Below are 113,819 nucleotides of genomic sequence, written 5' to 3'. Positions count from 1 at the left end.
CACGTCTTATAGCAATGCGAGTTCACACTCAGCAAACAGTCACAATCGGGAATAAGTCACGTTCGATAATAAAAAGATCAGACGACTTAATGACAAACCACAATCTAACACGTGGTAAAAATATCCTTAGTTAGTTTGGACAAAGACACTTCGTATGGATCAACCAGTTCGTGATGGTGTCCATAAAATTTACGGAATGTCATTCTTAATCTGTCCTGCTCATAACTTTGTTGGAGCAGTTTCTGCGTTAGCAGCACACTCCTGTATATGAATTCCGTCACGGTATAGTGTGAACATGCAGGAGAATATCGTATCAATTGAGATATGTAAACACCATACGCCAAACTATTTGAAAATCAAAAATCTATTACAAAGGTTGAAGAATTTTAAAACAAATAAGCCCATTTACTATAATATACTTATTGTATCTTGCTCCATATTTTTAAATGATTAATCTTATTTCTATATATATACAGGAAATAATTAATTGAAGACAAATGTAGAAGTACGGATTTGATGTCCTAAAGCATGATTTGGCTATATGCATGATAAAGAAAAAAGACTATGAATTCATTTTATGAATGGTAATTAAGTGTTTTTAATGTCTTAACAATTAGATGATAATTTCACTCAATCTACATAGGAATTCCTGCATATATGTTAAATAAAGTTCCTCTTGTAGTTTTGTCAATCTGATGAGTTAAGCCTTTTTCAATTGATTTTTATAGTTCGTTCTTATGTTGTACTGTTAAACCACTGACCCAGGTATGGGGGTCCCGCTAACATGATTAAATCCGCCATATTATATATGTATGTGCCTGTTCCAAGTCAGGAACCTGTAAGTCAAGGATTGTCATTTGTTTATGTGTAACATGTTAGTTTTTCGTTCATTTTTACATACCTTAGGCCGTTAGTTTTTTTCGTTTTAATTGTTTTACATTGTCATTTCGGGGCCTTTTATAGTTGACTATGTTGAATGGGCTTTGTACATTGTTGAAGGCCATACTCTGAGATATAGTTGTTAATTTTTTGTGGAGAGTTGTCTCATTAGCAATCATACCTCTTCTCTTTTTTTATATTCATAATATCTTATGGAAAGTATATGACAACTATCTTTACCTTAGTCGTATTCGGTACAACCTTTTAGGAATTTCGGGTCTTCAGTGCTCTCCAACTGTGTAATTGTGTTGACATTCTAACTGTTTTGATCTGAGCGTCACCGATGAGTCTTGTGTAAAAGAAACGTGCGTCTGGCGTAGTAAATTATAAGCATGTTATCTCTTTACACATTCCCATGCATAAAATAAATGATATGTCATAAAAGTTTACAGGAATTAGTTTTTGATACGATTTAAATAATTGCATCAAAATGATTTAATTGCTTATTGTACAAAACTGAATCTCTGGGGCTAATAAAAAAAAATACTAAAAATGTAATAGTACATGTTGAACTTTTTGGAGCAAACTACATTCAATTTTCATCCTTGAATTACCTTGGTTTTTTTGTACTAACATCTTCAGACCTTCATAGAAAATATGTGTTATTCCTCTAAGACTAGATACCTTTACACTTTAGACTAGATAGAGTTTTGCACAGAACAAATTTAAAGTCAAATTGGAGACTCCAACGATCAGATATTTTAAACGTTTAAATAGAATGCTAACAATATTTAACTCGTGCAACATTCTTTTAATTTTTTTAGCTTATACCAGATTTTAAATCTTAGTATCAATGTTAGGTATTAACCTTGTAGTCAAGCAACATATGGCAGTGTTTATCTGAATCTAATACAGTATGCTTGTTTTGTCTAATTATATAAAGAGGTTTGCAAAACACTTTTGACCTGTGGACAAATTCTGGTCAAAAAAGGTCTTATTAATACAAATAGTGTTGACAAAAACACTAAATAAATTGTATTCGTATAAATGCATTTAATGTTCCTACCTTCAGACATTTAAACAGTTTTTAATACACGTGGTTTTGTTTTTTGTATAATAAGCTAGTGATTATGTTAGTTCGAAAAGGGGAAAGATAAGATATGTACACTGTAAAATATTTTCATTTTGAATCAATTGTTTTGGCAGTTAAAATACCAACAAAGGTATATAAATCTTATAAGATCTTTTGTTTATAATATTTATATGTATGTAGTTTTATATTTATGGTATTCCAGTGACACATTTTGTTATCAAAAAACTTTTTCATTTGTATATCATTTGTTTTGTGTTTGTCTTACATTTAAGGTAGCATAATACAAAAGCAACTTAAATTATCGAAATTTCATTTTTAGCTAGGTTTTTTTTTATAAATTTGAATGTCACAAAACTACAGAAGAAAAGAATAAGTTTCCATATTTGCACGTAATGAGCTTCGATAATATTTAGTTTTGTAAACAAATGTATGTTTCTGATTGATACGAATTAGAACATGTGAGCAGTTCTTGTGAACATTGACCAGCTTTAAAAAAAAAAACGTTATAGAAAGAGGTTGAACTGGGGTGTTATATAAAAAAAACCACTAAAATAATGAGATCCATTTAAAAAACACATTTCTATAATGGATCTGACATTAGAAAAAAATCAAATTTGAAGCTTTAGAGGAATCAAAAATATGAACATGCATATATTTAACACATTTAATTGTATAACATTTAATGTAGCTGATGATATATAAGATTTTCTTGGGGATAATGTGTAAATATGAATATATGAATTCTTTTTAGAAGAAAACTCAAATTGAATTATTTAATTTTTAAACATTTCAAAAATTAAAAATTTTAATTTGTGTGAAACCATATTTTGATTGTATAAAATTGTAATTCTAAAAGTTACGCATATAATTCTCTAGAAAGAACAACTGATCATACATAACTTGCATACAAGCAACATACATTGTTGCATATACAGATTTTACATGCTTATTGAAATAGCAAATGCACTTTGTTATTAAACTTCTGAAATCAGTACTGGTTGATGTTTATTCATGTGGGTGGAGTTGAGACAATCTTAGTAGCAACTGGCCTACAGTAGGCTCAATAATTATATAGTTTCTCCCGCCAGATGAGGTTAAAATAGTACAATATTTTTATTCAATTGTGACACATACATTTTTGTTACTTGATCAGTTACCTTAAAACTGTGTCTTAGATTTCCAAGAATATTTTATACTAAATTAGATTGAATGGTTTTTATCAAATGAAGTTGCAAACTTAATTGAAGGTTTATAAGAGAATTAAATACGAACGTAATAATCTGGGACACAGTTTTGATGTCAAACTGTGTTGCACAATAAGCTATCAAAATTTATAAGGTGCTATGAATAACAAAGAAGGTAATTGCATTCAAATATGGACATCATTATCTAGCAAATTAGCACATAATAATCAATTCTGAAATAATAATAAAATTATGCACTTATATCAATTTGAAATATTAATCTTTCTTCTGATTTTAGAGCTGGATTAAAGAAATTACATCAGTTTAATATTTATATGATTGGGGTGAACAAAACTTTGAAGAGTGCTACCTTAACTTTGGTTCCTTTTTATGTCCTTATATAAATGTTTTATGGAAATATTGGATTTAATAATTCTTAATGAATGACTGAAAAAATATGATTAAAATGTTAATTAATATTGAATTAGATGGTTATAATTCTACACGGTCAAGTGTAAATAATTCCAGTAAAATCTTTTATACAACAGTTATTAGAATCAATCAATAGTAGACTAGAAAGATATATACTGTTCTCATGTTATAGTATTAAATTTGGGGTGTTTTTTTTAAATATTCGAAATGGAGGGACGTATATAAATTTTTGCGAAACTTTAGCAAACATCACTTGATGGTAGGAAAGTTCTATTTTCTTATACCCCAAATAAATCAAGCTGCTCGTCATAAAAATGTTCAATTTAGAATACAATTCGATTTCTTTAAAATATATTCTGAACACCAGACATGTTCAATTGAATATTGTAGCCGTAAACATGTTTAACTATAGAATGATTCTGTTTTTATTTTACTTTTTAGTCTTGCTAGTATTATAGAACATATGTTTAAATGTTATTCAATTAGATGATAATAAAGTTTTGCATTTGAATTTGATTTAAGAGTTCTTATTTCACAGACAGAACTATTTGTTCTCGGAGTTGATAAAAGAAATTGCAAACATGTGTTGATTTATTTTTTGGGGGGAGATTGTCGTGATATCGTTTCATTACTTTTAAGTTTGCTTTGTTGTGGGTAATCTCGTTTTAGTCAATTCTATTTTGTAAGGTCACCCTTTTTCCATACACACATCTATTATGAAATTATTTGACTTTCGCAAAATATCTTAACCGATAGAGAATACTCAGTTGGATTAATATTCAAAAATTAAAAACAAAAAACAAAAAAAAAACACATAAATTTGGGGCGCTAAATATCTTCCTGTTTGGTGTGAGACAATGACACGTGGTTAAGGCCGTATTTTGACCAATCTCGGATTTTATTTCAATATTAGACTTTTAGATTGTCAATATTTAAAACATTCATGATTAAATCATTTTAAAAGGATATGCTCTAGCTTTTGGGGTTTTTTCTATGGGGATTTCCTTTGTTTTTACAAAGAAACATTTGTTTTGACGCTTTCTTAACTTTTCTGGTCACAAGGTTTGAAATCAGATTATGTAGCCAAACAGAATGCAACAGAACAGCACATGGCAAAATTCAAGGGTATACTTCAGTTAATCTGAGTTTATGGTAGTTTCATAGTCTTTCGTTATGACTGCTGCAAGTACCAGCATGTACATATAATTTTTATAGTTCGTTCTCATGTTGTACTGTTACACCACTGTCCCAGGTAAGGGGGATCCGGCAAACATGTTTAACCCCGCCTATTCTGAAGTATGTGCCTGTCCCAAGTCAGGAGCCTGTATGTTAGTGGTTGTCGTTTGTTTATGTGTTACATTATTGTTTTTCGTTTATTTTTTGTACATAAATTAGACCGTTAGTTTTCTCGTTTGAATTGTTTTACATTGTCATTTCGGGAACTTTTATAGCTTACTATGTGGTATGCTCTTTACTCATTGATGAAGGCCGTACGGTGACCTAGAGTTGTTAATTAATATTTGGGTCATGTTGGTCTCTTGAGGCGTGTTGTCTCATTAGCAATTATACCACATCTTCTTTTTTATATTGATTGCGTATTTTCTTCTATATCATATTTGGGTTGTCTGAATCTCTCATCCCTAGACTTTTGAAATTTAGATTTGTTGTGTCTTTACCTATCTCCATTTGACACATGTGAAGCACAAACAACTATTGTAACATCTTTGTCAACTTTGATATGAGTATTTGTCACTCAATCGTCGATTTGCTGTGCTAGGATTGTTATTATTTGAAAATTTAAATCGAAGGAGCCAATATCTTTCCCTCTATATTTCCAACTCCCAAAACCAAAAATTAATTCTATTTATAAGAAAACAGCATAAATAAGAGATGAACAGGGATAAAAAGTAAAATCACAAAAATACCGAACTCCGAGGAAAAATCAAAACGGTAATGAGACTATTCAAATGACAAAATAAAACGCCCAAACACATCAGATGAATTGATAACAACTGTCATATTTCTGACTTTGTATAGGATATTTTCTTATGTAAAAATGGTGGATTTAACCTGGTTTTATAGCTTAACCTCTAATGTGTACGGCAGTCCCATAAAATATCATTTTACTGACAACGATGTGTGAGCAAAACAAACAGACATTATAGGTAAAAATGCCAACATTGTGTTATAATCTTATTCACTAAGAAATCAAACAAATATGTTATAAATAAAGCCAAAAATGCATAAAGATAAAGACCATAAACAAAAATGAAAGACGAAAATACAAAAACATACCATAGCACAATAACACAATGACGGGATGTATAAATATCGAGCTACATAAAATAAATATCACTAAAAATAGAATAAACAATAAATTAAGGCAACAGTAGTATACCAGTGTTCAAAAGTCATTAACCGGTTGAGAGAAAACAATCCGGTTTATAAACCAAACCGAGGCCAACACGTGAACTATAAGAGGAAGAAAACAAACGCCTTAACACTTATATACGAACTATTTGATAACAACTCCCATATTCCAGACTTGGTACAATCATTTAAAGAAAAAAATAGTGGGTTGTTTTTTAGTTTAATGGGATGCCAAACCTCCCGCTTACAGAAAATGTTAAATTAGAGGTGTAAGTCTACAAATGAGGCGGAGGAAGTCGTGTCTGTTGTTTCTTTACTTTCTAGTTCTGTTGGATATATAAATTTAAACCCAATCAGAAAAGTTTGGATTGATAATGGAAAGAACATCATCAATGTATCTTAATGTCAAAGTAAATGACATGGCTTCTTTAATGTTCTTGTTATGACAAGTGTCGGAAGAAACTCCAACTCATGTGAAAATAAGAAGCGATCGGCAAGGAGAGACGCATAGTTCGTTCCCATAGGAATGCCGACAGTTTGTCTACTTCTCTCTTTCACTCTCTTCCATGCAGACCAATATAAAATTGTTGTCAATCGAATGGACATTTCTTTAGTCGAACATGCAGATGAGCCGTAGTTTATAGGGAATTTTGTGAAGCTACTGTTTTCAATATAAATAAGGTAAGTCCTCCGATTTGTTGTTCAATTTTTATTTTTTTTTAAGCAATGAATGACTTATCATTCGCCAAAATCTCATCCTTGTCAAATTATTTTTTTGTATTTGGGATAACCTGAGTGCTCATTCGTTCTAAATCTTTAAACAAGACACTCGAAGTAGTACGATTTACATACAAAGATAACATTCTTTGAAGCTTTTTCCGCAAGAACAACTACATATTGATCTTGAATAGATGATAGAAATTCCACAGCCTCTTTATCTCTGAAAAAGGACTTTGGTGGATCATTTACAAGGTTTTTCAACTTATGATGTAACTTTTTATTAGAGACTTAATTCTTTTGACCTATTCCGACAAAGTGTCCAGTTCAACTTCTTCTCGTTTTGGCCGGCTGATAGGAAAGAAGGTAGATCGTTTACAAAACACTTTAACTATTAGAAAGTACCAAACGTATGCATAAATGTTTGCAATTTTTTTTCATTAATCCGCAAAAATAAGCGATATTTTCCCGGAGATGTTCAAGTTGGATTATTTTTAGATCCCCAGTAATAACATGTTTTGTTCGAAATCCAGGTCCTGCGATGCTTGTTTATAGTTTTAAATAACAATACTTTGGATGCAAAAGTTTTGGTGTAACTATAGGATACAATATGAACAGACGATGTAGAACCTTGCAGATTTTGTTTGTATCAATTCCTATATTGGTAAACAAAACAGGAAGGAATTTCCTATTTTTCTCATGTAAAGATTCCGATCAAACTGGTTTAAAAAGACAGAAAAGACCTACATCTCATCAAACATTTCAAAGTTCATTCCTTATTATCACAAACACAGTTCGTCGACATTATCTTTTATAATATTTCAGAATATATTACCAGGAGTCATAAAAAAAAATTTCTTTAATTTTAAGTGATTATAAGCTAAAGCCTCGGTCACACCTTACCGTATAGCTCGAACTGACGCCTAACGGATAACTTTTTTTCAATCGGTTCATGTCCGTTAGACGTCCGTCAATATCCGTTGCATGTCCGTTATGCGTACGTTTTATCCGTCGACGTCCGTTCTGTTCGTGGAAATTTTTGAGCATGTTCAAAACTTTGAACGGGCGTCCAACGGATAAAATGTCCGTCGAACGTTCGTTAGGCGTCCGTTTTGTAAGGTACTCGTCCGTTTCGTTTCCGTTTTGTATCCGTTACGTGTCCGTTATACGTCCGTTGGAAGTCTGGAAGATAAATTCACCAAAGAACTTCTACCGGACGTTTAACGGATAAAACGAATGTTGAACGGATGCGAAACGGACTTCTACCGGACGTATGACGGATAAAACGGATGATGAACGGATCTGAAACGAATAAATGCCAATTGAAAATTTCGCGTCAGAATTGCCAATTATTGGTATGTCAGATTTCTTAAGGTTCATGAACTCTTATTATTCATAATCGATCTTAGAGTATAGGCACGTCTTCACAATCAAGCAGTTCTTATTCAGGCCAAACACTGCCCTTTGGTGGAATTTTGAAGAACAAACCAAAACCAGTTACTCAGAAACATTTTGAATATTTATGCGATTTACATTATTGTTGCCTTTGATTTTTCCGTAAATCTTGTTCATCCGTTTTATACGGTACGCTTCCGTTAGGTGTCCGTTTTATGCGTTACTCGTCTGTTGGATGTACGTTCGACATCCGTTCTGTCCGGTGCGTGTCCGTTTCTCGTACGTTGCATATCCGGTGTGTGTCCGTAATGCATCCGTTACACGTCCGTTTTATTCGGTCAGTACATCAACGGATTCCCAACGGATAACAATTTTGTCAACGGACAACTTTTATTTTCATCCGTTAGCCGTCCGTTCGTGCTATCCGGTAAGGTGTGGCCGAGGCTTTAGGTCGAGTTCTAGATTGTGTCAACGTATGTAGGCTATCTTAAATCTTGCTTGAGTCATGAGAAGTAAGAGGCTTATTCCCAAAAGATATCATTTCAGTATTTAACGGTGTAGTTTTTCTAAAGAAATTTATTTCAATTAGATTGTTTATACAAATTGTGATTTGTTTCTTCCTAAAGCAATAAGAAAATGTATATGTATTGGTCATTATTTTAATTAGTATTAAAGTTTTAAATTAAAAAAAAACAATATCAAAGGGGTAACAATTCAAATATTTGAGTATTGCATTTAAAGATCGACTTTGATGGTAATTACTCTAACTGATCCGTCAAAGTTTCTTGATTTACATCGAATCAACAGTAGTTCGTGTCATAATAACGCCCCAATTGTATTGCTGGTAATATTGAGATTTGTTGGAAGAAGTTGCATGAAGTATTTGGTATACAGAACAGTATTGTGTAGGTTGTAAATAAAAAAAAGGTTCAAAAGAAAATATTTAAAAAAGTAAAATCACAAAAATACTGAACTCCGAGGAAAATTCAATCGGAAAGTTCCTAATCACATGGCAACATCATATGACAAAACACATCAAAGAATGGACAACAACTGTCCAAATTCACAATTGGAATGGAAACACACAAATTCATGACAAAACAACAAAAAGATATCACAATCTGCAAAACACCGACATCAAAAAACGTATGATTGAGCAACACAAACCAAACCAAAATCCAAGAAGTGATCTTGTATTGATTACGACCTTTATTGGAGTGAAGAAAGTTCCAATGCTTCATTCAAATAAAAAATTAAGTAGAGGTAACTGCTATTTTTAAAAATCTATAGAAAATAAAAATGAATATTAAAAACAAATCAGGGAATTTTATGAACTCAAACCAGAAAAATTCCGGATCAAATTACAATTACGTAAATTTCAATGATAATTACGTTATAGGATGACTTCTATTGAGAAGTGTACAAAATGTAGTACCTACCTATCAAATCAAAAAAATTAAACAAACGCTTAATCTTGATCAAGTGTAGATAAAGGCGGTTAGGACTAACAGTTGTAAAAGTTGCAATCCTGCAACACGTGTTGTATTGATGTCTTTGTAAGGGAGATATATATATTTCTTCATGAAAGGTATCATACACAGCCTAGAAATACAAAATTAATCGGTAATGCAATTTAAGTGTTTTATGTAGAAGAAAAATCTATGTTTCTTAGTACTGTTGTACAGTTGATAGATTTTCTAGGTAAATAATCCGTTTGAAAATATAGTTTGTTTGTTCGATGGAGGTTAAAACGCAATTTTTAACAACCGTTGCTATATCATGGTGGTCATATTCTATTGAAGGAGGTGGTCCGACACCCGGAGAGAAGCACCGACTTATGGCCGATATTGGTAATTATTGAAAGACAGAGAAAAGTATGAAACTTCTGACATGAATTATCATTGATATGGTTATATTTATAAATTAACTGTTTACAAAATTTTGAATTTTTGAAAAAAAACTAAGGCTTTTCTACCTCAGGCATAGATTACCTTAGCTGTATTTGGCAAAACTTTTAGGAATTTTATTCCTAAGCTCTTCAACTTTGTACTTATTTGGCCTTTTCAACTTTTTTGGATTCGAGCGTCACTAATGAGTATTTTGTAGACGAATCGCGCGTCTGGCGTATATACAAAATTTAATCCTGGTATCTATGATGAGTTTATTCTTAAAAAATAGCATTATGATATTCTTCTAAAAATTTATAAATTCATAACTAGTTCTAGATTATTTTGAAGCATATCTTGATTAATTTACGTAAACACTATGTTGCCAAAGACAAGAATTCTGAAGGTGAGTGAGTATTAATAAAGTTGATTTATCATGTGTTATCCGCAAAAAAAACCCAACTTATTTCGGAAAAACTAGTGCACATATTTTGATGGTGTATATTTATTCCACAATATAAATAACATATATTTTGTTTTCAGTAAATATTCTCGTAAGACTCTTTTCACAATGTAAATAATTTCTTATATTTTCATAAATATTGACATCATAATATATCAAGAAATCTTTTTAAAGAATTCAACTTTTAATCTTTGTAAACTAAAAAAAACGTTCATGAAATAAATAATTGAACACAAATATTGTCCATAACCGACAATTATCTACATTAAAATGTAATGGCACATTATATGTTGATCATATTATCCGTCCTTCCTCTGAACTGCTTTGTACACCAGTCTAAAACCATCAAATCTGGAAAAAAAGTTATAATAAAAGGTTGACGTTTTTTTTCCCATAAATATATAATGTTCAGAAAGGTATTTACCAAAATTTAGACGGTATTTAGAAAGAATGTTCTGAAGTAGCGTATTCATTGAAATGCCATTGTTGACAATGTTTTACTGCTATTGAAACATGCAAATATGTTTTGCAGTGTAAAAATGTTTTGATGTTTGATGTTACTAGTATACAATATGTGTTTATGGTTATTTTTGTCTTATTAAAAATTACATGAAACTTACGCTTTCCTCAACCTGTCACTACTTTTATCAACTTTTTCGGGCTCTTGGACGGGTTCTACAAATAATCGAAATGGAAGAACAATATCAGTTTTGTTAAATCAAAAACATACCAGTTTATAACCGTCATTTTATAATAAGTATTCAGTTTACATTATTCTTAAATAATACTGTTATTTCAGTAACGCCATCAATAACTCAATCATATATTGTATTTATCATACAGTCGTGTTCATTTTGTATAATTGGTAGCCATGCCAACATTCTATGTTTTGTACTTGTCTATATACAAGAACGACAAGAAGTAAAAGGGAAAAACAAAGCTGTTTTGTAGGCAAATCCGGTGTTGTTGTTGTTTTTTCGTTGTTTTTTTTTCAAAGCATAAAATGTTAAACACATTTTCTATTAAATACAGCGAATAAACGAAATTTCAAATCATCCAGAATCCTTGTTGGTTGTAAGCATTGAATTTTAATGCTTTTATTTTTGCAGCAGTATATCTGCATAACTCCGCATTACCCTAGATTTTGGGTGTAGTTCGTGTGAGTTTTTTTGTACACAGCTGTTTGTAGTTTCGTTGATTTAAAATAGTTGTCCAAGGTGTTTTCAGCTCTTCTTTGACTTGTGCGTTTCAATTGTCCATTTGCTATCTTCTGTCTTTTTACTAATGATTTCGGGTCTTTGGTATGCTCAACTGCTTTTTTTTTAATATTGTTTAACACTTTTGTTAATGTGCATTATCAGTAAACATTTTTTTTTTCTGTGATGATTCCATAAAAATGACGATAGATACATGTTTTAAATAAGCTAACAAAATAGTAATAGTAGATCACTAGTAGTAGATCACTAGACAATTGATTGTTCTCTGTTGTTTATCGTGTGTCACATGTCTTGCTAAACTATGAAACTATTGTTTCGAAAATACAGAATTTAATCATTCAATAGGCTTCTTTCCCTTCCAAAATTCTTTCATCTATATACGATTTATTAAAATCTATTAAGGGAGGATTAAGTAATATATTGAAAGCATTTGTTTCGGACCAACAAACAAACTTAGCAACGATAATTTTCTCTCAAACATTTTAATCAAGGGGCATAATCAATAACAATACCTGGTGGTGGTGATGGTAATGGTGTTGTTGCCGGTTCTATAAAACTGAACTTGCAGTCAAAAAGTGGTTTAAGCATGATGTTTTCAACCTTTTTGACAACTTGTGTCATTTCTGTACAAAATAAACAGGTTTTAGAAGGCACTGTGATCATGTTTTCTTTTACTGTTACTTCTATTTGTTTTATTTCCATTTGACCTTCAGGTTCGATTTCTTTCTCCACACGACAAACGTTAATAATTCTATAGTTTTCCCGTTTCAGATGAAATTCCAACTCAATTATTTTTGAATGGTAAACTTCTTCGACGTTTCCAGATATTGATATCTTAAAAATTGAAATAGAAATATCATAGAATTACTTCACAATTTTGTCTCGCCTTCAACAAATTAAAACATTAAGTTTGATTGTATTTCTTCTTTTTTTTCTTGTTTCTTGAATACAACCTTTTCTCTCCCAAAACCGTTTATCTTAAGGATGTACACCTCTGAGTATCCAAAAATTTCTAGAACTAAACTTTTTTTCTGAACCGGATTTTTGGATTTATATGACTGTCAAAAAATAATCGGTGAAGAAAAAATCATATGGTGGTACACCTTTTCTTTTTTCTATGGCCCTATGGGATGTACATGATTCTTGTAAATTCTTTTTCAGTTAAACTAATAGGAGGAAAAAAGTAATATCGAAATAAAAAAAGAACTAAATTACAGAAATCGCTTAAATTTTACAATAGTTTAGTTTAAGTATAGTTTATTTGAAAATAATAATAAAAAATATAGGTCACCGATGAGTTAAAAGGTTATTTCAATTTAATGCCAAAAAAGGGCATTTTTTTCACCAGAGTGGGATTATTTGGAGCTTTTTGAATGATATAAACATTTTAAAAGTTTTTTGCGGTCAAAAAGAATTGATTTTTTTGTGGTTGATTCTTGTACCATATCATAAAGTAACAACTAATAGTGCAATAAATAATAAAACAAAATTTAGCTGAATGTTTGTGTACCCTAGAGCCTCCTTAAAGGGGCACTAGCTGCCAAATTCATGTTCACCGATTTGACACAAATTCTCATATTTTATTCATAACATTGTAAATCATTTTTCCAAACTATCAAAAGTATAAAATAAACAATTTACAGGACATGGTCTCAATAAGATGTAGCTTCGTTTCGTGTGAAATTTAGCCAAGACGCCAGGAGATGACTTTTTATGACCATATAAGCGATGTAAACATAAACATAGATATTAATAGATTAAGTAACTCGTGCAATTTGATTTTCATAGGTATGTTAAATTTTGTATTATAGATTTAAAAATTATGTTTATCGTCGTTTTTACTTTTATAATAATTATTTTTTGTGGATCGAATCAGTCAATCAAATTATTAACCTTTGTTGCACTTTCAATTCTTTTCCTTTAAATAACTATGATAACCGTACACGAACAATGCATGCGTTATTCTATCTCTTTCTACGGGGTTAAATTGGAGTTCACATGAGTACGGATTTAATATGTTCGAATTATTCACTTGCAAGTTAATAATTTATTATCAATTTTATTAGCTTAATTTAACAAAATTGAACCATTGTATCTGATAAAAGCAAATTTTTAGTGCACTGCTTCACTTTCATTCATGATTGAACAAAAAAAAATCATACTTTAGATTTTTAATATATCTCGTAGCTAGTGACCCTTAAAGAAAATGGTTATATGGATAATTGGCATGGTAGTAAATTACTAAAAGACGTTGTGTTATATTTACTCTTTAATTAAGTTCGTGTCAACTTGATTTTTATCACTAAAATTTAAGACTTCTCAGCATAACCTTAGATCAAAATTGTCAAATACTTGATTTCATATGTCTATCCAAACCATAATGTCTTACTTGCCATAGAAATATAGAAACCTGTTAAACTCTACTTATAGTTTGTCTTTCTGTGCAAGTCTCGCCCTCTCAGACAATAAAACACGGCTTATATATGAAAAGCATATAACAGCATGTTTTGTGGGTTTTCTTCACTACTTGTTTACTATCTTTTTTACAGTTTGCATGAGACATACACATCACAAATTTAGTTGCTTGTTTACTCTAAATACGTTTATCTTAAATTGAAAATATCTCTTGAGATTGTATTAGAATCAATTTACCTGGAATACACTGTTAACCGTACAAATTTGATTTGCAGAGGTGCAAACCAGCCGATAGCCTTTCTCTTCCCAGTCGTTTTGTACAGTTTGTTGTTTCCTTGACAATGCACAATAGACCACCACACTTAATTCGCCTTGGTTTTGAGGATTGGTATTTTTAACAGCCGAAGAAGTGTTTCCATTGTCATTTTCATGAGCTAATTTTGTAAATACCAAGAACACAACCCTTTTCTTTCTTGCTATCGTCTTTTCCAATGCTTCGTGTATCTCGATAAGACCTTCTTGGGTTTTTGCTAAAGCTTTGGAAACTCCAACAAACCTACCAGTAAATAAAATTCAGTATATAGAATGAAATAACTTATGATATAATACATGTATATTATGTTTGGTGGTGCTCGTGTTGCTCAGTGGTTAGTTTTCTTTGTTGTGTTTTCGTATTGTTGATTTTTTTCTTCGCTTTTAAGTAACAGTCTGTTTTCGACTTTTGAATTTTGGTATCTATCGCCTCATTTTATAATGATGTGGCTATAAAAATACCGTAACAACTACCTATTCACAGGACAGTCAATCGCACATGCCAGGGTTGGATCCAGGTGGTGACTAAGATACCAGTAAAAAATTATTAATTCAGTTCTAACTTTTGTTTCTTATAGTATTTTGGAAATTAAAAAACAAATCTTTTGTGGGTTGTGCCATTATGCAATTAGGTTGGACCACCTCGCTATGATGTGTTATTATTCATACCGAGTTGACTATTGTATTTATCTATTTTTCCTAATGACTTCTTTCTGACTCATGGTTTCAATTAACTTTAAAGTCTCTGTATGTTCTCTTTTTCTGTCTCATGGTTTCAATTAACCTTTTAAAGTTTCTGTATTTTCTCTTTTTCTTTACTTACATTGAGAAATGGTTAGTCTTAAAAGATACGGATCCTACATCACCACCATCGGAAAGTTCCATAATTTCCCAGTCATCAATAGAATCAGGATGGTCATCATTGGAACCGATTACTATTACATCATTGCTTTCGAGTTCAGTATGAATTGGAAGTTTCATGTCAATGTCTTTATGTGGTTGGACTCCATCGGATGTATGCACAGCTATAGCGTCAGTGGCTATCAGGAATTTGTCCTCTTCAATATTTGTCTCCTCTGTGTCAATCACCTGCTCAAATAGGATTGGACATTTTGAATTACATATCTATATATACTTGTAAATATAAATAAATATCAAAACAACTTATTCAACAATCTAATTGAGACATACGATCATTATTTACCATTGTTAGTTTGACTTTTTCATGCAATACTCTTTTCATACCTCATTTATGGGCATTATGTTATCTGCTCTGTGCGTCCGTTCGTCCGTCCGTTCGTTCGTTCGTTCGTTCGTTCGTTCGTTTGTCTGTCCCTCTTCATGTTAAATTTTTGGTCGAGGTAGTTTTTGATGAAGTTGAAGTCCAATCAACTTGAAACTTAGTACACATTGGTTCCCTATGATGTGATCTTTCTAATTTTAATGCCAAATTACAATTTTACCCCATTTTCACGGTCCAATGAACATAGAAAATGATAGTGCGGATGGGGTATCCGTGTACTATGGACACATTCTTGTTAATTCTTGTTTTGAGGGGGGGTTCTAAAAATAATGGTGAGATGTCTCCTCACCTTATTCATATTTCATACAAACTTACATTTAAGGAGAGTTTTGAGTCCTCTTCAAATGCGTCTTGTGGAATAGATATTTCTGTTCCAGGAGATGTTTTCGGTTTAAGAATTACTCCTTCTTTTGCAATATTCATTTTTTCGGTTTTTGGAACAGTTCCTATCGTGAATTTGGTATATTCACAATCCTTTATTTCAATGTTAACTGTTACAACTGTTTCCTAAGGACAAAAAAAATGACAACAACAACAAAAACACAAACATAAAAACGTGAATATAATAGATGCCATGTGTCATTTCATTTTTGTTTTTTGAGTGTTAGGAATTTTTTCTTAAGTAAAAGTGAACCAGTGATTAAATGAATACGGTTCGATATTTGACAGAATATTTGTACAATTAAATAAATACGATATTTATGCGGTATTGCTTATTATAGGGCAGCATCAAATTATAGTATTTAGTACTTCAATTATGTGCAATTCCCGAATTCTTTGATTCAAATGTCGTGCGATGCTTGCATAACATTAGACGCTTATAAGATGTCATCGTAATCTGTTTCGTTCCTTCAAAGTATCATGCGGTTTCCTCTGGTTTTGATTTGTATCTTCTAGATAGAATTATGATCGATGCACTATTAACTACTGTTGCCTCTAATCAATACTAAATTTTATTACATATTTTGCCATTCTGGCAATTGGGGCGATAAAGAAGTGTGCGAGATATCAAAATGGAAATCCCTACCACAATTGAATTGGGTCGTCCCGAATCCGGTATCTCGCCAGGGGTTACTTTATGTATTTATTTGTTATGTCGTTTTTGTTGTCCATTCGTTTGATGTATTTTGTCATTTGATTTTGCCATGTGATTAGGGACTTTCCGATTGAATTTTCCTCGGAGTTCAGTATTTTTGTGATTCTACTTTTTACATCACTTTTTTATAGAAAATAAGTAATATCAATTACAATGTGCTTACTTCTTTACTCCCATTACTATTGCTCGTTTGATCCGATATTTTCACTTTTCCAACACTGTTGTCTACAGATATAAACTTTAGCTTTCGACCTTTGCCAACTTTTTCACCTACAGTAACTATTAATTGAAGTTCCGATTGCTTACAATTCCATGTTCTACATTCATAAAAATCACTAAATGATTCTTGCTCTTGTTTCAAATTAATTTTAGCTGCATATTCACTTTGCATTTTGTAAAGTTGGAACACAAATGATGATGTTATATTCTCTGTAACAAGTTCAACTTGTATTGATTTACTATAGCACTTTGTATTAGGCTTCACGTAGAATACCTCTTTCTTGATCAATCTGAAGAGGAAAAAATTATGTGGTACATAACACTACATGTAGATACATGTAACTCTTTAAAAATCAGCTGAATGTTTTATCACGTCCTATGAAAAGGAAATATTAAACTTCTAAATTATCATAATCATTTTTTGTCAAACTGCTATATACCAAATAAACTCATCATAGATACAGGATTAAATTTTGTATTTTCGCCAGCCGTGCGTTTCTTCTACAAAAGACTCATCAGTGACGCTCAAATCCCCAAAAAAAAAAAAAAAATTTAAAAAAGTCAATAAAGTACGAAGTTAAAGAGTATTGAGGGCCCAAAATTCCTAAATATTTTGCCAAATACAGCTAAGGTAATGAATTTCTGGGGTAGAAAAGCCAGACAAAATTTCACCAATAAAAAGAGTGTTTCATTTTTTTTCGTTTTTCTTTTATATATTTGACAAAAGTGTCAAAGTAAATATCTTGTGAACATTTTATGAAAATTAAACTTAATGAATGGTAAATTATAATCCTGGTACTTTTGATAACTATTTACACCACTGGGTCGATGCCACTGCTGGTGGACGTTTCGTCCCCGAGGGTATCACCAGCCCAGTAGTCAGCACTTCGGTGTTGACATGAATATCAATTATATGGTCATTTTTATAAATTTTCTGTTTACAAAACTGAATTTTTCGAAAAACTAAGGATTTTCTTACCCCAGGAGTAGATTACCTTAGCCGTATTTGGCACAACTTTTTGGAATTTTGGATACTCAATGCTCTTCAACTTTGTATTTATTTGGCTTTTTAACTATTTTGATCTGAGCGTCACTGATGAGTCTTATGTAGACGAAACGCGCGTCTGGCGTATAAAATTATAATCCTGGTACTTTTGATAACTATAGTCAATCTAAATATATAAGTAAGAAAAATGTAACAAATAATAAAATATTCCTTAACGTCCAATAGAAAGTATTTCATGAATATATATATTCCAAAGAAAAACACATTAACAATGCAATAGTTAGGTGCTTAAGCGTAGCTCGCCCAGCCTGATGAGCAGAATTTGAACTATCACTGTAGAATGTGGGTAACACTGCAAAGTGGAAAAACTTTCACTGCAATATACAAGCACTGGCACCCAGTAGAGTTGTTGCACCGGAAATATATTTAACTTATATAAAGCGCATTAATCTCACACCATACAAGATATTAGATGTAATGTCCCCATTCCGACCGACATCCCGCACATGCCAAATCGTATGCTCCAATTAAGCGGATGTTTCACTGACGGACAGCAAAAGTCCATGATGACCATATTTCTATTCCCAAATTAAAACATTAGTGCCAATTAACTATACATATAAAGTAAGCTGGAGATTGCTTTTATTTCATGAAAAAGGAGCAGCACATATAAACTACTAGTGTTGTAATATCGTATGGATAAGACCACAAGTACATTTAAGAAGCGAAAAGAAGTTGAAGAATATTGACCTTAAAAATAACATTAAATAAAATTGAAAAAAAGAGTGTACATGACCCACGCGCTTGCGTATTCAGTGTGTTATAAATATTTTCTTACCCATTTTCAAATCCGGGTACGAAAGAGCATTGTCTACCAAGAGCGTTTACTATTTCTTCCTCTTTAGCACTAAGCTTTTTTCGAATATCCCATTCCTATAAGATTGGAAAAAGAAAAAAAAAGGATATTGCATACTTTTTACATAAATAAGGCCGTTAGTTTTCTCGTTTGAATTGTTTTACATTGTCATTTAGGGGCCTTTTATAGCGGACTATGCGGTATGGGCCGTACGTTTAACTATAGTTGTTGATTTCTGTGTCATTTTGGTCTTTTGCGGAGAGTTGTCTCATTGGTGATCATACCATATCTTCTTTTTCTTATTTCAGCATAGAGAATTTTTCTACATAAGAAAATGCCTGTACCAAGTCAGGAATATGACAACCGTTGTCTATTCGTTTGATGTGGTTGAGCTTTTGATTATGCCATTTGTTTAGGGACTTTCCATTTTTAATTTTCCTGGGAGTTCAGTATTTTTGTGATTTTGCTTTTTACATTGTATTTTTAGCAGTTCAAATTGTAGTGTTGAGGAGAGTAAAACACATAAATACTTTTTTTTTTAAATGTTGTACTAAATCATAGTGGGTCAAATTTTGTAAGAATATCGTGTTTAATTTGCGTAATATTTTGGGGTTCATTATCAAATATCACTTTACTATTGTATTTTATTTCATTTTTTACTTTTTGTCTTATATGTTTTGTCTATCTATTTGGTGGGATCTTGTAGAGATATGACGTTCGGTTGTTATTGGAAAAAACTCATATCATAAAAATTTGGTATTTTGGTAATTTAATAATGAGACCTAACTATAGGAGAGAAAAAACTTGCCCTACCCATTCTGTGAGATTAGGTTGTTTTCCAAACTTCAGAAGCATGTCCGCAATTCTGGGATATTTGTTTTGTACTGCGATATATAATGCTGAATGTTCATCCTGGGGAAAAAAATATAATAAAACAAATAAAAACGATAATATTTGAATATTTTGTAACAACTTTATTATTTATTCTCATTTATATTTAACTTTCTGTATATGTTTTGAAAATATTTCAGACTTCAAATATAATCTTTGAAAATTGAAATAAATCAGAATTTATCATTGTTAAGTAAACTGTAATAATTTTTGATACTAACATAAGGTAAAAAAAAATATAGATATATTACAGTTAGAAATACAGTAATTAAATGAAAACTTTGTTGGCGATAAGAAAGTTGAAAGGGCTTAAAAATATGACAATGACCTTGATACATAGTCAAGTAAATTATTCGTTTGAACTATTGCATGAAATCTTTGCCTTTCAGAGAGATAAAAATGTAGTGAGTAGGAACATAAGCAAACGTTTGACACAACAGGCTATAATAAGTTGATGTAGGTTTCATACTTATCTTGCTATCAATACAAACCACAATCAGTTCAAAGAAAATAACCTTATTCGTTTCATCCAGTTTAGCACCAAACGCTATCAGCAAAGCAATGACCTTCTCGTGTTGACCCTTTGTGGCTAAATGAAGTGATGAATCTCCATTCTGAAAAAAGTTTTATTAATAAAAACTTTCATGTTTTGATTCATGAATTATGAAACAGGAGGCAACGCTTATATGTATAATAAGTCATATTTCGTTAAATATTCAATTCAATTCAATTCAAATATTTAAATCAAATAAATTCAATTCAATTCATTGCAATTCTAAATTCAATTTATATCAATTCAGTTCAATTTCAATCTATAAATTCGAATTAATTCAATTCAATTCAATTCAATTCAATTCAATTCAATTCACTATAACATCTTTCTTGTAAAACTAATCTTTCTATTTTTGTTTAATTATATTATGCAAGTTCAACATGTTTAGTCAATTTATGACAACTTGAAAACTAAAATCCCCGAATATAATATGTAAAGGTCACATCAAAGTTTTCTATTAACAAACCTTATCTTTACTATTAACTTCTGCTTCATGCTCTAATAATTTTGAAACAATTTCAACGTAACCTTCAGAGGCTGCAAAATGCAAACATTGTTTTCCTGTAGCCTGCAATAAAAACAGAATTCTTCTACTGTGGTGTAAAAGGTAAAATCACAAAATCACAAACTCCGAAGAAAGTTCAAAACGAAGTCCCTAATCAAATGGCAAAATCAAAAGCTCAAACGCATCAAACGAATGGATAACAACTGTTATATTCCTGAAAGTATTTGTTTTTACCAACTCTTATAACTAGGGAGAGTATTTTTGCTTTCAATAAAATAAAAATAAAAAAGAATTGAGATGTACTTTTACAAGTGAAAAAAACGCTGGAAGTTCAGAAATCTTTAAAAGTTGGAAAAATCTTTAGTTCAAATAATTGCGCCTTCTTAAAAGTCTTTCTTTTTCATTTTTTCCATTTTTCTCCCCACCCCCATTTTCCCTCAGCTTGTTTAACTTGGACGTCGTACCATACACGAAGGTATAGCACAGCCAAATATTGTAATAGAAAAATGCACTTTATTTTTGATTTTATATAGTTCAATATTTTAATGCATATAAAATCTAATGTGAAAAATATTTTATAACAAAATATTGTTTAACTGTTATACTGTAAAGGCCAAATTTTCATGTCCAGTTTTTAGTTCAAATAAACTTCACGATGGTCAAACTAACTTTCTTTGGGTCAAATAACTTTCTGATAGAACAAATACTACTTAAATCTTTGTTTGAAAGTGAAGGATGAACAAACAAGTCATAAACTTCGGACAATGGTTCAAGTAGTGACATGGTAAACTTACGTCCATAAATTAACTTTGATAAACTATAGGGCACAAACTAGTACCTTAGTATCATCAATATCTTAATTAAAATTTATAATGTTATTTTATATTATTTTTTATATAGATTCTAAGTTGTGTATTGTTTTATATTAAGGTTAAGAACATATTAATGAATATAGAAACACATTTTGGTAATTTCAAAAGTAGGAAATTAAAGAAATTAAAGAAAACTCATCTTTTATATAAATGATAATTATGGCCTAGTTCTGGACCATAACTATATTTGGTCACTCTTATTTTAATTTATTGTGGACTAACAATAACAGCTTCATGGCCTCTATGACACTTAGAAATTGGTATATAAGGAAATCAAGTCGCTAAAACATTAATAGCGTATTTCTTGATTTTCTAGGTGAGTCTCTTGGTGTTCGAATTAATTTAGATTAAAATTATTTTTATTTTATTTTACTTTGGAAAAATAAGACAAAGTTTATAAATAATTTATATTTTAATTTAAAAAAAAGGTTTAATTTAATGGTAATTATTATTGTTATTATATTATATTTAATTTGAATTGTGATATTTAATTATTGTTTTCAATTTATTTTTGACTATAATATTTGTACTGTGAAATTGTATTATAATTATAATGATGTTCTCTTTATTAAATTAATAGCGTATTTCTTGATTTTCTAGTTTGGTTTTCTTTCCGTTGTTGATTCCGGCCTCCTACCGTGAGCCTCCCCCTAGATTGTACCAAAAGATATTACAATTGTTGGGTACAACGTACATATACACCATTACCAAAAATATCAACACAATATAATGGTAGAGGACGATGTATAGCAACGGAAAAAAACCACAAAAGCCAGGAAAGACACCATCCAATTATAGCCACCATCGACAAATTCAGGAGAAACTTGACTCAGCATTTGATAATTTGGATATTTTCGATAAAACAGACAACGTTGTCACCTTCAAAACAGACAAACCATCATCTTATCCTGTTGAAGATTGTGACAACAATACAACTATTCCTTACGACGATCAACTCTTTTTGCAATCATCGCCAATTCATCAAGGCAGCAGCAACCATTTTCTCTCATCGTGGACCGGATATCCAGTAGCACCAACTCACATCACACCTTTGAGACCTTCCATTATTCGTAGACCAACGATTCCATCTTCTTTTAACACAAGACCACCACCTCCAACAACTAGTCTTCAAACGCCTCAGCACTTTTCTTTAATATATCCTTCTTTACAGACATCGACACCATCTGCAAGTTCCAGTGCCACTTCAATATCAACTGGACATACCGTAACATCTACCATATCCACAGCCGTATCAACATCAATACCAGCCTCTACAACGACTACAAGCACTGGATCAACTACAACGACTACAAGCACTGGATCAACAATAGGAACAGTTACAGGACAAATAACAACCGCACTAACTTTCTTTGGGTCAAATAACTTTCTGATAGAACAAATACTACTTAAATCTTTGTTTGAAAGTGAAGGATAAACGCGAAAACTTGTATAATACAAAAAAATGTATTAGCTCAATGCCATTATCAAAAATAGACATATTATAAAAGAATTCAATGTGGTATTACCCACTATATCCAAACAATGGAAAAAAATAAGTCACTAGTATTTTCATGAAGAAGAAAAAAATCGTTAACGAAAATCAAAAGTTAACTAGATCTTAATTTTATGACACTTACAATACAATAGTTATTGTATTTTGTCATTTAATTGATATCATTATGTACATCTGTAAATATTAAAGGCCTTTAAATCTTCAATGTATGTGTTATAATTATTGTATTTTTTATATATTTAATAGGTATATTATGTGTGCTTTTTGTGTTTGTGTATTTCATTGCATCATGTTTAAAAAGAAAAGAAAATATGGAAAAAAATATTATGAAAAAAAAAAAAAAAAAAAAAAGAATTATATATCTTGTTTATTATTGTGAGTTATTTTTTTTTGTATATGACTTATGTTTTTAGATTGATGGAACAATCTCCTTTTCAAAGGGAGAGCGATTATTGTAATAGAAAAATGCACTTTATTTTTGATTTTATATAGTTCAATATTTAATGCATATAAAATCTAATGTGAAAAATATTTTATAACAAAATATTGTTTAACTGTTATACTGTAAAGGCCAAATTTTCATGTCCAGTTTTTAGTTCAAATAAACTTCACGATGGTCAAACTAACTTTCTTTGGGTCAAATAACTTTCTGATAGAACAAATACTACTTAAATCTTTGTTTGAAAGTGAAGGATGAACAAACAAGTCATAAACTTCGGACAATGGTTCAAGTAGTGACATGGTAAACTTACGTCCATAAATTAACTTTGATAAACTATAGGGCACAAACTAGTACCTTAGTATCATCAATATCTTAATTAAAATTTATAATGTTATTTCATATTATTTTTTATATAGATTCTAAGTTGTGTATTGTTTTATATTAAGGTTAAGAACATATTAATGAATATAGAAACATATTTTGGTAATTTCAAAAGTAGGAAATTAAAGAAATTAAAGAAAACTCATCTTTTATATAAATGATAATTATGGCCTAGTTCTGGACCATAACTATATTTGGTCACTCTTATTTTAATTTATTGTGGACTAACAATAACAGCTTCATGGCCTCTATGACACTTAGAAATTGGTATATAAGGAAATCAAGTCGCTAAAACATTAATAGCGTATTTCTTGATTTTCTAGGTGAGTCTCTTGGTGTTCGAATTAATTTAGATTAAAAATTATTTTTATTTTATTTTACTTTGGAAAAATAAGACAAAGTTTATAAATAATTTATATTTTAATTTAAAAAAAAAGGTTTAATTTAATGGTAATTATAATTGTTATTATATTATATTTAATTTGAATTGTGATATTTAATTATTGTTTTCAATTTATTTTTGACTATAATATTTGTACTGTGAAATTGTATTATAATTATAATGATGTTCTCTTTATTAAATTAATAGCGTATTTCTTGATTTTCTAGTTTGGTTTTCTTTCCGTTGTTGATTCCGGCCTCCTACCGTGAGCCTCCCCCTAGATTGTACCAAAAGGTATTACAATTGTTGGGTACAACGTACATATACACCATTACCAAAAATATCAACACAATACAAACATAGCCTTACAATTAAGACATCATTATTATTAACAAACTAGTTCACTTGCTTTAAAATCAAAAGATACTTAATCAGCATCTTATTTACTTAGTTTATATAGCAGTGTCAACCTTTACCTCATCTTTACGGTTGGTATATTGGAATGTAGTCCTGTTAAGTAGGTCTAGTGCCTCTTGGTGTCTCTTTTTCTTCAATGCATGTAGAAATGCTTCTTCGACCATCGCCGTCTCCTGAGGGAAATAATTGCAATTGATTAGATTGGTATATCTGATATATCAACTTTTTATGAGGATACCGAATATACAATAACAGAGTAAAACTTAAAAAGGTAATGAACATGTACAATAACAGGAGTTGTCTTGTGAATGTCAACAGAATCCTCTTCCACAAGCGACAACTGTTGTATCGATATCATATTATATAGATAGTGAAATACAATTTTAAGTATTATATAAAAATAAAAAGTATCAATGACACAAGTGTTCACCATAGAACTGATAACGTGATGCGATCCGGCAACAATAGTACTTCCTTCAAACATGAGCAAAACCAATATCTTAAAGTCAACAAAAAACTGACCCGACATGTTACATATATTATAAAGCAATTCAAACTTTAAAAGCAACGGCTTGATTTATGATAAAACAATAACAGAACAACAGAAAAACAAATAAAAAGTAAAATCACAAAAAAAAAATGAACTCCGAGGAAAATTTAAAACGGAAAGTCCCTAATCAAATGGCAAAATCAAAGGATAAAACACATCAAACGAATGGACACCTGACTTGGTACAGACATGTTTCAGTATAGACAATGGTGGATTGAACCTGGTTTTATAGCGCCAAACCTCTCGGTTATACGACAGTCGCATCAAATTTAATAATATTGATAATGATGCGTGAACCAAACAAACAGACACAATAGGTACAAATCATGATAACAGACCGCAACCATGCAATTACTGGCTTCTTACTTGAGACAGGCACATATAGAATGTGGCGGCGTAAAACTGCCATAACCAGTGACAGTAGTGAAACAGCATAAAATAGAACAAACTGGTAAGCATGTAAAATGAAAATGAGAGGAACATTTTCATAAATTTTGATACATATTTAAAAATTTTAATCTCTTTTATATGTCTTACCCTCTGACTCGCCATGTGGACTTCTTATAAAGATCCTTTGTCTAACTACAGGTTAGTAACGAAATAAAGTTTCCTATGAAAAAAACAGACACTATTTTTATTGATTGATTTATTGATTGGCGTTTAATGCCATTTTTCTACTTCATGGTGGTCAGTATTTTTTAATAATATCGTTAGAGGAAGCCGGAGTGAGAAAAACTATACTTCGGTAAATAGCTCATGAGTATACCTTTTTATTTGCTACATATTTTATTTAAAATGTAAACGCTTATACAAATTTTTTATATTTTGTAAATGAGTCAGTTCGAACATTTAACCTGCACATAATATAGACTTTGTCAAATTTGACAATTGAGCATCCTAAAGATCTAGTAGCAGTTACACTTAAAGGTGACTGTTCCATGGCTAGATAGATTGATTGATTGTTGTTTGATTAACGTCATATTTTGAAATTGTGTCTTGTGTCAGTGCCTCATTAGCATACCAAATATTGTATAAATTTCATTCATATCAGTTTGAATAGCTTTTAAAAGTGTTGTTCTGTGTCATATTCCTTCAAAAACCAATAGTTTAGGTAAAAAATAGAATGTATCTTAAAAAACGTGAAAATTCATAATAAATATTACTTACCACTTTGTACCATTGAAAATAAACTTAGTAAGCTGATATACGCATAATCATAAACTTTTGTTTTTTGTATTTTATTTAGTGCAGGTGAATTAAAGACAAAACAAAACAATGAACGCGTATAATATTACGGAAAACAAATAAAGCCAAGATTTTATTACCTTATTTTAAATCCTTTAATGAAAATGATACGCTGACAGAGTGCCAAACAAATATGACCATTGAAATACAATCAAAATAGGTTAAAAAAATGCTGAATATAACTTCCCGACCAACTTTCTGCAATTTATGATCATATTCATATATCTTCAGTCCCAGTAATATCATGAACTCGTCTTCTTCTACACACATATTTCCTTCATCGTCAGTGCCTATGTTGATTTTTGAGAATTAATCTGAAATTTTATCAGTCGTGTTTATTTTTATTTTTTTTAAGATTGTCTAATGTGGCACTATGATTGGACAAATGCATACCATGATCAGGCGCGGATCGAGAGGGGGGGGGGGGTTCCGGGGGGTTGGAACCCCCCTTTTTTTTGGACGATCAATGCATTTGAATGGGGACATGTAATTGGAACCCCCCCCCCCCCTTTGTCCTGGGTTAGGAACCCTCCCTTTTTTAAATGGCTGGATCCGCCCCTGATGATTATAAACGGTACCGCTTGGAAAACCTTCTGTTAAATAACAAAATATGTATCAACTAATAGTCAATTTATTATCTTTGAGGTGTTGTTTTTTTCTAATGAAACATTAAAGTTCGTAGAAACAGGCCACGAATATGCCTACCATTCAAGGGTAAATGATACTTCATATTGCCCAAATTTCTGTACCTTTTCTCGTTGGTCTATATAAACTTCTCGTTGCTATTGTACTTTTCTATTTCGTGTGTTGGATTTATGTTTCCTTTTATTAAATAACTACTTCCGAAACCTTATTGACATTTAAACAAAAGTTGAAATTCAAAGATCTGATCGTCCTGAACTATTTTCCACTGTACTTAAGGGAAACAACAATCAGTCATTCAATCAAAGGTATGAGGATAAAATTTGTTAATAGTTTACATCTTATCATTTTTTCGTGTGTTTTTTGTGATTTTATTCAACATTTATAGATAAGTAAAAAAGTAAAAAATATGAACTATGAAAATGAGGTTAACGTGGGCTGTTGTTATATGTCAGAACTTTAGATAAACAATTAATTTTCACAGGCTTCTAACTTTAAACTTACTAAGTTTTTATATCACTTATACGCTTTGCATGAAATCAATATTTAGTTAGAACCAACAATCTACAACACCAAGATAAATGCAAGAATTTTGAAAGCTTCTACTTAATAGATATTAGTGCTTATTGATCATGTACAAACGTTTACTCAGTAACAATCGGAAAGCTTGCAAAGTTTGTTCTAACCAATGTATCTCCTAGTTTTGGTGATAGTGTGTACTTGTCTTTGCTTGTTTGTCTGTACAATATTCTTGCTGCTTCTTTTCTGTCTCATTCAAATATTGTCCCGTTTCTTTTCAATCCCTTTTCAGACAGTAGTCATTGCAATCTGTTATGATATTCTGAAGTTTCATATAATTATACTAGCTCTCCTTCTCATTAATTAGGATGGATTTCATTGGCAAATTAAACCATATTCTGAACATGAATACCTGCACCAGATCAATACGATGAGCCAGATCTTAATGTGCTAATTCATAGCTTAACAATTTGCTGGAAGAAATGTCACACTACCAGGACATATTATTCTGATTCATAACCAACCAGTTGTTGCTTTTAAACCTAATTTCAGCTTGCTTTGTGAAGAAACAGAAAATACCACATTTTCAAGCCTTTAATTTGACCTGTCAGACCAGTTTAATGTTGAAAAATAAATCTATGTAACAACATACCAATGGGTTTAAAAAATTAGGAAAAGCTTTGCTTCAAAAATTGCAGGTTACCTTAAACCTGGCATTTAGAACACAATTTCCAAATCAGGTATTAGTTTCAGTGGTGAACCAAATATAACCATCTTTAATATTGTATGTAATTAAAGCTAATAAAATATAAAATTGTGACAGAAATTGCAACAATAAACTAACATTTAATACCCAATAATCTCTAAAATCTTTCTCTTCCTATAAATGTTTTATCAACAGCAGATTTGAAATGCCTGTGTAGACCTGATCCCTTATTTCATATTCTATTTTAAGCCTGTCAAAGACAAATTGAATACATGAAACATTCTTAGAGTCCAGTGTCATCATTTTTATAATCCCCAACTTGTACATGATATGTTAACAAATGAAGGTTTGTTTGGTGTTTACAGAATAGAGAAATATGTATTATCATGGACAAATGGTGCACGATAAAGGGGGGGGGGGACAAATAAAAGAAAATTATAATGGGGAGTTAAAATATAAAGAATAGAGAATGTTGGGTACAAAAAAGATGAAGATATGGAAATGGTCTAAAAATTAAAAAGAGTAAAAAAATAATGCACCCCCATTCCAGACCTTAACAAATGACATGAAAAATCCATCATCTGTTAAAAAAAGATATTATGAGTAATAAAATTATTTTATTAAAAACAACAAAAAAATAAATATCATATCACAGTTATTCCATAAAAATGATTTTTCAACTTAACATTTCTCAGTTATCTGCCATCCCTGATAACAATGCCTGTGCTCTCTGTTTGAAATATGTATCAAATACAGATAAATATTTCTGTACAAATGTTTTCCTTAAGTGTTCATCTTCTACTAGCTTTCTTTGGACAGGTGTCTTTACCTGGAAGACTTTTACCAAGTCAAATCTTGGAAACATTCTGAAAGAAGAAGTTAATAAACTAACATTGTAAATTCATTCTAAAAGGAATATAACTATAACAAGAGGCTGTCACAACGACAGCAAACCGGATTTATTAATATTTATTTGTGTCCTGGCAATATCACAAGAACCATTACTGATGAATGGTGAAAGTGAAAATCGTCAATATCAAATTTGACCTCCATTTTGTCATCAGTATCAACATATTAAAACTTGAAAAGCTTAGATTGAATGGTTCATGAGTAAATGCAACAACCTGAATGGAAACGCCATTTTACGATCTTTCAAGAACCATAACTCCTGAACGGTAAAAGTCAAAATCAGCATTATTGAACTTGACCTCTATTTTGTCATCAGTAACAACATATTAAAATTTCAAAAGCTTTGGTTGAATGGTTCATGAGAAAATGCACGGACACGACGGGAAAAACCATTTTTCAATCTTTCAAGAACCATAACTCCTGAACGGTAAAAGTCAAAATCGTCATTATTGAACTTGACCTCCATTTTGTCATCAGTAACAGCATATTAAAATTTCGGAAGCTTTGGTAGAACAGTTTATGCATAAATGCACGGACACGACTGGAAACTCCATTTTTCAATCTTTCAAGAACCATAACTCCTGAACGGTAAAAGTCAAATTCGTCATTATTGAACTTGACCTCCATTCTTTCATTAGTAACAACATATTAAAATTTGGGAAGCTTTGGTAGAACAGTTCATGCGTAAATGCACGGACAACTCCATTTTTCAATCTTTCAAGAACCATAACTCCTAAACAGTAAAAGTCAAAATCGCCATTATTGAACTTGACCTTCATTTAGTTGTCAGTAACAACATATTAAAATTTTAAAAGCTTTGGTTGAACGGTTCATGAGTTAATGCACGGACAACATTTGATTGCCGCCCGCCCGCCCGCCCGCCCGCCCGACTGCCCGACCGCCCGCCCGCCCGCCCGCCGTACATCCCCAAATCAATAACCGACATTTTTGTCACAAAAATCCGGTTAAAAATCACTTTCCCTGTGATATCTCAATTTTTTTTAATATTCAATAAAAATTTTGGGTTTTCTCATACCAGTACATAATGTACTATAAAAATATATCCTAACCTCTTTTCTTTGATTGTATTATGCACACCCTTTAATCTATACGCTATATGTAGAGTAAACAATTATCAATTATACCGAAAGCAGGTGCGCTTTTCATTTATTTATATTTCCTGAAAGACAAAATGAAATGACTGTAAAGTGCACAAAATTTATAATATATAGATAATGATGTATTTTTTTTATTGATTAATCTCCTTTTATTCCCATGTAGCCAATCGTTTTATACCGTTAACTGGGTTGCGTTCAATATCGTAGCGGCTACGTAGTGCTACATAGATTTTGACTATTGAACGTGTAGCTATAGACTAGTTGTTACATAGATATTGATAGCAGCTACGTAGCGACTACGTAGATGCTACGATGTTGAACTCAACCCTGAATTAAGAAATTGAAACAAATCAAGAACATCTTAAAGTTTGCCAAGGTTTACTACATGTAGCAGGAATTGAAATTTTCTTCAAACGTTTTTTACAATTCTATTTTCTAAAAAAAAGAAATGACACCTTGATTTTTTTTTCAAAAACATTTATAAATGCCTTAATCTGTTACAGGAAATCTAACTTTTTTTGTAAGTCTACATATCCCTAAAAATGTACAATCTAAATTTGAATTATACATTCCTTTATTACGAGTGAAAAAAAATATGGTGTATACTATATATATATATATACACATTGTTTTAACTTTAAATAATAATTATATGTATGCTCTTTTCGGTTCTTTTCTGTAAATCGTTGCTCTTTTCTCTAAATTGTTGGACCGCATAATATGTGATATTTACATAACCTTTTTTTTTTTTTAAACATTATTAGTGTCAAACCTTTTATTAAGATTTTTAAAATGTTTGTCTCATTGTCCCCCTTACCAAAAAAAAATTGAAAGGATGCATATCGAATTCTGTATTATTTGCAATTATTAAGATGTTCATATACTTACCCAACTAGATTATCTGTCCTCTTGATGAAATCTTCTTCCCTGAATTTATCTTCCATTAAATCTTGAAACAATACAGAATGAATGACTTCCAGAGTTTCTACTTTTGTCAGTTGTAACTGTGTACACCAGTTCATTAGAGCAAATAGCATTTGCTCTGCAAACTTTTCATTGGTACAAATTATGCTTTCTGAAAAGATAAACAAGTAAATAATGAATAGAAATAAAAAAATATTTACATGTAAGAGCGATTTTTGTGAAACCTTAAAAGGCATACATGTACATGTATATATAATTTTTTTTTATATAAATGAAAACATTGTGACATTAAAAATTCTAACAAAACTTGATACAAAAAAAAAAACGAATAACCCAATCAAAAAAACTTGAATTGGTGTTTCAAGCAAAAAAATTTGCTAGGTGAGTACTGGGAAGTAAACTAAAGGGTATGGTTCTCACGATGTTTAATATAAAGTACACAAAAAATGGAAAACATTAATATAGCTGTGAAAATTGAAAAAATCCTGCAATATATTCTTATAAGCATTGACATTGGTGGTGTGAAAACTTTACCTGACTTTTTGTATCCAATAGGACATGTCATCTCAACAGTGTCTGGATTCTCTAGGGCTGCATTAACATTAAGTGTACAGTCCCATGTGTTTGTATGACTATCATCTCTCCATGTAAACTCAGGATGTATGATGCTTGATGTCAGTAAAAGCTGTTTTAACTTCTTTGTTGTGTAAGTGCTGACCAGAGAATAAAATATAACTGTTGGTGGTATGTTATGTTTTAGTTCCTCAGCGATTGATGGAATCTGAGATGGAAGTACACATAAATATACTATGTGTGATGTCGTAATTAACTTAATGTTGTCATAGAAACAGTCAACGCCTTTACTCTGCAGGTATTCTGAAAAAAAAATATAAAAATTTATTGTTATTGTCTTTTCAATAACTATTATCATAATTGCTAATTATAAACTGATCTGATAGTTTTATTTGTTCTTATTTGAAATTAAGAGAGGTGGGTAATAAGATAAGATACATGTAAGTATATAGTATGCAAAACATATACATGTACATTTTGTACTTATAATTTTGTAATAGAAGAGAAATTTCACTTAATTTGTCAGGTCTGTTACAGTGTGAATACTTTGGAAATAAGATCCTTTGGTAATAAACAGCTTTAATGAGAGGTTGGAAGCATTTTCAAAAATTGGTAAAAACAAACAACTTTTAGCACGAGAACAGTTCTTCAGAAATGAAATATTACAGAGTTATCTCCCATTGGTATAGTATTGAAACTGATTGATTGTTAAATGCTTTATGTTATCTAATAATCTAAACCTAATAACCTAATGCTTTATGTCTTTAAGACACCAGCAAATCATCTTATAGAAACTTACAGAGAGTTGAATATCTTACAAGTTCTTGTTCTTAATAAGAGATGTATTTAATGTAAAAAATGTACCTAATGTTTCTGGTCGTCTTGTAGAAACTTTAAGATCCTTTGGTCTGACACCACCATAAGTTAACAAGCAATGTGCTAACTGACTTCCTAGTCGACCACAGCCAAGTATTCCAACCTTCACTTGATCTTTAGGTTCTCTGTCTTGCAGAATTTTTGCAGTTTTCTTCTGTGGACTTTTGATTTGTCGCCTCTGTTGCCTTAAATTTAAAATCAAGGAGATAAAACTTGTCTGAGCATAATTTTAGAAGTTAATTATTTACTTGTATTTAACAGGAAATGAATCTAATAAGCTTTTTAGTGTAAAATTGATAAAATCTCAGACTTTACAAGAAATCGGGAGATATATGGATATACATGTAAGTATTGTCTGACTGAAAAACTATCGGAACTGCTCAATAAATTTACCACATAATTCTATTTGTATTAAATAAATAACAGTATAAAGTTTTATCATAAAATAGATATATTTTGTCCTACAAAATGACCAAAATAAGTGATTTATTTGATGTGCAGTGTTTTATAATGGCCTTGATTTTGAATTTCGGAATGCAATCAGCACCATTTTTTTATTACCCTGTAAGCCATTTGTACCCTACTGTGATGAAATAAATGCGATTTTATCAAAATTGAAGTAACAGATTACAAGTCAGATACATTGGCATCACTTTAAAACTTAGTTACAATGATATTTTATTGATAATGATATTATCTGAAATTATTAGCAAGGATGTTTTTAACACATGCCTGTCTCTGTATCATTTCTTAATTAACTATGACACGACAATAAAATTGGCTACAATTAGGTAGTGTCAAGTCTTGTAGATATATATGTTCATGTGTCCAGTAATGGTGGACAAATAGTGATAAGGTGTATCATATATCAGTTGTTAATTATAAAGTTATTATTTACACATACAATTTGTATTTAACAGAATCAATCCAAGACTGTTATAAAAACCCAATACAATTTTGTAAAATACAATTAACATTAAGATTTACAGATATGACATTCAACATTAACTGACAAGGGACATGAACAGTAAAAATATGGTGGGTTTAGTAGATTTCAACCCTCTCCCATTTTTACTTTATGTATCTTTGGTTATCTTTAATATGCAGTATTGATAAAATTGTAATTAAATTGTCAGTATTAGGGCAATATGATTGTTTAATAATGCTTTAAGTTGTCAAATCCGAATATACCTTGCTTCATTGAGAACAACTGTGAAGTATGTTGCTTGTGCACATGCTGTAACTGTCAATGCATGTGACCTAAATCGTAAATGGAGTAAGGCTTTTTCTTCTTCAGTTAAAGCGCTCTCAAATTGTAAAGTCTCTAAATTTTCTGTTATATCAACAGGAGGTGGTTCTGTAGTTACTTTTTGTTTCAGTCTTTGAACGAGATCCATGTTTCTATGAACGCTAAAATATTCTTTTCGATTGTTCTCTGGTTTCATTCAACAAAACATGTGAAAAACCACAAATTAATAATTTATCGAATGGAAAAGTTTCTAAGTCATTATTGCGTTTATTAAGAAGCAAATCCGTGTCTAAAAATAAGTTTAAGTTCGACTCTGCAATATTTATTTATTTTTTCGTGAAGGAGAAAAGCAAGAAAAGTTTTAATTTTTAATAACGTTTACCTCCCTGAAAGTTATTTGCATACCCTGACAATTGTTTTAGCTTTTTCTGTTGTAAGTAATTTTCAAGTCAACTCCACAACAAACGATTAACAATTTGATGAAATTATGCCCTGAACAAAATAATTTTTAGAAGCCCTGACTTCGTCCCCATAAAAATTAAAAGAATTGTTGCATAGATATTATAATTTGTATATAAATTATATATATTACAAAAAGAATTAACTGTCTAGAATTCCCCACACAGGCACTTATCTCTAAGATATATTTAATTTACCTCTATTATGAAACGTTATATAGCACAAGATACCCATCTTGCTTTAGTCTTTAGTCATTTTTGAGATATGAATTTCTGTCACAAGAATGGGATTATGTGTAAAGTGTGGTGGTCTATTCTACTGAAATGTATGAGGGTACTGCTACTAATGCCATTACTTATGCCCTTTACCATCAGGCGTGAAACCACTGTTTTTCGTTAGCTTCAAATTGTTTAATTTTTTTCTTGATCTGTCAAAATATCCTTGTGATGTTCAGTTGTCTCAAATAATTTTCGATAATATCATTTTTTGAAAAATATTAAAAAGTCAATGTGAAATCAAATTAAATAATTGTTATCGTCAAACAGAAAGTGTAGATTTTATTGTCATATAACAAAAACAACAGTTAATCTAATTTTTGCAAGAATTTTTACCGTGATTTGTTATGAAGGTACCTCATGTATGCTCAGTCATATGTTTTTTTATGTCATCTGAGTGACTCATCTCATATGAATTTGTTCTTTTATAAAAAAAAAAGATGTGGTATGATTGCCAATGAGACAACTCTCCACAAGAGACCAAAATGACACAGAAATTAACAACAATAGGTCATTGTATGACCTTCAACAATGAGCAAAGCCCATACCACATAGTCAGCTATAAAAGACCCCGAAATGACAATGTAAAACAATTCAAACGAGAAAACTAATGACCTTATTTATGTACAAAAAATGAACGAAAAACAAATATGTAACACATAAACAATAGACAACCACTGAATTACAGGCTCCTGACTTGGGACAGGCACATACATACAGAATGTGGAGGTGTTAAACATGTTAGTGGGATCCCAACCCTCCCCTAACCTGGAACAGTGGTATAACATGTACAGTACAACATAAGAACGAACAGTAAAAAAGCAGTTGAAAAAGGCTTAACTCATCAGATGGACAAAAATATAAGTGGACATAGACCGGTACTTGTGCATCCCAACAATAAAAGGACACTAGATACAGATCTGAGAGTACTCACAGTTAACTGACAGCTAGTTCAAAGCCGCTAACAACTAACCAAAAAAAATGATGCATCTTAGACTAAGTTATCAATCCGTACACATCCAACATCCAATGGATTTAGTGTAAAGACATCATAAACAGTCAGAGAAAAACATGATCTTTGCATGCTTCTTGAATGGAAATTGTGACGTCACAACATTCTTAATAGCATGAGACGAGAATAATATGTCATAAATCTGCACTAAACTATCACAATGCATGTGTTCATCGGTCAATAATTGTTTACATACATGTACATACTAAATGTTTAACTGTTGATCATTACAAGAAAGACAATAATTGATAAACTAAGTTATTTTTTGCTGTTTACATTAATTTGTAAAACATTTCCACTGTATTCTATCTTTTATGATTCTTGTAAGTCTTGAAGCATGCTATTTCATGTATTTGATCCAAGTACAAATATGTAACATATATTTGGATTTTTATATAAAAAAAAATCAATATCATGGTTATTTTCACACATTATTTTAAATTTTAGCAGCTCCTCATTATGGCATTCAGCTTATCACATAAACCTATACCTGTACCATTAATGGAATGTGAGAAGTTTTTACAGTTATCTGCATACAAATCAGGCTTTGTACGATTAAGTTGAAGTGGGAGATAAAAATGTTCTTATTTATCTTTGTTTGATAAATGAATCTCGCCATATACATGTTATTCAAAATAACACTGTTCTCTTAAATTGAAGAATTACATTTATAATATTCACACAATATGGGGGTATAAACCTGTGGGGAATTTTTTTCTAATCAACTGAACTATTAAAAATGTAAACATTCTATCATAGATGAATCCAAAGATCATGAAGGTTTTGAAATTCACTGTTGGCTCTGACATTAATTTCCATAGCTTTATGATGTGTAATTTATTATTTCATGCTTGGCATTAAAAACAGATAATTTGATAAACATGATATTATATTTTGTAGTAGCTACTAAAGAACTATGGCACATTACAAGGGAGCAGCCTCAGAAGGAGGAAGAGCAATGATTCTTATGAAGAAGAGACAAAAAGAACAGGAAGAAGTAGAAGCAAAGAAGAAAAAAATTGAAGAAGAACTTAAAATTGGCAACATACAGAATAAATTTGCTACTCATTATGATGCAATTGAAGCACAATTAAAGTCCAATACTATAGGTAAATCAATTCTTTCGGACAAACAAAGTTTGGTGGCTTATTATTGATAATGTATTATGGATTCATATATTTACATGGATACAAGGTCATGGGGATTGATGTAATTTTGTTGTATAATTCTAAGTACATAATAAAAAACAAACCATATGATAGATGGATTCACCTAGAAGAAATAAAAGAGAGAGAAAAAGGAGAAGACGGGTTCAGCTATGTTTCTATATTTGATCATGCACAATAATTTAAAGATTTTTTTTCAAAAATATTGGTGGCATGAGGCATCCATTATTGACACAAAATCAATACATACAAAAAACCAAACAGTGCTTGTATTGAAATTGCTGTTCTTCGTCTCAAAGTCACAGTGAGGCCTTTAAAACAGAGCATATAACTTCTCACATCACTATAAGTTTAGAGCGGAATTCTTAGCACTATATAAGTTTGTACTTTGTTGACGATTTGAATATGAGATTCATGTGTTCCTAAAGTTCCATGAAAATTGGTTTTCTAAGAATAATAATGAATCACCAGTATTTTTCATAAATTGTGTTTAATACATGTAGCTATCTTATATTATAAATCATATCTTGTACCAAATATCAGATAGACCAAGAATGCAAAGTCTAAACATGATGATTACTGTATTAAGCATAGATACACCATGTCACTATTTAGTCAAATCTGGAAAAATCAGTCTTTCTTGTTCTGTGTTTCAAAAATAAAGGTCATCAGTAATGAGCCGAGGGATGGAATATTTAGAAAGTTTACTTTTTTAAACACAAATGAAAGGCCTAGGCAAAGTAAGGCTTTATTTGACATGTTTACGATGGTTCCAACATGTCTCTTTGAAAAATTGTATGCACAATACAGTGTTTAAACAGGGCCCTAGATAGCTTGAGCTGGTTTGTGACGTCATGAAAAGATGTGTGATTTTAGAACTTATCCAGATTGGGATAAATAGCAATATGGTGTTTTGTTTCATAGATAATTACTTGTCCTGCCTAAAAATCTCAGAAATTTATAGGGTATAATTCCACATATATAAATGTTTATGTTAATTCACTTAACACTTTTAAATTTCATAATAACATTAAAAAGTGTGAAACTTCTTGGTTTTTTTTCTAATCTATTGAACAATATATGTGTCATATAAAACTTCTGTGATTAATTTTGTAGGTCTTGTTACATTGGATGAAATGAAAGCTAAGCAAGAAGATATTGTTAAAAAGAGAGAAAAACAATTGGCAAAGAAAAATGCTGAAGCTCAGTTGATAGAAAAACAAAAAGAGGACAGAAAGAAAAAGGAAAAGTTGAAGGTACATCAGTAGTAATAGTTTGAGTTATAATTATTTCAAGCAAATATGTATACTGTTCGCAAAAACTACATTTACTCTTTTATATTTGCTAATTTCGTAGCATAGCAGTACAACAAAAATTTAACAGAATCATAGGCTTTGGACAAGAAAGAAAATAAGGCCCTTTAGAGCAATTATTATTGTCTCATCTGACAGGGTCTAACTGGTGTACATGTTTCACTTAGCGATAACTTTTGTCATCTTGAGTCTTCATCTCACACCAATCACATTTCGTTAAATGTCACTCCTTGAGTACAGCATAACAGATTTCAACCAAACTTGCAAAAAATTTTCTTCTGGATATGAAGTTATGTACAGACTAATATAATGTTTGATATAAATAATTTTTGAGGTTTTCTATACATAACCATGGACTTAGCAATTTCTGCTAATATACCTTTGTTAATCAGTAACTTCATGAAAAGGTTTAATGAATTGTACTGAAATTTCAATAATTATTCTACAGGTCATAAAGTTGTGCACCTGTAAAAAAAAATCTGAATGGTTTTTTTTGGAGTTTTTCATACCAAAATCTGGATTGACTATTTCTTCTTTTATTATTTCGTAAAACAGCACCTTCCTTCAAAATGACGGGGCAAATTTCAGCCAAACATGCACATATAATTTACAAAACTTGAAATTGCTTACATGTTTGTACCTGCTATTAAAATTTTTAACAGTGAATTTTAGGTTTCCTATACCCAAATCAAAAGTACATTTTTGCTTATAATACATGTACTTGAGGACAACGTGTGACATACATCTTCTTTAGGTTTCTATGCCTCTGCTGTCACCGGAGAGGACTTTAAGTGTTAGCATTGTCCATAGGTGCATCCCAAAATTGGTTTCCATTCTCTAACTTAACATGCTTAATGTTATGAAATTTATACACAATGCTTATTACCACAAAATAATTACATTAGATGTATGTTTCATTATAATACGTTATTCTGATTGGCCAACTGCACATCACATGTTATTCCTTACGCAATTGCATTACACAATAAAACTTATCATTCATGATAACACGAGGTTCCACAATAAAGTGCACAGGTGAATTAAATAAAAAATTGATAAAATTCGTATTTTCATGATCCTAGCTAAAAAATGTAATTATAAGTATTGAATGCTTCTTTTTGTAACTTCATAGGGTTGTAAAAGCGTTGACCGTGCGCACATTTTTAGAATGAAGCGCCTCCACGCTTCATACAAAATGTACTTCGGTTAACGCTTTTACACCCCAATGAAGTTACAAAAAGAAGTATTCAATTCTTAAATATAACATTATATGCAAGCAGGCGCATCATCTATATCACCTTGATGTATTTTCCATGTATTTATTTATAATTTATGTTATTTTCCTCCTCTATATTTAGATAGCCAATTTGTCATTCGTAATGAATGAAGATGAAGATGAGGACGAAGAAGAAGAGGAAGAAGAAGTGATTGAAATTCCAAAAGCTGACACAGGAAAAAAGAAAAGATTGGGTATGCCATAAAGGCCATAACTATTGACACAAATTTTCACACAAACAATAAAACATTATGATAAGAAGATTGCTATTGTTTAATTTGAACAAAGGATAAAATACTTTTAACCAAAATGAAAATGTAAGCATTGATTAACTAACCAAAAAAAAAGTTTCAAAAGTGTTTTTGAAACTGAAATAAAAAAATAAATAAAGATTTGGAAATGTAAACGACTAATGTCAAAGGTCGAACAACCAAACACATAATACACTGAACCATATAAGATTAGATGTTTTTAATGAAAAAAATTCATATAAATGCTACTAAATTATTTGCAAATGTACAGACTAAACAATGAAGGATCATAAATATTTAGATATGTTGTAATTGATTGTTGTTATTGGTTTTGATACATTTAGATGTTATTTTACTAAAACTATAATTACATTGATTTTACTCAACATTCTTGTAAGAAGGGTTGTTAAAAGTAAAATATTAAGAAGTAGGATCGCGCCTCAAGAAGTGTTTATCAGGCTCTATTTTCCCAAACTGTAGATCCGTTGGGATTCCTCACTTTCCTGGCAAAACAATTAAAAATGAAATTTGCTTTGGAAAAAAATGTTGAAATTCATAATACAAACTTAACAATTTAAAATAATACTTTATCATATGTTTAGTAGTAAATACAGTAGTTTTGCATATGTGATAAATAGCCTGCTGTTTGATGCGCACCCTTTATCGCATACCCTTTATCACACCCCTACCCTTTATCGCATACCCTTTATCACACCCCTACCCTTTATCACACCCCTACTTTTTTTTTTTTTTTTTTTTTTTTTACATAGTCAGTTTTGGTTTTTTTTTTTGCTTAAGAAAAATTTTCCTCAAAATAGGTAAATTTTTTCAATGACGTCATTGTTTGGTATGTGACGTCACGAACGTCGAGTTTTCATATTGTATGTGACGTCACGAACGTCAAGTTTTCATATTTTTTGGCACACTATAAATGCAACTATGAAAAATACAAAACACACAAATTAATACATTAATAAACAAAATATTTTTAAAACAACAGCACGCAAATTGTAAGCTAACCCAGGTGCTTTGGATAAGTAATTGAGCAGTTCTTTTAAGGCCTTTGAAACAAGACAAAAGTAGAACTGAAGGTAACCCAGTGCTATGGATCAGAAAACAGTTCATATAAAATAATACTCTTCTGTTGAAATATATGATAAAGCGTATAATACATGGCAAAATCCGTATCACATGCCGTATCACCCTCGACCAATATCATCCCTCGGGCCTAAAGGCCCTTGGGCTGATATTGATGTCTCGGGATGATACGGATTTTGCCATGTATTATTCTCTATATATTAGCTTTTAAAAAATATAATAATGTTGAGATTGGGCATAGAGAGCACCTCAGACCAGCTGTTTGTTGTGTCCATAGTTTCTGGATGTAAAGGGAGGTAACTCTATATTTACAGGTAAGAATCCTGATGTTGATACAAGTTTCCTGCCAGACAGAGACAGGGAAGAAGAAGAAAACAAACTCAGGTATATATTTCTATCAATAATAGAATTTGAGGCATCATAGCTTCTTTCACTAGGATTTCAGATACTGTTACAGCTATTTTCCTAATGCATGTAGTTTACAGGTTATGTTCGCTTGCTTGTAAAACTGTTTACTCAAGCATTGTAGTAAAGGTTTACAATTGAAATCAATAGATAGGTAGGTCTTCAGATTGTATAATGTTATTGGATGCTTGAGCAAACATTAAAACAAATAAAGCAAGCAAGCCAACCAAACCTTTAAATTACATGCATTTGGAAAATAGCTGTAAAAATGTAAAAGCAATGATAAATGTTTTCTTCATCACAGATATTTGAATTCAACCTCGTACAAGGTCAAGTAAACTCTTGTCCATGTGAATTTAAATGTAGTATTTGTTGACATAGCTATAGCATGAATTTAAAGTCATGCGGTCAAATAAATTAGTATTTTGTTATTTTGGTTTTATGTTCCTGTTCCACTGAATCTATAAGGTTTGAATTTGTTATTTTCATGAAAACTAATGAAAATTTGTCATCAGAGATGACTTCTTTCAGTTGTAAACTTGATAGTTTAAGGATGTACTTAGGTGAAATAAAAAAAAATCAATAATTCAAAATTGATTCTATTAGCCGGAAGAGCAGTAGTTAAGGAACAAAGAAGCTAACAATATAGATAGGTCATAGAGCTCCTTGGCGGGAAAAAGCTAATTTGAACTTTTCCTTCATATTTGCATAGGTATTGTTTTGGTCTCAAATCAAAAGAAAAGAAATATACAATCTGCTTAAATTTTGGTAAATGTTCTTTATGAGCTATTAATAGGTCTGATATGAAAAGATAAATAAGTGTTATAGTGCAAAATATTTTACCTTGTATCTGGTCCGAGACCACAATTATTTCGTAGTGCATTTCTTTTAGACAATAAATGCAAATTAAAAAAATTCCACCTGCGCTTTTTCAATAAAATGTTTACAGTGTGTTGTACTACTTTTGGGACAAATTATATCAAAATAATAGAAAACTTCAATGGCTCTAACTCAAAATATGGACAAATTTATGTTAAGGGGGTCTTTTAAAAATCTTTTGACAGCTTCCGAAGTGCTAATTTTTAACCTTTTTCAACTGGACCAAATCACTACTTTACTTTAAAATTCATTACCCAAATTTTTTGACAGCTTCATTTCATCCCTTATGTTTGACTTACTATTTGAGGCATAAAACATGAAGAAATACATTTGGAAGGGGTATAAACAAAATTGGCAAGTAACACACTGTCCGCACTAGGGATTACATTCGTGGACAATGAAAATCAAGTGACGACAATTGTGTTCTCGGTAAAAAGGTCTTAGGTAAAAAAACAAGGAGTCCAAACATCTTACACAAATTCCAAAACCTCACCTAGGCTAAGTACAACTTTAGAGACAAACAGGGACAGACAGAATTAGAGGTCTTTGGGTCAAAATTAAGGAATCTATTGAGTATATCCCAGTTGATTTGAATTTGTATGACACTTTTCAATGAATGTTTACTTTGTTGATTTATAGAGAACAACTCCGTGAAGAATGGGCCACTAAGCAAGAAAAATTAAAGAATGAAGAGATTGAAATAACCTACAGTTACTGGGATGGTTCTGGACATCGTAGACAGGTACGAATGAGGAAAGGGAACAGTATCCAACAGTTCTTGCAGAAGTGTTTAGAAGGATTAAGGAGAGAATTCAATGATTTGAAATCAGTCACTGTTGATCAGTTAATGTACGTGAAGGAAGACTTAATTATTGCACAACATTATACTTTCTACGATTTTATAGTGACAAAAGCAAGAGGAAAAAGTGGACCATTATTTAACTTTGATGTGCATGAGGATGTGCGATTGGTCAGTGACGCTTCAGTGGAGAAAGACGAGTCCCATGCGGGCAAAGTTTGTCTAAGATCTTGGTATGAAAGAAACAAACACATTTTCCCTGCTAGTCGTTGGGAACCATATGATCCAGAGAAACGCTGGGACTCATATACTGTATCAGATAAAAATGCCATAAAAATTATGGTGAAATAATTTATTGTCCATTACTGAATGCATCTTCAACTCATCATTATCATCATACAATAAAATTAACTAAATGTACATGTACATGTTTTTTACTCTTATTCTGCTTCATTTACAACAATTAATAATAGAAGCAACTGAATGTCTCAATGAGACAACAACCCAACTACACAAACAAAGAATGATATCTAGAGTTTAACCTACAATCTTCAAAAATGAATAAGTGTTGATACAATATGTCATGCTCTAAGTTGTCAGGAGGAAAATTGTCAATAAATTGTAAAAAAACCTATCAATTATCTGAAATCAACACTTAATTCCTGTAAAGATAAATAACCTGATTAACTAAAGTGTGCCACTGATGAATTTTGTCTAACCTTGACAGAGTCAAAACTAGATTTAAATGTTCTGTATATAGAGGCAGCAATTGCCTTGATGATCAAGTGATCTAAGAAGTCGACGAATGTATCACTAACCTATCAACACTGAGGTTGTGAATTTTAAAACCCATGTTGCAGGTGTACTCCACTCCAATGTTAATTGACAAGGATTGTCAAGTTTCCTATCCAAGTATGGTTGATCTCTCCTGGCACTCCAGCGTCCTCAATCAATAAAATAGCACAAGTTTTTAAAGTTGTGTTAAATAGGAATCAATCAATCCATCCATAGGTAGCGACGCATTAACATTGTTGTTTTGATTATATCAGTTAAAGGAACCACTCATGGTAAAATAAATGATATTTGGTATGGAGTTTATTGGCATATATATGGAAGTTATATTTGCGCCATCCCAGTCAATTCTATTGACCCTAAAACAACTGCTTAAATTAAATGTTAAAGTTTGAGATAAAGTTGGAATTCAGTTGTTTTTCATGAAAAAATTTGTCGACCTTCAATTAATGATTTTATATTTTGTGATAAGATCATGATCCGTTTGATGGGGACCACTAATGATAAGTCAATGATATTAAGTATGCAGTTATATAAACATTGGTATTTCTCATTTCCCCAGTTGAGTCGGTTCTTGTCTATTTACTTGGAAACTATTTGATAGTTTACATGTAAAGTTTCTGATTAGATCAGTTTAAGGATAACCACTTATATTAAGTAAATGATCGTGAGTATAAAGCAATTGGTGAAATATCTTTTATGTATGAAATTATTGTGCGGTGTATAAATTGAATTATCAAATTGTAACATATATACATTGTAGTTGACAAAACAGATATGAACCACAAGTGGATTTGTTTTACTAGAAATAATAATTTTATCCTGAAGCAGTGTAGTCCATTTCAGAAAGGTTAAGCTATTATAATATGGATTATACCATAAAAATTATGGCCATTTTAGATTTGTACACGTTTGAAATGGTTTATTCCATTTCGGAAATGGGTTGTTCCATGTAAGAAGTGAATTGTTCCATGTCTGAAACAGATTGTTCCATGTCAGAACTGGTTTGTTCCTTGAAGAAAATGGATTGTTCCATGTCAGAAATGGTTTGTTCCTTGTAGAAAATGGATTGGTCCATTAAAAAATGTAGTATTCTATGCCTGAAATGGTTTGTTCCATAACAGTTCAGTTTTATTTTTATAAAATGACTACAATTCTTCCAGGGGCTCATTGAATGAGTGATGAGTTATTTACAACTGAAATGTAATTAGTACATCAATCATTTTATGATTTGTGAACAATTTTAATGGTTACATTTATCTCATGAAAAAGCATGTTCCTTAAGTATGTAATTGTGTTCACTGTAGCTTATAGTGAGTAATATTTTCCATCAGATTAGTTTAAATAAAATCTGTCATGGTGATGTTTCCACAGGGAACTATATATAACAAGTGATTACTGAATCATTTGAATGACTGGTGATCTTTTTATATTGATGATTATACAATTGTTAATAAACAGCTGGGCCATGAGCATTAAATTATTTCTCAATGTCATATCAGAAATGTATAAAAACCTGAAGGAGGTTATTTAAAAAGATATAAAACAATCAGCAAATTTCATGAAAACTACTCAAAGCACTTATGACTTATTGTCTGAAAACTTGAAAACATCCCTTTTTATGAATAAAATATGAATACTTGGAAATGTTAAATCCAATGTTCATAAATATAGAAACTCAAAGGGAGCTTACATCAATAGATATAATCAATTTTATGGAACTTTCATCAAAACTACTCAAAGCAATTTTGAGATATTGCCCGACATGTTGATGATGGACAGAGTGACAGACAAACAGATGGAGTGACAGACAAACAGATGGAGTGACATTCAATGGTATATAACATAATATGTCCCGTTTATAGGCGTATAAAATCAACTAGCAAAGTAGTAGTAGTGGAACATTGGGAACACTGTGAACAAAAAATATGTATTTTAAAAAACAACTTTTCTATCCTCTAATCTCTGTTGGCAGATTATTCTTAAACATAATTTTATCACCATCTATGCACTTGATATTTGTTTCACCTTTCATAACTTACGAATATGTTGGCTTATTACAAACACACTTGAATTTACTCTTAAGGATAAAAATCTTCAAAAAAATTCTGTAAAAGGCATACTGCTGATAAGTTGACATACATTATCATGTTAAATGAACATAAAATATGAAGTACCATGTTGGGTAAGCTGCCAACAGTTCCAAAGTTTTTCTCTAAAAGTAATGTGTTGTAAGTTGATGTCTATTATTATCTTCAGTCATTGACATTCTTTTTTTCTCTTTCATGTGCTATCTTCATTCAAATAGACACACTTGCCACACATTTGACCCATAGCTCAAATTAGGCCATATGATGACTTTGAAGTTAGAACCATTAACCTTCTTTCCATATATACCTAACTGTCTCATTGACAATTTACAGCATATCTCCTTAGTTTTGAACTTAAAGCAATATGAATGAACATTTTATATGTGCCTGTCCCAAGTCAGGAGCCTGTAATTAATGGTAGTAGTTGTTTTTTGCTGTTTCTCATATTTGTTTTTTTTTCTTTTTTCGTTTATTGATTTCAATAGTTTTGTTCTTATGATGTGCCTTGACACCACTGCCCTAGGTTAGGGTGATGGTTTGGTGCCAACAAACTAGTTTAAACCCACTGCATTTTGTTTGAACCAGTCCTAAGTCTGGAACCTGTTTTTCAGTGGTTGTTTTATTGATGTGGTTCATAAGTATTTCTCATTTCTTGTTTTTTTATGTAGACTAGACCGTTGTTTTTCCTTTTTACATTGTTCTAAACTTCTAATTTTTGGGCCTTTAATAGCTTGTTGATCAGTGTAAGCCAAGGCTCTGTGTTGAAGACCTTACTTCGACCTATAATGGTTTACTTTTACAAATTGTGACTTGGATGGAGAGATGTCTCATTAGCACTCATACCACATCTTCTTAAATCTATAGACCTTTGTTTTTCTTGAATGCATTGTTTTACACCTGTCATTTTAGGGTCCTTTATAGCTTATTGTTTGGTGTTAGCCAAGGCCATACATTGACCTATAATTGTTTACTTTTACACATTGTGACTTAGATGGAGAGTTGTCTCATTACCACATCTTCTTATCTCTTTGAAAGACTTTAAGACTGATTTGAAAACACCATTTTTTTATGGAATAGAAAAAAAAAAAAAACAGATTTAATATTACTTTTAATAGAAAATTTGGTAAAAATAAATTTACCAAATTTACAGACAGTAACTAGTAAGCAAACACAACAAATCACAAGGGAGACAACTGACATGGAAACAAACTATAAATTGTCAAATATTACGCCATCCTTAATTCATTCTAAAACTTTAATTGTCCTTGAACATGTGACGACCATTTAATTTTTTTTTAACCCTGAATTTTCAGTTGTTTTTAAGGTACAATGTATGTGCTCCACACATAACTTTATTTCTTTACCTGTATTTATTCTGTAGAGATAATATCAATCATATCAGGAAAAAAATGCTCCTGCTTTACAGAAAGGCGCTAAACAGAAAAAAATTTATATCTTTTTTCATCAACTTTGAAATTTTGGGGTTATAATTTATCTCCATACCATAAACGTTTTGAAAGAACTCATCATAACTAAACATGTGGCAAAACTATTTGAAACATTTGAAAAAAAAGCTTGTTAGTGAAAGCTAAAGCAAAGATGTATAATTATAAATTAAGCAAATTTGTTGGTTGAACAAAAATATTACAAAATTAATTTAGAAAATTTGGTATTTTGTTAGAACTGGGGACTGTGTACAAACATAAGCCTTTTTGTAATTTTCATTAGATTTCTGATATTGGTTGGCCTATAGTTTGATAACTTAAGATGATAAGCACACAAGCAGTCTGTATATCTACATTCTTCATCTAGAGTAAATGAGGTGAATTATTTAATACACAAAATCTTTAAATCCTATTTGCAATGCAATCTTTTGAAACCTTAATTAATTTCCTTCTTGATAATTAGCGAAATTTTGATTTAAAATGAAAAAAAAAACTTGAATATTAATTTAGCATATAATTGTCATTTTATGGATAAGCATCTACAAGAACATTATTATTGCTTGTGAATAAAATTCATTATAAACTAATTAAACAAGACTCTGTGATATGTATGTAATAAATGTCCTTTAAAAATTACAATGAATAAAAACAAATTTTGAGCTATTGTTACACATACCCCAGTATCAAGTAAGAAGCAAGTCCCATTACTTTGCATTGACAAAAAACAAGGATTAGTAGAATTAGGTTGGAATTAACTCATGAAATGCCAGGTCATACAGAAGGACAACTGTATACCTTCATATATCTATTATACAATCATATAAAAATCAAAACACAACAAAAATAAATAAGTTAATATATATATATATATATATATTGTTCTAATTAGATGTACATCTACTTGAACAACATGTATTTATAATAAAATAATGCTTCCTATACATGCAATATTCACAGAAATATTGTCCAATCACCTTTTTGAAAATATTTTTTCGAAACCAACTGGTTTTTTTTTTCTATAGTTACTTCAGTTCATTTAAATATAAGTTAAAAGCTTTTAAAGTATCTTTCTTACCAGATAAACATTGGGTAGCTGAAATAGCTTAATTCTGAAACCTTTACTTCAGATTCACCAGAGTTACCCAATAATGATTCTGTTTCAACAATAATATGTTTTGAAGAGATATATCACCTTTTTAACAAATTGGTATTTTAAACTGACCTATTTTATATGACAGTGAAAAAAAATACTTGGGTATGTTTGAACAAGTGTGTAAATCATTATAGCTCATAATGACTTCATTCTGACAAAGTTTGTATAATTCATTTATGCAAATTAGGGCTATTCTGTTAAAACCACTGATTGAGGGAAGGAATAGACTTCTCATCCTAACCTCTCAAATACATTATAATGGAATGACCCTTAATAACTTTCTTACATAATATAAACATAGTCTTCCGCAATTCATGACATTACAGATATATGTACAAATTAAAAACACAACATTTATTTTTCACTTTGCAAAAAGTCACTCACCCTTACACATTGCACTTTAAAGAAAACACACCAAACTATTAGCACCGTCATGTAATACTGGAACACACAATATTGAATTAAACAACAGTTCCCGCTTTCTTGTCCAAACAATGATTTGCTTTAAACATGATCCTAAATGTAATGCATCCATGTGATTATGGCAGACAATTATGCAATTTTTGTTCAAATCAAATGTAGCTTGTAATGTTTTTGGCCAGGCATTTATGGAAGATGGAAAAGACTTTAAAAAAACATGAATTCTTGACTCAGAATGTTTGTTATCAATATTAAAAAGTTACATAATTACACACCCAAAAATAATTTTTGAACTGTAATGTATTACATCATACCCTCGTTCTCACATATGTATTCTATAACTACCACCGTTTTGCATTCATTCCACTAACAAGTTTATTGCTTTCTGAACATCAACAAACAATATGGCGAACTATGGAATTAAAAAAAATAACTAACAATATCAGTGAAAAAATCAACAAGTGGCAAGAAATAAAATTACATTTAATACTTAACAATTAAATACTGTCAAAGCAGACCTCTGGATTTGTTTACCATTACAAATAATGTATGCAAATAAGCAGAAAATGCATGTTGAAAAAAGTACACAAAATCTTTTTTTACAAAAATCACACGGCTCAATACGAAAGTTTTTTTTTTTTTTGGCTCAATCAAACAAACTTGATAACTATGCTTATAAATCTTGGTAACATCTTGGTAAAATGTCTTATTTGGTATGAAGACCCTCATAGTAAATTTTCTATTTATATGTAATGCTTTCATTCTCAAATTATTTCACTAATCATTATGAATTATTATTTTTCATAAGAATATAAACAGCGTTAGTGATACCCTTACAATATTTTTTTTTAAATCAATGTGCAATCAAAGCCAAAATATTACTCACAGTAGGTAAGTTTGTCAGTAGTTGAAAAATTCCTTAGGGTCACCCTAAAAAAAATGATATCTCTTATACGGCTAATCAATGAATACATGTTGGAAACTTTATTAAAATATTTTTGAAATATTAAGAACTAGAGGCTCTAAAGAGCCTGTGTTTGTGTCGCTCACCTTGGTCTTTGTGAATATTAAACAAAGGAAGCAGATGGATTCATGACAAAATTGTGCTTTGGTGATGGTGATGTGTGATGTACATCTTACTTTACTGAACAGTCTTGCTGCTTACAATTATCTCTATCTATAATGAACTTGGCCCAGTAGTTTAAGTGGAAAATGTTAATAAAAATTTACAAATTTTATGAAAATTGTTAAAAATTGACTATAAAGGACAATAACTCCTTAGGGGGTCAATTGACCATTTTGGTCATGCTGACTTATTTGTAAATCTTACATTGCTGAACATTATTGATCTTTACAGTTTATCTCTACCTATAATAATATTCAAGATAATAACCAAAAACAAAATAATTTCCTTAAAATTACCAATTCAGGGGCAGCAACCCAACAACAGGTTGTCCAATTCATCTGAAAATTTCATGGCAGATAGATCTTGACCTGATAAACAATTTTACCCCCATGTCAGATTTGCTCTAAATGCTTTGGTTTTTGAGTTATACGCCAAAAACTGCATTTTACCCCTATGTTCTATTTTTAGCCGTGGCGGCCATCTTGATTTGATGGCCAGGTCACCGGACACATATTTTTAACTAGATACCCCAAAGATGATTGTGGCTAAGTTTGGATTAATTTGGCCCAGTAGTTTCAGAGGAGAAGATTTTTGTAAAAGATGACTAAGATTTACCAAAAATGGTTAAAAATTGACTATAAAGGGCAATAACTCCTAAAGGGGTCAACTGACCATTTCGGTCATGTTGACTTATTTGTAAATCTTACTTTGCTGAACATTATTGCTGTCTACAGTTTATCTCTATCTATAATAATATTCAAGATAATAACCAAAAACAGCAAAATTTCCTTAAAATTACCAATTCAGGGGCAGCAACCCAACAACGGGTTGTCTGATTCATCTGAAAATTTCATGGCAGATAGATCTTGACCTGATAAACAATTTAACTCCATGTCAGATTTGCTCTAAATGCTTTGGTTTTTGAGTTATAAGCTAAAAACTGCATTTTACCCCTATGTTCTATTTTTAGCCATGGCGGCCATCTTTGTTGGTTGGCCGGGTCACCGGACACATTTTTTAAACTAGATACCCCAATGATGATTGTGGCCAAGTTTGGTTTAATTTGGCCCTGTAGTTTCAGAGGAGAAGATTTTTGTAAAAGTTAACGACGACGACGGACGCAAAGTGATGGGAAAAGCTCACTTGGCCCTTCGGGCCAGGTGAGCTCATAAAAACAAGATTCATAAACAGGGAATATACTGTTTGCTGTATCAAATAAGAAATGGAATATCTGCAAAATAAATGTACAATATGGATTTCTAAATACAATAGTTTTATACATGAAAGACAACAAAATATAAAACAAAAATAATGCTGAACAGAAAAACAAATACATAATTGTTTACAACACAAATCATACATGGGTTGACAAATTTTCTACTTAATTCTATCAAGAGCTATCTAAAAAATATCCAGGCAAACAAAATCTAGTGGGAGACTAGTAAATCTTACCAAATTTTTGTTTCATCAAGTTTTTAATAGCTTTCAATTTAATAAAACTAAACTGACCAATTGCTAGAAAATTGAACACATGAACAGTTTATGTTGTGATTCATAACTCTTGTTCTACAACCTTTAGATCATACAGTGTTATATACAAAGCATGTAAGAGTATGAATGTATGACATTTGTTCAAATTACTCATTCAATAGTTTTAATAATTAGGGGTAATTTTTTTCCCCGTATCAATTTTAAATCTACCTTAATATGGGGTGTAAATAAATCTATTCTTGCTCATCTTGAATTAAACCTATAAATACAAGTCATTAAAACACTTAATTTATCTAACAACTGCACACTTAAAATGTATTAAAATTCAAACAAAATATACTTCGTTGAACATTTAAATTCATGGTTTACACATCATGGAATCCACAACAAAAGGGGCTCTCACAATCAATTATAAGTCCAGTCTTTGATTTTTGGCAATGAAAACGATAAATAAATTTACGAAATGTACATGCAGCACATCATAGTAAGCTTAGGTATCTTGCAAACTTGTTTTGACAGTTATTCAGGGCAGACATAAAAGTAAAAAGGCAATGGAACAATTACCAAGCATGATCTTACCAAACATAATGATAATTTATGGTCAAAATTGGTGTGTATATTCAAATTGGAATGAAACATTTTGAGTGGCTGCTTTCAAAAGTACAAGAAATAACACCCATTGAATGTTGTATGTGGTACCGGTATTATTTGTCCCAAATAGAGAGGAATAAATTAACAATGAAAAATATACACAGTATTATTATTCAATGATAAAAAATTTAATATTTTAAAATCATTTCTTTTTAAAAACATTTAAGTGGCTATTATACAACTCTGATTTTTAAATCCAAATAAAAGTTCATTTCTACTTAATATAATAAGTGATTATTAATTACAAACTAAGCCTTGGTATCCAATTGGTATAATTTCTTTGAAGCCTTATATACATGCAGGTAAACTGGCATGAAAGCCCTCAAACCCAAGATCATCTGATGTCATTTAAACTGACATATATATGAAAAATAAAAAATACAACAAATGCAGTGTATTTAATATATCACTCGAGATTAACTATATCAGCTCTTTAAGTAGATCTAATCAGCTCTTGAGATTTCTGATTATCTTCCAAGAAATGCCGAACTGTTATAACCAAGATGGACGCTGCTGTAGATGTCAACTGTCAGAAAATCCAAACAAAACAACAGGAAAATGTTTGATATGTGTTTGCCACTGTGCTGATAACTGGAAGAACTTGACACCTGTCCATTCCACACCATCCACAGTTACTGTAATGTAAAAAAGAGTAAATACACAAACAAGAATGCACACATTAATGTGCTTTTAAAGTATAATTTACCTAGTAAACAAAGTATCGGAAAACAGGAAGTGTATGTTATTGTCAAAGTGGTGATTTAATAAATCATACTATTTAGTTGAAAATATTTGATTTTATCAAACATATTGTAAATTTAAAGAATCTGCAAACAGAAGGTAGGTGGGTGATATATTCTGAAGAGCAGTAACAGTTCACCGGTACCGTTGCTGACCAAGAATGCAGTTCAGCAATACCTATTGCAAACCTACTGAAAATCTGCATAAAAATGATACATATGTTCTGCTGTGTAATTTCTTAGCAATTCCTGTGAGAATTGATATATTTCTAACCAATTTTCATCTGATATACATATAAATCTGTTTATTAAACATTAATTATATTTAAGAATACAATTGCACATTGTTTAACACAAATTTAACTAAATATAGATAATGATTTATTTATATACAAACCTTTAAGAGAATGATTTTGGCTTTTTGATGTACATATTAATCTATTAATTCCATCAACTGTATGACTTTTTGATTCTGTTTCTTTGGCCTTCTTCAACCTCATTACTGAAAAAAATAAATAGAATTAATTAAGGAATGACTGTAGTATTTTTTCTGTCTATGAAGAAATAACATAAAAAATTTGGTGCAAACTGAATAACGCGTGTAGCGGGTTATTTAACAGTGTGCACCACATTTTTTATGTTATTTCGAATAGACAGAAAAAATATTAGTCATTTCTTATAATTTAATTCTAAATTCCATTTTAAACCATAGAAAACCATGAAAAAACATTGATGATGTCACGGTCACATGACTTAATTATGTCTATGGGCTCATAACAAAATAACGTCAGCCAATCAGAAGACGCATTAAATCCAAAATTAAATTATTGTTAAATACCCTGATAAAATAATACTTTTTAATCTCAAAAGCCCATTCCTTTTTAAGTTAAAAGTTTCTATCTCTTCAACCCCAGTATTTCCTTATTACCTTCATAAATTATATAAAAGGTATTGCTATATTTTCATATGCCAAACATTTTGTGTCAAAATATCACTGTAATAGGTCCCAACAAAATAACATTATATTATAAATGCTGACTACTTTTGAATGGCAGAAACATGACTCATGGTGCTAGTAGGCTACAACTATTTTTTTTTAAACCCCCAGAGTTTTATATGAATTTTAAAATATTTAAAGACCATGCAATTCTCTTCTATGAATAATTAACCTTTAAACCAGCTCATTGTTGTGTTTATGAATATAACTAGAGGCTCTGAAGAGCCTGTATAGCTCACCTGACTCTACCTTGGTTTTTGAAATCATATAAAATAAACAGCTGCGCCATGAGCGCATGATACACCCGACGTCTTGTGTGGAAGTTTTATGCAATAATCATAGATAGTTTCTGAGAAAGTTTAAAGCAATAACCATATATTGTTTTTGAGACAAGGCGGGACATGTGAAACCCCCCAGCCTGTTTTTTTTTTTTTTTTAAACTAAAATATCATTAAAATAAAATTTTGAATCAAAACCAAAAAGAGTACAGATCTTTAATTTAATATAACAAGGAAGTGTGTAAAGTTTTAAGCAATAATCATAAATTATTTTTGAGATACAACTTGACATGAAAAAAAAACCCACCCCTTTTTTTTCAAAATACTCAATAACTCAAAAATGAAATTTTGAATCATCACCAAAAAGTATACAGATATTAAGATTAATATAACTAAGAAGTGTTTAAAGTTTTAAGCCAAAATCAAGAATCGTTTTTGAGATACGGTGCGACATGTGAAAAAACACACTCCTGTTTTAGTTACAAAGTGCCGTAACTCAAAAAGTTTTAATCTTATTTTCACCAAAAAGTATACAGATCATTTGACCATCATAGGAAACAACTATATTAAGTTTCATGAAATTTGGATAAGTCATTCTCAAGTTACGGTGCGACGTGTTTACGCCAGCCAGACAGACGGACAGACACTGGACATTTGTATACCATAATATGTCCCGTCACAATTTTGAAGGGTGTATAAAAAGATAAAATTTTGCTACAAAGTTACAAAACTTGGTCAGCATCTCATAAGAAACATTCATGCTATGTTGGGTTTCATTCCATTCAGTGGTTCTCTTAAAGAAGACTTTTGTATGCATTTCCCATAGGGTCCTATGTTAAACTAAGTCCCCCCCCACTGATGGCCATCTTGGATGTTTGATCGGCTACAAAGTAACAACACTTGGTCAGCATCTCATTAGAAACATTCATACTATGTTTTGTTTCATTCCATTCAGTGGTTCACTAAAAGAAGTCATTTGTATGTATTTCCTATAGGGTCCTATGTTAAACTAAGTCCCCTGCTGGCGGCCATCTTTGATGATGGATTGGCTACAAAGTAACAACACTTGGTAAGCACCTCATAAGGAATATCTATGCCATGTTTGGTTTCATTCCATTTAGTGGTTCTCTAAAAGAAGTCATTTGTATGCATTTTCCATAGGGTCCTATGTTAAACTAAGACCCCCGCTGGCAGCAATCTTGGATTATGGATCGGCTTCAAAGTAACAACACTTGGTCGGTACCTCATAAGGAACATTCATGCCATGTTTGGTTTATTCCATTCAACAGTTCTCTAAAAGAAGTCATTTGTATGCATTTCCCATAGGGTCCTATGTTAAACTAAGTCCCCTGCTGGCGGCCATCTTGGATGATGGATCGGCTACAAAGTAACAACACTGGGTCAGCACCTCATAAGGAACATTCATGCCATGTTTGATTTCATTCTATTCAGTGGTTTCTAGTAGAAGTTCGAAAATGTTAACGACGACAACGATGGAGACAGACGAAGATGGACGACGGACTCCAAGTGATGAGAAAAGCTCACCTGGCCTTTTTTGCCAGGCAAGCTAAAAAGAAATTACCCTATAACTAATTCATTGGAGCAAAGAAGGCAATACTACTGTTATGCTGTTTATAATGAATTGTCTGACAAAACATGAATAGCTATACCACAAAGATGTCCAAAGACTAGGACAACATCACATGAGCCTAAGGAAGAAGATAGTGATTCCTGTATGTCAATTTTGACTAAATTGAGGTCCATGTAGGTTAACAATTGCTTTAAAGACACAGTGGTAACTTACTTTTTTGTTTCTTTTCCTTCATGACAGATAACATAGTGAATGTCGATGACTGTAGATCAGACATAGGGATACCAGGTTGAGCTAATCGTTGTACATGTATATATTTAAACGTTGTTTTTAGAGTGATTTTATTACTGTCCTTTTTACTGGCTGATGTTTCAGCTTTCACAGGAGTAGTCCAGTATTCTATCTGTAACTCTAGTAATTCTCCAGCAACAGGAATGGGTGTCGATGAACTAAAACATAAGTGACATTTTTCTATATAAAAAAAAAATATTAAACATTGAGGAAATCACAAATATAATAATTATGATGAAAATTATATTCATCTTTTTTTTTTCTTTTTAAAAATATTAAAGGAAACAGCTGCCTACAAATAATCTTGTTAACTGTATATTCAAAAAGGCAAAAATAAGGACATACATCTTTGTTGCTATCAATTGGTATGGTCTGTGAAAACATTGCTGGTTTGTGGGATTTCAAATTCATGGTTGTATGAATAAACCTTTCAGACTTGGTAAAAATGTGTAATTGAGCAGGTACAAAATTTTATGGTTGGAGGGAACGACTGATTCCACAAAAAAAGATTTTATATTTACTTATTCTTTCACAGCACAAGCATTTTTTTGTAGAAGTCACATATTTCCTGTTGAACTGTAAGCTTAATAGACAAATACATCTTCATGTTAATAGATAATACATGTTGCTAATCCAAACATACTGTTTAAGCAGTTTTTTACGTTTCAATTCTAGTTGAAAAAGATAGAAGAAATACTTACCTTTGATTGGCTGTAGCCATAACACCAACATTGGGAGAACTTGGTGGTGTATTTGTATCTTTCTGTTTTTCGAATGTATTATTAGATGGTGGAGAACTAGATAACATTGCTGGTGAACTTACAACAGTACTAACGTCATCAAAATCCACTGAAACAGAAAACAATATCAATTTTGACAATTTCAAAAATTTATTTAATAAATGAAATTAAAAAAAAATCAAATCAGATTATATATATATATATATATCAAATTATAGTCTGAAAAAATTGCAACATGCAGTGATTTAAAAACTTAATACAGCTTTTTAATCAGAAAATCAATATGCTAAATATAAAACAATTGATACACTTCAATGTCCATACCTACAATATTATCAGACTTTCTACTTCAATTTTATGAAAAGTAAGGACAAATTTTAGGGAAATATTTCATAAGTAATCAAAGAATTTTTTTTTGTTTTATTATTCTCCTTTAAATAAGGGGGGAATAAATTTTACCATTTTTCATATAAAATGATAGAAAGATTTTTACAATGCAATGAAATGTTACAGTCACAGATATTAACGGAGAATTCTCATCAAATAAATTCCACACAAATGATTCAACTCTTACAATGTAACTTGAAGAAAATGGAATTATCATTGTAAGTCATCCTTTCAGCCTTCTTTTCTTCACAAGTTTAACTTTCTTGGTTTACCTGACCTTATCATTTAAGGGTTTACCAAATAAATGCTAACTGTATGTGTTCATGATTACAGTCAACAGTTTTTGGAAAATGTTTTATTATTATTTGCAAGAACTGAATACTACCGTAACATTTCAAGTAATATAATTTTGATAGGAGAAATGTGATACACGTTAACAAATACAACATCTTATAAAAAGTAGGAACTTTTGACAGGGAACTGGATAAAAACAATAGGACAAAAATCAGAAAAAAGTAAAGAAAGTTGAAAGACTATAAGACTGTCAAAAGTGATACTGGCTTTGAGTGACCCAAAGAAGAATAACTCGTCTCGGGCCAATATTGAAACAACAGTAAGTATGTTTGAGGGTAAAACAAAACAATTCCTGCAAGGAAACCAGTTGTATTTGTCTTTTTACACAACTGTTACCTAAAGTTCAACACTCTATATAATACAACAATCAGAATATTGCCACACCTTTGAGAGTAAATATCTATTAAAAACATGATTGACAGGTTGGTAAACTTTGGTTAGCAGCAAAAATGTTTTGTATTAAATCTTACACAGGAATAGGTATAAAAACAAACATATAGTGGAGATGAGCTATTTATGATGAAAGTTAGTCATAAAAGCATGCAAGGTTTTTATACATGTGATAAACCTGGAGAATCGTAAATTTCACCTTAAAGTTTTGCTTTCTCACCCTGAACTTTCCTTAATTTTATAAATTTTCAATAAGACAGTAAAATGAAACCAGTGATTGACAATTTTCCGACGCTAAAAACTAACTATTTTTTTTTCAATAATGTATTTCCTAGACCTTCTTTCAGTACTAAGAAAATGAAATGGATGAAATGAATTTTAACTGTGTTATCCACAAAGTTAGAAAAACATGGAAAATATTTTTTGGCAAAGTCAGCAGGAAAACGGGTAAATGCAAAATAAGGTTGGCTTACAATTCTCTTAAAATCTGGAGATTTATACCTCCAGGCTGTAGGTTCACATGTATGAGTTATGAATATATATATATGGTAAGTAATTTATACATTAGACTTCTACAAATCACAAAACTATAAATAACAAAAGGAAAACAATCATTAAAATAAGCAAAAATAAAACTTAAGTAGTTGACATATAGCAAGGAGAAGATAGGTGCAGGTCTTACATGCACTTTCCGCATGGTACAAATCTGTAAAAGCAAAAAAATAAATACTGAAACTAATCATGCTAACTAAGATACAATTTTTTCATAGACAACATTTGTTGCTTAGCACAGGTATAACATGAAATTGCACACCTCAGTGTTACAAATCTTGAAACTTTTATAACTTTTCATACTCATAACAGGTTTTCCATGGTTGGTATTTTGTTGCAAAGACAAATTTTGACAAGTTGGCAATGGAAACCGAATATCTTAGAAAACAATACACATAAAAAAAGTCAATAAGATTTCCTATTCTCTGGAATAAAGATAATCTCATTTTTTTTTAAAAAGATGGTGCATAACTTCTCTTTCCATAGAAAAGTCTGAACAAGTCTTTTTTTTGTTTTTTTTTATCACCTGTGAGAGCTGGGAGACTCATATTGGAGGATATATGGAGATAAGATAAATGTGCTTCTTTTTTACACACTAATAAACCTGTTTTTGTCCAATAAAAATTCCACATATTTAAATAATGTGATCAAAATTAAAACGTGCACCCTTTCATTTCCTGTACAACTTCGTAAGCAGTGTCAATGAGTTGCAGAGTAGCAAAATTATGATGATAAACATCTCATAATACAATGGTTAGTGAGTCCCTTGGAGTCAACTACCTATGCAAAAAACAAGAAAAAATATATTTCTAGCTTAAAACTACTTAATCTGTATATACAAAAGCTGTAACCGTTACATGCTACTATATATAAATAATTGAAACTGTATCTATGTAAATGCTAAGAACAGATTGTTAATACTCTAAATATTGCAGAAGTATTATGCACTAAAAGGACCAAAGACATAAAATTAAATTATTTTTAATATCAACCACCCTGCTGATTTACCTTCTCAAACCATAGAATCCTATATATTGAAAACTAGTTAAGACTTTTTTTGTTCAAAAACACCACTTTAAGCTACCTTGACTGTATGAACGGGGTAAGTTTTTAATTATACAGTCAACTTTCAGCTACCTTGGCCAAATAATTGGGTCACATTTTTATAAATCCAGTAACTTTTAGCTACTTTGGATATATATGGATATGTCAGAGGCAATTTTTTATTAATCCAGCTACATATGCCTTTGCCTCTTTTAGTTGGCTATCATACCACAAATCCTTACTTTCAAACTGGTGTCAAGTCTAGTGCTTTAGTTATGTTAATCCCTTCACCAGTATATATATTAACTCATGTAAATTGTTACAATGTCTGAATCCAGTTAGATTATAACTATTCCAGGGGAAAATGTATGGGTATGTTGGACTCCACATGATATTTTTTCTGTTGGTAAGAGGAGTTGAAGCAAACACAATTTATGTTAAAAATTAAAATAAAAACAAGAATGTGTCCCCAGTACATGGATATAAAAACAAGAATGTGTCCCCAGTACATGGATGCCCCACTCCCACTATCATTTCCTATGTTCAGTGGACCATGAAATCGGGGTCAAAACTTTAATTTGGCATTGAAATTAAAAAGATCATATCATAAGGTACATGTATAAGTTTCAGGTTGATTGGACTTCAACTTCATCAAAAACTACCTCTACCAAACTTTAACCTGAAGCGGGACAGACGAACGAAGAAACGGACGGACGGACGAACGGATTGACGGACGCACAGACCAGAAAACATTAATGCCCCTCTACTATCGTAGGTGGGGCATAATTATGGTATTAAATAAAAGTTCAACCCCCAAACCACCTACATTTTTTCATTTAAAAGCAAGAAAGTCAGTCCTTATTACTATTGGTCATTGTGATATTTCTATGAAAGTATCAGTACAATATTTTTAAAACAGCATGAATAACAAATTTGTAATGGACTTTCTTGTTGCTATAAAGTGAAAGGACTCATTACGCAGTTTTTTCTATCGGATATTTTCATTTTTTTTTAAAAACATACTCCATATTGGCTTAAGTATTTCGATTTCAGCAAGGCATGGAACTGTTAACTTAAAAAGATATGAGCCTATTTAATTTTTTTTTAAGGAAAATTTCAAATCAGATGTTATATTGCATACCGGTAGAAGATGGTAGAAGAACTTCAAACTTCCCCAGCTGAGATGATTAAAAAATAATTTACTGCAAATTCTATGAAATAAAAGATGGAGATCTATTGCATAGCCTACTTAAAACAACCACCAAAAAATTATCCCAAAAAAAATAAAAACTAACAGTTTCTACACTATCTATCTCAATTACAGAACAATCAAATAAGAAAGACTCCTTTCCTGTAATTAGTTCTGAACAAAGGTAAAAGTGATGAAAAAAGTTTTATTAAGTAAAGCCTTCCAGTGTAACATGCATTGACAGTATTCAGACCAATTCACAAGGTGATTAAAACGCAGATCCGGTGCCCAAACTTTGTTTAAAAGGTTATGAAAATCATCCGTCCTACTTTCTGTTTGAAAGAATTTTCTGAATTCTCTGGTTTTGTCATATGAATACACACCTTCAAAAATTTGAAAGCTGAAATTTCATTGGCTTATGGCATAATTACCAAAACAGAAAGTTAAATGGAGTGTTGTCAAATCCTTGTAAGCAAAGCTTGGACACAGAATCCTTATTCTTTTAATTAGACTGACCAAATCTCAAATATATAAATATATTATCATGCAAAATTTTATTCAAATATTCAAATATTCTACATTAATGTTCCAAACCATACAAGTTCTATTAAAAATAATACATATATATTCTCTTATCATTCTATTCAAATAATTTTTTAAGTCTATTGCATGAATACTAGTACATGTATATCTAAACATCTCTATATTGAACCTAATTGAAGATTGAAGAAGTTTTATGTCATGTTACTTTAGGTATAAAATACAAATTTGAGTTAACTTAGACAGTATAAATCTGACTACTTATATAATACAACTATCTACTGTAGAATAATTAATAAAGTAATCTAATATTTACAGAAAAACTTTATAGCATACAATAACTATCTTTTATTTTTATCTAAAAAAAAAAACCTATAAAATTAAATATTTTTGTCACTTAAATCATGCTGAAACCGATCTGTCTATAAACATAGTAATTATATTTCTCCAATTTTTGGACTCTTTTCCCATTTCTTGACTGATGTGAGAAAAATATTTCTCCTCACTAGTGAAAAATCTGTTCTCTGCAAATGATTGGGCGGATTTTAATTCTGACGTTAAATTTTTCTTGGTTTCTTCTGAATTTTTCCATTGTGACGTCATGATAAAAGGTAACCATGCCTAATGACGACACATAAAAAGTACACAACTTTCTTCAAATCTTTGAAACAGAATGATAAAAATCATTAGAGAAACAGATTCCACCCCTATAACTCGTGTATTATAATATTTCTCCACTCTCCACAGTTAAATTTTAATTATTTAAAAAGATCGGCAAGCCTCGCACTTTAAATATTAAAATTTAACAGTATAGGGTGGAGAAATATTTTAACACACTTGTTGCAGTTGTGGAACCTATATATAATATAGTGCACATCTACAACCATGTAAAATAAGCGATATACATGATTGAAATGCATTAAACATATCGTTTGGAACATTAATATTTTCAGCTACCATAAAAACCATGCTAAAATATGCATGCATGCATGAAAATAAGATCAAAATTATAAATTTTGGTATGGATCAAAGTACATTTTTGGCAAAAAAAATCAAATAAAACGGTCCAACTTGGCAATGGAGTGGTTCTGGAAGAGATTGTCTTGGTGCAGATGGACATGAGTCTATTCATTACTATGAGAAATTTAGTTAGATTTGCATATATCTAGGCATGAAATTTTTACCCAATACACGGGCCAGCTCTAGGACCCCTGGCACAGTAGCAACACAGCAGGCCTCTAAAAATTATATAAATGTCCAACAGTATGTAATATGTATATATAACAAACACAAAGTAATTTATAACATACGTTAACATTTTCTTAAATATAGTAAAAACATTATATTTCATTCGACCAAAAACCATACTTGAGCAAACCATTTTTCAATAAAAACTTTATCTAGGGCTATTTACACTATTGTTAAATTCAATATTGATCAGGTAAAACAGATAAATCCAGTTTACTTTACCGGGACTTACTTGATTTCTACTGGTACCTAAACATTTTAAATAAAAGAAAAATGTGTCCACTGGACACAGATTCCCCCTGCTTGTGTGTATACAGCAAATTTTCAATCATAAAATTAAAATGAACAAAAATCAGAAACATCAAAAGTAAGCAACCCAAATTCAAGCTTATCAGTAATTTATGGTAATAAGCATTGGGAATAAGTTTTATAACATTTGATCGAGGCAAACCAAAGTTTTAGTGTGGAAGCGGTAAATTCAGCATATTTTCATTTATAAAGGGGCATAGCTCTAGTAAGGTGAAAAATTTTCAACAAATAAAAAAGCTAAAAAAGTTATGTTAAGACAGGCCAAGCAACTGATAAATTTGATATCAAAACTAAGCATTTAATATCTATATGAGAATGCAGCAAAATGCCGATATTATTCTGGCAAAGGGCAACACAGCACTTAATTCAGAGAAAATGATAAAAATCTTAAATATTTTATTTTAATACAAATGTATAAATCAAGCCACCTGTCAGTTGTTTTTTTTGTTTTAATGCATGCTTTCAGATATAAGCTTAATGAAGCAAGCACTATGACATGCGCAACAATCCTTCTAGCTGCACAATTGTTAGTCTTTTTCATATCCTTAAATCTTATAAATGTATTGGAAGATGTGGTATGATGTGGTATGAGTGCCAATGAGATAACTCTCCATCCAAGTCACAACCTATTTTTACAAGTGACACATAGGTTTAATTAAGCATTCAGATATCATCCATATTAGTATTATAGATCAACAATAGCAGATAAATCATCCTTTTTAAGAAATGAAAAATAATTTAAGAAATGTTCCTACCATTTATCTGAACAGCACCTAACATAAATACATGTTCATCATTTAAAATAAACCTATCTGTCTGGCACAATTTACTGTATGTACCAATAATTTGCAGTGATTTTTTTCCTTCGAATCCTGAAACTATTGTGAGTTAAACACTTATATAATCTCTTGTTCTCTAAACATCGTAGGAATGTTATCCTCTGGAAAAAGTGTGTAAATGATTCAAAATGGAAGATATCAATCAATTATATTTCAATCTTTAAAGTAATGTATGTACTGTTTTCTGACTGTTTTCCGACTACATTTTATTTATCAAGGATTTTTTTTAGCTTTTTAAAATTGTCACTGCTTCATAGTCTGAAATTTCAATTTATAGTCCAGAAAGTTTCAAACAAAGAGCTGCTTTAAAAATTAGTATATTCACATTCATCTCGGGTACAGGAATTTCAAGGATTTCAAAGGAAGAAGTTAAAAGGAAATTTAAGAATTTAACATTATTCAGTTTTCTGTTGCTTTTAGGGGCAGATATAACATGATAACATAGAAAAAGTTCTGTTAACCTCAAACTATAAACTTTTCCAAAATAATTAAAAAAAAATAATCCCAGAAAATAGCACTGTCTCATAAAAGTAAAAGAAACTCTTGAGATTAGATATAATCTGTATACCAACCTGATGCATTCGCTGAGTCTGGATTTCCTATCTTTACTTCCTACAAAAGTATATAGACAAATCTAATGATCAGACATTAAAATTACTGAACAGGGAAAAACTAGATTTACAAATATTTAGTAAAAATTATCTTACATAAATGTACTAACTTCATCTATGTAGTTCAAATTATTACCAAGCTCCAGTTACTGTTAGGCTGCACTTAAAAAACCTGTTTTAAACTTTAAAATATTTCTAAAACATATCAGTTAATATAGTAAACCATAATAAATCCTATCTATGATGGGTATATAAAAATCTAGTCAATAAATTCAAAATACCAACTTTTGATACATTCAGTCTCCATTGTTATAACAGTTGTTGTAAACAGATTCATATTAAATGTCCACAATAGTTATACTTCATTTTAGTTCAACAAATGGACACTTATTTTTTTATACATTTAAAGGATATTTTAAAGATTTAAACTACTTACACTAAAGAATGGGATAAAGGTTTGGCAAGACTCATCTTCACCACTGAAAATATAATAAATTCAGTGTTTTTAGAAGAAAAAAATATATTCCAGTACATATTCCACTTAGACATTTAAAGTAGTATAAATACAAGACTGCATGTTAAGTTTACCTGTTTTTGGTATGTTTTGTGTTGCTTAATATTTGGTGTTCTATGTTGTTTTAAATTCTGTTCTTTGTCTTTAGGTGATTTTTGTTTTTGTCAAGGGCATTGTCAGTTTGTTTTGACTTATGAGTTTAAATGCCTTTTTGGTATCTTTCGCCACTATTTTACCAGTTTTTTTCTGTTAAATCAATTTGTTCTACTTATATTTCTTAGGGCCTCTTCAATACAAAAAAAAAAAACAACAGAAAGGAATGAACTCATTAATTTTAAACCAAGAATTATAAAGACTGTTTTCCAGAGAAATGTAACAATGTCTATGTTTACCTAGTAGTAAGTAAAATAAAATGAATTTAAGTTACTACTTACCTTTTACCTTTACACATCACCATAGCCTCTGCTATTGGTATTTGTAATAATGTACTGGCACTACTCAAATACTTTGATACTCTGTTTATAATTTCTTGTGAATCTAAAAATAAATCAGAAATTATATTACAAATGACTTCTCTACTTGTTTTTCAATTAACTTTTGACACAAGAGATAAGTGTAGCATGCTTGTTATTCTGATAGCATTGTGCAGATGTTGAAAACTGGCAACACTATCTATGCACTTAGAAACATGAAAGATTGCCACTTTCGTCACTGGCATTATACAAATTTGACTTGCTTATGGTTTTTGAGAACCCTACCTTGATCATTAATTTAATTCAAAAACTCCTGTATAATTGCATTGACCATTACAAAACTTTCATAGGATTTATCTCTGAATATGAATGAAATGGAGAATGTGCCCCTGCTTGCATATAACCTTATAAAGGAATATAACTTAATCCATACCTAGTTTTATTGATTCTGCTTTCTCAAATGTATCTTTCCATGATTGATCAAGAAATAAAGCTGAATAAGTTGCATCTAAAGTTCCCAAGTTTTTACCAATACAACTGTTACCTGCAATAAGAATAAAATAGGATTATTGCAAGAATATTGGTCACCATATATTAAGCCAACAACAACAATCAATCTGGAGTAGAAATAAAGATGTAATAACTACCATGTGTAATTTAATCTTCTTTTAAAGATGATATTCTTTTACTGAAAATTGAGAAATTATTGTGAGGTTTTTATTAATGCGAATAATGCGACTGAGTGATTATCGCAATAAAAAGTACTCACATTCCTAAATCTGATACATATATCTGTATGTAGATTTTCCTGACATCGCAATAAGTAATCTCACATTTTTGTCAACTTTTCAAAATAGCAATAATAAATGTACACAATAAATCAGAATTTATAGTTTATTCTATTGAAAGTCAAAATTAACAAAATTATGAGAACATCTTGTTTATCTTCCCAATATATCACCATTTTGAAGTGCTATTGTATGTCAACTTATGAACACTTTCATCACCTCGAAATTTCTAAAACAAGTAAACTAAAGCCTAAGCAAAGACGCATCATCTTTTTTCTACCATTGCAGTCTCAATCATTATTCCAGTTATGACATGTTATAAAGAACTTTAGAACAAAAGTCACATAATTTTAGGAATATGTACTTACCAAACGGTATGACTAGAAATCTAACATATCCTTGCCAGTCTGGCGGCTTAGCTGAGAACTGTTCTACATATGGCCTTAATACAGAGTTAATATAACCATCTGCCCCAGCTATTGCAATCTTTACTGGGCTTGGTTTCTTTGGATTTGTATTGCAACTATGAAAGGAAAATTCTCCAAATCAGTACAACAATGCATTCACAGTAATTTCTTAAAAATTTGTATACAACCTGTTCTTGAATGGTTCCTTCTTAAATATACAAATGCAGACATCCAAATTCCAGAATAAGCTATCAAAACATAAGTTACTGATTGCCTGTGATAAAATAAGAAATTACTTCCTTCTATAAAGTTCAAGATTTCTGAATTTTCTTCAGACTTTGGCAAATTCATTAAACTAATTATAAAGAGTTTTTCTCAGGACCATATCACTTACAATTTCTGTATTTTATGCACCAGATTACTAACAGCAGCTTTTACATCAGCATTTCCACAAGTACATATCACTTTAAACTGTTTCTCTTGCAACTTCTGCAGGAAAAACTGAAATAGAAGAATACAATCTGATTACATCTTCCTTTACTCTCATGTTCAAACATAGCAATAATTGATTAACAACAAGTCATTACCTTGAACTGTAAATTACAAAAGGGTATAGAACAAAAAATCTAAAACAAACATATTAGTCCTTAAAGAAAATATGCCCTTTAACAAACCGCATCAGTTTTCATAAATGCAATATGTAATGATCAGGATTTAAACTATAACTTTTAAAGTACCTGTAGCCCTTTTCACAAAAAATCTTAAGATAAATCTTAAGATTTAATCTTACGAGTATCGTAAGAGAAATCTTAAGTCATTTTCACAAAGGCGGTCGTAAGATTATTTTTTATCTTAAGAGTATTCTTAAGTTTTTATCTTAAGTAAAAACTTACGACTAATCGTAAGATAAACAATTGCATAGCAACCTTGTTTCACTTTCGTTTCACATGCGCAATGACGACTTCCGATTATCACTTATAGTCACCCCTTTGCCAATATTCTCAAATTACAATACAATGTTGTCAAAACCTACGAAAAAGAAAACAATATATATAATATATATTAAACGCTGCATCAATATGTAGTACACCACCGGCAAATTCCGATGTACGATTAAATATGTAATGAGTGGGTGAACCGGAAAACAATATTATAAATGTGTTAGCTTGTTACTGCGGCAAGTAAAAGGTGGTATAACGAAAAAGGTTCATGAACAAACAAGACGTGCAAATGCAAAAAAGCTATGGTACCGTGTGGAAGTAAATGTCATTTTAAGCATACATGCAAGAATACAATTAGCGATGAAAACTAAGATCAGCTGACTGTGGCATCTATATGTAATGTTTATGTAGCCTGTGAATTGTAAAATTAATACATTTTTTATATGTACCCATCATTTTTAAGATACAGTTTATTGTATTATTTAAATGTTTTTATAGCATATTTGAAAAAAAATACATATATTGTCGAAATACTCATATGGTCCGGGCCGTTAATAACCAAACGAGTAAGATACTCATATGGTCTGACCATACGCGGACGGTCTGACCATACGGGTGTGGTCGGACCATATGAGTATATGCATATGGTCATGATCATACGCGTACGGTCCAAATACTCATATGGTCCAAAATATATAAAATGAAGAAGTGACAGTGGATAATTATATGAGAGAAATTATATAAAAATAAAAGAGAAGCGTAATACATTATTACAGAAATCAAGTATATGATAAAGAAGGTAATTTGTTGATCAATAGAACATTATTTAACCTTTTTATGAGGTTATCTCTCACATAGTAATAGGATGAACATTTTAAAAGAATGCGTAGTTCATCTTCAATGTCTCCATTGTTGCAGCAAAGACATACCCTTCTCTGCTTTGGTATTTTTATATATCGCCCTCTTTCAATAGATAAAGTATGAGCACTTAACCTTAATCTACATAATGTTGATCTATCACATTTGGATTTGCATTGATCAACATACGAGGGTCTTCTACTAGGTTTATATAGTATATTAAAAAAGTTTAATTTGTTTAGTTTGATTTATGTCAGTCACTTGCTTCTGGAAGGTATATCGTTGATTCTCTCTTGAATGGTTTTAAATACATTTTAATATCAATAGGATTTAGAGTTATTTTTTGCAGTTGCTTTATACATTTTTAGGGCAAGTGAATTATGAATTTCAGTCTGCAAAAGTGATGCAGATGCAAAAGAAACAAGTGGTGTGTTTAGTTCATGTCTGCAGCTAGACTTGACAGAAAATTTCAAAAAAATCAAGGCACTGGTTTTGTAACGCTCGTCAAGCAGTTTGAAGTTGTTGGGTGTTACTATTTTAGTCTTCCTATCAAAGAAAAAAGTACTACATGTAGTATCAATATTAATGTTTATGCTTTTCTTTTTAAATATTTAAAAAATACACATTTGAAGAGACTACTTATTCTAAAAGTAAAGAATATCAATTTAGATAATTTTTTAAAGAAGACATTTTGGTATAGATGTTTCTAATTTTTTTTAATTCTTAATGTCTATACTTCTATTAAAATCTTAATTAAGACCGGCAAAATAGCAAAACTCTATGTAAATCACTATTTTGCAGGAGCCGGCAAAATAGCGCCAAGGAGGCTGTTTTGCCGGAGCCGGCAAAATAGCCCCTAAGAGGCCTAGGTTCCGGCCAAATGGCCACTGCCTATTCAGAACATAACTGTCGCAGAAATTACGCCCTGCAACTTGCGAGATTTTTCAAAGATTTTGTCAACTTACGATATATTTGCTTGGACGGATTGAACATCTGTATGACTGTATGTGATTAACAATGTGTACACGGGATATTGAAAGTAGTGTACTCAGCACTGGAAATTGCGAAAGCTAACGTGAATGGAAACATTGATTTAAACGGATAAATCATATATATATACCTGCGCCGTGAATGATCATGTATCACGATGGGACACTGGACAAAATCCATATACTTTAAAAAAAAAAAAAAAAAAAAAAAAAAAATGTGTTGATTTTGCGTGAATTTTGATAAAACAACTATACATACTAAAAAAAAAATTGAGAATGGAAATAGGGAATGTGTGAAAGAGACAACAACTCAACCATATAACAGACAACAGCAAAAGGTCACCAATAGGCCTTAAATGCATGCAGTTTAATGAAAGCCATCATTGCTTAAAAACAAGCACCTGAGATCACCCGTGGGTTTTTTTTTGGGGGGGGGGGGGGGCGGGGGGAGAGGGGTGTTGCTTATGATTAGTTTTAAAGTTTTTTTTATGTTGGGGTAAGTGGAGACCTGTGATTTTTGTTAATACTCGTTACAGTATTATTGTTTTGATTTCGACCTTTGAGCTTAATTGACCGGTTTGCATCTTTGCCTTTTTTTTTAATATGTTCCTATGATGAAACAGTATATATATATCGTTCTATAATAATATTTATTGAAAAAAAGAAACTTTAGTCAGTGGAAGCTTTGTTAAATTTTAGATGATTTATTATAGGTTTTCTATCTGTTTTTTTTTTACTGTTGTCGATTATTATTGTAATTTTCACTCGTCACCAACATGTCTGACCCTATTTTTGACAAATTATTCTGCAGCTCTACTGAAGCAAGGACATGGGACATAAATATATAATGTACCTTGTATTAGTTGTATATGGAAATTAATGTAAGATATGCAGAAAACCAAGTGTTTTCATGAAACCCATTATGTCTTTTAATTGTAAACAAACATTTAAGAAGCAATGTATTACCTTTAAAACATGACTGAAACAGTAACATTGTATTAAATTTGTAATAACAAATTATATGTCCGGCTTTGAAAGCATCTACTACATTTCTAAGTCGGAAAAGCATGCACTGTTGTTCTAATTAATAAAACCCGAACATGAAATCATTTGTATGCAGATGTGCAGTTGAAGTGGATTGAATATTAAAGTTAGGTTGAAAACAGGTCATCGTACAATTCCCCCTTTATCCGAGTACCCTCATATCTCATTCCAAATGTGACCATTTCTGAAACTGTGTGCACAATAATCAAACTGACAAATTTTAGGCTTTGGAAAATATGTTTATTGATCTTAAACATTCTTAATATATATACAACCTTGGGTCATGCTTGTGTGTAAGTGTTTGGGATTGGCGTAACATAATTTGCAATGTTTCACTTCATAGCGGACGGGATAGAGAGCACCAAATTTGCACATTTAAAAGTTTGATTAGTGTTGTTATACTTCTTGAATATAAGGAGGGATTGCCTTTGATTTGTTGGGAGTTCTTTTAAAGGCATCTCTGAGCGTGTCTGTTAAATCCAAATAGACTGCTTTGGGAAACGATACCGTGCAATTGAATGGCCATTATTTAACAAATCAAGGTCGTCGGTCAGGTCTCGAAAAACGTGATCTCTTCTTAAAGCTCTTCTGTTTATAATTTTAAAAAGAAATATAGCAGCCATTTTAATTTCCTATATTTCTCTTAAGATTTCTCTTAAGTGTAAAATATATACTTAAGAGTGGGTAATAGCACTCTTAAAGTTACGATAGTTTTTACTCTTAAGATTTACTTAAGATTTTTTGTGAAAAACCTAAAAATCTTAAGATTACTCTTAAGAGTAAAATATATCTTAAGATTTTTTGTGAAAAGGGCTACAGTACCTTGAATCCTTGTTAAGAGGAAACTCACTAGAAGTATTTATTCTTAGATGCATGATTTTTTTTATTCGTTGTGATTGGCTTTGAACAAGCTATCAGTAACTGGAAGTACTCTCAGGTCTGTACTTGGTATCTTTTTGTTGTTGGGATGATCAGTACTGGGTCACATCCAGTCTTTGTTTTTGATTGATATATTTCTATTTGTATACATCTGATAAGTCTAGCCTTTTTCAACTGATTTTTATAGTTTTATCTTATGTTGTACTGTAACACCAATGTCCTAGGTTATGGGAAGGTTGGGACCCTGCCACATTCTGTATGTATGTGTCTGTCCCAATTCAGGAGCCTGTAATTCAGTGGTTGTCATTTATTGCTGTTTTACATATTTATTTTTCGTTTCTTTTTTTGTGCATTAATTAGGTTTGTTAGTTTTCTCGTTGAATTGTTTTACATTTGTGATATCTGGGCCTTTTATAGCTGACTATGCAGTGTGGGCTTTGCTAATTGTAGAAGAACATACGGTGACCTATAGCTGTTTTAAAATTTCTGTCATTGGGTCTCTTGTGGAGAGTTGTCTTGTTTGCAATCATACCACATCTTCTTTTTTATATCTAATGTAACTGAATCTCATTAATTCAGTAAAGTTTACTATAGAAAGCAGATTAGAGTTACCAACTAACCTGCCCCTGCCAATCAGCAGTATTGACTAGAATTATATTGTCTGGTAGCTGATCATCTGAACCTGCTAACACTGCACTTAATTGATCCAATAATGCTTTTCTTGGCTACAAAACATAATTTTTACAAATGTTTCGATTAAATCATTACAATGAAAGTACAAACACATTTCAGAGACATTAAAATTTTCAAGAAAAGAAACACTTTGCTGCTTTAAATGATATATATCTAAAAGTGCCACAACAAAAGGTTACTTCCCTTTTTTTCAAAATTTAATACATAAAATAAAATATATTGACACTTGCAATAATGTTAAAAATACTTCATAAATCACCAAATTTTGTCTAGACAAATGATATATCAGACAAAGAAAGACTTGCTATTTTTCTTATTGGTTATATAAACAATCTATGACATTTGAAGTAAATCCACAACTTTGCCTGAATCTTAAAAACAGAAGATTAAAGTTTTGTTCACTTTACTTTTGGGTAAGTGTACTTTTTCATTTGAAATGGAATTACAGTTGAAAATTTTACAAATGTAACAGAAAAGGTTAGAATTCACTATTGTAAATGAGTGCCTGTGACTTTAATTGAAGTACTGTTAAGTGACAAAAACTTAGGTGGTGATACTCCTACACAATCTTGGACAGATGTGCAGAACAACGTCAACAAGTCACATAACCTTTGACTTCTATGAATATAAGGTATGTAATGCCTAGATGTCTTCAAATTGCTGAACAAAAACTATCACTTTGATCTGATCTGCTACTGTCAATAGGACAGGAATGTATAATTTATAATAAATACAAAATTCCATATAACATACAGTTTCCCTTGGAATGTAGGTACTAAGATCATGTTAGGTTAATAATATAATTAATACAAGCAAAAGAAAGAAATTACTAGTGAAAAAACTTCATCCTTATATAAAGGATCAAGACATTACATGGTTTTGTATAATCTCTATTTCAGAAACTATATAAAAAGTTGCTAATACGCTACAATCAAAGTGCTGTCATACTAATACTTGCAAATCTAACATGTAGTGAAAATTAAATGTGAAATAGTGAAACTTATTTAAAAAAAAAATCTGGCATTAAGTGTTGACTTTCCATGTAATTATTGCATCCCTTTTGTGGAAAATATTTCGGATTTTGATTTGAATGTTATGTTTATCAACAATGAAAAAAGCCTGATCTGTAAGCAGTGACTAAAAATATTATAGATAATTCTATCAAAAACATCTCCAAAGCTACAGAAGCATGTTTAATTCAATACAAATCACTCTGACTAAATAAATAGGCATCATTCTTGCAATTTTTATTACTTTAAAATAGTGCAGTTGGGCTTTTAGTGAAGTCCTACAAATGTTATAATGTTCTACAAATGATAAACTATTAGTAATCTAAATCTGTTACAGACAAATAAATCTGCTTAACTATGACAGATAGACTTTTTCTCTAAACTGAAGCTCGAAAAAACACTCAGTAAGATAATGTTTTGTTTTTAAATAAAGGGCAAATAATAAAGTACCAGGGGAAGATAAGCACACATTCCAATCTTGCATGTTGTTTTGGCAACATTGCTTATAATAAAAACATATAAATTCAAAGAAAAATTAATTTATGTCATCATATCTATTACATGAATTATAAATCATTTGCAATGGAAAAGGAACAGGCTGCATATTTAAGCATGTGAGATATATTCTATGGAATATAAAGCCCTTAAAAGCTGATGGTACCTGAATGAAAAGTCAAAGAACCATTTGTTAACAATAGATGGGGAGATTCTTCACAGACCATGCTTATCATTATCTTAGCACACATATAACTAACTGCTGAATTTATAAGCTTTATTAAAATCTATGTTTAAACAGTTTGGCAGAGCTAGGAACAACTACAGCTCTAGTTTTGAAGATAGACTAAGCCGAGGAGCAATCTTTTAATTGTTCAATTAAAAGCAAGGCAGTAAAAGCAATTTCTGCAATCGGACAATCAAGAAATTCATATTAATTTTCTATCTTTATTTTGATATACATTAGCTTAATTGTTAATTTAGCATATATATATAACAAAATATTTGATTAATAAAATTAAAAGCATACAAGAAATATAAACCTACCGATGTTGCAATATACATGTACTATAAAATGTAATAAAAGTCTTAAATAATTTATAGGGAAAAGCTAACTTCATTTCCAATGGTAAATACATCGCTAACTGTTGGTAAATCTTATAAATATAAAATGTCTGATTTCTGCAGCCAGGAATTTCTATTTCACTATGCTCTACAGCTACTTGGTGACACAAGATTATGTTTCATACATTATCATCAATAGGTAAAAACATTTTTTTTTTTAAACTATTAAATATTATTATCTTTTAAACTGTTATCTTTTTTGACACAAAATTGCAATAACTGGTTATGAGTGGTTGTTAATATATACCAATATATATTCTATACAATTAAGTAAATAGTGTGGAAAAAATAAGGGCATTCTGTTAATTTGTCCCTCTCTCAAGCCAATAACAATAAACTGTCTTTTTGACGAAGAGATTTTTTGAGACAAGGTATACATAAGTGGTAGTATTTTGAATTTCTATGCACTAGCAAGGCCCCATGATTTACCGGTAAGTCACTCCTATTATATTTAGATATGATAACTGTAAAACAACTAATATTCCTGTATGATAAGTGTAGAAAAAATAGCTTGAAAATAAAATGTTGCCAATATATATGTAAACACTATAATCATTCTTTAATTTTAAAACTACTTCAAGTTAAGGAAGTTTGCTACTCAATTTTCAAAATAAATAGCTTTTTAAAGTGCTTGTTTTCAAGATATTAGCAATTGAAATTTTGGCGGGAAAAAGTTCTCTTTTTATTTTTCATAGCTTTATCATTGACAAGTTAAAGTTCTCAAAAACTATTAAAAAATAAATAAGATTTTATAAGACATTTACAAATGGCATATAATATACATGCAAAAGATTTATAAAAAGGAAAAATGGGGGTCACTTGGCAAAAATTTTTAAGGCATTCAAATGAATAAAACCAGAGGATTCTGAAAATCTGACAAATATTCCAAAACATGACAAGCGAATTTGAAATTCATGAAATTAAATCACTGCAAAGAGGACAAGAAAGGACTTAAAGCAAAATAAAGTATCAGCAAAGATAATTTGGTTTAAAGTAAAAATAAATTGTTCAAAACAATAACATTTAATTTTTAGTGCATGGTTTCCATACTTTTTAAGTACATCATATATTTTTTAAGATCTGATTCCCCAATTTTTATTGATTGTATCTTTTAAAGCATGAATACTACTAGTACTAGATACAGTTCGATAAGGTAAAAATAATAACAAATTTTTTAGAAATCTGAAATACCACCAAATTATGAATACTTTGCCTTCAAGAAGACAATGCAGAAACTTTTAATATAAAAGATTAACACTTTGTCAGTAACCAGTCAACACATGCTCTTATTCATATATTTTCATTCCAGTCTCATTCATAAATATTCAGTTATTCAAATATATACATTTCAACATGCTTAGATTATTGAATATTCATACTTCCATGCTTGTTACTATTATTGATGATAATGTAAAAGAAGAGAGAGTATTTAAAATATTATAGCACCACACCAAACCATTACACACCACGGTCTGGCTGACTACACCCGTACTATGCCGTCTAGGGAAACTGTCATGATTTATCTTTTTCTCTCTGTACGATCGACTGCGTTTGTGATTAAATTCTTGTTTAATGAAAAGTCGGTTCCTGTCAGGTGTATTAGGTTCACTTACAGACTGTTCTATATCCTGTTCCTATATAACCAAATATTAGGTGTAATAAAAATGTTACAACTGTGCAGAAATAAAATACAAGAAAACATGCAAATTAAATTAGTCTTAGAATTCAAAAGAGGAATAATTGTTTATACTTTTGCAAGTTGTTCTTAAACTTATATATTAAACAAGAGTGCACATGCTGAAATGTCTCGCCTTCTAAACTAATCATTGATATTATGTTGATAGTCCTAAGTATAAAGCTAAGCTTTATTACAACTGTCACATAAACTTAACATTAACCAAGATAACTAAACAAAGACCAATGAACCTTGAAAATGAGGTCAAGGTCAGATGAACCAAGCCAGACAGACATGTACAGCTAACAATGCTTCTATACAACATATTATATAGTTGACCCATTACTTATAGTTTAAGAAAAATAGACCAAAACGCAAAAACTTAACACTGTGCAATGAACCGTGGAAATGAGGTCATGGTCAAATAAAACCTGCGCGACTGACATGAAGATCATAAAATATTTCCATACACCAAATATAGTTGACCTATGGAAAATAGTATTGATGAAAAGACCAAATCTCAAAAACTTAACTTTGACCACTGAACCATGAAATTGAGGTCAAAGTCACATGACACTGCCCGCTAGACATGTACACCTTACAATCATTCCATACAACAAATATAGTAGACCTATTGCATATAGTATGAGAAAAACAGACCAAAACACAAAAATGTAACTATAACCACTGAACCATGAAAATGAGGTCAAAGTCACATGACATCTGCCGGCTAGACATGTACACCTTACAATCATTCCATACAACAAATATAGTAGACCTATTGCATATAGAATGAGAAATACAGACCAAAACACAAAAATTTAACTATAACCACTGAACCATGAAAATGAGGTCAAGGTCAGATGACACCTGCCAGTTGGACATGTACACCTTACAGTCCTTCCATACACCGAATATACTAGCCCTATTGCTTATAGTATCTGAGATATGGACTTGACCACCAAAACTTAACCTTGTTCACTGATCCATGAAATGAGGTCGAGGTCAAGTAAAAACTGTCTGACAGACATGAGGACCTTGCAAGGTACGCACATATCAAATATAGTTATCCTATTTCTTATAACAAGAGAGAATTCAACATTACAAAAAATTTGAACTTTTTTTTCAAGTGGTCACTGAACCATGAAAATGAGGTCAAGGACATTGGACATGTGACTGACGGAAACTTCGTAACATGAAGCATCTATATACAAAGTATGAAGCATCCAGGTCTTCCACCTTCTAAAATATAAAGCTTTTAAGAAGTGAGCTAACGCCGCCGCCGCCACCGGATCACTATCCCTATGTCGAGCTTTCTGCAACAAAAGTTGCAGGCTCGACAAAAAAGTGCAAAAGAAAACAAAAAGCAACATTTATTGTCAGCCAAAAAAAAGAGTCGACTTTAACAATTTGGGCATGAACTCCTGGTCACCATTGCATTATTTGATCGTGATAAAAGCTCTAAACATGATTTTATGAAATACTACATAAAAAAAATTTTGTTCCCCATTTTGATTTTTTTCCAAGGGAGACATGATAAGCTAATCACAATCTCATGATTATTCATGTTATTAGGCATTGCAAAGGTTCTAAATTTTTTACTTGTTTAGAACTCCTCTGGAAGTCCTATGTAAAATGAATTTTCATCTTACACAGCTTATGAAGAAAAGCATGGATGATTGACAAAACTAAAGGAGGTAGTATGCTCATGGACATTACACTTATTGTAACAGATTATACAGTGTTGTCATTCTTGTAATGAAATTACCAAATCATCTATCTTTTATTTTTTACAAGGAATCGGATAAATATCCATCTTAGTTGCAGAGCATAACTATATTTCAAAATTAAATCATTTCATCCTCAGACAAATATTCAAACTACCAATTCATTTTAATTTAAGTTGTTTTCACATTGAAAACAAGAGGCTCTCAAGAGCCTGAATCGCTCACCTTAATTCTTTTGGTTAAATCTCTCATCAATGATTATTTTGGCTTTTCAATTTATTTAAATGTTTTTTGGATCGTCCTATTTTCTTCAAAAGCCAAAAAAAATAATCATTTTCTCCTATGTTCTATTTTAGCCATAGGAGCTATGTTTCTTGACATACAAGGAAATAAAATATAAAATTTATACTAGATACTCTGAAACTCATTTAGCCTAAGTTTGGCTGAAATTGATACAGCAGTTTCAAAGGAGAAGATTTTTTAAAGTAAGTCAACATGATGAACAAATTGTGAAAAAAGTCTTTAAAGGGCAATAACTCCTTAAGGGGTCAATTGACAATTTTGGTCAAATTGACTTAATTGAAGATCTTACTTTGCTGAACATTATTGCTGTTTACAGTTTATTTCTATCTATAATTATATTCAAGATAATAAACAAAAACAGCAAAATTTCCTTAAAATTATCAATTCAGGGGCAGCAACCCAACAACAGGTTGTCTGATTCATCTGAAAATTTCAGGGCAGATAGAAATTGACCTGATAAACAATATTACCCAACGTCAGATTTGCTCTAAATGCTTTGGTTTTTGAGTTATAAGCCAAAAACTGCATTTGACCCCTATGTTCTATTTTTAGCAATGGCGACCATGTTTGTTGATAGATCATAACTTCGGATACAATTTACAAACTAGATACCCTAAGGAACATTCAGTTAAAGTTTGGAAGTATTTGGCCCAGTAGTTTCAGAGGAGAAGATTTTTGTAAAAGATTACTAAGATTTACGAAAAATGGTTAAAAATTGACTATAAAGGGCAATAACTCCTAAAGGGGTCAACTGACCATTTCCGTCATGTTGACTTATTTGTAAATCTTACTTTGCTGAACATTATTCCTGTTTACAGTTTATCTCTATCTATAATAATATTCAAGATAAAAACCAAAAACAGCAAAATTTCCTTAAAATTACCAATTCAGGGGCAGCAACCCAACAACAGGTTGTCTGATTCATCTGAAAATTTCAGGGCAGATAGATCTTGACCTGATAAACAATATTACCCCACGTCAGATTTGCTCTAAATGCTTTGGTTTTTGAGTTATAAGCCAAAAACTGCATTTGACCCCTATGTTCTATTTTTAGCAATGGCGACCATGTTTGTTGATAGATCAAAACTTCGGATACAATTTATAAATTAGATACCCTAAGGAACATTCAGTTAAAGTTTGAAAGTATTTGGCCCAGTAGTTTCAGAGGAGAAGATTCTTGAAATAGTTTACGACGACGACAGACGACGACAGACGACGGACGACGACGGACGCCAAGTGATGGCATAAGCTCACTTGTCCCTTCGGGACAGGTGAGCTAAAAACTAATGCCAGTTTGAATTTCAAATGTTTAACCATCTGGACAGGAAAAATTTCAATACCCATTCCAACTGCATAAAGCATTTCATTTTACATATTAATAGCACATCATTTAAATATACAACGATCAATATCACTTCATGCGTATATAAAATATATTAAGGATGAATTTTAAAACCAAACAAGGGACACACAGTGACACTGATAACTGATAACTGGTATCAAAATGCATCAAATACTACATGCTCCAAATTACATTGAAACTTACATGACTGTCGCAATCATTTTTCTTGGAACCATCATCGCTCATTCTACCACTCTCCTGAAAATATTATACATATTATATTTCTTTATAAAAATAAATTACACAAAATAATTCTTTAATCTTGTAAACAGGGTTTCCCCTGGGTCAAATACTTTTTTCGCCACCTCTTTCGCCAAAACAATATATTTTTCGCCACTTTATTCATTTTTTTTTTGCCAAGTACTAGTAACACAAATATATTGAACAACTTTACAAGAAGGGGACCACTTACTTTTAAAAATAAAGAAGATATAAGTCCTGGAATATAGAAAATTCTTGGATACCTGAAAGATGTTGTAAAGTTTCTTCAAAATAAAATAATACCCTTTTTTTTGTACTAAGAAGTGGTTTTTATAACAAAACAAAAGTTTTTACCACTTGAAATTGATCCCTCATGTAAGGTCTAGTCATTAAATTGAAGGGTTACTCTCATTCGAGGGGTTGTTCCCAACCTTTTGAATAGATTTCTTCATAACGACAGTTTTCTTTTCTAAACCATCGTAAATAAGTAAAACCATGCTTGTAACACGTGTGTCACTGTAGTGACTTTAAAGAACCCACTCAAATCAATTATATAAGTTAAAGTTAAATGATAAAGCTTTAAACCAGAGACCTTTCTTGCTTTTGAACATTTTTCGTCATAACAACAGTTTTCTTTTCTGGACTATCATTAAAAGAAGGAGAGGAATCGTCAAAATTTTGCATCAAACACGTTCGTCACAAACTGGTTAATAAATCCTTTATTTGACATGTGACAGACGCCATTTAACCATATCATTTTGTCATATAATACAATCATCACCTTTATTAAGTAGTCAACAGCTATAAAATACAATCAGCTATTATTGGTTTTCTGTCAAAATCTTAACGAGTTCAAGGTGAATTCCGAGTATTGTCTGATCAGGTAAAGTCAGAGAATCCGAAAAAGGTAAATAATCAAGATGGTTGAAAATAAATCGTTATATATATTTCTTTCGCCAAATTCTTTCGCCAATGACGAATTTTAATTGCCACAATTATTATTTTTTCGCAAATTGCTAATGGCAACCGCCGGCGGAAACCCTGCTTGTAAACTGTCTTGGATTTACAGCTTATTTCCTAATGCTTGTAGAGTAAAACTTTAGTTGGCTTGCTTGCCTTGTTTGTATAAATGTTTATTTAAGCTTAGTAATTAAGATTGACATCTTTAAACAATATATATAGGCATAGTTAAACCTGTATATATTATATTTAAATTCAATTGGATGTTACCCAATATAATTGTACAATATACAAACAAAGCAAGCAAGATAACCAAAGTCTTGATCTACATGCATTAGTAAATTAGCTGTAAAACAGACTTTTCAATTTACTAAACACTTTAGATCAGTTTACTGTTTAACCAGATGCTCCGCAGGGCGCAGCTTTATACGTCCGCAGGGGTCGAACCCTGAACAGTTGGGGCAAGTATGGACACAACGTTTAAGCTTGATACAGCTCTGAATTTTGATTGTGATTAAATAGTTGACACAACATAGGTTTCTGACACAGAATGAATTTGGTCTAAGAACTTAAACTTAAAAACTTAAAAATTTTAAATTGGACATTTACCTATCATGGTCCAATATCCAAAATCTAAATACATGGTTAGATTCAGCATATCATAGAACTCCAAGAATTCAATTTTTTATGAAATCAAATAATGTTCAATTTTAGACCCTTTAGACCTCAATGTGGACCAATTTGATAACTGGGCCCAAATAAAAAAAATAATCTTAATACATGGTTAGATTCAGCATATTGAAGAACCCCATATATACAAACTTTTGTTGACATCAAACAAAGTTTAATTTTGGACCCCCGATTTGGACCAACTTGAAAACTGGGCCCATAATCAAAAATCTAAGTACATGTTTAGATTCAGCATATCAAAGAACCCCAAGAACTCAATTTTTGTTAAAATCAAACTAAGTTTAATTTTGGACCCTTTGGACCTTAATGTAAAACAATTTGAAAACAGGACCAAAAATTAAGAGTCTAAATACATGGTTAGATTTGGCATATCAAAGAACCCCAATAATTCATTTTTTGATGTAATTAAACAAAGTTTAATTTTGGACCCTTTTGGCCCCTAATTCCTTAACTGTTGGGACCAAAACTCCCAAAATCAATTCCAACCTTCCTTTTGTGGTCATAAACCTTGTGTTAAAATTTCATAGATTTCTATTTACTTATACTAAAGTTATAGTGCGAAAACCAAATGTCTTTGGATGCTGTTGACGACATCAAGGTCATACCAATATACTACCAAAAAATTTTCAATTTTTGCAGTCGTATAAAAATACACCTTATTGCTATTTATTCCAATCAGGATAAGTTCTGAATTTACACAATTTTTTCAGAACATCCTAAACCAGTAGAAGCTATACGGGGTCCTGCTAAAACAATGTATCGTGCATAAAACTTTTTAAATAGATATGCTTAAACCATCATTAAGACTTCAAACTAAGCATTTTTATGACTAATTTATCATCGCAACAAAATAGGAGAGAAATCAATTTTGATTTCAGGAAACACTGCATACAAATATTGAGCATTTTTGTGAAACATATTATCACAGATTTTGCAATAATTTCTGAATTTACAGAATTTGAAGAATACACCTAAAATGAAAATTCAACAGTTTGAATTAGATTTTACCTCATTTTTCACATATCACATATATATTTAAATGTATCCTATAAGTTGAAAGAAACTGATGCTTTGATATTTGAATCTGAAATATTTTTTATATATCATTATAGGCTTATTTTATTTAGGGGCCAGCTGAGTAACACTTTGGGTGCTGAATTTTCCTCGCTGTGTTGAAGACCCATTGGTGACCTATGCAGTTGTCTGCTCTTTGGTCAGGTTGTTGTCTTATTGACATTTTCCCCCGTTTCTGTTCTCAATTTTTATTATGTAATTTTGCTTACCCCAGATTTCATAGATTCAGCCATGTCTTCATTCCCTGCTTTGCCCGCAAAGAAAGGTCTAAAATTAAATAATGATAATTAATTATTATACAGGTATCCCATAATTTTTAAGTGTATTTTCTAGAAATCATTCAAAAATGATCTGCATTTTAAAAAACATAATCATATGATAAAAGGTACTCATACTGTGGATTTATTTATATTCGTTGGATACCAATTTTCGTTGATTACAATGAATTAGTCATCAAGGTTATTTTACTGTAAGATTTTTTTTATAAAACTCAAGTCTTTTCTGAGACCAACAATTAAAAAATATTTACTGACCCCATTTGGTGTAAAAAGAGTGCAAGGAAGGGTCAATACACCTGCATGCAAAAATTATTTGACTTATTAGATTCAGGGTTATGTTGAATTGACCATATCATAACTTAAATAAACACTGACATTGGTGATACAACTCCTACCCCCTCAAGTTCTCCATTATTTTCAAAAACAGTGAGATATAACCCAACATTAAAGATACACTATATTCCTGTCTCATTATAGGAGTAAATAACATTTGGAACTCAGAATGCAATTCTGACATTCAAATTATTGGTGCTGCTGTGTTACATATTTTCACTTGAAACAATAACTGAAATTTCATATCAGAATTGACATGTTTTGTTGCAGTGTTAAATTTTTTTTTGTACATAAATTATGCTGTTAGTTTCCTGGTTTAAATTCTTTTAAATTTTTCATGTTTGTCATATCTATGCCTTTAATATATTGACTATGCTGTATGGGCTTTGCTCATTGTTGAAGGCTGTACAGTTCCCTAGATTTGTTACTTTTTGTGTTATTTGGTCTCTTGTGAAGAGTTGTCTCATTGGCAAATATACTCTCTTCTTTTTTATATGTTTCTGATAATTTAGTACTTGCTAAATACCTCACTTTTGAAATTTTGAAGGGTGGAATTGAAAAATTTGACTTACTCTATCTTGTTTTACGGCTTTTGTAATTCATTATTGAGACATGGTTTTATCAATATCAAAACCTAGACTAAGTTTTGGAGTTGACACACATTTCAAATGATATCTTAACCTGGCTGTTGAAGTTGGCAGCTTATCTAACATGGCTTTGGATCTACCATTACATAGATTAATGTTGGACTATACATACTTGAGACGTGGTTTTGGAGTGGACATTACACTGACTGTATCTAATTCTGGTCCGCTGTCACTTAGGTCTTCTAATTCATCAAATAATTCATCAATATCTACACTAGCATCAGGATTAGCAATTTCCAGACCATGATCCCCTTCAGATTCTAGACCCTGATAAAGATATCAGAACATTAGCCATTTTTTATATGAAGCATGCTCAAGCTTTAGATTCCAATTTAAGTACTGTAAATTCAGAAATTATAGCAATGTTTTTATAATTGAAAAAAATGCAACATAGTTATAATTGCAATAACTTAAACTCGCATTTTGGTATTCTTTAAATGAATTTATAGGATTTTTTCTCAACATGGCAAAGATAAAAATCGCATTTTAGTCTAAAATGACAAAATCAAAATAATAAATGCACGCAATAATTTCTGAATTTACAGTAACACAGAAAAATGCAAAGGCATGATTCTTTTAAATGTTTATAATAAAAAAAAAATAATCCCTTGCATATTTAGCCAGTCCAACATATTTTCATGAAAGGTTTATACATAAATACAAATATTTCTAGATTTAGAGACAAATTCATATAAACTTTCTTCATGGGTAAAATTGAGAATGGAAATGGTAGCATAGTATACACTGTCACTACCATTTCAACAGGGTAATAAATAGGCTGGATTAAAAGATTGTTATTTTTGCTTTATCCTGCTAATCTATTTTAGCATCAACTGATAAATTGAATTGCAAAAGGTCATCAGAAATAACCTATTAAAGTATTATTCAGTTAGTTTTTCTTAATCAGAGAAAAAGAAGTTTCAAAACATATGACTTTTTCAATATTTTCTCACAAAGTGTGAAGTAAAACAATATTTGATTGGTTATACAATATGTTGAACAATCACCATACAGGATCACAGAGGGTTTGTTTTATCCTGATTTCTTTTTTGTTGTCTAGCCCATGTTTACTGACTGCCAGGGTATTTAAGTTAACCTTCAAAGTTGACACATTTAGCATGATTCAGGTAAAGTTCGGTCTTAATTAAACAAGTACATTTAAGACAAAATTTTTGGGCTTCATAAGCGATAATCATTTGCATATTAACTTACAAGTAGTTTCTGATATCTAAACTAATGATATCAGATTATTACATGGCATTTTTCATATCGCATGTATTATTAGCCCTAGGTTTAATATCAGCCCAAGAGCCGCATTTTCTCTAAGTATATGATAATGACATATTTACAACTAACCTCCTCTGTTATCCTGAATCTCTTCAGTAATGCTATAAATCTTTGTTTTATATTTCTCTGTTGCTAAAATGCACATAATTTGAACATTTTTAAGGGAATATTTTGATAATACATCTTATATTATAAATGTTATGGCTAGTGGAACTATGAAAGATTCTGTGATTTTGTTACAAACAATAAACAAAGAAATAAACATAGTGTGTCTTTCTATTATGTGATGTTAGACTATTGTTTCAGAAAAGGGAGAAGGTTTGGTACCATTAAAACGTTTAATCACGCTGCAATTGTTTGCACCTGTCCCCATTCAGGAATCTATTGTTCAGTGGTTGTCGTCTGTTTATGTGGTTCATAAGTGTTTCTCATTTCTTGTTTTTATACAGATTAGACCATTGGTTTTCCTGTTTGAATGGTTTTACACTAGTAATTTTTGGGGCCCTTTATAGTTTGCAGTTCGGAGTGAGCCTAGGCTCCGTGTTGAAGACCATACCTTGACCTATAATGGTTTACTTTTATATAACTTGTGACTTTAATGGAGTGTTGTCTCATTGGCACTCATACCACATCTTCCTATATCTATTAGCAGAGGCTTCTCTGACTCCAAAAAAGTTTGAATCAGAAAAATCGCTATCTGCACTAATTTGTTGCCAGTTTGAAAAAAAAATAGAAGCCAATTTAGATTAAGGTAAGGTCTTGATTTCCTCTACCAAATTGTAACTGAAATAAACTTTAATTTCTGATCTATATGCACTGTACATCATTAGAATTTAACAAATGATTTGTTATGTATTGCCTTGTTATTTGATGTTTTTTCTCCCTTCAAAGAGCTAAAGAAAAAATTGACAGGTTCACTGACAGTGTTGTCTGAAATTGTGGAACTAATTAGATATAAGAAGTTATGAGTCAGTGGGACAACTCTAAATCCAAGTCACAATTTGTAAAAGTAAACCATTATAGGTCAAAGTATAGTCTTCAGGAGCCTTGGCTCACACCAAACAGCAAGCTATAAAGGGCCCCAAAAAATTACTAGTGTAAAACCATTCAAACGGGAAAAACCAACAGTCTAATCTATATAAAAAACAAGAAACGAAAAACACTTTATGAACCACATCAACATACAACATTTATGCGCCTGTCCAAAATAAGGAATCTCGAGTCTTTTATGTTTTATGAATTTTGGCTCATTTATATGTTTCAGAGTTTAGTGTGACGTCCATTTCTGCTGAAGCATAAAATATTATTGTATTGGATTTTATTGCTGTATTGAAGACCAATTTGTGATTTTGGGCTGTTTTCTACTATTCCATCGGGATGTCTTTTTAACATATTCCCTATTTCCATTCTCAATTTCATATATATCTCAATTTGAACAAGTTATTTCTCCAACTTACCTGTGCTGCTCCAACCCTGCCTCTTGATGCATGTATTTTCCCTCGACTAGATTTCCGAGGACGCCCAATCAAGACTGGTTCAAAATCACTTAGTTCGTTATTAGACCAATATTCAACATCATCCTCATTCTCATCATCATCGGAGTCGTTGTCAACATCAGGTGATCGATCTGTTAGGGATTAAAAAGTTATTTGTTAAATATACCTGTTGTGACTGTGACTTTGTATTCATGTCCGTGATTACGCAAAACAGTGTTAACGTTGTTTTCCTGTATTTTAACGTTGTTTGAAAGTGACGTGAGCGGAGATAGTTGTTTTTGGACGGGACTGAAATGGTTTGAACTGTCTGAGTGTATGCCTTGTGTTTTGTATTTTATATTCATCTGTAAAACTCATGCAGGGTGAATAAATCATGAATGGTGTTTAGTTATAAATTAATTTATAAATGCTCGTAATTCTACGTTTGTTTTTTTATAACTCAATGGATAGTTTTCATAATAAAACTTATGTACATATACTTTTTTTCTGAAGAAAATTCTTTAATTTATTCATATTTAGAAGAAGTTTACTTTATTTTAATTCCCCGGACATATTTTCCGTATGCAAAGTGACCTCAGTGTGATCCATCTCGTAAAAATCCGGTGATCACAATACACATGGATGTCCTTAAAGTAGACTATTATCTGAATTTACATGTTAAACACGTGCTCGATTTTCATGCTTTTTTGTTGATTTTTTGTCGATTGTTGACAAACAGGTGACAATCGTTAAACTTCAGCTTCAAAACACGAAAAAAAAATTGACGATTATACGAAATTTACACGAAATGATAAATTCGTGCACAGAAGTCTAAGTTTATGATGTTTGTATGCATTGGTTCAAGAATTGGAAGAACATTATTTTCCACCAGTCACTCGTTTCTTATGACTTTAATGGACACTGGTCTATCATTAAGACCATAGATGATGGCCCACATGAATTTCTGTAGACTAACAGCATTTAGGCTAAAAAATACATGCTTAGGCCTTCAGGGTAATTCAAAAATAGTGTAAGTACATGTATAGACAAATAAATATTTTTTTCATAATTGTTTGATATAGATTATATAGTGATAGATTTAGTTAACAATCAGAGTTTAAGAGTTGGTGTTCTTAAACTCTGGTTAAAAAATAGCCTAGAGAATATAAAGAATTAAAAAAAATGGAAAAACAAAACTAAAAATTCAGAAATTAAAGAAGACAAACTCTTTTTCCAGATCCTCAATCTGATTATCATCTGTGTGCAAATGATTAACATGATTAAATTGCAATGTCATATAATATCTTACCAACTTCTACATCTGATGATATTGTTTTTCTCTGTCCATTTTCTACATGGTCCACTGGTTGACTAGATAATGACACCATTCTCACTTGTGCTACATGTTTGGTGTGTTCTTTGGCATCACTGAATAAATGTAATTCTTTGTCAACATTTTTCTGTAGAACCTGAAATAATTTATGAAAAAAAGTTTTAAAATACTTAATTTCCAGAGCTAAAAATACTTCATATAAAAAAAAGAGACATGGTATGATTGCCAATGAGACAATTATCCACCACAGTGCAAACTAGAGGCTCTTTAGAGCCTGTGTCGCTCACCTTGGTCTATGTGCATATTAAACAAAGGACACAGATGGATTCATGACACAATTGTGTTTTGGTGATTGTGATGTGTTTGTAGATCATACTTTACTGATCATTCTTGCTACTTACAATTTTCTCTATCTGTAATGAACTTGGCCCTTTAGTTACAGAGGAAAACATTTTGTAAAAAACTTACCAAAATTTACCAAATTAATGAAAATGGTTAAAAATTGACTATAAAGGGCAATAACTCTTTAAGGGGTCAACTGACCATTTTGGTCATGTTGACTTATTTGTAGATCTTAATTTGCTGAACATTATTGCTGTTTACAGTTTATCTCTATCTTTAATAGTATTCAAGATAATAACCAAAAGCGGCTAAATTTCTTTATAAATTACCAATTGGGGGGCAGCAACCCAACAACAAGTTGTCCAATTCATCTGAAAATTTCAGGGCAGATAGATATTTACTAGATAAACATGTTAACCCCCATGTAAGATTTGCTTTAAAGGGAAACTTCGCAAAAAAATTAAAAATTGATATTATGTTCATTCTGTATAAAAATGCTCAAATTCATAGATATTAAAGTTTTATTCCGCTAGATAAGCGATCACCATCGATTTTAAATTTAGAGTATCAATTCTCTGCGATCCGCCATTTTGTCTTCTTTCCCGATTAATAAAAACGATATGTCTATAAACCACAAAGAAACAAAACTACAGTAACCGATGTAGTCGTAATTGCGTGTCGATATCTTGTCAATCGTACGGTTGTTTTATCGACTAACTAACTTGATACGAAAAATATTCTTACTTTTTTGAAATTACCATGGTCTGTTGTTTTTAAACTGTTGATATTGGAATTAGGTGAAAAGTCAAAGTTGAAATCATAAATAAGTGTTCCGTGAAAATTGTTTTCGAAAATCTAGTTTGTTCATAATTCTTTAAAGTAATAAACAAATATATTTTGATCTTCCCTCATCTGATCACCAGCATGGCTAAAGGTATTACTTCCAAAGGTATTGTGAGGGGTGTGAGGTGACACGTCCAGGTATTCAAGCGATTTCCTGTCGGGCTTGCAAGTTCATGCATCGTTTCACTTCTGCAGGTATTGATCAGTGTACACAGCTGATAACTTATAACTTATAACTTTCCATTTTGAACTATCAGATGAATAATATACAACTCTGTCTTATTTGTCATTACTAAACTCATACGCTTGTTTATAAATAACATTTCTGGTGTAAAGAATATAATTCATAAACATATAAATAATACCCAAAAAATAATTTAAATATTTTTTCCAAGGGTGAATTTGGGAAAATGTAATATATAGTCATTGTCAATAGTGAAGGACAGATTGGAACAGACCAGAAATATTGATTTAAAAAAATGTACGCACTTGCCAACGATTCGTTTATACGACTGGATAGAAAGTTACGGAACTATAGCGCAATTTAAAATATATACATGTATACATTGAACATAAGAAAAAAACATATATTTTGAACAGAGACATATATATATATATATGTCTCTGTTTTGAATAAATAGGGGTAAAAGTGTTGTAAATAGACTAGTCCACGTATGCCAACAGTATGTAATCATCGAATGTTGATAGACTATTGTATACCAGAAGAAGAAGAGAACCAATTTGATTTAAATACAGGTCGATGTATAACTTTTGCTTTGGTTCATTGAAGCTGTGGACCTAGTAAAATCACAGATTTATATTTCAATAAGATTGTTCTCGAACAAAGGAAGTAATTCGTCATCACAATTGTTATATATGCCACTGGACGAACACTAATTATCCCCCAGGGAATGTGAATATTTTGCTGGGAAACTTTTGAGTATCAAAGTTTCAAATTAATTTCGGGATTTATTTTCTTTCTTGGTATTCAATAACAGAAAAAAGAATAAATTACTTGTTCGCTAAATAGGGGTTTTCTTGTCAGATAAAAGACTTTTAGTTATATTTAAAAAATAGGGAAATATGACATTATTAAAATTGGTTCTGTCTTTTTTTTAAACATCGTTAAAAAGATGTGTGTCTAAGGTGAACGCCACAAGAACCCTGTAATACTAGTACGAGAGTATAGCATGTAAACATTCCTTCTCAATAATATGGTTGTATTGGAAATCTTTTCATACAGATTGACAACTCATTGTCCGATATGCATGTAATATTTGCCACATGACGCCCATAGTTCTTTCTACCATCATCATCTTATTCTGTGATATTGCTGTAAACATCGATGGTTCACACCCAAACAAAATGGGAGTAATGGACCTTCAGAGCTTCTCCGTGTTATACACTTGTGAAATATATAGACGAAATTTCTGTATTGAAATGAATCTACATCTCACAAACAGGATTTTCAAATAACGATTGTGAGTAATCACCTTACAAACCAATATAAACGTATGGCAAGATATAACCATGAAGGAATGTAGTTTTTGTCAGACGCAAGAACTCATCACTATATATATCATAAACGTATACGTATATATATGCAAACAGTTTCAAATATTAAGAACAAGCAGTCGATGTCGATAGTCTGTTTTCTAACTGTTCAGAGTTAGACATGTCACTTGTTCATTCTTGGAAGCCTTCATATTCCCCGTCTAACGATGGGAACTCTTTCTGATTGTGTTGACTATAAATGCTTGTATGGTAATTCTGTCGTTTATCTGTACAAGCGGTTGCATTTCCTCTCCTTTCCCAACAAACAAACGAACGAAACGCCACTAGTCTGATTTCTCTGGAGCTCATCCTCAATGGCTCTTATACGTCAGGAAACTTACATGTATACTAATAATGATTGTTTCAAAAACAACGATGTATTATGGACGAACTATTATAAATTCGTCAATATCAGTTATGCATGACTAAAATATAACTTTTATTACAACTACTGTATTACTTATTTGGATTAATGACGGCTATCATGTTCAACATTGCACAAATATTATCATAGAATTTTAAAAAAAATCCTCAAAAATCCTCAAAAGAAATAATGCCTTAGCTTAGATAATTGATATTCTTTTCACAAAAAGTTCGTGTAAATGATTGTCAAATGAATTTAATTATGTAAGAATAAAATGTTAAAAAGAAACTAAAAAAAAATCATGCATGTTGTATGTTGTATTTTTTTGTCAATTAAAAACTTTAAAATTGCAATAGTTTTATTAGCATTTAAACACAGCCAGATTTGAATACAAGTTAAGAAATTCCGGTAAAGTCAATGATATCAAACAGATGTACAATGGTATATCAAATTGGGTAATATTGCATTTAGTTTTTATAAAAGATTAAAACTACTATTTTTTGCTTCATATTTGAATCTTTACGCCAATTGCCGCTAAGAAAGTATTCCAAAATTGTTTCCTTTTATTTTTATACACTTTCGGAATTACGAATCTGAATTTTATTTTCAATTAATTTACACAATTTAATTATTGTATCTTTATTCTCATCGTGTATTAAATCTTAGTGTATTAACATCGTGACAGCATACTCTTTCTAATCCTTTCTGTTTATCCTTTCCAAATAACAACATTTATACCTGTGTACGCTTGAACTCACACCTGCGGCTAAATAGCTACAAGGTAAACGAATTGACCTCAAGCCGAGAAATATACAGTGCCCTTTACAAAATAATATACACACTCTGCTCACACATTAGTTGCATTGAAATGATTATCAAAACAATAACGGTAAATAGAACTGAAATATTTTCAGTTCAATATCAGTAAAAATGTTCAATAAATATTTTATGAAAAAAATCTCAACAATAATTAATTAAATTTATTCAAAAACATTTACTAGAGATAATTTTATAGGAGTTTAATTCAATCAATACAAAACGGTATATGCATATTCATTTTCGTTCATTCTTATATTGTGGTTAATAACTTCGACCATTCGTCAGCTGTGCCCTTTTAATTACGTATAATGTCGATAAGCTATAAGAGTTAAACAGATTTTATTTTTTCCCAGAATTCAATAAATCGGGCTAATACGTCACGACCCACTCGAGAATTCAACCAAAAAAGTTACAAATACTTGATTTTCTCCGTTATTAGAAGGAATATAAATTTAAAACTTTGCAAATGTGTTTTTTATGTTAAGATGAACATAATTAGATGATAAGTAAAAAATCGCGGAATTTCCCTTTAAATGCTTTGGTTTCAGAGTTATATGCCAAAATCTACATTTTACCACTATGTTCTATTTTTAGCCATGGTGGCCATCTTGGTTGGTTGGCCGGGTAACCGCACACATTTTTTAAACTAAATACCCTAATAATGATTGTGGCTAAGTTTGGTTAAATTTGGTCCAGTAGTTTCAGAGGAAAAGATTTTTGTAAAAGATTACAAAAATTTATGAAAAAAATGGTAAAAAATGACTATTAAGGGCAATAACACTAACCATTTTGATCATGTTGACTTATTTGTAGATCTTACTTTGCTGAACATTATTCCTGTTTACAGTTTATCTCTATCTATAATAATTTTCAAGATAATAACCGAAAACAGACAAAATTTCCTTAAAATTACCAATTCAGGGGCAGCAACCCAACAACCCATTGTCCGATTCATCTGAAAATTTCAGGGCAGATAGATCTTGACTTAGTAAACAATTTTACCCCCCATGTCAGATTTGCTTTAAATGCTTTGGTTTCAGAGTTATCAGCCAAAATATATATTTTACCACGACAGACGACGATGGACGTCAAGTGATGAGAAAAGCTCACTTGGCCCTTTGGGCCAGGTGAGCTAAAAATGTATCCTAATATAGCTATTTTTAGCCATGGCGGCCATCTTGGTTGGTTTGGGCGGGTCACCGGACATAATTATTAAACTAGATACCCCAATGATGATTGTAGCTAAGTTTGGTTAAATTTGGCCCAGTAGTTTCAGAGGAAAAGATTTTTGTAAAAGTTAACAACGATGGACGACGGACGCCAAGTGATGAGAAAAGCTCACTGAGCTAAAAAGAAAAATGAAAAAACAAATATGACAGACATGAATATGTGTCAAATACTGAACTACTTTGGGAAGTATGTATAGAGGTGCAGATGGACAGATGGGCAAGAGTAAAATTGAATGCCCCCTCCACTACAGTGGGGTAAAAAAAAATATACAAAACTAAAAATTGCCATAGGTCGGTCAGGATGCAGCAGCATTAAACATGTTTTGTGATAACTTAACCCTCCCCTATACCTCTAGCCAATGTAGAATAAATAAATACACAGCATTATGCACAGCAAAACTCAGATCAAATGAAGTCTGAGTCAAATATCAATCTTACATTTAAAATGAATTTTTTTATACATTCTTTCAAAATTGAAAAAATAATTAGACACCCATTAGATTAATAGTAGATGGTGGACAAGGTAGTGGACAAATATTATTTTACAAAGAAATTGTATTTCCCATCAAGTCACCAACAGCTTTTCTAAAGAATACTAGGTATCAATTACCCTATTAAAAGTGGCAAATTTATATATGAAGTTGGTCCATGGTGACAAAGTTATCCAAGTAGTTCATTCACATGGATCATTAGTTTGTTAACTCTTGATGTTGTGACTTTAAACCCTACTTGTTGTGAAGTGTGTTTGTCTCCAATCATAATTGACAAGGAATGAGTTTTCCTGCCAAAGGTGGTTTCCTGGCATTCTCCACTAAAAGAAACTGGCTGCCAACAGACCGAAATTTAATCTGAATTATTAGTATTCCTGTCATGTTATAGTGCATGACAAAAACTCATTATCAATATCCATTTCATTTAACAGCTTGTTTAAATGATTACTACAATCATGACAATGCAATAGTAGTATAAAAGTGTAACAGCACAGCATTTTTTAAGTTTGTCCTGAGTCACTTTCAAGATGAAGCTGACACACTACATGTTTGTATTGACACTATCATTAATTGCAGAAATGGTAATGGGATCATGTGACACAAAACTAGGTAAATAAAATTAATTTTTTTTAGCTACATTTGTATTAAATGAGATAACAAAAAAATAGAATTATTATAAGGTACTAATACATATTTACTGGATCAAAGACATTGTTTCAAATTTACTATTTATTGCTGTTTCCAACTTTATAAAGCTAAAAATAATATTTTTTCCAATTTTATCATAAGGAACTCATCATTTTAGTGTGTTCACTATAACAATAAACACCAGAAAACATTAAGCATATAAGTTGAATTATAAACTAAACACTTTTATATCAAAACATTATTTGACACAATATTTATTTTCAGAGTGTTCGATTCTTGGTGATCTCCTAGAAATGGCCATGAAACATAAACATGATAAAAGTCCAGGTTCGTTATATAACTTATTCCTTGTGGAAGTGTTTAAAGACTTGATTGTTACATTTGACAATATGCTACTGTTGAGTTTTATCTTTAATGTCATTAAAGTCTACAGGTTCATGAACTAAATGATGGATGTTTCTAAATTCAATTTTTTTTTCTCACATTAACAAATATATTCTTATACACTTGACACACAGAAATAGAATTAAGGAATAACAGTACTGTAGTTGAAGAGTTGCCACTGTCAATTGTTGATTTGACGGTTGCAAATGCAGTTTTACTGGCGACCCATAGCAGAGACAGTAAAACAGATATTTGAGACCTTCAAATCAAAATTGATGGTGGCAACTCTTTAACTACAGTACTGTTATTCCGATTCTAATGCATTACGAAAAAGAAATGATACGTTAAAGCTTGAAAAAATGTATAAATTTGACAAACAAACAAATTCCATGAAAATTCATGAATGATTTATGCGCAAAGACATCATGGCTAAACAGGACGTCATACACATAAAAACTTACAAACTGGAGGTTTACACATTACCCCTACGATTCAAATTTCCGATAAAATTACATTAAAACAGTGAATGCGAGGTAGGTGTTATTTTATATTTTGATAATATTGTAGTAATCGAACATTTGTTGAACCATCAATTCAAATGGCAGGTCCCTCCTTAGTAACACCTGGTCAACTGTGGATTTGGCGGTTACTTTCAGCCAATGAAAAAAATTGTTACATAAAAATTGCATTAGAATAATAAATTGATGTCAATATTTTCTCTATATAATGGCTTACACTTCAAGCGATTTTGATTATTTTCAAAATGTGAAACAATTGTCATTTACTTTATTTCTTTTATTTATCCATTTTAGATAAGGTCTGTCAGTGTAAAAGTAGAACTAAAATCCCAGCATTTTCATCACTACTAACTCAACCACAAACCCCTGGAGACAATGGCATTATCAAGTTTGACAAAGTTGTCACCAATATACTCAATGGCTACAATCCAACCACTGGTATTTTTACTGCACCTGTTGCTGGAGTTTATCAGTTTTCTTATACTGTTATGAGTGCAGCTGGAAAATATCTACATGTCTACCTGTCTCATAATAATACCAAACAACAAAGTGTTTGGCTAAAAGGTTCTAGTCACGAGACAGGAACAGCCAATATTATATTAAAGCTGAAGAAAGGAGACCATGTTGAATTAAAGTCCCATGGCAGTATTACAATTCATAGTGATAGTAATAACTTGTATAGTTCATTTTCTGGCTTTCTCATAGCACAATAAAAGAAATTAAACTATAAGTTTATTGTTAAATTGTAGATGAAGATTTGAAAGTCTGTGCCTTTTGCCATCAATCAATGATACATTTTGTTTACAGCTGTGTCTCTTATTTTTAAATAGTTTTCCAGATTATAGAAAAAACTTTTATTTTTTAATGGGCAATACAGTGAAACTCCTCAAAACTGGATGTCCGTAAGGGGTGGCCAGTTTGTGGAAAAATTGAAATCACAAAGAGAGTTACTTCCTTTTAACATGTTTAATATATGTGTTTGAGTTTATTAATCAAAATATGTTATTGTCTGTGAATTTTTGTAAATCGTCAGGGCAAGAAATGGTCAGGGTAAACTCTAGTTTTTGCAAGGGTATGAAATGACTATAATTTGTTCCTGTATGTTCGTTTGCATCTAGTGTGTAGTATCTTTAGTCGCTACCATGTTTTTACCTCCAAATTGAAGAGTTCAACTGCTACCATTGGTCAAGAATAATATATTCGGATGGGTGTGACTTTAATGTTCCGATAGATGGCGCAACATTGTTTTCACAAATGTTGGCTTAATCTGCCAAGGGTGAAGAGAACGGGAGTGGATCGCAACCCTTGGCTAGCGAAGATGGTTCGTTTGCAGGCGAGACAAAACTGTGAAACATCATGCATTGATAGGTCTGTGTCATAGTTTTTGTGATAATGGAATTTGAAAACCTACAATTTTATCGTGCAAAAAGTATTTCTCTTGATTGTTTAATTTTTATAAAAAAATATGTGAAAAGAAATGACCGTTAAAATCAATGAAACAAGCAGAAGAATTTTTAAATTATACTTTGTAAAAGATATATTTGTGATTTTTTATTTCCATAAATATTTGCAATCAAGAAGAATGTGCCCATGGGACACAGATGCCTAAACTTGTAAATATATGCCAGTCAGCATTTTTCCTTTTACAATAGGACATAACCAATGTAGAGTGAAAGCGATGCCACCCAAATTTGAAACTGATTTGTGTTTGGTAGCAATAAGCATTGTGAACAAGTTTCATAGCATTTGGATCTAACAGTAATCGATTCTCTAAATGGCCTTACAGATACATGAGATAGACAAGGGTTAACCTTAATGTCCCCTTTGCCTAGCTATGAGGGCATACAAAAAGAGGTTACTAGCTTTCATTTTTTTATTACAATACAATATCAATGAAAAGTTGAAAATAAGATGAACAAACATCCTTGATAAAAAAACATCTGAATTATGTATCAAAACATCAATTGTAGAATTTTGAAGGAACAAGCAAATCTATGATTGAAGTCACGGAATCAAGTAGCAGTAATTTAAAAATACTTTTTCAAAAGCGTGTAGTGGTTACTGAGCAATTTCTGTATTGCAATACCTAATAGAAAGCCAAATGGTTACACATGCACATATTATTGAAAAATTGAAATTGTGATTAGAACATGAGACTCTCAAGAGCCTGAATTGCTCACCTTTAATTTTTTGCTTAAATCTTTCATCAATGATTTTTTTGGCTTTTCAATATATATATTTAGAATGGCTTAAAACTTCCATTAAAATGATCTTTGTATCTGTCATATTTTCTTCAAAATCAAAGAATTGCATAATACCCCTATGTTCCATGATAGCCATAGTGGCTATGTTTTTTGACATACAATAAAATAAAATATAAAATTATACAAGATACTCTGAAATTGATTCAGCCCAAGTTTGACTGAAATTGATTCAGCAGTTTCAAAGACCAAGGCGAAGATTATTTAAAGTAAGCAAGCTAAATAAACAATTATGAAAAATTTATTTAAAAGCGCAACAACTTCTTAAGTGGACAACAATCCTTGTCAGATGATCTTATTTGTAGTTCTAACTTTGCTGAACATTTTTGCTGTTTAAAGTTTATCTTTATCATTAATAATATATTTTACCGCTATGTTCTATCTTTAGCCATGGCCGCCATATTTTTTAAGAAACAGAAAATAAACCACAAACTTTATTCTAGATAACCTTAGGATCATTCAGCTTAAGTTTGGTTGGAATTGGTTCATTAGTTTCAGAGGAGAAGTTGTTTGAAACAGTTTACACCAGACGGACGACGACAATGACAGACAACAACGACAGGCGTCAAGTGATGGCAAAAGCTCACTGTTCCTTCAGAACGGTGAGCTAAAAAGCTTTAATTAAATAATAATGTCTGAACTTACACACTCTAAATTTAAATCAAACATCAACTTAAGGATTATGTTGGGGTTTTTTTTTTTTTTTTTTTTTGAGGATTAAGGATTATGTTGTTACATAAAGGATATGAAACAAGCTGGACTTTTTAGAGCCAATTAAAAAATGTGTACCTGATCCATGTTCACTTGACCAATGGCCAGAATTCTGTAACCCAGAATTGATCTATTTTTATATTTCTTTCTCCTCTGTAGCATCACTTGCAAGTTGTTACCATCTCTCTTCAGGTAATGGGGATACTGCAAAATATATTTGGATACACACATATATATTACAAGCATATATATGCAATATGGTTACGTAGAGAGAGAATATTTATTTTCAAGAAATAGATTCAGAAATTTTTGTGATATTTTTATTATTGCACAAATTGCAACAATACAGGTATCAAGAAAATAAAGTCTTGAATTTAAAATTTTGATAGCATTATTTGTATGGAGCATTGAGGGGGGTTGGAGGGTTCCTGACCCCGAAATCCCAGGTTTAAAAACATATAATCCTGAGGTCCCGAATTTAAGAAATTTAAATCCCAACATCCCGAAATTCGAAAAAAGAATTCCTGAATCCTGAAAGGATCAATCCTGAAATCCCGAACTTAAAAACCCCGATCCTGATGTCCAGAAAAAGGTCCTGCCCCCACCCCTTCAGCCTTGTGTGGCATCCTTTTTATTCACTTAGTGTGACAAAGTTCCTTCAACAATTACATATTGAAAAGTTTAAAGTTTTATCGAACAAGTACATGTAGTAGGTGTATCACACATTTTAACTCATTACTGTCAAGAGGATGACCAATACTATATACTATAAAATAAACTCTATATTTATTACCAAAAAATTTGTTTGAAAACTACAGATAGGCAAAGCAATAACAACCCAATATTTTCTCCTGAGGGTTTAACAACGGTGGTGCCCACATGCATTTAATTTAGACTCCAATCCTTTCAAAATTGAACATTTGAAATGCCTTTTACTCCAAAAGTCACAATCACTTCAGTCAATCGTCCATCTAAACATTGATAATATGAACTTACCTGTAATGAGAAGGACAAGTCCAATTCTGTATCTAATAATCCATTAGCAGGAACTGATATCTCATTGGATCGTAATATTCTTTTAGAACCCTGAAAAATAGATACATTAGTTGTATTACAAATGTACACCAGACTGAGAGGATATTTTTTTAATAATTTAATTTATTGTTCAATAACTTCATTTCAAAAATTATACATAATAGCTAACATCTTAATGAAAAGATAATTATTTGTGAGACAAGTCAGTATCAGTGGCAGATCCAGGAATGGGGTGGGGTTCCGGGGTTGGAACCCCCCCTTTTTTTTGGCCGATCAATGCATCTGAATGGGGACATATAGTTGGAACCCCAACCCCCTTTGTCCTGGGTTGGGACCCCCCTCTTTTTAAAATGACTGGATCTGCCCCTGAGTATTGTTTTTATTTCAAAAGTCTTTTCAAAAATGACTTTACCAATGGCGCAAATAGAGTAGAAATGGCTGTATTAGAAGTCAAAATGCTGAAAAATAAATAAAACTATAACAGTATAATCTTAATCTAAAATCGATATGTTTTTAAAAAAAAACATGCATTCACTGATTAAGCATGATTTACTTAATCTCTTCCACTTTTTCTACAGACATTACCTTTAATACATACAAAGGTTCCAAAACATACACCTGAACCCCTGAACCACTAGATACATGTACATAATGATCCCTGCACAATTTTTTTCCAAATGAAGTAACTAACTTTAAAAACCTTGAAAATTCAAGCCACAAATATAAATGGACACTTCACTTAAATCAAATTGTGACACTGAGGCTCCAAATTTGTACTGGTGATCTAATTCTATCATGACGTCGAACTTCTTCATAAACTCAACCTTAAATCATTATTGATCAAGATGAAAGAAAACTTCATCATATCAACTATGTTTTCTTTATTTTCACATGAATCTATTCCTAAATTTTATATATGAAGAAAACAAACTTTATCAGATTTATGAATGAACAACTGCCCATGTTGAAATGGGGTCATTTGAGGGGGAAATGCATCATAGGACATTGTGAATGTGATATGAAAATATTTGCCTTGAGACACACATAAAATATTTTTGGTGTATGGATTTTAAACATCACACACAATTTTTTATACTATGTATTTCAATGTTTTGTCACTTAACAAGTGTTTAATTATTATCAGATGCATCTATATCTTTATCTTTTCTGACACTTGGTGTTAATTATACAAATTGGTTATCTGCATATACTGACGATCTTCTGTGGTAAAAGGGATTATGTTTCCAGTTGCACCACAATGAGGGGCTTGATGGGTTATATTTGTTCTTTGTGATCGGCGCATTTTCGCTATCGTGATCAGTTTTTCTACAGATTTTTTTTTATATTTTTGTGAACCGTGATCATAGAAATTTATTTTCTCGGAATCATGATTGACAAAAAAATCAACTTGTGAATCGTGATGAGACCCCCCACCCCCATCAGGCCCCTCCACACTACCTCATCATATCCACAACTCATTTTTTTATGATGATACACTTAAAGAAATGGATTAGTTTTTTGTCAGTTTCAACATACATGGACTCATTAAATTAAAATTCCATTTTACAACATGTATATTGAGTAATTTACCTGCATTTTAACAGCAATAATAACTGTTGCCAAATCATTTTCAAGTGCCTTTAAAACCTGCAACCTGTCCAGTGTTAAACTGCACAATCTGGAAAAGGAAGTAAATATTTATAGTTCAATATTCAAAGTCTGTTAGAAACAGATAAGGCCAAATGATATTACTACATGTTGTAAATGTAATATATATATATTTTAAAACAAGAATGAGTCCATAGTACACATATGCCCCACTGGCACTATTCTTTTCTATTTTCAATGGATTTGGGTCAAAAATCTAATTTGGCATTTAAATTAGAAAGATAGAATCATAGGGAACATGTGTACTCAGTTTGAAGTTGATTGGACTTCAACTTCATCAAAAACTACTTTGACCAAAAACTTTAACCTGAAACTCGCAAGTAGTTATCATTTTCTATGTTCAGTAGACTGTGAAATTGGGGTCAAATATCTATTTTGGCATTTAAATTAGAAAGACCCTATCGTAGGGAACATGTTTACTAAGTTTCAAGTTGATTAGACTTCAACTTCATCAAAAACTACCTTGACCAAAAACTTGAACCTAAAGCAGGACAGACAGACAGACGAACGAACAGACGGATGAAGAACGGATGCACAGACCAGAAAACTTAATGACCCTCTACTATCATATGGAGCATAAAAAACCTGCTGGAGTTAAATCACTGCTAGCACTGCAAGTAGTAATCATCTCTAGAAATAAGTATCAATTTGTAAAGTTTCAGAGTAAATGTACAAGGGGAAAGGCTGTGAATTTTATAAAAAAAAATCCATACAATTAGCATTGAAACAACAAAATGGAGACATAATCCTAATAAATATCAAGGTACATGTATCTATGGTAAACTCATTTGACAATTGTTTGATGTGTGTACATAAATATGATGATATGGATAAAAAGATACATAACAGGCTATTATTTGAACTTGGAATTATTTTTAATTATGGAATTCGCATCATTTCTTGTGTTTAATATTTTTTATAAATTCCACGTTTATTTTGTATTATGATCTTTTGAGCGGTTAATAACACTTTCCATACAATGTATTTTGGTTAGATAGTGTTGTGCGCGGCACAGTACATTCTATTGAAAATATGCTATTTTCTTTGTAATATAAAGTGTTGTGCGCAGCACAGAACATTTCAGTACAGAATATTCATGGAATTTATTAAAAATTTCAATAACAAGAAATCAAGCAAATTCCATGGTTAAAAATAATTCCAAGTTCAAATAATAGACTGTTACATGTACATTTGAAATTTGATCAATGATACATGTATGTTAACAATGATTAAGATAATCTATGTTTAGATAGCTTTACCAAATTACTTATTTGTGATCAGAATAAAAGCCAATAGGAACGTTAGATAAATTAAATCAAATTAATTAATTAATGAATAATCATCATCTTTTGATGATGCATCATTAGTATTTAATATATTGCCCAGCCTATCCAGGGGTCAAATTTAAGCTTTTTTGTGTACTGGCCAGCTGGACCAGTGGACTGAAAACTCTACTAGTCCGGCTCCAAATCTACTGATCCATCAAAAATGACATTCATTTGACAAACACTAATATAAATGATAGATGTTTAATCTTCTTTTGATGCTTTTGTTTACATAAGTTAGACATATACAGGAACAAAGGGATAGTCTTGATTCTGATTTTGATAAAGGCTTTGATAATCTCAATGATTTTCTTTATCAAAATCAGGATCAAGGACAGAAAAAATATCAAAATTGTCTTCGTCGTCATTGCAATCCTCAAGGTTTAACTCATTCCAAAAAATTCCACATTTCATATTGTTGTGAAGGACGCTCACCCGAGATATTATAATTAATTAACTTTATCAATTGTTAAACACCCCCCCCCCCCCCCCCACTAACCGTGTAATTGATTTCACAGGTAAATTGTTTTGTAAACAAACGGAGATTGTGATTGAATCAGTGATTTTTATCAACAAATTTCTACTGGTCCGGACCACCAGCTGACAAAATCTACTGGTCAGACCCACATTCTACTGGTCCCTGACCATCGGACCAGCGCTAATTTTGACCCCTGCTATCTATAATAATAGACCAGAGTTCCAATGTCCCCCGCCTTGCACATATTTTATCTATCCAAGGTTCAAAGGCAGTAACTCCAAGAAAACACTTCTACTTTGTAGCCCTAACAAGCTTAATATTACTAAGGCCATTTTCAAAAGGAAAGATAAACTTTGTATATCATTAGTTGACAAATGATAGTATATGAACTTTATTGTCCCTAAATTTTTCTTCTTAACACTTTTTTTCCCTAGTTAAATAGTGAGACCACAAAACAACTGTGTTCTCTGGCCAATATCAACCAGAAATAACAACTACTTCCTCTTTCTGAGGTAGCACCAATCCCTTATAAGATTAAGGTGACACCTGCCTCTTATTAGCCTATAAAAATATCCATGTGCATGTATGTCAGTGCAAGTCAGACTTGAATGGTGTGTAAACATACAAAACTTGACTGCAACTTGCAAGCCTCAGTTCTCTTTTCTCATTATCTTAAACTTACAGGGGAAATGTCTTAATTGTGAACGTTTCACCCATATTACTATAGAATGAACAAAGTCGATCAAATTATGCACTATTCACACCTCAACATGCAAGAAATAATAGATGAACAGCAGCATCAACAACAGTCAGACAAGAGAATCGAACATTGACAAAAAGTTGCAGACTACGATTTAACTTTTGCAGCGACATGAATAACTACTCCATGCATTAGAAGATTGAGAAAGATGACAAACCTTGGTATACAATTGGGCGGAGTTTTTTCTACTTCCCAAGTCGCAAATAATTTCATAGGAAAGGGTTTTGAACCCGAACCCATCGCTTTTGATGTTTTGTCTGCCATAACATCTTCCGTTTGTTTCCGCATGCGTGAATCATTTATCTCTTTCGGACATTTCGGGTTTTTTCTTAATGTCTTGTGCAGTGGAAATTTTCTTTAGTGTGGACACATATCAATGTCAATAATAAGAAATTTTCCTTACCTTGTATCTGTAAAGATCTGTCATATAAACAAAAAATGTTCAAATCAATTTAATGCTTTGAACAATGTTTGAAAATCCATTGGATATAGCATTTTTAGTGCGCGTATTGTCGAGGACCAACCTTTAAGGGGGATGACACGATTTTGAGGATGTGACACATTTTTTAAAAGTTTTATAAATTAAATTTTCTTTCACATTCAATGAAGAATTTGAATCATCCAATGGAACTTGTTACCACAAGTGGTGGTAGCATGTCAAACCATTGAAACCTATAGAGATCAGTTGACACCAACTGTTCTCCACAACATAATTTAATTCTATAAATAACAATGTACATATTTTTTATTCACTTGTTGTTTTCTTTCATGTAAATATCACTAAGTATTATACAAATTTAAAGATAAATTTTTTGTTAATATTTTTAATCATATACTCCGCGCATGCAACAGTTCGTAATCTTCAATCAATGAAGCTGTAACTGTATATCAGAAGAAGAGAAGAAGAAGAACTTGAGAATCACTTCTTGTGTGATTTGATTTTTGGTGAAGGTACTGAAATTGTACAGTTTGTTTCGTAAAACTTTTGAGGATGTGACACACTTTTAAGTTTTATAAATTAAATTTTCCTTCACATTCAATGAAGAATTTGAATCACTTGTGTGATTTGATTTTTGGTGAAGGTACTGAAATTGTACAGTTTGTTTCGTAAAACATTCACGATCTACGTTTTGTCCTATGTTTCTTTTAAAATATATATTTTCAAAATTGTCTGTGTTCTTTTAAGTTTCTTAATATATTTTCAAAATTGTTAAAATTTGTTTATGCATTAATAAACAGACGATGAAAGTACGTTTTATAACATCTGTAAGATTCAACCATTTATTACAGGTTGTTAATACCTTAGACTGCTTTTATGTTCTGTATATGTTTTTATTTTCGGTCCAAGCTCGTTGTATAAAGTAAAATCACAAAAATACTGAACCCAGAGGAAAATCAATTCGGATAGTCCAGTGACATGGCAAAATCAAATATCAAAACGCATCAAAAACGAATGGACAAGAACTGTCATATTCCTGACTTAGTACAGGCATTTTCAAATGTAGAAAATGGTGGATTAAACCTGGTTCTATAGCGCTAACCCACAGTCTCATCAAATTCCGTTATATTTACATTGATGCGTTAACTAAACAGACACAAGAAATAAAATAGTCAAAATATGGGTACATCAGTCATCATCGTATAACAATTTTAAAAGGAACAATTTGCCAGAACACAAAAACATCTATCTACAAACACATTCATTGATGTGTGTGTCTGACGTCAGAGAATTGTTACATAGATTTGTCGTTCAATGTGCATACAAACAATTTTTGAATTTACATAGGCAATGTTAGCATATAGGGTTAAAAAATCAAAAGTATGTAAGAATAAATTTCAGAAATAGACCGAGATTGAAAATAGTCCAAAAGTTATATATAGAATTTATAAGAATCCACAGATAGTTAATTCCACTACGCGATTGAATGATTTTGACGTTTATGGTTCAACGTATTTTGTAATTCACAATAGAAATATATATAATAATGACATAAAATGGAACAATATCATACTGACGGGATCTTTTAAAGTACAGAGTCACGTTATAAGAACCAAAGTCGCATATACAAAGCAAAATAGGGTATATTTGACCCTAAAAGACTATGATTTGACTTACGTCGGGTCAAATTATTTTTATCATATCTTATCTTATTACTTGGGGGTTAAACAATGGGGATGTAATATATAAGGGGAATATAAAGTGTTGGATGAAATAGTAGAATCTTGGGAAAATGAAGGAAAAACTGGGGATGTGGGAAACAATTACAAAAAAGACAGGATTTTCAAAATTAGTACTTTGTTTCATCCCACCATCTTTGGTTTTTGACTGTCCAGTTAATCTAGTATATCAGTATTTCTTAACCATTTCTTAACTGTTCCTGTTATTTCATTATACAAATCATTGGTGTTACTTTTAAATCCTATTGTAGGATAAGGGGGCCTCGTGAGTTCAAACCCCGCTCGTGTTGGTGCACTCGACTCCAATCTTAATTGACAAGAATAGTCATTTTTCCTTTCGAAGGTCGGCGGTTTTCTCCGGGCTGTCCGGGTTCCTCGACTAGTAAAAAACTGACCGCCACGAAATAGTCAAAATGTGGCGCTTTAAAGTGGCATTAAAACATCAACAACCAATCAATCAATGTTGAAGGATTATTTTTTATGAGGGATTTTAGACCTATCAGTCTTGACTGATGTCTTTTTTCTATTATAAATTTCTTAAGTTTCCGCAAATGTCATTATGGTTTTGCGTGATGAAAGATGTATCATAAACAATAGTTATTTTCATTTTCATTTTTGTTTTAGTATAAGATTCTTTCTTTCTGTCGAGACTTCGACTTTAGTGAAAAAGCGAGACATAGCGATCCTACATTTCGTCGGCGTCGGCGGCGGCGTCCACAAATATTCACTCTGTGATTAAAGTTTTTGAAATTTTTAGTAACTTTCTTAAACTATCCTGGATTTCTACCAAACTTGGACAGAAGCTTGTTTATGTTCAAAAGATACTATCCAGAAGTAAATTTTGTAAAAATAAAATTTCATTTTTTTTCCGTATTTAACTTATAACTAGACTTATTTTTTTCTGCCAGGAAACATAAAAGCCACTCTGTGGTTAGAGTTTTTTTAAATTTTAATAACTTTCTTAAACTATCCTGGATTTGTACCAAACTTGGACAGAAGCTTGTTTATGATCATAAGATAGTATCCAGTAGTAAATTTTGTAAAAATAGAATTCCATTTTTTCCGTATTTTACTTTTAAATTAACTTAGTTTTTTCTGCCAGGAAACATTTCATTCACTCTGTGGTTAAAGTTTTTAAAATAATAACTTTCTAAACTATCCTGGATTGTACCAAACTTGGACAGAAGCATTGTTTCAGATCATTAGATAGTATCCAGAAGTAAATTTTGTAAAAAAAGATATACATTTTTTTTACTTATAAATGGACATAGTTTTTCTTCCTTTTAGCATAACATAAAGTCTGCAGTTTTTAAAACATTTATAAGATTCATAAACTATCCTGGATTTTTACCAAACTTGGACAGAAGCTTCTTTCAATCAAAAGGATAGTATTGAGAGGAATATTTTTATTGATTTTTTTCCCTCCTTTTTGTTGAGTGTGCGATTAACAGTAAAAGTAGGCGTGACACTGGGTTCCGCGGAACCATTACGATTTTTTAAAGTTGTTTGATCCGTTTTTTAAATGATAAATATAGTTGTTAATACATTGTAGGTTTGAATTCTCACAAATGCATCTCAATACCCTCTCTTTATTAAGCTGTATTAGTTTCTCTTTAAATTGTTTATTTATATATATTGAACTGATTCAGACTGAATGATGATCCGATCAGTTTCACATTCCTTCACATTCAATGAAGAATTTTAATCACTTCTTATGTGATTTGAATTTTGGTAAAGGGCTTTAAGCCACTGATTTTTCTTCAGTTGGTTTCAGTAAACATTTACTATCTACGTTTTGTAAGATCTGTCCTATGTTTCTTAATCCATATTTTCAAAATTGTCTGTGTCCTTTATGTTTCTTAATTCATATTTTCTAAATTGTTAAAATTTGTTTATGTATTAAATAGCCGATGAAAGTAAGTTTTTATATCATCTATCGTATTCTAAATTTTCATAGATTTCTGAAGCACTGTATACTGCATCTAGAATTTCACTAAATCTTAAACTTGTGAAAGGGGAAGAGATATTATATATATATAGTTAGTGACTGAGTATCTGTTTCTGACTTTGACTTTTTTAAGTGGACCGTGGCGAATGTAGTTTTTGTATCAGATAAGCTATTTTTGCAATTGAAAATAAAATAAAATTTCCCCTGTTTTTCCAAAAGGATCATAATATGATCTTGCATTGTGAAATGCAATTGCAGATAATTAAGACCTTTTTTTGTCAGTTTGTGTTTCATAAAGTGTTTTTTTTTAAAGATTTGTTATCTAATTTATGGATTTTGTGAAGGAAGTACCTGCAGACAAAATGTTTGTTTATATGCTTATGGTTGTTTTCGTATTTGAAAGTAATTTCCTTAAAATTGTTTTCCTTTCTCGTGTTATTGACAACTTCATTAATTTAATATATGTCATTTCTATAATGTTCATTTAAACATAATATCAGGTCGGGGGTTTTCGAAAGCTTAATTGACGTCCATCTGCTGTAGTACATTAATTTTGTTTTGAATTACTTTAATGAAGTTCTTAATCTTCTTTGTGAAAATAATATACTGATCTTGCTGAAACGTCAGAGAACATGTATGGTTCGTTTAAGTCTAGTGAGCTCAGTCATCGTCCGTCCGTCCAGTCTTAATCCTTTTAAAAATCTTATCAAATGCAACTAAACTTAACCATAACGTGTATTATGGAATCTTGTTGAAAATGTATTCTTGGGTTTAAACACCAACACACATACATACATACCATACCTGGCGGATGTGGTTAAAAAAAATACAAAAGGAAAAAAAGTGGGAAGAAACAGTTTTGGGCCCATATCTCTAAAACTAAAGCAGTTAGAACAAGACAGTGATGGCCAACATTATGATCAGCCAAGGTATCCTCCCTTCTGGTATTTTAAGACAAATTGGACAACACGTTTTTGGGTTGTTTTCAATTTTAAGTATTTTTTTTATCAAAGAAAAGAAAACAAAAATTATAGCGCTATACTGACGATAATGTACATGTCAATCTCCCTTAAAATATTTTGGAATATACGACAATCGATTTTGGAGTGATCTGGAGTTATTGCCCTTCCATTTCAATTTTTGAAGTTTTTGGTTATTATCTTGAAAACTAACAAAAAGAAGGAAAAATGTTTGCAGGAAAAATTACATATGAAAACACAATCTACAAATAAGTCAGATCAACAGAAGATTTTGTTTCTATAAAGAAATACATTCAAAATCTTATGCATATGTTTTTTTTAGAATTTTGTGTAAAAGGAAGTGATCTGATATCACAAGTCTTAGTCACTTAAGTAGAATATCTGTTTCAGAGTATCTTTGATTTTTTTCTCAAGTAGATTGATAAGGTTTCCTGTATCAGATATACTGTTTGAGTTTTATCTATAGGCAACAGAGACTAATTTAGTTTTTTGTCCATCTTCCCACCAAAGAAACATTACAATGCAAAATGCAATTGCAAGTACTAGCAATAGGATTATATTTTCAGTTTGTGTTTTATAATTGTTTTTTCTTTCTTCAAGATTTCGTTATCCAGTTTATGGATTTTGTGAAGAAATTTTACAATTAAACATAGATTGATTAATTGTTGGTTGCTTAATGTCCAGTGGCAAATATTTCATGCATGTTCAGAGCAACTTAATATAGACAAAAGATGTTTGTTTAAAATGGTTTTCCTAGATGATATGTATTTGAAAGTTATTTCATCTGCTCTGTGTTCTTTTCTCATGTTATTAACAATTTCATAAATTTTACCTATGGCTTCATATGATATTCAATATATCATTCATAGCAAGGTTGGGTGTTTTCCGTCGTATAATTGACGGCCATCTTCTGTAACACAGTCATTTTATTTTGAATCTTCAATGTGGATAATAATATTCTATGCTGAAAAGTCCATAGAGACGATATGTTTTTGTAGCCATGTGAGTTCAGCCGTAGTCGTCAGTCCGTTGTCTTTTTCTTTTTAAAAATCTTATCCCTTAAAACTCTTGGGTTAAATGAAACCAAACAGTACCCAAAGATTGACATTACCCAAATGTTCACTATAGAATCTTAAAACCTTCGGCTTCTACATTACATCTCAAAACTAAGGGAAAAACAACGTTTAAAGCAATACAATAACCAACATGTCGAGATCCATCTCCCGCAAAATTTTCAGAAAAATTACAATTTTAGAGTTATTGCCCTTAAATGAAAATGTTTTGAAGTTTGAGGTTAATATCTTGAAAAGGCTAAAACAAAAAGAAAAAAAATTCACAGCAAAAATAACCAGAACATCAAGATCTACAAAAAAGTCAGCTTAACTGAAATTGTCTCTTTGAATAATGCTTTTTATCCTTTTTGTATAAACTTGTAGACCAAGAGAATTTTTCAATTTTAAAAATGTAAAAAAAAATTTAGAAACTACCAAAAATAAGTCACTGTCGTAGAATCAGTTAATAGTAAATTGAACCCTTATAGGAAAAGTTGCTCTTATAAGATGATTGCAGAAACCAAAATAGAAAGACACTATTGTTTCGGGTAAGGGTGAAGGTTGGTATACATCAAAACGGAAGCAGGACAAGTCGCCCCACTGGCAAGTCGCCCCACACCTAATCGCCCCACTTTTTCACCAACTCGCCCCACTTTAAAAAAAAAACGCCCCAACCTGGATCACCAACTCGCCCCACTTTTTAAAAAATCGCCCCACATGTGAAATTGGTTAAATCATGTTTAATATTGCTCCTGCCAACTCGCCCCACTTAATGGAAAACGGTAATATTTATAAAATTAAAAATAAAAACTCGCCCCACTTAAATGAAAACTAATCTACACAGAATACAAACAAACCGAAAATTTATTTAATTACTATTATATATATACTGAGATTATAGAATAACTGTATTTTTTTAAGATTAGTTATTTGCATAACAATTGAAAAGAAACATGTTAATTGTATCATAATGCAATATATCATAATAATTAACGGATTTCAATTAACAGCAATTTGTTATCATAGCAATTACCAGATTGATTACTTTTGTCTCTGAATTAAGAATAATTCAACACTAACGAGCAATCAGAGAAAGGCAAATGTTTCTTTCAAGTAAATATCAAAGAGAATGCCTATTCCTACATTTACCATAAGCGTGTGTCGTGTTTTCTATTCATACTTGTACTATTCATAAAGGGGGCTAGTTGACATTCACGTTACCGAAATATTAATACTCACTTCTTAATGCTATATTAAACAAAAAGGAATAATATAAGAAGTTTCTATAAGGTTTTCAATGGGACAGCATCTTTTTCCATAAGTGGGCCGAGTTGGCATGAGTAATATTCACGGAATTTAACTTATATACAACGGGATAACATCTGTTTCCATGAGTGGGGCGAGTTGGCTTTACTAAATTCATCCTGGTTAATAATATATTAATCAGGATTTTATCGTTTTCCATTCAGAGGGGCGAGTTTTCAGGAGTAATATTAACGGGATTTAACACATTTCACAAGTGGGGCGATTTTTTAAAAAGTGGGGCGAGTTGGTAATCCAGGTTGGGGCGTTTTTTTAAAAAGTTGGGCGAGTTGGTAAAAAAGTGGGGCGATTAGGTGTGGGGCGACTTGTCATGGATTCAAAACATTTAAACCCACTGCATTTGTTTGCACCTGTCCTAAGGAACTTGATGTTCAGTGTTTCTTGTTATATATAGTTTAGACTGTTGGTTTTCCTGTTTGAAAGGTTTAACACTAGTCATTTTTTGGGCCCTTTATAGCTTGCTGTTTGGTGTGAGCCAAGGCTCCGTAATGAAGATTGTACTTAGACCTATATTGGTTAACTTTTACAAATTGTGACTTGGATGGAGAGTTGACTAATTGGCACTCAAACCACATCGTCTTATATCTAGAATTTGTAAATACATGTAGTCACAATATTCTGTAAATCAGATCTGCAAATAAGTCAGCATGCAAAAAATCATCAATTTAACCCTAATTTTTAGACTTCTAACAGGGTGTATTTCATCGAAAATTATATATATATATATTTTTCTTATTTATTTCCATAATTTTTTCAAATGTTTTTTAATTTTATTAAGATCTAATAGTATATGTTAACATAATCATCAATGCAAGATCATTTTACTGTTTCCAGCTTATGCATAAAGTAGATGATAACATGTGTTTCTGAATAACTAAGGAGGGTTGAAGAAGTTGTGTGATATACATCGTATCATATTACTACTACATGGGGTTATTGCACAGGCACTTGCCTAAGATTTTTTTTCATCTAAATACCTTTATAAAAGTATTTCGGTTTTAAAAAATCTAAGGCAATGGCTTGAGGGTAATTGATTATATGTTATCTGGTGTAATTGCACAGGCACGTCTCAGATTTTTTCTTTATATATATCTTTATAAAGGTATTTTTGGTTAAAAAAATCTTAGTCAATGGCTTGAGGGTAATTGATTATATGTTTGTTTTTATTTCAGTAATCAATTTAGATTCTATTTATTGTTGTATTCACTTAATGTGTTACGTACTTTGTCTTGTTCATATATGGACATCAATGTTGTCTAGGTCATGGATTATGTCCAATATTAAATCAATAAATCTACAAATTCAGGAATAATTCTCAGTTTATTGATTAATTATCAATTATGTAGGGGGTCAATGCTTCCCCTTATGTGGGAAAATTTGGTTGATTATATAGGGAATCACTGAAGCATAACCAGAGTAGGCCCACTCTTAGGCAGTCAGTGGGCCCCATTCATATGAAAATTTCTTGATCCTCCGCTGCCTATGTAATATCACCAATAATCTTACAATATAACAATTTCTTTACTACCTCTGTACATTACTGGGTTTTGTAATGAGTCAAAGGTTTTAAATCTCATGACTGATTTAAGTATTGTCTAGGTTAGGATTTGATCTTTCAGTATATTTTTAAAATTATACCACTTTAAAAGATCTATGATTTTGTGTATGCATTCCTTTTTTGTCAAGATATTAGGATTGATGCAAACATATCCAGTAATTTCCTGTATTTAATCAGTCTATATGAATGAGGGTCTGGATGGGGGTGCTCCATTTCTTTATTTTTTTCTCTTCATAATTGTTGTCCCTTTTTCTGCAATATTGGTCCCAACCTCATAACTTTCATACTGAGGAATGTGGTGATTATGCCAGATATTGGATAGTTGCTTTTTACTTTATTTATTCCTTTTCAAGACCAAAGACAAAAGGTTAAACATAATGTGTATACACCGGTCTATTCTTTGTTTATACTGTTCCTGCTGTTAATGAAATTTTGGAATTATTGTTTGCGGTAAAATACTAATAAATTATGTTATTACTTTTGATGTCGCTCAAATTATCAGATTTTGATCGGCAATGTTTTTACACCAAATATGACCAGAGGTGTATTGACTGATATTCTGATCATGGAAAACACATTTATATCAAATAATTTTGGATTTTGAACTGCAAGAATTTCAAGGTCATTAATGCTGTCTATCATCAAGATCTATTAAAGTTATTGTCCTAAGGACTTTTAAGGAATAAAGTGTCGACTGATTTAAAAGATTTATTGTATTGAAGTGGTTTCAAATAAATTTTCTATGTTAGAGGGAGGGTTGCATGGGCTTACCACACACTCTTTGTTCTAATCCACTTTTTGTTGTTGTCTCCACTTGTTTTAAATTGTCCATTCCCTTAAAAATTTTGATATTACCTTAACAATTTACTGTTGTTCTCACTTTGCATCATTCTGTAGTTAATTCACATTTTCAACATCTCTTAACCTGATCTAAACATTTTAGGCACATACATGTGGTTTCTGTTCATTTGTTTTTCTTTTAGTTTGTGATAACTTTAACCAAACACGACAGGAATAACACATGGAAGGTCTATCATAAAACAATATGTCTCATCAGATGAAGAACACAGCAGCAAGAGGAACATGAATATGTCCCGTGAAATTGTGGTAATAAAATTAAAAGACCATGTGTTCTAAGTAGTAAGTTACTAGTGGATTGGACTTCAGGAAAAACTATCTTGACCAAAAACTTCACCCTGGAGCGGGACAGACACAGGGATGGACAAAACAAACACCGAAAAACATTATGCCCCTGAGTGATGCATTAAAATCTTTGAAATAATTAACCAGTCGTCTCTCTCTGAAACATGTTTTTGGAGGTCCATTATTAAGGATCTTTTTGTTCTGATCACATGAGAAAATGTCACCTACACTGCCCAATGGCCAGTCTTTTATCTTTTCATATAACAAAAAAGAGAAGTTTTTTTTAGAAAATGTAGTCCTTATGGGGGATTTTTTGTAGAGAAAATTGAATCATCAGCATCTCCTTTGGTGCCAACATTTTTTTTTATCATATTTTCCAATGAAATCTTCGAAAATCATGTTCAACTTTTCCAAGTACCGGTAGTAAATTTAAGTCTTGGCCTAAAGCATTTATGGAAGGTCCTCTAGATCTACGAATTACTGTCACTTAGGGTTTCAATAAAAAAAAAAAAACAGGTTTCTAAAAGCAATACAGTATTTTATTGTAATCATCTTTTTTAAAAGTCTTCTCTGGTATCACACAGGAAAATGTTTTGAAACAAAAAGGGATTGATGAGTCTATTATAGGTATATAAAAACCACTAATTCATCGCCCCATTGCTTTCTATGTTAAATTCTGCTATTTCAAGCATTAATGGCTACTTTGTCTTAAGTTCAAACAGAGTGGCAGTTATTTCATGTCAAAACTGTACCTTATCTTGACTTGTGCTGAAAGAATCAACATACTTTTAATTGC

At 31.1% G+C, this 113,819-nt stretch overlaps 5 protein-coding genes and 1 long non-coding RNA gene across 15 annotated transcripts; 2 read left to right on the top strand and 4 right to left on the bottom strand.

Annotated features, from left to right (window-relative positions):
• Positions 1 to 10,632: 10,632 nt before the first annotated feature.
• LOC143066550 (uncharacterized) lies at positions 10,633 to 20,344 on the bottom strand. Its single transcript, XM_076239443.1, has 10 exons — positions 20,250 to 20,344; positions 19,657 to 19,755; positions 18,826 to 18,920; positions 16,926 to 17,271; positions 15,982 to 16,173; positions 15,187 to 15,452; positions 14,289 to 14,607; positions 12,149 to 12,470; positions 11,040 to 11,094; positions 10,633 to 10,770 (listed from the first exon to the last, which is right to left on the bottom strand). The coding sequence occupies exons 2-10, from the start codon at positions 19,696 to 19,698 to the stop codon at positions 10,719 to 10,721; spliced, it is 1,689 nt and encodes a 562-aa protein (XP_076095558.1). The 5' UTR covers positions 19,699 to 19,755; positions 20,250 to 20,344; the 3' UTR covers positions 10,633 to 10,718.
• A 409-nt stretch (positions 20,345 to 20,753) lies between these two features.
• LOC143066549 (uncharacterized) lies at positions 20,754 to 25,962 on the bottom strand. The gene is made up of 3 exons (XR_012975664.1): positions 25,887 to 25,962; positions 24,859 to 24,972; positions 20,754 to 20,855 (listed from the first exon to the last, which is right to left on the bottom strand). It is a non-coding gene; the product is annotated as an uncharacterized LOC143066549 (long non-coding RNA).
• A 3,096-nt stretch (positions 25,963 to 29,058) lies between these two features.
• LOC143068859 (NADP-dependent oxidoreductase domain-containing protein 1-like) lies at positions 29,059 to 34,303 on the bottom strand. Its single transcript, XM_076243209.1, has 5 exons — positions 34,053 to 34,303; positions 32,850 to 33,046; positions 31,947 to 32,288; positions 31,377 to 31,563; positions 29,059 to 29,327 (listed from the first exon to the last, which is right to left on the bottom strand). Exons 1-5 carry the CDS (start codon positions 34,256 to 34,258, stop codon positions 29,153 to 29,155), a joined length of 1,107 nt encoding a protein of 368 aa, XP_076099324.1. The 5' UTR covers positions 34,259 to 34,303; the 3' UTR covers positions 29,059 to 29,152.
• Positions 34,304 to 34,425: 122 nt separating this feature from the next.
• Positions 34,426 to 43,463, top strand: LOC143068858 (protein FAM50A-A-like). Its single transcript, XM_076243208.1, has 6 exons — positions 34,426 to 34,543; positions 36,757 to 36,965; positions 38,139 to 38,278; positions 39,694 to 39,805; positions 41,275 to 41,344; positions 42,884 to 43,463. Exons 2-6 carry the CDS (start codon positions 36,773 to 36,775, stop codon positions 43,392 to 43,394), a joined length of 1,026 nt encoding a protein of 341 aa, XP_076099323.1. The 5' UTR covers positions 34,426 to 34,543; positions 36,757 to 36,772; the 3' UTR covers positions 43,395 to 43,463.
• A 3,557-nt stretch (positions 43,464 to 47,020) lies between these two features.
• Positions 47,021 to 103,128, bottom strand: LOC143068856 (phosphofurin acidic cluster sorting protein 2-like). Of its 10 annotated transcripts, none has more exons than XM_076243196.1 (25): positions 102,999 to 103,128; positions 100,201 to 100,288; positions 98,572 to 98,661; positions 97,654 to 97,779; positions 87,388 to 87,547; positions 86,061 to 86,230; positions 84,673 to 84,735; positions 83,429 to 83,583; positions 82,268 to 82,325; positions 79,278 to 79,331; positions 75,493 to 75,660; positions 71,825 to 71,929; positions 66,888 to 66,994; positions 66,455 to 66,609; positions 65,732 to 65,842; positions 65,260 to 65,362; positions 64,748 to 64,790; positions 64,273 to 64,312; positions 63,617 to 63,634; positions 62,489 to 62,542; positions 58,662 to 58,685; positions 56,810 to 56,957; positions 56,031 to 56,266; positions 53,349 to 53,453; positions 47,021 to 52,846 (listed from the first exon to the last, which is right to left on the bottom strand). In XM_076243196.1, exons 1-25 carry the CDS (start codon positions 103,103 to 103,105, stop codon positions 52,734 to 52,736), a joined length of 2,601 nt encoding a protein of 866 aa, XP_076099311.1. In that variant the 5' UTR covers positions 103,106 to 103,128; the 3' UTR covers positions 47,021 to 52,733. The 10 variants fall into 10 exon arrangements, with proteins under 10 accessions (XP_076099311.1, XP_076099320.1, XP_076099313.1 ...); XM_076243205.1 differs by lacking the exon at positions 75,493 to 75,660 and adding an exon at positions 73,949 to 73,969; XM_076243198.1 differs by lacking the exon at positions 58,662 to 58,685.
• Positions 93,511 to 95,333, top strand: LOC143068857 (complement C1q-like protein 3). Its single transcript, XM_076243207.1, has 3 exons — positions 93,511 to 93,662; positions 93,966 to 94,028; positions 94,898 to 95,333. Exons 1-3 carry the CDS (start codon positions 93,581 to 93,583, stop codon positions 95,314 to 95,316), a joined length of 564 nt encoding a protein of 187 aa, XP_076099322.1. The 5' UTR covers positions 93,511 to 93,580; the 3' UTR covers positions 95,317 to 95,333.
• Positions 103,129 to 113,819: the final 10,691 nt, after the last annotated feature.

This window comes from Mytilus galloprovincialis, chromosome 3 (assembly GCF_965363235.1).
Source record: "Mytilus galloprovincialis chromosome 3, xbMytGall1.hap1.1, whole genome shotgun sequence".
Taxonomy (NCBI): Eukaryota; Metazoa; Mollusca; class Bivalvia; order Mytilida; family Mytilidae; genus Mytilus; species Mytilus galloprovincialis.
Note: the sequence above shows the minus strand (reverse complement) of the source record. Positions and strands in the feature narration are given on the sequence as shown.

Coding starts and splice junctions, on each gene's coding strand:
- LOC143068856 (XM_076243196.1), bottom strand. CDS start 103,105: ATGGCAGACAAAACATCAAAAGCGATGGGTTCGGGTTCAAAACCCTTT. Junction 98,662..100,200: donor TTATTGCTGTTAAAATGCAG/GTAAATTACTCA, acceptor TCTATTTTTCAG/GGTTCTAAAAGAATATTACG. Junction 64,791..65,259: donor GTGATGTGTAAAGGTAAAAG/GTAAGTAGTAAC, acceptor TTATATTTTCAG/TGGTGAAGATGAGTCTTGCC.
- LOC143068858 (XM_076243208.1), top strand. CDS start 36,773: ATGGCACATTACAAGGGAGCAGCCTCAGAAGGAGGAAGAGCAATGATT. Junction 38,279..39,693: donor AGAAAAAGGAAAAGTTGAAG/GTACATCAGTAG, acceptor CTCTATATTTAG/ATAGCCAATTTGTCATTCGT. Junction 41,345..42,883: donor GAAGAAGAAAACAAACTCAG/GTATATATTTCT, acceptor GTTGATTTATAG/AGAACAACTCCGTGAAGAAT.
- LOC143068857 (XM_076243207.1), top strand. CDS start 93,581: ATGAAGCTGACACACTACATGTTTGTATTGACACTATCATTAATTGCA. Junction 93,663..93,965: donor ATCATGTGACACAAAACTAG/GTAAATAAAATT, acceptor ATTTATTTTCAG/AGTGTTCGATTCTTGGTGAT. Junction 94,029..94,897: donor TAAACATGATAAAAGTCCAG/GTTCGTTATATA, acceptor TATCCATTTTAG/ATAAGGTCTGTCAGTGTAAA.
- LOC143066550 (XM_076239443.1), bottom strand. CDS start 19,698: ATGCTTCTGAAGTTTGGAAAACAACCTAATCTCACAGAATGG. Junction 16,174..16,925: donor ATAGTAATGGGAGTAAAGAA/GTAAGCACATTG, acceptor TTTTGTCCTTAG/GAAACAGTTGTAACAGTTAA. Junction 11,095..12,148: donor ATTACCATCACCACCACCAG/GTATTGTTATTG, acceptor GATTATTTGTAG/AACCCGTCCAAGAGCCCGAA.
- LOC143068859 (XM_076243209.1), bottom strand. CDS start 34,258: ATGGATCTCGTTCAAAGACTGAAACAAAAAGTAACTACAGAACCACCT. Junction 32,289..32,849: donor AAGACGACCAGAAACATTAG/GTACATTTTTTA, acceptor TTTTTTTTTCAG/AATACCTGCAGAGTAAAGGC. Junction 31,564..31,946: donor TATTGGATACAAAAAGTCAG/GTAAAGTTTTCA, acceptor TTATCTTTTCAG/AAAGCATAATTTGTACCAAT.